This window comes from Telmatherina bonti (genome assembly GCF_933228915.1).
Source record: "Telmatherina bonti genome assembly, chromosome: 22".
NCBI classification, from domain to species: domain Eukaryota; kingdom Metazoa; phylum Chordata; class Actinopteri; order Atheriniformes; family Telmatherinidae; genus Telmatherina; species Telmatherina bonti.
In genome coordinates this window covers 5654339-5780219 of record NC_136631.1, presented here as the reverse complement: position 1 = coordinate 5780219, position 125881 = coordinate 5654339, and the positions used below count along the sequence as shown (strand labels likewise).

Below are 125881 nucleotides of genomic sequence, written 5' to 3'. Positions count from 1 at the left end.
ATATATATATATATATATATATAAGCATAAGGTATGTATAAGGTATATACCTTACCATATATATTGGTAAGGCCTTATTGGTAGGCCTTTAAGGCCTTACCAATAAAAAATGGTAAGAAAATTCTAACTTTCAAAATTAATTGTGTCCTTAAACAAATATAGGAAATATTAGAAAGTTTTGAGGAGATATTTTCTGTTAATTAGTTTGTGATATGTCATAATTATTATTGTGGTAGCCTCTGCTCGGCAGGAAACCAGAACCAGGTTGTGCTCAAATAGATTGAGTTTTTACCATAAAGGGACACAAAATGTCTCAAACTCCATGTAGCACATTCGTCACACTGGGCTCTATAGGGTTATTCTAGACCTTTTTTTTCTGTGTTGGTGTTTGACATCACCAGTGTGCTGCTGTTTGCTGGACCCACACTGCTACAACAATGCAGTTTCCTCACTGAGATCCAGGTTCTTTTTTCTTAAATGCATCACATAGCAAGTTCGCCGGCTCTAAATTGGTTTAACACAACTTAGTGGCCAACAAAATTTCCCCACTTACACGCTGCATCCATTACTGAATCCTGTGTGTGTTCATGGCTGCAGATATGTGTGTGTGGCCGGGTGCAGCAGTGCGTGGTCGGCTGTCCAGAGAAGCTGTCATCCTGTGAGCTGAGGCGTGCAGAGCTCGGTTGACAAAGAGCGAAGATCGGAGGGAGACAAAGAGGCGGCAGAGAGACGGCACGCCATCCCAGAGGTGACTACCTCATGTCCCACCTTTTTATACTCTGTGTCCCTCCTGATGTGGCCGTCCTCTCGAGCCTGATGCAGCCTCAGAGACGCATCGCCTACACTAAGACAGGCTGTAACTGACAGGTACCCCTTCTGCTGCTAAAAATATTATTCTGTCATTACTGTTCAGAAACAGGGAAACTCTGGAGGCAAACTTTATTTCTTCAGCTCATTTAAAGCAACTTTAGGTAAGCAAAGTGCTTACTAAGTTATAATCGTAGAATCTAAACCAATACCCAACAAATCACAAATAAATATCAACCTAAATCCAAGCCATAAAAAGGTGATTCCTTCATGAGATTCGAACTTTAATCATGTGTGCTTGACTGTTTTCATTTGATAAACAACAGCAGAAAGCCTTGATTTCAAGGACAAGACTGTGAAAGCTGTACCAAGTTAACGAAAAAAAGGTTTTCAGTGGAAAATCTCACAACTAATTGCTAATAAAGGTTAATTGTAAAGAGATTAGTGATAAATCTGAGTAATGAAAGAGGATCTAAGAGGGTTTGCATCTCCCAGAAATAAAAAAGATTACCACTCTGTAAGAGACGGAAATTTGCTGAAAAAATAAACAAATTCATAATTAGTAGCTGAATATAATGTATAAATTTGATTTTATTTATATCTTTATAAGGAGTGAAGCTAAAAAACATGCTGCTGCAATTTTGTTAGGGATCTCAGGAACAAGGTGGCTTAATGGTGGAGCTAGAACTGGTTCCCAATGATTTAATACCATCAAACCTTTAAAGACCAGTGGAGACGTAATGAAAACATGGATCCATCCTGACTTTGATCAACGTGTCATGATGTGAGGTTCTCATGGTGATGAGGTGGAATGGGAGATTCTCATCATGATGAGGTGGAATGGGAGATTCTCATCATGATGAGGTGGAACGGGAGATTCTCATGGTGATGAGGTGGAACGGGAGATTCTCATGGTGATGAGGTGGAACGGGAGATTCTCATGGCGATGAGGTGGAACGGGAGATTCTCATGGCGATGAGGTGGAACGGGAGATTCTCATCATGATGAGGTGGAACGGGAGATTCTCATGGTGATGAGGTGGAACGGGAGATTCTCATCATGATGAGGTGGAACGGGAGATTCTCATGATGATGAGGTGGAACGGGAGATTCTCATGGTGATGAGGTGGAACGGGAGATTCTCATCATGATGAGGTGGAACGGGAGATTCTCATGGTGATGAGGTGGAACGGGAGATTCTCATCATGATGAGGTGGAACGGGAGATTCTCATCATGATGAGGTGGAACGGGAGATTCTCATGGTGATGAGGTGGAACGGGAGATTCTCATCATGATGAGGTGGAATGGGAGATTCTCATGGTGATGAGGTGGAACGGGAGATTCTCATCATGATGAGGTGGAACGGGAGATTCTCATGGTGATGAGGTGGAACGGGAGATTCTCATGGCGATGAGGTGGAACGGGAGATTCTCATGGTGATGAGGTGGAACGGGAGATTCTCATGATGATGAGGTGGAACGGGAGATTCTCATGATGATGAGGTGGAACGGGAGATTCTCATCATGATGAGGTGGAACGGGAGATTCTCATGATGATGAGGTGGAACGGGAGATTCTCATCATGATGAGGTGGAACGGGAGATTCTCATCATGATGAGGTGGAACGGGAGATTCTCATGATGATGAGGTGGAACGGGAGATTCTCATGATGATGAGGTGGAACGGGAGATTCTCATGATGATGAGGTGGAACGGGAGATTCTCATCATGATGAGGTGGAACGGGAGATTCTCATGATGATGAGGTGGAACGGGAGATTCTCATCATGATGAGGTGGAACGGGAGATTCTCATCATGATGAGGTGGAATGGGAGATTCTCATGATGATGAGGTGGAACGGGAGATTCTCATCATGATGAGGTGGAACGGGAGATTCTCATGATGATGAGGTGGAACGGGAGATTCTCATGATGATGAGGTGGAACGGGAGATTCTCATGATGATGAGGTGGAACGGGAGATTCTCATGATGATGAGGTGGAACGGGAGATTCTCATGATGATGAGGTGGAACGGGAGATTCTCATCATGATGAGGTGGAACGGGAGATTCTCATGATGATGAGGTGGAACGGGAGATTCTCATGATGATGAGGTGGAACGGGAGATTCTCATGATGATGAGGTGGAACGGGAGATTCTCATCATGATGAGGTGGAACGGGAGATTCTCATGGTGATGAGGTGGAACGGGAGATTCTCATGATGATGAGGTGGAACGGGAGATTCTCATCATGATGAGGTGGAATGGGAGATTCTCATGGTGATGAGGTGGAACGGGAGATTCTCATCATGATGAGGTGGAATGGGAGATTCTCATGGTGATGAGGTGGAACGGAAGATTCTCATCATGATGAGCAGCAACTGCGTGATGCTTCATGTCAAAATGCAAAGACTCTGAGGAATGTTTCTACCTTGTTTAATTTATCACACCAAGAATAAAAGTACTTCAGGAGGAAGAAATGATCCAATCTGGTGCTAGAAGCTGTATATTGATCACTGTTTATTAATAGTCGAGAATGGGTAGGATTAAATATGTTTGTCCCTCTTCTTTCTTTTTTTTTTTTTTTTTTTTTAATGTTCAACTTTTTTCTCCTGAAGTTCCCCTTCATGCTATCATGAAAAAGTTGAGGAAATGAGCAACGTACAGCCTTATGGATCACATGCACTGTGACATTTCCCAAACATGTCTAATGAACGAAATGGTGAAAAGTCTTAAAACATCGGTTCCTTATGAATCTCAACTCATCTCTGTGTGGACATAGTCTTTATGCTAATCACTATCTGGACAGTCAAATCCAGATCGTGGTGGGTCCATGTACCTCAAGTTTGACCCTCTTTCTGCTGCAGCAGCAACACAAATTGCTGTCTTTTTCTTGTTTTAGTGGCATTTAACTCTGCAGGTCACCCCTAAAACAGTACAAGCCTGAATTATAAGAACAGTAACCTTCCTATAACCAGCATGCATTGTCCCAGTGTTCCCAGTAACATAATCTGTAGTACAGCAAATTAAAATGGTCCAGCTCATACTACAGATGTGTTAGCATGTCTGCACACAACATCATAGACAACCTCATTCGCCAATAATTTCAGTAAGTATTTTTGCTTTTGCACTTTTATTTAAGTATTAATGTTAATGTGGTACTTTTACTCGAGTACATTTTCATTGCTACCTCCAATGACGGCAGTAGTCTTAAAAAGATCTCATTTTTGGTAAAAACAGCTGTTTTAACATGATTTTTCATGGTGCTCTTGTTGTTTCCAATAATGGGTTTTGTGTTAAAAATGTGAAATCAGATGCATGGAAACTTGCATGGAAAAGCCGATAACGTGCACGTAAGCATTGAGATTTTCCCGTCACAGTGACTTTACAGCCACAGTCATTATCCCTCTTACGGGTCATCATGTTCACACATTAGTATCGATCCTATCAGTGTCTGAACATGACTTCTAACACGGCTATTAAACCTGTAAAGACCATTACTGGCCAAACATTAAAGATCACCGCATGGGGTCAATGGTTATAAGATAAACAAAAACAAAAAAACTAAATTAAGTAGGTGCTAAAAGGAAAGAGAAGAGGAAGAAAAGGAAAGGAGCATAAAGAAGCAGTGAATGGATCTAGAGACAGAAGGAAACAGTGGGACTCACTCTTGTTATAGCAGGTGGTGAGCACAGCCTTATCTGCAGGACTGGCGCCAATGTGCCATATCTCCCCAGCTTGGTGCAGAAGGACATTCTTATTAATGATGTTATTCTCATCATCAAAGTCAATGATGTGGATCTGAAAGAAAAGCAGAGAGAGAGAGAGAGAGAGAGAGAGAGATGTGTTGAGGCTGAAAAAACACCAAACTGCAGTTCAAAGCTGCACTCGCTGCTCTGATTCCTCTAAAAACAGAAAAAAAGAAAGTCCCCGTTTTTAATATGACACTCATTTCAAAGCAACTTCATACAAGTGAAGATTTTCAGCTTGATGGGCCTTCAAGGCAGCCACTGAGACACTGAGGATTCATGTGAGTAATGCATATATAGGAGATGTTTGGAGGAAAGGTGGAACAAGAAGGAATGTGGGAGAAGTTCATTAAAATGGCTTCTTTAAAAGAGGTAGGGAATCCCCCCATTCAAGCTTTTCTGTCTAAAGCCTTTTATTTTCAACTCTATTCAAACGTTTCTTGTCAACAAACCTTTGCAGCAGATTAAAACTTTGCTTCAACGACACCCTCACTTCATATGTTCACATTTCTGTACTTAGTAAAACCCAGAAGCTGCTCGTTTGTTGCATTGACGAAACCCTTCTACCTTTATGTTGGCAGATATTAACCCTTTGACACTTGTCTAAAGGCTGTTTTCTAGTATATTAATGGGTGAAAATGGATAGTAAACAGGACAAAAAAATAATACAGCTATATTTTATAGAATATTTATATGAATATGACATGTTGTATGAATATTTTTTAGACTAAATGGGAAGTCCAAAGTCGGTTCTCGAGGGCCGATGTCTGCAGGTTTTACATGTGTCCCTGTTCCAACACACCTGGCTCACACTACATGGATCCAACAGCTAATCAAGTTCAACAAAATGACTGATTCATTTGAGTCAGGTTTGTTGGAGCAGGGGTATATGGAAAACTTGCAATATTTTTTCCCTCAAAGACCAGAGCTGGGCCCCCCAGGACAATATAAAAATTAAGTCAAATGGCATTAAAGATAAAGAAAAGCATCATTGTAGAAGTAAATACTGTATGTTTCTAGTAATTCAGGCCTCTGAGGGTTTTTTTCAATTTTTATTTTCCCAGTTTGTCTGTATTTTTATTGGTGCTCTGGATGATTGTCAACTTTTTTGCAGATATTGCAGGTGGCTGTTGTTTCCTAACAGGTGTAGCAGCATGATATCTGGTTCTACGTCTTTAGATTGAACAGCTGATGTGGTTAATTTCTATATGGTCAATCATAGTCTGTTTTATCCCCTTATTTCTCTTTGTGTATTCTGTTTATGTTTGCCTTTCTTAAAATAAAATAAAATCACTTTTCACAGCCACAAAGTGCTGTAAATATAATGAATAAACAGATTTTAAAGAAAATAAGTGCTATAACTGCAAAAAATATATAATAAATATAAAATATCTAAAATAAAAAATAATCATGTAATTAAAATACAAACCAATAAAATTCTCATTTCGTAGAATTGCATTGAAATGATTATTTACATCTTGAAAAAGCCTTGTAGGTAAACAAGGGCCAGAATCCTTTAAAACATTCCTGAATCCAAACTATGATCCAGATCACCACCAAAATAAATCACTTCTTCCTTTTCACATTTCCAACAACTCCTGAAAACTTTATGAAAATCTCTCCATACCTTTTTGAGTTATCTTGAACACAAACAGATAAACGGCGGTAAAAAATGAAGTTCTTTGGCAGAGGTAACAACAGCACATCGCTACTCGCTAATGCTAACTTTAGCTAATGCTAACTTTACCATCAGGAACGCTGGAAACCATGACTCCGGGGTGCTTTCCTTCCAGACGCTCATGCATGACTGTTGTGCTGTCGAGGTACGCCAACTCTGCGTGGCAGACGACACATTTCACCTGTTTGACACTTTGTTCAGAGTGAAATATCCCCAAACTTTGGAAATAGGTTGCACCGCCGTCAGTGTCTTCCTTCTTCCACCACTTCCTGTGGTGCTTTGCATCGTTTGCTTGGTGTCTAGAGTTCTTCTACTGTCTGAAAAGCTGTGGTTGGTAAATGGTGTTAAGTTGCCTGGGGTAATGTTTTATTAGAAAAGCCCTTACGGCGTTCATAACACGACGCGTCGACAATGAAATTTCGCATTGATGAATTTTCATTGTCGACGTTGTCTACTTAGTTGACAAATCATTGCAGCCTTACTAAGCATCGACTTTTAAGGTTTGTCCAATCAGTCTTTCCTCAGTCAGGTCCGTTCTCCGCTGAGCTGAACGTTAGCTCTGCTGCAGTGGGAAAATCCAAGAACTCTTCTTATTTCAAGTGGCAGCAGAAGCGGTAAGCAATCAAACCTCCTGACTGATCATGCGACCAATCCTCGCTACAGTAGCAAGCACGAGGCCTGCAGACTGTTGAGTCTGTGTGAATCCTGAAATGAGAACAACTGAAAACGCAGCGATAGCTCGACGTCCTTGGTAAAGACCTCTGAGAACGCACGCTTCCACAGAGCATCGCAGCCACACCTTCAGATGAAGACTTTAAGAGGTTTATTGGGGGTTAACGAAATGCTGTGACAGCTCACAGACTCAGTCTCCCAGAGGCAACAGCAGATCCATAGGAGCTGGAATTCTGCCAGACATTAATGTCAGGAGAGACTGCTGATGGGCTTTTTTTTTTTTTTTTTTTTTTAAATGGAAAATCCTCTCAACTTATAGTCACTAAGACTATTGGTGATAAAAGAGACCAAATCTGTGTATGATGGTCACAATAACATACTTATAAATTATGTCTCGTTCATCTCATGGAAGGCAACCGACTGCAGACTCTCATTGGCAAATTCCTCACCAGATAATTCCACAGAAAAGCACAAAATAAACTTCCTTTTTAGCTAAATATCAAGAAGAGCTTTGGAGAATATTTTCCATACTAATTACAAACCAGAAACTGTTCTGCAGTCTTGTCAAGTGAACCCCCGCCCTCCCAACGCACCGGCTTTCGCCAACCTGAAGCTTTGACTCCACAGTGGAGAGGATTTTACAGCACGCAAGTTCAACAAACAAACTTAGCTTTTATTCATGAGCAGTTAATGGGAGCGCCTCTTAACTGAGCTCTTTTCATTAGATGAAAACCTCTTCTGTGTGGGTCCTTGATTGAATGCAGTTTAGGGCCCCACAATGCCGTAAAACAGTGAGGGTCTCAAGGTTTGATCATACAATTAATGGCGCTATCTCCTATAAGAAAGACACTTGCAGCACCTTCGAGGACATTTAATAAGGGTTGCAGTGGACAATAACTCCCGCCAGGCACTTCAACTCCCCATGCCTGTACTGCTTTTACAGGCCGAACAAGAGGATGAGAGGAGGAGGAGGAGAAAAGGTGCAGGAGAAGAGCGTTGGAGCGGCAGCATCCTTCAGCCTCCTCAAAGTCAGAGAGGCAGCTATTAACCTTGAGTTGGACTGCATCGAGCTAAAAATTATTACGCAAAGTTATAATTTTATGATGGTGGGGGTGCAGCACAAATAAATTCAGGCCGGCAGGACAGGGTAATTGGAGGGCCTGGTAATAGGGTCCCCCCAAATGAACCCAGGTGTAAGAGGAGAGAAGTTCCAACCCTCCTCCCCAGGTGATTTATCCTTCATTCCTCCAAGTCTGGGGAGTGACTCATAGCCTTCAGCCACATGGGCACTGAGCCCAGCGTTTTTAATTATGTGCCAGTGGTGGGAGGAATTAAGGCAGAGAGGAGAAGAGGAGGGAGGCTGATAAGAGGAGGGGGCGAGGGAGGGCTAAAGCCAAGCTGGCTTGTGGCCCCCACTTCATGAGCTTCACCACTAAAGCTCTTTAGTCGCACAGATGACAGTAAGCGGGACGGAGGAGTAGCAAAAGGGTGAGAGGTGCCAAGCTCAGGCGCTTTATCTCGTTAGCAGCCTTAAATGCCATGCCGAAGCGGCCTCCGATCTGTCATTCCGACTATTGGTCTCTGAGGGATTTGAGAGGTGCTCAGCGAGTTAAGAGACATTTCCACCCTGCATTATGCTTAATGGGAGGTGGAGAGGCCAGAAGGCTTTTGGATACAGCAGGAGCCATCAGGGCTGAAATGCCAATCGGAAAATATTTTTCATACGAGTTCAAACTCAGCAAGCTAACAAATGTTAGCCAGCAACAACGATGCGGAGCGGAGAAGACAACCAGTTACATGGATTTAAGGAACTGGGCAGGGTCTCTTCCAAGACAAATAATGATCCAACTTTTAAGCTCTGTATGATATTAATGCAGGAAACAAACTGCTTTTATACAAGTATGTTTATACAAGAGTGTTGATGAAGACTTTGCTTATTTAAATTCAGCATCCAAGCGACATATATGAAGAAAATTACATTACAAAATGACCAATATTAGTAATGAATGGAGGTTAAACCAGCCAGCTGGATACATCTCTTCTACAGCATTATTTCTTTTACCAACCTGCCACTTCTATTTAAAGAATAATCATTTCCAACTCCCTATAGCAACAAAGCAAATGAAGAAATAAGAGTTTCTGACTTTAAAGTTTCAGTTTGGTGAATTTATTTATTTTTCTTGTCCAGCATTTAAGCAGGCAGAATGATTTTCTGGATGCTGTGCTCTGCTGGGCAAATTATAGATATAATGCTCCCCTTGATATTCTGGATTCTTATTTTATTTTTCTATTTATTTTGCCTAGATTTTTGCATTACAAAGTTTGTATTGCTGGACCGGACCGGGGAGGACAGAAGGACAGAAAAAGAATCGAGAAGAAGAAAAAACAGAAAAACACCCAGCAGAGAGAAAAAGAGAGAGAAAGAAGGCGAAACAGAACAACCTACATACATATGCATATACATAAGCACACATACACACCCGCCTATTTATACACATATATATACACATATACACATTGGAGTCATGTTCCCTCTGCGGGAGGACAAATCAACTGTCAGGAGAACCTAGAACTCACTGTATAAATCAGACACACAGACAGAAAACTACCTGCTGTTAGTAAATAAGGCGACTCAGTGACTGTGTCACATGCAGAACATACAGAGTGGAACATGTTCAGAGAAGAGTGGTCATACCAATGTGGCCCCGCCCACACAAAAGGCAAGAGGAAGACCCAGAGAACCCCGAGGCCCGGGCAGTCGGCAGCCATCCCAAGCACAGTACCCAACCACCCCACTCCAGAGCCAGCCATGCACCCACCCAGTTTGGTGAATTAAAGGTCCACTACGTTGGAGTGGTTGTTAGGCAGAAGATCCACCAGAGGGCAGTACAGAGTTCAGTTTCCCTGCAGGTTTCAGCGACAGTTTCAGGTAATGACTGGCGTGTTGATGGTGGAGATCATGATGGTGTATTCTCTCAGAAAGACACACAAACAGAGTGTCGGTGAAGATCCGTACAGCCATTAAACACATCGCAGGTTCTTCTTCCTTCTTGCTTTCACAGGCTGCACATCAGTTATACAGCTCAACACTGCCTCCAACGGTTTCCACTCTGATTACTCTCTATAGCTTCTAAGGGGTCGGAAACCATCCAAACTATGTATGTAACATATAAAAAACTCAGTGTCTCTGTTTCGCGTTGAGCCTTTTGTTTGCAGAAATCTTTTAATGATCCAGTAATTATTGCAGGTCATAACTGCAAATAAATAACTGTTTCTGGGAGGATGGTCCATAATCACTACATCTTTCTAAGCTACTCATCTTTTGTTCGGGAATTCTATATTCTGTTCATTTCTAGATACATTCATCTTTTTATACATGAAATGACATATTAATCTTAAGGTTAGGATGCTAATGCGCTGAGTTTGCAGATATTACAGAACTCAGTTAGCTTTGGCTGTAGACAGATTGAGGTGGAAGTTAGTTCAGACTACTTTGAGATGGTATCCTGCTTGCACTGACTGTGGACTCTGTGCTCACAGGTAATGGGTAAGAGGTGTTAGCATGGAAGGGTTTGGATAGGAGGAAGACTCGTACTTTGAACCAGTTGTCCTGCTGCAGTATGCTGAATGACATAAAAGACAACTGGAGCCGTGCAGATTTACAGTATTTCTCACAAATGGTTCCATAAAGTTTTTTCACAAAAGTTTCTTTCTTACAGGTACATTTCAAATATTCATTGAAATGTTGGTGATTGTGGCTTATAGATAATGAAAACCCAAAATTCAGCGTCTCAGAAAATTAGAATATTACATAAGATCAATGAGAAAAAGCATATTTTAAACAGTATGATCATTTCCGCGCCTCAGTACCTGGTTGGGCTCCTTTTGCATGAATTACTGCATGAACGCGGCGTGGCAATGGAAGCCACCAGCGTGTGGCGCTGCTCAGGTGTAATGGAAGTCCAGGTTGCTTTGATAGCAGCCTTCAGGTCATCTACATAGTTGGGTCTGGTGTCTCTCATCTTCCTCCTGACAACACAGGTTCTCTACAGGGTTCAGATCAGGTGGTTTGTTGGCCGATCCAGCACAGTAACACCGTGGTCATTGGAGCAGCTTTTGGTACCTTTGGCAGTGTAGGCAGGTCCCAAGTCCTGCTGGGAAATAAAATCTGCATCTCCATAAAGCTTGTCAGCAGAAGGAAGCATGAAGAGCTCTAAAACGTCCTGCTAGATGCTGTGTTGACTGTGACCTTCAGAAAACCCAGTGGAGCAACACCAGCAGATGACATGGCTCCCAAACCATCACTGACTGTGGAAACTTCCCTCTGGACTTCCAGCAACATGGATTCTGGGCCTCTCCACTCTTCCTCCAGACTCTGGGACCTTGGTTTCCACATGAAATGCAGAATCTGCTTCCATCTGAGATCCAGTCCTTTTCCTCCGTAGCCCAGGTGAGACGGTTCTGTCGGTGTCTCTGGTCCAGGAGTGGCTCGACACGAGGAATGGGACATCTGTAGTCCATGTCTAGGATCCGTCTGTACGTCGCGGCTCTTGATGAGTCCAGCTTCAGTCCACTCCTTGTGAAGCTCCCAGATTCCTGAATGGATGTTGCTTGACGATCCTCTCCAACCGGTTCTGCCTTCTGCTGGTGCATCTTTTCCTTCCACTCAGTTTTCCATCAAAATGCTTGGATCCAGCTCTCTGTGGACAAGCAGCTTCTTTAGAAATGACCTTCATGGCTTTCCCTCCTAGTGGAGGGTCAATGATGGTCTTCTGGACATCTGTCAGGTCAGCAGTCTTCCCCATGGTTGTGTCGCCGTCTGACCCAGACTGAGACCATTTAAAGGTCTAGGAGACCTTTGCAGGTATTTTAAGTTTACTAGTTGATCAGGGTGTGACGCCATGACTTTGAAGATTGAAGTTTTTCACAATATTCTAATTTTCTGAGACATTTTGGGTTTTTATTATCGATAAATCACAATCATCAACATTTCAAGGAATAAATGGTTGAAATGTTTCACTCTATGTGCAATAAATCTATATGATATCTGGGTTTTACATTCTGAAATGAGTGACGACAAATATTGAATTTTTTAATGATATTCTAATTTTCTGAGACGTACCTGTACATTTAGTTTTCAATGAAAATGGAGAAAAACAAAACATACTAATTAAGACTTCATCTGAACTTTTAAAGCACCACAACTTATCTTTGGCAGATTTTAGCACTTTTGCACCCCCTAATGGAGGCTAGTTCAACAACCGTTTCCCATCCGGTCTCTTCTCTGAGTTCCCTCTCACCAGTAAAAGTCAGTTAAATGTTGACTCTTGTCTCATCTTTTGTTATTTTCCTTTCATTTTTCTGTTTTCCACACTTCCTGGTTTATTTGCTTCATCAGTCATGGTGTGCATTCAAAACAGGCAATATGTTGATATCCAGTTGCTAGCATGTGACAAAATGCTGCTGTCACATGAAATGTTATTCTGACGCCTCAGGTTGCTGTAGGGGAATAATGTCCCCAGAAATGTACATAATAAACCTCAGTGTGTTATTAAATAGAATAAATAAATAAATAAAAATTAGAAGCAGACGGTTTGAAGGTCCGAATCGTATTGAATGCTGCCTTAAAACAAAGATCATATCACTCTGACTAACATTACATAACAAGTGAACTTACACATTCAGAAGATGCATCTGGAGGCGGAATAACTTCTGCGTGTAAACGCTCTACAAGACTCTACTCGAATCGAATCGACTTGACTCGACGTATTCGACCGAGGACAGAATCAGGCAGTTCTGGTCCTAGAAAGCTGCAGTCCTGCAGATTTTACATGTTTCCTGAATCAACACACCTCATTCACATCAATGTGTCATTAAGTTGACAACAAACTCTCAAGAAGATCCATTTCATTGGGATCAAACATGCCAGATGGCTGCCCATTCAGGACTTACTCTGAAATCTTAGCGTCTGTTTATGAAAACAGCGGTGCGAGTGTATATTAATAACAATAAGTAAAACATAAAACATTCTCATTCACATATCTGTGTGTTTGTTTTGTCAGAGACTGACTGAAAAGCAGCTCATTAGGACTTCCTATCAACTCGCAGACACAGCATTTCCGGATTGTCGCTCTGCTCCATTAAAATCCTGATTTTCTACCCGCAGCATCATCTGACAAAATCATCATTCTAGGAAATTGAGGACAACATCTGTGCAGTGAATTCAGCTGCAGACTGGTTTCCTGCAGAGGAAGTCAGAAGCTGCAGGATGTCTTCAGCGGTTTCTCACACAGTCCAGTGTTTTTGTGTCAAGATAACTGGTGAATAACCCGACTGCAGAAAGACAGCAGTGCACAAAACAAAGAACTCTTCTTTACTGATGGTATGAAAAAACATTTCCGTATTTTTTGTGTTTCACTCTGAGCATAGAGAGAGAAGGCACATAAAGCTACTGACAAAGTGTTATAAGAAATCACACAGATCCACTTGGATGCATTGTCACCACTCCCAACAAGCTCTGCATCAGCCTCTCTGCACAAGACTTGGACTGAGCTGCGTCTGCGTTCAGCGCCAGACTGTTTTCACACCGAAGCCGGCCAGAAAAAAGGCTCCTTTTTTAAGGCAGATCTTTCCCCGTTTCTCAGAGAGCTAATTATTTCTCCTCCCGTTTAGAGCCAACTGTTTCTGTCATCTGTCTCTGTAATGACCTCTGCAAGATGTGCATGTACACATGCACACACTCTCATTCTGTCTCCTTCACACACACATAAACATGCTCACAAACCGTCACACACACACAGCTTCTCAGTGGAGGCAGATACATCAATCTGGTCAGCATTAGCTTGAATTCAATGACAGGTGTGAAGATGTTTACATCAATAATCAATATGGGTACCTGAATTTCCAATTACTTTTTTTTTTTTTGCTAAATAAAAGCGATATTTGTAAGTACTGAGAAAAAAAATGCTATTTGCAGGTGTGTCCATTAAACGGTGAACCGGACGAGATTTTATGTGAATTGCGGTTTATGCAATGAAGCCATGTTAGTTTGAGGTTTTTTATTTGCTGCAGAGGATTTTCTACGGCTTTCCGAAGCTTTTCTCCCTCATTTTCTGTTCTAAAACTCAGAAATGTGCTGTTGTTTGATCCACACCGCACCATCTTTACTCGAAATGAACTGGTCACATGACCCCCCCCCCCCCACGTCAGGTCCAGGGACACGTTAATGCGAAAAAAGTGTCTCCATTTCACACTTCTGCAAAATGTTTTTGTATCGAAGCATCTGGAAAAACCCCCTCATGAGAGCGTAGAATCTTTTAGCGATATTTGAGACTTCTTTTTAAATGTAGGTGTTTCCATCAGCTTCTTTTATTGCTAAATTTAGTGATTGCACAATTCTAGGTGTAATGGAAACACAACCAGTGATGTCAGCTGCAAACAGATTAATTTATAGATGAATAATCAATAACTTCTCTTATGCATCAAACCTAAAGGAATCCATCTTCTCGCTTTTGACGAACGAACATCCTGAAACATGACAAGTTACTGAGACTAGTATGGTTTATGCACCACTGTTATCAGATTTTGTTTCAATAAACTTTTTTGGATTTGCATGATTCTACTTAAAAGCTGGGTAGGTAATGTTCCTGAGACAGGTTATTTTTACTCCTGGTGAAGTGGTTCCTCGTCCTGATAGTAGTCTATACATTCTGTCATCATGAACAATAAGAAATATAGTTAGACCCCTCAGTTTACTGTAAATCTGTAAAAACTCTGACCAATCCAAACGTTCTGACCCAAATGAAGTGGTTCATTTCTTATATTTCATGAGCTTCTCCCGGCTCCCCTCCTCCCTCTCCAGCAGCACATACCTGATAGCCACACCCTGCATATAAACAGCGTGTTAGGATGAAAATACAAAGTAGTGAAGAAGAAACTCGGAAGGCAAACATGGCTGAGAAAATGCAGGAAGGATTTCCCGACCAGGCTCGGTTTATTTGCCTCCTCCTGCTAAACAGCCGAGAAAGAGAAAGCCAGTACAGGGGAGGAGCCAATCTAGAGGGAGGGGCCAAGATAGGGTGAGGGGCCAAGACAGGGCGCCACTTTCACATCTTGCTAGCTCCCCAACATTACATACCCCACCTTTGAATGCCCAACATTTATTATTTCATGACAGTAACTCAGTTTTTGTTTTCCTCTATCTCGGTACTGCGTTTGACACAATAAACCGTAACATCCCATTAGAGTGCCTGGAAAACTGGTGGGAATCTCTGGTCTGGTTATGATCTGGTCTGAATCCTGCTGGTAAATAAAGGCAGTACTCATCTTCAGTAACTTTAACTGTAACTCAAACAAAGATGACATGTGGAGTTCCCAAAGACTTTCCTCTGGGCTGTCTGGATCTAAACCCTCCTATTAGCTGGGATCATGGAAACAAACCAAATGTCTGATCATTACTATACCGATGACATTCAGCTCTATATTCCTATCTCACCAGGGAACTCTGGTCTCATTAAAAGCTTCTGTTTGTGCCTGAATCAGATCAGTAGTTGGATGTTTCAGAATTATATTCAGCTAAATAAAGACAAATTTGAAATGATTGTGTTTGGAAACAAACATGAAGGTCCAAAGATTAGTGACGTTAAAACCAACCTATCACACAGAAATCTTGGTGTCAGGTTCTTCTTCTTAACAGCCATTTAAAAGCAGGAACCAAAAAAGCTTTTTACAACCTAAAGATTATCTAGAATAATGGTAGTGATTGCTCAGCATGATTTAGAAATACTGTAATTATAATTTTTATTTATAAAGTTGTTTCTATTTCAAAATAAATCTCAAATAGCAAGTTCTTCATTTGTTTTCTGTAGACTTGAAAATTATAATCATGTTTTTTTCTGATCTATTTAACTAAAATCATGAAGTCAGCTGCAAATAACCCAAAATACTCCTGACTGAGTCCTCGGAAAAACAAAATGGAAAACATTTATCAGTCCAGATCTCACACCGGCTTCCTGTGAAACAACAAATTCATTTAAAGGTTTGCTTCTCGTGTAAACGTTCTGAAGAGTTCTGGTCCGAAATAAAGATCTGATCTGCTGATGCGATCTGAGCCACGAAGACCTCTGAGATCATCTGTCTCAAGTTTGCTTGTTTGATGATGACGATGATGAAGAACCCAGTATGTATCTTATAGAACTCACTGTGTGCTTTCTCTGGTCTGTTTCCTATGATTGTGTACAGAACATCGGCTCTGTATGAAAAGTGCTAACAAAACATGCATGGTCATAAAACTGTGGATTAATCAATTGATCTACAAATCGGCTGTTAAAACTGACAGAAAAGCTTGTTTGAAACAGATAAAATTCACTGAATATTTACATTATTTTCTGCAAGAACTTTGTAAGTGTGAGGGGACTTTTAAATACACAACATGCAATACGTGCATGCATTATGACATTACTGTTTCTGTATATTAAATGACATATAAACAATTAATAATAACTAAAACTATTACAAAATGTTCGCAACATTAAATTATTTAAAAGATACAACTTCTTATAAACAGTGTGATTACAACTGACTTTTTTGTCAATACATAGTCAAAACAGTACATCAATTAAAGGGAAAACATGTGGAAATGATCAAATTAAGTCCTAATAAAAAGATGATGCAGAAGAAAACTTCTGACTGGAATCTGAACTTAAGCAACCAGATCATGGTGTCCATGTAAATGCATGAGCGTTCCTCCCTGGTAGGGAGGGGAGTGGCCAACAAAGCATATGAGCACACTGAGAAATCCACAGGGAGCCAAAGGATGTGTGCCTGGATCAATCACCCAGCCAGAAAAACATATATAGTTAAAAAAGATGAGCAAGAACAACAGAACAAGAACAACATGGAGTCTTATTCTGAGGAGAGAATTGGTGGAGAATCACTGGTGTCCACACCTTTGTAATGCACTGAAGAGCGATTACATGTCCATGCATGAGAAGCTTTGCCACAGCTGCCCAAATCGACAACATGTGAAGCTGTTTTCTCTGCAAACTGACTGGGACTCGACAGAGCGCAGAAGGATGGAGATGACTTAACAGAAACATGTCAGGCAGAGCTTGGAGGGGCAATGTTATTCATTTTAATACTTGGAAATGTATTTTCTTCTTTGTTTCCCAGATGGATTGGAAAAATTCAGTGGCTATGTGAGTCCTATTTTACGTTGAAGTGCCACTAGGTCGGGCTAACAGCATTTAAATAGCTCTTTTTGCACTATACATACTAGGGGTGGGAAAATTGAATCAAAAAATCGGAAATTGGGATTTTTTTCTGCACAATTAAAAAAAAAAAAAAATCAATATTTTCACCAAAAAAAAAAATCTATTTTTTTTTTCAAATAAATAAAAATTAATGCACTATAAATTTTTTGTCATTTTAATTGTTTTTATTGATCTTTTTATTTGTCTTCTTGGCATTATAGCAGCAGAATGATGGTCTGGCTACTGTCTTGTTTTTTCCTCATTGAAATGAAGAAAAATGACGAGCTAAACAAAAAGTTTTACACATTTTTTTTTAATCTACAAAAATCAGCAATACTGGAGAATTGTGAAAATCGCAATTTAAATCAAATTGGCACCCAAAAAATTGGAATTGAATCGAATCGAGACAAAAGCATATTGTCACAGCCCTAACACATATAGGTATGAGTGTGTGTGTGTGTGTGTGTGTGTGTGTGTGTGTGTGTGTGTGTGTGTGTGTGATAACAGCTTTTTATTGTCTGTACATTGTTATTTGCATGTGTTCACCACTTTGAGACAAGTTGGATGCAGAGATAGGGTTACTATAAGACCGACCTTTATGGCAGATAAATTATTGTTATTATTCTAGTTAGTTTGCACCTTCAGTGGTGCAACATCTGACCCACAGACTGTATATAAATAGAGCTGACCACATGTAAAATACTCTGGCTTTTATTCCCAGCTTTGCTTCCCATGCCTGTAATGTGTTTTATTTGTTCCTAAACCCTCAGATATGTCAGGTTATTTATAGCCAAAAAGCACAAGTCCAATGCAGTCAGACTTTTAACTGTTTTTCTCACCTGATTGTCAAACTTTAGTGACTGTGTCCCCACCAGGAACCGAATAGCATCAGTCTCAGCTGTCTGGGCTGTGAGTGCACGCGCCTGCAAGGTACACCAGCACAACAACCACAAATCATCCCAATGAATAGAACAGAACAGAACAGAATAGAATAGAATAGAATAGAATAGAATAGAATAGAATAGAATGTTGCTAAAGATAAAAATGAATGGTGTCACAATGAATTGATGCGTACCTGAAACTCGAGACCATAAATGACAGGAGCGTCGTCCTCCATTATTCAGGCTCTTACCGCAGCTTCTTCAACCTGAATGAATCGGTAACTAAATGAAAATAATCTTGAAAAATTCTGTATTTGAGACTCAAACAGCTCAAAACAAAACAGTCCCAGGACTTCCGCGATTTTAATAACATACGGATTTAGCGTTTGACTAAAGTACTTAAATACCGTGGTACAACGTTTAGTTGGGTTTTAATTTTACGTAAAGAATGTACGAGAATACAAGAAATGTCCGTTATGGGGGAAGTTTGTTCCTTCCGACACACCGTACCTTGCGTTTATTTCCCTAACGCATGCGCACTACGGTTCTATCTGTCAGTGCAGAAAGGTAAGAAACATCATAACGTCGTCTTTTTATGTTTCTCTTTTTTAAAATACGCGATTCTTTATTGAGTAACGACACATGCAAGATGTATAATTAATTTAATTGATTATTACCAGATCGTGCCATTTGTATCCGGCTCGTTACATTAGCTTACGGAAGCTAAAGTGCTAAAGTAGCATTAGCAAAAAGCTAATTCTGAAATAAAGCCAGTTTCTAGTCTCTGCAGACGTCATGACAGCAGGTTTGACACAAATAAAACCAGTTTCTAGTCTCTGCTGATGTCATGACAGCAGGTTTGATACAAATAAAACCAGTTTCTAGTCTCTGCTGACGTCATGACAGCAGGTTTTGTACAAATAAAACCAGTTTCTAGTCTCTGCTGACGTCATGACAGCAGGTTTGATACAAATAAAACCAGTTTCTAGTCTCTGCTGACGTCATGACAGCAGGTTTTGTACAAATAAAACCACCAGGCTGATTTTATAAGGGTAGCTGTTATTGATTTATCAGTTTGTACCAATGATCACATGAAACAGTAGTGATAGGAAGTGACTAAGTTGCTATATTGTGTGACACAGCCAGTTAGATAGATAGATAGATAGATAGATAGATACTTTATTTTTATTTAACCTTTATTTCACCAGGAAAGTCCCATTGAGGTTAAGAACCTCTTTCTCACGGGAGTCCTGGCCAAGAGGCAGCAAGAATAACTAAAACAGGACTTCTCAAAATCTCCCACTCTGAACTTAAAACCGTTCAAAGAAATAAGTTGCAACAGTTTCCAGTCTCTCTGCATAGAGTTCCACCTAGACGGAGCAGAGTAGACAAAGACCCTTTTTCCCAGTTCTGTGCCGGCAAATGGAACAGAAAGCATCAAATGATCATTTGATAGCAAAATATAAGAATCAACACATCTCTGTGTGATTAAATCACAGATATAGGATGGCAGCAGCCCAAGTATGGCCTTATAAATAAAAAATATACCAATGCCCCGTTCTCCTGATGGACAACGAAGGCCATCCTACTCTAGATTACAATTCACAATGATGGGTCATGCTTTTACAATAAACCTCAGAGATACATGGTAAACAGTGTCAACTTTATGTAGCTGAAGCAGTCCCATACAATAGATCACCATGATCTAAAATAGATAAAAATATAGCAGCGACTCGCTGTTTTTTAGCTTTAAAAGAAAAACAATATTTGTTTTAAAAGATAAAAAACAATCTGAGTTTTAGTTTCCTAACAAGATTTTCTATGTGGGGCTTAAAAGTAAAAGCATCATCAAGCCAGATACCAAGGTATTTATATGAATGAACCACCTCTATGACACTTCCATGAGAGTGAGCACAGGAGGAACTTGAGAGACCTTCCTGGAACTAGTAAACATCCTCCTCAACCTCAGGGGGGAAATTCAGGGTGTTCCTTTAAAAAAAAAAAAAAAGAAAAGAAAAAAAAGATAATTAGATTCAATAGATTAAATTAAAGATTAATGTTAAACAGTCTAATTGTGATTGCAGTTTAATGCAGCTGAAATTTAAATGGTCGTGTTTTGCTGTGTTTAAACATAAAGATGGATCCAGGTGAGGCTCAAGCTCAGCGACCTATCACTTTGGACATCCCAGTGGAAGATGTCAGCAGGGAAACTTCAACCCCAGACCCAAATGAAGACACCGCCAGAAAGACCCCTTCCAAAGACAACGTCCTACCCCAACAAGACAGCATTGACCTGGGCGTTGGGGAGTTTGTCACGCCTCTGGAGGAGAGCAGCACCACGCCCTCAGAGAGCCTGATGGACAGACTGAACGACCAGATGATGGAGAGCGTCATGATCTCTGACTCTCCTAATAATAGTGAGGAGGATGATGTGGCTCCTATCGACTCCTTTTTGGATGGAGGTGAGGAGGAGAACGCAGCCTCGGGAAGCAAACAGGAGGAAGATGAAATCGGACAGAATACAATTGAGATTATGGTTGCGGTGGACGAACAGGAGAAAGAGTGTTCAGAGGAGGTCACGGAGGAATGCGACACACAAGAGCAGGATGCAACCTCTGTTGGTGACACTCAGAGTCCATCTGTTGATACGACTGAAGAACCAGAACCCGAGACAACCAAAGGAACAAGTCCAAAAGACGAGCCTGTACCAGTGTGCACCATATTCAGCCAGGGCACCCAGCCCAAGTCGCTGATGCCTGATGGCTTCCAGCCCACTCTCATTAAGTCTCCGAGCTTCAGCATGGGGAGTGCTGGGGTAAGTGACGAGGCAGTGACCCCCAGCAAGCTGACTGCCCCGCTTGTGTGCCAGCCCAGTCCGAGCCTGAGTAAGTTCTTCACAGACAACGGACAGACCAATCCAGCCTCGGACTTCTTCGACTCGTTCACGGCCCCATCCTCCTTCATCTCTGTTTCCAACCCAAATGCAGAGGTTCCCCCCGCTCCCCTTGCCTTTACACCTGAGCGCCAGCTCTCCTCCACCTCCTCCTCCATCTCTACCCCAGGAGGGCCTTTGGATTCTGGTGCTCCCACTCCAAACTCAGCTTTTGGTCCTGCTCCTGCTGATGCAGCCACCAAACCCCAACCTCCTCCACCGCAGACGGTCCCAACTCCCAGTCAAGCCTCATCCACAGCCTCACAAGCGAAGCCCTTTAACCAGCTTCAGGCTGTGTTTTCGGGGAGCGACGATCCATTTGCCACGGCTCTGAGCTTGAATGAGGTGGACAGGCGCCATGATGCCTGGCTGCCGTGTGAGGAGACGAGGAAGGTGCTGATCTCTGTGGCTACGCAGCAGTACAGCCCGGCCTACATAGAGACCAACAGACTCACAATGCCTGGACTCAAGTTTGACAACCTGCAGGTAGGACAAGCACAGAGGCAGTACATCGCATCTGCTGGCACTTCATAGTACATCAGTGTCTCTTATTTCATTTAACACTCCATTCCTCAGCTGTTATAAGTATTTTTATCTTCAGTTAGGTCGTTATTTAAGCTTTTATTAAACAGATTAATTATTTTCTCCATCGCTTGTTTTATTTGCTGTGTCAGAAAGCCATTGTTTTGTTTTCTTGTCAACATCTTCCGAGCTTCTTTAAAGCATTATTTATCTGTAATAACCATGGACTGTATAAGAAAGATGGACGGAGCCTCCAGCGGTTAAAAATGAAGCAGATGCAGAAGTGCATAAAACTACAGTTCCCCCTTCATCCACTAGGGGCTCCAAAACAGAGCAAATCCCCATAGACTCCCATGTTAAAAAGACCAACTTCACAGCAGAAATAAACATGTTTACAGCAGAAATAAACATGTTTACAGCAGAAATAAACATGTTTACAGCAGAAATAAACATGTTTACAACAGGAATAAATATGTTTACAGCAGAAATAAACATGTTTACAGCAGAAATAAACATGTTTACAACAGGAATAAACACGTTTACAGCAGAAATAAACATGTTTACAGCAGGTATAAACATGTTTACAGCCTGTTTCAAAAATCCATTTTAGGTTTAATAGGTCAGGTTTACCTTCATGACAACTGTGGGGGGAGTGAATTTTTTTCTAACTCGCCCGTTTAAAAGTAATTTAATCTTGAAGTTTGGCATATTTAGGGGCGTGTCCTTTTGATTGACAGGTATCCGATCTCCCGCTTCAAGTCAGGAGAACGTAGAACAACCGCGGTTTTTAGCCTGTTAACAACGTGACTTAGCTTTAGCCCGCTTACCTCCATTAGCTGGTTAGCTCCTGTTATCTCTGGGTTAGCTCGGTTAGCTCTTAGCTACAGAAAGCTCAGAGATCACTCGATGTCAGTCATCCACCATGACGCCCACAGCCCCCCTCTCAGCTCCACCTCTTTGCCCATATTTATATTTTCCGGGCGAGACGACACGCATGCCCCTGCTAAGATGGTGATGGTAGGAACCGCCCACCGAGCTTCAATTCAGCTCTTCAGAAACCTACGGGTGACGTGACGGAGGCTCCGCCCATCTTTTTATATTCAGTCTATTGTAATAACCCTGAAGAAATCCAGCTTCCTCCTAGCTCAGATTGTGTGTTATCCACTCTGAATGTGTTGACGATGGAATGATTCTTCCACCATCTTGCCCTAAGAGCCAGATTTAAATGAAAAGCTGCGTTTTAAAAAAAAAGCATTTTCTGCAGGTTTTCTTCTCCTCACTGAGCTCAATGTTTACTTTTCTATTGATTCCTCTTGTATGCTTATTTTTGCCAACTTTCTATAGTTCACAGTGACTATTAATGTCAAGTTTCATTTGAAGATCCGCCTTTAGCGCTCAGGCTGAACGTGTGCAGAGCGTGTCTCTGGCTGTCTGCTGGTGTAGTCCAATGTGGCCTTTTGACTTACGTCTCTGATGGGTGTGTTTCTGTGCAGGGGGATGCAGTTAAAGACCTGATGGTACGTTTCCTGGGAGAGCAGGCGGCCACAAAGCGCCAGGTCTTCACCGCCAACTCCGTGGAGCAGTCCTTCATGGGCCTCAAACAACTCATCGTAAGTTGCTCGCCAGATGACGTGTCCGTCGCTGAAACGGCTGCCAGCTCAACAGTTCAGGTTGTTCTTCACCAGAAAGCAGCTTCTTTAGATGTGGTGGCAGTTTGTTTTTTGTTCTCTAGAGCTGCACTTGAGTGGATTAGGATTATAATTTCCCTCTGGAGTAAATGAAATACCATCTGTTGGTATCGCTTTATGTAAAGATGCAGAGATCAGTGTTTCACGTAGTCTACGTTACGCTTTAGAGAATGATGGACAAAGAGCAAAACTCAGCAGGACATCATTTACAGTAAACGTTGGAGGGTTAAGATAGCAAGACTCTTCAGGAAAAACAGTTTCTTTAGTTTTCCAGAAAATCGGCAACTTTTGGGAGACATAAGACATGCTGATCTTTGGCGTATTTTCTCGATCACGTGGCCTCTAACGGCAGCTAATTCGACATCCATCTTTCATCAGACCTGTACTTTCAGCTCCAGTCGGTGAAGCCGAGTCAGATGCTTACATCCTCACCTCTAATGGTGTTCTCTTGCCTTTCTTATTACTTTCAATTCAGTTCAGTTCAACTTTATTTGTACAGCGCCACTTCACAACAATGTTGTCTCGGGACACTTTACATACACATCCTTTCAAGCCAATTCATACATATCCTATAATAGAAACCAACTGATTGCATCGAGTCATGACTTGGATCCAATTCCCCATCCTGAGCTGCACGAGGCGACAGTGGGAAGGAAAAAACTCCCCTTTAACAGGAAGAAAACCTCCAGCAGAACCCGGCTCAGGGAGGGCAGCCATCTGCCTCCACTGGTTGGGGTGGAGAGGACAGGAAAGACAGAACAACATGTACAACTGCACTTATTCAGGAAGACCTGCGGAAAAAAGGAGAAATAAGTTAGAAACGGCAATATTGGCATATATTTATACATTAATATATTAGAGAAATGGAGCGAGGTACTTCTCAGTGCATCAGGTAACATCCCCATTGCTACATAAGTAATGGATGGCTAGACTACCCATAACTATAAGAGCAAAGAGCAGAACCTGGACAGTTGGGTCCCATACATGCAGACTCCAACTCAGGAGATGCTCATATCCTAACTATAAGAATCATGGAAAAGGAAGGTTTTCAGCTCCATCTTAAAGGTGTGGAGGGAGTCTGCCTCCCGAACCCACGGTGGGAGCTGGTTCCATAAGAGAGGAGCCTGATAGCTAAAGGCCCTTCCTCCCATAGTACTCTTTGAGACTCTGGGAACCACCAGTAAACCTGCAGTCTGAGAGCCAAGTGCTCTATTTGGAATATATGGAACTATAAGATCTTTTATGTACAATGGAGCTTGGTCATGGAGAGCTTTATATGTAAGGAGAATTTTAAACTTTAAATGTTAAAAAGAAAGGCCAGTGAGTAGGTATCCAGTTGCTGGCGTGGGACAAACGTGATGCTGGAAGTAAAAGTTGTGTGAAGCGTTGTTTCTTGTCAGGCAACAACAGCTTCATTAGTCTACATTGTAAATGTCACTGTGCCATCAAAACAAGTCTGAAACCCTGATTTTTCAGGTCGGGTTACGCTGTGCTTCCTTAAAGGGCACCTTAGATCTTAATGTGTTAATGAGTCCGCCTCAACACTTCACTGATTTCATTTATTAGTCAGACACAACCCCTTGACTCAGGTTTGACTTTGAAAACTGCATATTTTGGCTGCTGCAGCCAGAATTATCAGAAGCTGATAGATTTTATCCCTGCTTTTATATAAAAAAAGAAAGAAAGAAAGAAAGAAAGTTGGACTTGTGTTGGTTTGTGTTACATAAGGCGACTACAGATCTAAGTAGAGCAGCTGAAAGGTATCGCTGTGCTGCAGGTGCTTTCTCAGAGCTGCACCCCGCTTTCTGGAGGTAGACGATAACCCCACAGCTAGGTTGCCTCAGCACTGCATTGTCTGCAGATTGTCTGGCTCTTTGACAGTCAGTCTGTAAAGTCAGTGATCCCACCGAAGCTGCCAGCTGCTTCGGTCTCAGACCCAAAAAACACCGAATCATCCGCCTCCTTTTCTCTCCACATTATATTTCTTTGTCTGCCAGGCATAAAAATGTGTGTTTTTCTTTGTGACTGTGCAGTCTCACCTCATTCCCTGTCCTCCTGCCAGCTACTTTCACCCCCCAAAAGCCTTCATGTGTTCCATCCATCACGGTTTTGACCTACAAATGACCCTGAGAGACAGTTGTTATTTAAGACATATGCACAGCAGCAGGCAGTTACGGAGAGAGGGGAAAGTAGAGGAGTTTGGGAGGGGTGGAGTGAGGAGATGGAGAGGCGGAGATCCACTCGGCTCTCAAGTTCTTTTCTCCTGCTGTGCCCATGTATTATGCATGGCACTGCTGTGCATATTTCAAGGGCCTTCTGGACTTGGTGTATATATAAACACACACAAGCTGGTACTTTCAGCTTTCAGTCAGCAGCACTATATGGCTTGTGTGTGTGTGTGTGTAAGAGGATCATATGCCGTGTGCTGATTGGTGTGGGTGGCTCCCCGAAGCACTCTGCAAATGAAAGGGAGAGACCGGGAACCAGGAAAGTAACGCAAGCTGACAGCAGGGATGTCAAACACTGACGAGCTGAGAAGGGTTGGGAGTGAGCGGTATGGAGGCAGAGGAGGCCTCACCTGGCCCTGAGCATAAACAAAGACTTCTTACCTGGCTGTGTGGGGGACTTTCTGAACACCGTCATGTGATGTGAAGGAACTAAATGTGTAAGTTGCATCTGCTGAATCTAAAGATGATAAAAGTGTCAGACTTGATTATTCTGTTTGTGGACGTCATAAACCCCACTTTACAGAGGTTTTTCCTCTTGCATTTAATGTAATTGCAGTTTTTGCTCTAACCTCTTCGTGATGAGAGCCTCTTGTACATGAGGAAGCATGAGATCCGCGCAGTGCAGAAGATGTTAGCAGACATCAGGAAGCAGCGATGCTAACGTGTAGCAGAACAACAGGCTCTGCCAAGCATTAACATCCAAATCAAACACAGTTCAAACCCCAAGCAGGAAACATGACAACATCGCTGTCCACTTAGAGCTTCTGATCATTTCTCCACACAAACATGGCGTCGTATGAAAGCAGAGACTGCTGGTTACAGAGACGTCCGTCTCGTCTCAGTGGGACAGAAACTCTGGCAGCTCGCAGCCACGATCACACATCAGGTCTGTTTTTCCCTGTGATTCAGCCTTTGTTTGAGATGAATCATAAAGGTTCTGCTAGTTTCCATGGAGATGATGGTCCTGCTAGTTTCCATGGAGATGAAGGTCCTGCTAGTTTCCATGGAGATGAAGGTCCTGCTAGTTTCCATGGAGATGACGGTCCTGCTAGTTTCCATGGAGATGAAGGTCCTGCTAGTTTCCATGGAGATGAAGGTCCTGCTAGTTTCCATGGAGAGGAAAATCCTGCTAGTTTCCACGGAGATGAAGACACTGCTAATTTCCATGGAGATGAAGGTCCTGCTAGTTTCCATGGAGATGAAGACCCTGCTAGTTTCCATGGAGATGAAGACCCTGCTAGTTTCCATGGAGATGAAGACCCTGCTAGTTTCCATGGAGATGAAGACCCTGCTAGTTTCCACGGAGATGAAGACACTGCTAATTTCCATGGAGATGAAGGTCCTGCTAGTTTCCATGGAGATGAAGGTTCTGCTAGTTTCCATGGAGATGAAGGTCCTGCTAATTTCCATGAAGATGAAGGTCCTGGTAGTTTCCATGGAGATGAAGGTTCTGCTAGTTTCCATGGAGATGAAGACCCTGCTAGTTTCCATGGAGAGGAAAATCCTGCTAGTTTCCATGGAGATGAAGGTTCTGCTAGTTTCCATGGAGATGAAGGTTCTGCTAGTTTCCATGGAGATGAAGACCCTGCTAGTTTCCATGGAGAGGAAAATCCTGCTAGTTTCCATGGAGATGAAGACCCTGCTAATTACCATGGAGATGAAGGCCCTGCTAGTTTCCATGGAGATGAAGGTCCTGCTAGTTTCCATGGAGATGAAGACCCTGCTAGTTTCCATGGAGAGGAAAATCCTGCTAGTTTCCATGGAGATGAAGGTCCTGCTAGTTTCCATGGAGATGAAGGTTCTGCTAGTTTCCATGGAGATGAAGGTTCTGCTAGTTTCCATGGAGATGAAGGTTCTGCTAGTTTCCATGGAGATGAAGGTTCTGCTAGTTTCCATGGAGATGAAAGTTCTGCTAGTTTCCATGGAGATGAAGACCCTGCTAGTTTCCATGGAGAGGAAAATCCTGCTAGTTTCCATGGAGATGAAGACCCTGCTAGTTTCCATGGAGATGAAGACCCTGCTAATTTCCATGGAGATGATGGTCCTGCTAGTTTCCATGGAGATGAAGGTCCTGCTAGTTTCCATGGAGATGAAGGTTCTGCTAGTTTCCATGGAGATGAAGACCCTGCTAGTTTCCATGGAGATGATGGTCCTGCTAGTTTCCATGGAGATGAAGGTCCTGCTAGTTTCCATGGAGATGAAGACCCTGCTAGTTTCCATGGAGATGAAGACCCTGCTAATTTCCATGGAGATGAAGGTTCTGCTAGTTTCCATGGAGATGAAGACCCTGCTAGTTTCCATGGAGATGAAGACCCTGCTAGTTTCCATGGAGATGAAGGTCCTGCTAGTTTCCATGGAGATGAAGGGTTTATAGTGAAGTATTCTCTCTTCTGATCATAAACTGTGTTGGGCTTCCTGTCTTTCTGGACCCTCGTGGTGTTTCTAAGGTGAATGTAGGGTCTCTCCCTGGATTCTCCTGACTGACCATTGACAGAGGTGTCCATCATCATCATCATCATCATCGGCTGATGGCTCCGTGAGATATTTACCTGGTAACTCCTCTATGAAAGACCTGGACCTGGAACCTGCACATGGCTGAGAAGGGTTCCATGATCCAGCTCCAGAAATATGAGATATTATCTGTAAGGTTTGGTTTTTACAGGAGAGGACGGGCGTCTTCTCCTCGTCCTCAGAAACGCTTCATGAACAACTTGAGAGTCAAGTCATGTAGATACACAAGACAAAAGATTTCTTTCTTCTGTTTCACTCACATAATTGATGTCCATGGTCATATATTTGATTCCAGACTGCATTACAAGCCCTCAGGTTTTCTTCCATGGGTGCTTACACAGCGTGACAGCAGTATGCTACCAGCCTCTCCTCGCAAATTAGACAACACCAGACACTTATCATGTGATAGCAGCCATACTTGGAGGGTAATTCTTTTTTTCTTTTTTTTTTGCCTGTTTTTCACGGTAATCCCAAAGGTCAGAGCGAGTCGCAGGCCGGTTGTCCTGAAACTGCTTCAGCTCAACAAGGTGGATGGTTGCCAACGCTAAAGGACAAAAATCTCTTCTGAAAAGAAGAAATTCCTCCTGCCTGATCAAGAGCTCATGCAGCTGCTTTTCTGTGTCTTTTCCGACACGACAACAGAGCACTGAGTCACTCTTACCTCTGAACGGATCAGACACCATCTGCCTTCACCATCTCCTTAAATTCCTCTGATTTTCTCACCAATAAATTATGAAATCTCCAAACTTCTGAGATCAAACGTGTCCGTGGATCAAAGCTGTCGTAGGTGATGTCTCTGGCTGAGCTGGGAGGGAAGGCGGAAATGGAGAAAACGAGAGGATGTGCACTAGTAAGCAGAACGCACATCCACAGTCGCACACAGGGAAGGAAACATGTCAGAAAGTAAAGTGGTCATTAAGGTGTGATCATACGTTGCAGGCGTTGTAGAAATACGCTGAATGTCCTCATTCCTGGGTGATTTTTATGCTTTCATTGTAGACTTTAAACACAGCATCTGATGTTCTGCTGCCAGCTTTAGATATCTTCTGTTTATGTCCTTTTGTCCGGGTGACACCAGTAGTTCACTCTTCTCTCTGTGTGTGTGTGTGGGGGGGGGTGGGGGGGGGGGGTGGCAGAGTCCCGCTATGAGCTGGCAGCATGACTCACACTGCAGACTCCGTGTGACTGCACCCACCGCTGCCACACAGGGTGCGTGTACATGCCAAAGACACGGTAAAACAGGCTGCACTTCCTCTCCGTGTTGGTTGTGGTGTGTTTGTCAGGATTTGGAGAACCAGGACATGAGCTTATCTCTGCTGCAGAGCTGCCATTAGCATGTAGAAACACACTCGCCACGTCTCTGATGAGTTTTCATCGACAGTGTAACTTCAGCTTCCTTCTGCCAGGCAAACGGCACGACTCTGGCATGGACCTCTTCAGATATCGGTGCTCAGTTTGAGAAAAAATGGTGTTTTAGTGCAAATGATTCAGAAAACAAGAAGGAAGGTCCTTGAGCAGATGCTCCGGGGAAAAAGGAACAAAGCTATTTATAGTAACATTAAAGCAACATAACCTGAGAGGCTGCTGGTGTGTTCCTGCACATCTTTACAAAAACATTAACCCCTGCAGAAATGTCTTCTGCTCTGATGGCCATAAATGCACTTTATTTTATTAATGTGAATGCCCATGGGGGTGCTACTCCTCCTGCGCCGTTCAGGTCACTTCAGTCGTTTACATCTCAAACCCTGCAGCTCCTTTGGGAGAAGTGTGCTACGACTTTTGTTGTTTCAAATCTTTGTAGTTTTTGAAAAATTTAGCATTTTGTAAAAAATTAATTCAGCCTTGTGATTGGATGAAAGTCTTTCAAACCCACTGTGAGTGGACGTTGCAAAAATTCAGCTCTGCGATTGGTCAGTTTTTGCATAATGAGCTGAAAACTGCTTCAACAGGGTTTCAGAGTTCTGCACCAGTTTGCAGTGTCTGGTTCATCAAATTCCCGTCCCCATTGTCTTTCCTGCAAAATGTTTGGCACGCTACTCCTCCTACACCTTTTGCCTTACTTCAATCATTCAAATATCAAACTGTTCAGCTCATTCAGGCGATATGTTCTACGACTTTTGGTCTTTATTCACATTTTTGCCAAATGTTAAAATCCTCTCCAGTGATTGGACGAAACAAAGGTCAGCTCAGCGATTGGTCCATTTTCTGCACCGGGACACAGGTACACATACAAGGCACGGGTTCAAATGCAGCATTTAACATAAAGCTCTGCTGTCTTTTGTCGGCTGTTGTTTGTGTGATGATGTGCAGTTCTGCAGACTGCTCAATGTGAACTGTTGGTCTCAGCTGCACACTTCAAGATGTCGGGCAATTAGAAAAAATGTCACTTGTGCTTTTTTTTTTATTTTCTTCAATTTCTTGAACTTATGCAATTTCATTTCAGTCATTCAGCATAGTTCAATAAATGGGCATTCAGTAGCTATTATTTCAATCATAGATGTTTCTAGTTTTATTTTGTTTTTGTGTTTAGTTTGAATAAATTTATTATTTTGCTTTATACTCTTTTTTTTATTTTGTTTAGTTTTATTTTAGAATTTTTTTTATTTTTTATTCTATTTATTTTATTTCATTTTATTTTCTTTGGTTTTATTTTCTTTTGTTTGTGTTTTGTATTTGATTTGTTTTATTTTGCTTTATTTTATTCTATGAATTTTCTTTTTGTTTTAGTTCTTTTTTTACGATTTATATATTTGTTATTTTAATTAAATGTAATTTTCTTCTTTTTAATTCACTGTGTTGTTAGCTGAATTGAGTCTGAAGAGGACGGTCTGTAGCACAAAGCCCAGCGCCAACAGTATCATGTTTTTGGTGGGTTTTGGAGTCAACAGCAGCATGAAAGAAGGAAATAATGTGATCATATCAACTAGGAAGTTTGTCGTAAATCAACTTTAGCTTCAAGGTGTTGGCGTCGCCGCTGCAAACATGTGACCTCAGATGATAAAACAGACCATAAAGAAAGCAGAAATGGACCAATGATTGTAAATAGTTCAACTAAAACCTTTTAAAACCTGAACTTCTAAGAGAAAACAGTTATTTATGAACACAGCCAAATTCATATTAAAGCTGTTCAAATCCTCATATTTTTCTGCGCTTTATGTTTGTCGACTCTTCACATCAGAATCTGAGAGGAACCAGCTCATCAGTCTGCTTCCAGACTGTCGCTCTGCTCTGCTGGCGGCCAGACTTTCTAACCGCAGAATCACGCCGTGAGACGGCGTCTGTGCGGTGATTCAGTGGGACCTGCATGTGCCGCATCTCTCATGGAGAAACTTAGAAACCGCAGAACGGAGCTCGACTCAAGCGACCGGAACTTGTGGAGTTTTTGTCCTTTGCAGCTTGAAGAGAAGCGTTTCTCCACCACGTTGCATGATGTCAGCAGAGTTCGGTCGCCTCGCCTGCCTTCAGCTCCTCTCTTTGTCTTCTCCGTGACCTCCGTCTCCTCTCCTGTCCCGGCTGTTGTGTGGTCAGCAGCGAGCGAGTTTCCAGCTCAGCACCACCCTGGGCTGGACTCATCTGTCTCCCTCATTAGCAGTCACCCCCCTCCTCCTCTCCCCTCTCTTCCCCCTTTCCTTTCATCCCTGTCTCTCACTTCCTTCCCTCCGTACAGCCCACCAGAGAGTCTAACCTCTCCTTTCTCCCACAGTGTGATGCCGTCTGGGCCGGAGGCCAGTGTGCACACGTGTGTGTCGCTGCATGCGAAAGAGACACCCACCTTGGCGGGGTCAGACGGACACACCCCTGTAATCAGTCCAGCGACCCAGCTGCTGCACCACACTTTCATATCATTGCCGTAACCTTTCCTTGTCATCATCATAACCTTTCTAGGTGGCTGTCGTTTCCGCCACTCGCACGCCGCGCTCTGCAAACTGCGCTGTCAGCTTCTGTTCCGCTGAAGGGCATGTTGGAACCTCGGCGGTGGTTGTTCTCACCTTGCTCTGTTTATTCTGGCTGCAGCCATATGCTTCTTACTGGAGAAGATCCGCCTGTTGGTCTGCCCACATCCAGAGGATTATTCCTCTTTATTCCATCTCCAGTGACACTGATAGAAACGACTTTGGAAATGTTTTTTTCTTGTTTAAGCAGCATTGGCGGTGGCGTGTCACTTCTGTCTGCTGGTTCATGGCACTAACAACCAGAGCTTCAGCAAACCACGACACAACAACAAATGGCAAGTCTTCCACCTCTAACTGGTGGATGAGAGTCTGCAGCTTCACTAACAGGGTGTCCAACCTCAGCATCACCAGTGACAGCTGCTGCATGCGAGCACATGCAGCAGCTGAGGGGATGTTGTGTTTTATGCAGATGTTTGACACATGAAGGAAAAGTCTGAAGGAGAAATTGCGGAAGTGCAGCCGAACTTTCTGTGGCGTGAACACGATGGAGACGATGACCGAGCGGGAAATCCGACCGACGGCTAGCAGGTGGAGGTTCTGTCGGTGGCTTCGTTGCTCGGACAGACCGTCTGTTTGGGGAGGTCTTGTTGTCTGGGAGCGTTGTTTAGGGCAACCACTGTGCCGTGGAACACTAGTGTGTCGTGAGAGATGATCAGGTGTGCCCTGAGAAATTCCCCAATTTCACCTCATTGGTCTAAAAAGCAGCTCTGTGTTCATCCAAACAGGCCCCGGGGAAAGACAATAAAATTCCTTCTTCTTGTGTTTATCTGATTTCCATGTAAGAGGCTCCAACTTTATGGACTTTATAATAATAATAATATATAATATATTAATAATATATAATGATAATGATAATAATATAGACATTTTGATTAGATGTGCCGTGGCTCAAAAAAGGTTGAAAAACACAGGTTTAGGGAACTTTGCACTGATCTGGATTTATTATTATACATACAGTTGTGCTCATATTTATTCATCCCCTTTCATTAAAGAAGGAAAAAAACAGCTGCCTATAAAATAAGCTGAAATTGACTAAAGTAATAATAAATAAAAATTTGATGAAAATCATGACATTATTTTCTAATTCTGGTTCAATAGAAATTTTTATTTTTAAAAAGCAAACAAATCAGATAATTTATTCCATATTCCATCAGTCATAAAGTAACATTTAGTTGAAGAATCCTTTAATGTTTCCGCTCCAGTCAGGTGTTTTCTGTTCCTCTCAGTCAGACTTCTGCACCTGTTGACAGGTATTTTGTCCCACTGTTCAACAGAAAAGTTGAACAGTGGGACCACTTTTCCAGGACCACTTTGTTTGTTTGTTTGTTTTCTTTTTCTTTCTTCAACTCAATTAAATGAAAAAACAGTGTTTTATATTACTAAATTATATTTTTGCAAATTTTTAGTTCTTGTTCCTTTTTTAAGTCTCCAGTTATTTGAGTGACTGTTGTAAATTCAGCCTTTTCTTTAATGAAAGTGGATGAAGACATATGAACACAGCTGTAAACACGGCATTTTCCGGAAATCCTGGATTTTTTTTAGCAGTTTCGGTCCAATTTGGTCTCGGTTGACCACAGTATTCTCTGTTTGCTGCTACATTATGCTGTTTTTGTGGGTGCAGTGTGAATAAAGTCACTTTACTTTCTGAATCAGCCATCATCAGCTTCGTCTCCTGCTGCTCCGGGGGGCCGGGGGGGGGGACACTTGTTGGTCCTTGTGTACTTTCTGAGCTGCTGGTTGTGAATCAGTCTTGACACAGAACTCTTGAATCCTCGACAGCACTCTCCGAGGGAAACGAGACGTGCTGTTGTTGTTTACAAGCGAGCCATCAAACACGATCCAGTGGCTCACTGGTCAACCAGCGCTGCAGATTCCCCGCTGGAGCATCACTTAGAACTTAAAGCTGTGCTCAGCCGGCTTGGGGAGTGTTACGGAGAGTTTTCTTACAAGCTATGAGCAAACAGAGTATTCACAAGATATATTATGTTAGTTAGTGTGCAGCTGCGCCTCTGTGACAGCGTTTGAAGAGTCTGAGGGTCGGCTTATGGGACGAAAAATGGCTGCTGTGTGAAGTTGATATCAGCACAGTAGTCGTTGATGGCATCCTTCATCTGCAGGGCCACGATTGTCCCCCGGTTCAAGTTCCCACAGACCAACAACAAAGCAAAGTTAGCCCCTTCTGCAGCCACTGGCGTCCTCTGGTAGCTTGGTGCTCCGTCTTCCCGCAGCCCCTCTGTGTAATCCAGATGCAGGGGCTTAATTGAAGAAGCACTGGAGCTGGCTGTGTTAACCAGCGCCGGCGTGAGGAAGCCCTTTTAAGTTTGGATCGCCTGGAGGCTTTGGGTCTTGCGAGAGAGGAAGTGGGCGTTCGTTTGCTCATCAGGCTTTGTTATGCAGGGTTTTTAAAACTCACCAAAGGATACACACACTGAACTTCCGATCTTCAACACAATTAAGAAGCATCACCCCTTTTAAACTCACGATGAGACTAATTATGTGTATGTGTTTGTGTGTCTGAGGGAAAGACGGAGAACATTTTGTGCAGATTTCCATTGCACACATGAGTCTGGGTGGGTGTGAGCGTGTCATTCAGGCTTGGTAATTAGTTAGAATTAGCTTTTGTTCTGTCGTGCAGAACTTATTCCGGGTATTACTCTGGTTCCATGCAGGTGAATCATCTCCTCATGGTTCTGATTCTCTCATATGTCCAGTTAACAGAGCCTGATCTGCAGCTACCTGGAGAGCCATCTTCACTCTTCTTCCTCTGTTTTGCACACATGCAGCATCCTCTCAAACAAGAACTAAAGGATTAACTACAGAAAAAGGCTTTTTTTTCCCATCAGTCACATCAGAGACAAGCAGAAAGCATCCAAACACACGTCCGTCACAAAGCCTCCTCCTTTAATATCGCTGGCAATTAATCACCATGGTAATGTCTCTTCATTTCAATTTGGGGGGAATCTGATTATGCATTATTGCATAGTCATTTGAGCTGAGTTGAATTATTAATTACCAGCAGCCTGTTGTTTATATTCTTCTCACCCGCCACCCATTCTGTGTTAATTGAAACAATTCAAACCCATGGAAGTGGCTTTACGGTCCCCAGACGTGATCGACATCATAAGGAGTCTGGAAGTTTCAGCCTCTGGTGGTTCAGATCACCCGCTTCAGTTTAGTCCACCTAAACCACCAAATTACAGAGGAATGAGGAGTTCCACGACGTTCATCTGAAATCTGGCCTGACGTAACCTAACGCTCCGATATTATCTCACAGCAGGCGGTCATTTCCCATCTTTAACCAATCAGAGAAGCTGCAGTTGGCATGGACGGCAAGTTGCTGCGTTGTCGGAGAGGCGAGGTGACAGCATTCAGCTGGAGATGTGGCGGCAGCGTCTTCCAGTGAGATAATAACCCCGCCGGTGCCTCGCTGTGGTGCAGAATGCTGGAGACGCAGGTCTGACCCCGCTGATGGAAAAAGCAGAACAATCACAGACGGGACTCTATCAACATGCTAATCTAACATTTAGACTCTACAGGTCTCCGCAGGCTAACACTTTTCAATATATGATCTAAAATATAGTATCTTATTCAATCTTTCCAATTTCACTGGGCCACTAGTGGGATCCCGTCATCCCGCCGTGGTCCGCTTTAACTGCGGGGTCAAATTGACTGAAACTCCTCCGCATGGCGAAGTGAAACCAGGCTGACCTTCTGTTCCTGGGTGCAGCTGCTTAACGGGAAATCAGCCAGTAGATGAAGAACCGGTTCCTGGGTGCAGCTGCTTAACGGGAAATCAGCCAGTAGATGAAGAACCGGTTCCTGGGTGCAGCTGCTTAACGGGAAATCAGCCAGCAGATGAAGAACCGGTCCCTGGGTTCAGCTGCTTAACGAGAAATCAGCCAGTAGATGAAGAACCAGTTCCTGGTTGCAGCCAACACATGAAGAACCGGTTCCTGGGTGCAGCCAACACATGAAGAACCGGTTCCTGGGTGCAGCCAACACATGAAGAACCAGTTCCTGGGTGCAGCCAACACATGAAGAACTAGTTCCTGGGTGCAGCCAGCGGATGAAGAACCGGTTCCTGGGTGCAGCCAACACATGAAGAACCAGTTCCTGGGTGCAGCCAACACATGAAGAACTAGTTCCTGGGTGCAGCCAACGGATGAAGAACCGGTTCCTGGGTGCAGCCAACAGATGACGAACCGGTTCCTGGGTGCAGCCAGCGGATGAAGAACCGGTTCCTGGGTGCAGCCAACGGAGGAAGAACCGGTTCCTGGGTGCAGCCAGCGGAGGAAGAACCGGTTCCTGAGTGCAGCCAGCGGATGAAGAACCGGTTCCTGGGTGCAGCCAGCGGAGGAAGAACCGGTTCCTGAGTGCAGCCAGCGGAGGAAGAACCGGTTCCTGAGTGCAGCCAGCGGATGAAGAACCGGTTCCTGGGTGCAGCCAGCGGATGAAGAACCGGTTCCTGGGTGCAGCCAGCGGATGAAGAACCGGTTCCTGAGTGCAGCCAGCGGATGAAGAACCGGTTCCTGGGTGCAGCCAACGGATGAAGAACCGGTTCCTGAGTGCAGCCAGCGGAGGAAGAACCGGTTCCTGGGTGCAGCCAGCGGATGAAGAACCGGTTCCTGAGTGCAGCCAACGGATGAAGAACCGGTTCCTGAGTGCAGCCAGCGGATGAAGAACCGGTTCCTGGGTTCGTTAAAGGAAGTTTTTGCAGGAAATGAAGACGGCTGCACCCCGTGGTGTTTAGTATGTTTTGTATCCATGTGTAAACAGCAGCAGGGTGTTGGTATTGATAATAATGATGTAATGGAGGGGTTGCTGGTGAAATGTTGCATAAAAGTGTGATTGATCAAGCATGATCGCCTGGCAGGTCTTCTCCTGGTGGTTTATGATGTTGGCGTTTTATACGCGTCCATTGTTTCTGAGCTGGGAACGCCAAATGCCTGGTAATTATTATCGGAGTTTGCTATTTCTTTATTTTATTTTATTGGTTTCAGTTTGTTCTTGATTCTGTTTCCATTCAGCTTTATTTGTACAGCGCCGCTTCACAACACCGCAGTCTGAGAGCACGTTGCTACCTGAAGCTTTGACCTGCGCGGACCAGGTTTTTATATCTGTATTTATTTATTTTTATCTTTATTTTAGTGTCAAAACATACAAGTATATCAGCATTTATTACACAAATGACCTACAACTTATTATTTCTAGAGAAAATAAGCCGTTTAAACTGTTGCGCTTCAGTTACACTTCCACATAAAGTTATATTCACTCTATTTACAAACATAAACAATATAAAACATACACTTGTCATAAAAATATGTTAAAATAGATTTAATCATTTTAACATTTATAAAACTGGTCAGTTATATATATTTAAAATACACTTGATTATTTTCATATTAAAAATTTTTAAATAATATTATATACATTTTATTTTATATTATCTTTATAATTTCTTACTTATTAAAGTTTTTGTTTCCTGTAAATATTTTACTTACAATAACACACATGTAGAAATTAACGTTGGGAAAAATCAAATAAAAAATTCTAAAATTGGGATTTTTTGCTTCACAATTTAAAAAAAAATTTTTTGTTTGAAAATAGATTTTTTTCAAATAAATAAAAATAATCCATTATAAAAAAAAAAAATAATAAAAAAAATTTTAAAAAAAGGTCATTTTTATTGTTTTTATTGATCTTTTAACTTGTCTCCTTGGGAATTACAGCAACAAAATGATGGTCTGGTTGCCAGGTTGTTTTCTCCTTGTTGAAATCAAGAAAAATGACAAGCAAAAAATAAGTTTTTTACATTTTTTTTTGTTTTTAATCTACAAAAAATCAGCAATATCGTGGAATTGTGAGAATCGCAATTTAAATCCAATCAGCACCCAAAAAATTAGTTATTGAATCGGGACAAAAGCATATCGTCACAGCACTAGTATAAATATTTACACATTACTTACTGAGGCACACGTATGTACAACTAAAACCTCTTGTACTTCACATTGTGTTCAGAGTAACAGAACTAGTTGTTTTAAATGTACATGCTTGTACATTTCCACATGTGTGTAGTAATCCTGCGCACCTGAACTGACGGTACAAAGTCAGATCCGTTGTGGTGTCTCTGCGTACTGTCGCCGTTTGAGACGTCGTTGGAGAGGAACTCTGCTGCGTTGCATCGCCGTCCCTCATCCTGATCTCACACGGACACACACCGGCCTTGTTTTTATGCCCTGTGGCGAGCAGTGTGCTGCAGGATGTGTGTGTGTGTGTGTTTGTGTGTGTGTGTGTGTGTGTGTGTGTGTGTGTGTGTGTGTGTGTGTGTGTGTGTGTGTGTGTGTGTGTGTGTGTGAGTGACTGCAGCTGCTTTTGGCCATCCAGGCTGCCTCCTCGTTTTCAGCTTCATTTCCCCCCCTAATGAAGATTCAGAGGCAGCGCAGCTACTGGCACAGGGCAGGAGAGGAGAGGAGGGATGAGCGAGGAGGAATGTATGAGGAAACACCGACAGGAGGAAGGAGAGGGAGGAGATGGAGGGAATGAACAGGAGAAATGACATGATGGAGTGAAAACGGAGTGGGAGAAAGGTAGAAACGTGAAACAAAGGAGGGCAGAACAAAAGGAAAAACGGTGATTAGCTGAGCCAGAGAACGAGTGGAAAAAAAGTTGCCCCCCCCCCCCCCCCCCAGACACACACACACACACACACCCTCCTTCTCGCTTCTAATTAGCTTCCTGGCTGTGATGAATGACACAGCACTTAGGACCCAATCGGCGAGCCGACCTTGTCATGCATGTTGATGGGGTGGGGTGACTCCCCCCCCCCCCCCCCCCCTCTGTCCCTCTCTTACCTATTGTACCACCTCCTGTGGAAGCAGATGCTGCTAATATCTGTGTGTGTGTGTGTGTGTGTGTGTGTGTGTGTGTGTGTGTGTGTGTGGCTGCTTTGTCCTCGCCAGCGTGCGTGTACACACCTGCTTCATTTCAGATGCAGGGACTATTTCACTGTTTTACATGTGAAATCCTTCATCATCCTCTACGGGGAGGTCAGGGCCACAGCCAGAACCAGAACCAGAACCCTGCTCTGTCACGCTTCTAAACCGCAAGAACGACACTGGAAGAGATGTGCTCCTAACGGCCGCAGATGTTGCTTTCAGAACCCTGAGCCGACCTACCATCAGAACCCTGATCTGATCCGATCCATACTGTTGCAGAACCCCGATCCGATCCTGTACCATCAGAACCCTGATCTGATCCGATCCGTACTGTTGCAGAACCCCGATCCGATCCTGTACCATCAGAACCCGATCTGATCCGATCCGTACTGTTGCAGAACCCCGATCCGATCCTGTACCATCAGAACCCCGATCTGATCCGATCCGTACTGTTGCAGAACCCCGATCCGATCCTGTACCATCAGAACCCCGATCTGATCCGATCCGTACTGTTGCAGAACCCCGATCCGATCCTGTACCATCAGAACCCCGATCTGATCCGATCCGTACTGTTGCAGAACCCCGATCCGATCCTGTACCATCAGAACCCCGATCTGATCCGATCCATACTGTTGCAGAACCCCGATCCGATCCTGTACCATCAGAACCCCGATCTGATCCGATCCGTACTGTTGCAGAACCCCGATCCGATCCTGTACCATCAGAACCCCGATCTGATCCGATCCGTACTGTTGCAGAACCCCGATCCGATCCTGTACCATCAGAACCCCGATCTGATCCGATCCGTACTGTTGCAGAACCCCGATCCGATCCTGTACCATCAGAACCCCGATCTGATCCGATCCGTACTGTTGCAGAACCCCGATCCGATCCTGTACCATCAGAACCCCGATCCGATCCTGTACCATCAGAACCCCGATCTGATCCGATCCGTACTGTTGCAGAACCCCGATCCGATCCTGTACCATCAGAACCCCGATCTGATCCGATCCGTACTGTTGCAGAACCCCGATCCGATCCTGTACCATCAGAACCCGATCTGATCCGATCCGTACTGTTGCAGAACCCCGATCCGATCCTGTACCATCAGAACCCCGATCTGATCCGATCCGTACTGTTGCAGAACCCCGATCCGATCCTGTACCATCAGAACCCCGATCTGATCCGATCCGTACTGTTGCAGAACCCCGATCCGATCCTGTACCATCAGAACCCCGATCTGATCCGATCCGTACTGTTGCAGAACCCCGATCCGATCCTGTACCATCAGAACCCCGATCTGATCCGATCCGTACTGTTGCAGAACCCCGATCCGATCCTGTACCATCAGAACCCCGATCTGATCCGATCCGTACTGTTGCAGAACCCCGATCCGATCCTGTACCATCAGAACCCCGATCTGATCCGATCCGTACTGTTGCAGAACCCCGATCCGATCCTGTACCATCAGAACCCCGATCTGATCCGATCCGTACTGTTGCAGAACCCCGATCCGATCCTGTACCATCAGAACCCCGATCTGATCCGATCCGGTACCGCCAGGGAAAAGTTATCTTCGACTTCTTCCCGGCAACAGTCTGGTTGCTTCTTCTACTATTTTTTCCATTTCCTCCAAGAAAGATCTGGACCGCTGACTGGTCCGACCGCAGTCCAGTCCACCGTGTTTCCGGTCCATCCCGGTGCCCCAGAGTCCAGAGAGTGGACTCTGGAACTCTGGACCAGGTTGACATGCAGCTCAGTCCAGTCCGTTTGGCATGTTTCCACCATGATCCTTGTTGTTCTGCCAGCTGGGGATGCTGGTGGTTCTGGTTCCAGGTCCGTCTGAGGGATCAGAGACCACCATGTCCAGCTCAGACTTAAACCCTGAAATTCCTCCAGATTGCTGGAATGGTTTGATGATATTCTGTCTGTAGAGGGAGAGATAAGCTCACATCTTCCAGGCTTCCTTTCAGAAACTTTCTTTTCCAACTCCTCGATGATCTTCTCACATCTGGTGACAAAACGAAGATCTCCGAGCATCTTTGATCTTTCACCTTCCATCCTTCCTCCCACAGAGGGAAAGTTTGCTCGTAGGCTCGGCTGCTGATCCGAGCTTCTCCATCAGAGTGAGGTGAAGTGTAGCTGTTGGGCTTCTCTGACATGAAGAGAAAAACAGGTCGTGACATTTTCCACGTTTCTCTTTGGCCGGTCCACAAAGTTTACGAAGAGTTTTTATTTTCAAACCGGGTTCTTGTCGAGGTCTCTGCAGAGAGCGCTGCTTCCTTCATGGCTGACTCCACCGCCGTGCAGAGTCTTGTGGATGCTTCCGGGGAGGCCTCAGAGGGGAGGATTGTTGTTTCCATAATCATGACCAACTTTTATTTTTCTTCACTCAGAAACTTCACGACCTTGTTCCCCTCTCAAGATTCAATTTATTGTCCTAAATGGGAAACTTGATTTACAGACAGGTTCTTCAAAACTCACACAATAAATCCAGTCACTCACAACAACCATGATTTAAACTATTTAAAAATCATTTAAAATGAATTTACTTAAAAAAACACATAAAAGGGAGGAAAATGATCCCACTGTGCTTTCTGCAGCATTGATTCATGTACATTAAGTATCGTTAACACACAGATTCGTTGATTAACGGGTTGATTTGACCCGTTTTGACATTTAACAGCAAGTAAAACACCCTGAACTCTCATGGTTTGTGTGTCTTTTGTTCTTTCCTGTTTTATTTTGAAGTTGTGATTTCTGTCCAGCCTTGTTTCCAGTTTATGAAGTTCACCTGGACTCAATTAGTCTGTTCAATTCACCTGGGTCTTCTTCTGTTTCTGCATTTATATCCCTTGGTTTCTATTCTTGTGGTGGCTTCATGTGTGTTCTTGTCTGTTGTCGCCTCATGATGCTTCAGTCTTGTCTTCCATGGAGTTTGTCAATTGGATGAAAACCTGTTCTGCCTCCTGCCTCTCTGTCTCCTCGAACCTTGACATAAACATTCATTTTGCCTGAAATTTGATCAATTTACCAAAAGTGACCGAAAACACAGAGAATTTAGAATATTTTAAAATGTTATACTTTTGTAAAAAGCCACCAATTTTACCCGCTGAGGCCTGCATTGGGTCACATTTGCTCCGTAGTTCTTTAGATGGATTTTAAATGCACCAGTATGGGTCAGTTTAATGGCATCCAGATGTGAGAGGCCGCCTGCACCTGCAAACATCGGCATCCTAATGAAGTAATCTGCCTCAGACTGCCTGCGAGGATGGAGCTATCATGGCAGCAGGACGGAGTGTGTGTGTTTACCGTGGGTAATGTGCTGGACAACATGGGGTACAGCTCAACAAACCAGATCATCAAATCCACTCACAGACATTCTGACGCAGATGAAGTGTCTCTCTTCATCCCTACCTGTAAGACACCGGACATGATTAGCGTGCTGTACCTGTCTATTGATCTGTTTTTATCTCCTCCTATTTGTTTTCACTGCAAAGCATTCAACAGATGGATAATTAACCCAGAAACTAATTCTTCTTCTGCTTCCATGATCCGGTTAAGACATCGCACCGTGCAGGTAACATCATTGTTGTACAACAGGAAATACTTAGAGAACATCGACAGAAACTGGGGATTGACCAGCTGATACCAGGCCTGCTGCCAAAGAAGGGCAACATGACACTTTTCCCCTTCGATCGCATATCTCCACATCCGTCCCGACCAACGCAGGCGCGGTGCGAATAAAACTCCAGCTTTAGTCTGAGGAGGTTGAGCGTGATTGGAACGACAGTGTGTCAGAGTAGGAAGGGAACTGACGGCAACCCTTCTGATGAAGACAGCTGATGAAGAGGAGTAGGTAGTAAAGCAGATGTTTATGTAAATTAAACGGTTGTCACACAAGAAACCAACCGTGGGGGACCGGACAGGACATGTGACTTCTGTTCTCTAAAACCGGCGTGTCCAGCTCTGGTCCTCGAGGGCCACGATCCTGCAGATTTTCTTCTTTGTGTTGTAATGTTGGAGTTTTGCATCAGTTAGACCTGATTTTATCCATTTACATATTTTATTTTCTGTTTGGTTGAAGTGGAGAAAAGATCAGAAGCTGTAAAGTTGAGCCTGTGATGTTCTCATGTTCTCTGCTTGGGGTCGGAATAGAACTGTCACAATCAGTCAATTAATCGCATGAGAAGACAAATGTGTCCAATAAGTTTGCTGGACGCAATCATTTCCAGTTGTCTTTCTTTTCTCAAGTGCCACATTTGTTTTAAGACAATATTAAGTAGGGGTGAGAAAATTGAATCGAAAAATCAAAAATCGGGATTTTTTTTTGCTTCACAATTTAAAAATCTTTAAAAATATCAAAAAAAAAATTTTTTCAAATAAAAATAATCCATTATAAAATTTTTGTGATTGTTATTATTTTTATTGATCTTTCTACTTGTCTTCTTGGGCATTATAGCAGCAGAATAATGATTTGGCTGCTGTGTTGTTCTTTCCTAATTGAAATTAAGAAAAATGATGAGCAAAAAAAAAGTTTTATACATTTTTTGGTTTTTTAATCTACAAAAATCAGCAATATTAAAAAAATTTGTGAGAATAACAATTTAAATTGAATTGGCACCCAAAAAATCGGAATTGAATCAAATCGGGACAAAAGCCTATCGACACAGCCCTAATATTAAGTAAACACGGTAGTACGACAAGCTTCCATCTACGCTTAAAACACAGCCATCAACTGCAGTTTTCCCAGCTGGGGGGAAAAAAAGATCTTAAAGAACAGCTTAGCTCCATCTTCCCAACAGTCCACCATCACTGGGGTGTTTAACCAACAGATTAATACACAGGATTGTGTAACATGGCGTGCACTCAGACAGCGTGGTTGGTAAAGCCATGCTGTCATTTAATGTTGAAAAATGTTGCAAACATTTCACAGCCAGTATGAATCGTCTGGATGAACATTCATGTTACAAACCGCAATTCCACAACCTGACAATAACATAAAAAATTACATACAGAAGGCATTTAAAGACATTCAGTTTTACCATTCCACCTCTGGTCCAGTCCAAACATGTCCCTTTATATGAGCTTCACCATACTCTATGTAACTGTGTTACTTAGTTTAGAGACCACATTTTCCAGACAACCACGAAATCTTGATCTGTTTCAGCAGAAATTAAAGTATGCTGATCTCTGAAAGGGTGAACTTGCATTATTATGGCATTGTTGTTATTTTAGTTGAAAATGGTCTCAAAATGACAACAATAATCACTTAGCTCAATATTATCGTTTATTGCAATCATTTCTGGGACAATTAATCGTATGGCAGAATTTGTTACCGTGACAGAGCTAGGTTGGAACTGTGTTTGGTTTGGATGCCGATGCTGGTCGAGTCTTTTTGTCGAGTTTCTCTCTGTCATGTTGCTATGCTACATGTTAGCATTGCTGCTTCCTGCTGTCTGCTGGCATCTCTGGAAGGTGGGGCTCTTGTGATGAAGAGGTTAATAACAGGGATGGTGTGCACTTCAGCCATGATCATTAATGCGCCACCACGCCGTCACACATGCTTTTGAACAATGTGACCCTTTACAGTCTGATTTCCAAGAAAAACAGTAATTGTCTGAAAAGTTTTCTCAGATCCAGACAGGACTGCACTCTTCCTCATCTTCTGGATTTCTTTTCGCTTTAACCTTCTGTGTGGATGTCATGATAAACTGCTTTTAAAGGCAACAAGCACAGCCTTTAATTCATTCATTAGATTGGTAGGAAAAAGCTGTTTTAAAAGTCAAGAATGAGTCATAAAACTGAGGCTGCAGGTCGATCTTTGACACTTTTCAGAACTTAGAAATGCTTTGATTAATTTACTATAAAAACTAAAAGATTATGCTCAAAACCCTAAAACCTGGAGTCTGTAATTAACCAGAATTATCCTTCAAACATGACACACATGCAGAGATGTTGGTCATTGAAAATGGCAAGTAGGTCAAGACACATTGGAGTGCTAATCACAGTGTGTTTATGGTAATACGATCAATCAGTGTGGCGAGACTCAGACGTGTTTTGTCTCCTCTCCCCTGCAGAGCAGCAAGAACTGGCGGGCTGCAGTGGATCTGACGGGCCGCCTGTTGACAGCTCACGGCCAGGGATACGGCAAGGCCGGCCAGCCCAGCTCCCACACCACCGACTCGCTGCAGGTGAGTCACCAATCATTCGTCCATCCATTAAAAGTGACTGAAAGGAAAACTGATGTTGCATAAAAGCAAATAAAATTCACAGCATTTAGTGAGAACAGGCCACATAATGTTTAACTTCTGCTTTAATTTATACCCCACACAGTGTTTTTAGGAGTATATTTGATGCATTGAGTGTCATGTTAAAGGTGCAAATGTAAGATGTCTCCTTCTTTCTCACAGTTAATGTGTTTGTGACTCTGTTGGAGATTATTATTTTATATATTATTATTATTATATATTATCATTATATATTATTATATACATTATTTTAGTAAAAATGCAGTAACAAGTTAACGTTTACGCTGCTGTGGCTCGATGCTATCATCGATGCTAACATTAGCGTTCATGTTACAGAGATTAAGCTCTCCAGCTGTGATTCAGGTGAGTGATGGTGGATGCAGCGTCTGTTACATGTTGAATTGAGTTTTTAAAACCCAAAAGTCACAACGATGCAGCAGCGATTGTCCACCAGAGCTGCTGTTGATTTTATGTACTATGTGTGCAAACTTATGAGAAGCCCGACTTGCCAACCATCTCTGATGTGATGCATTCACTGCTGAAAAATGATGATAAAAATAGGGAAAGGGATGCCCTGATACAAACATATGAACATTTTACAGAGATTAACATCAGTATTATGGCTGATAACCAGTATTTACTGACATCATATGTATTTTTCTAAGTTTAAGATGATCAAATTCAGTACAAAATTGAAGTTAGCGTTAGCAGCGTTAGCTTCTTGCTCTTGTTTGTGAACCTCTGCTTGGTGGTTCTTCAGATGGGATTTCAGTATTGTTGTGGAAAATTTATGTTCTAACTTAGATTTTCATATATTTCATAGTCCTAGCATAAATTCATTTCTGATTATGGCTTTGTGGGAGAAGGTCATGATGAACTAAAGAACTTAAGCTAGGTTAGAAAGTGTCTGCTTACTCCCCTTATAGTCATAGCAAATGAAGTAGAAGCCCTGAGATGTCTGCATTCAGACATCTGGGATCTGTTTAACTAGAACGCTCTTGTTTTGAAGAGTTTTACAGCTAATAACAGACCATGCTTGTTTAGAATAATGTCAGGCAATTGACGTCCTTATGCGAGGGTAAAAGGATGGTTTAGTCTGGAAATCTTTAGAGCATTTTCAGACTTTTCGCCCCGTCGGACCTCTGAACTGTCTCTCCAAATTCCAATTTGTATTATTCTGTTCTTATTTTCTGTTCAATAACTTTGTAAACTTTCTCACTTTAGAACCAGACTCCTCCTCATTGACAGACTTTTTTCCACAAGTATGATGCAGCTTCCTGCGCGCATTACTCCGACCTGCCGTGTATTACTTACTTCTTTTTCAGTATCGTCTCTGAACACCTTGACCTTCAGCCGCACTGCTGACATTGCTTTTCCTTCTCACTTTAACACTCCACGATGTCGTGCTGCAGAACCAAGCAAGTGGCGCATGGCGAACCCGTCACCTGACACAGCCGGAAACAAATATCTGTTGTTAGTTTTACTTATCAGAGCAATGCTGATACCGATATTAACGCAGATAGGTGCATCCCTAACCAGGTGCCCAGGTGGGCGTGGACCAGGAGGCGGCCGGGCTGCGAGCAGATGTCCAATCTCTTTCACTGCTTTCTGCTGAATGTTTAGACATTTTCCCAGCATGGGGTGTTTTGTGTGTGTTCCAGCTCTGGTTTGTGCGGCTGGCTCTCCTCACAAAGTTGAACCTTTTCCAAAACGCCGAGCTGGAGTTTGAACCGTTTGGCAACCTGGACCATCCAGATCTCTACTACGAGTTTTACCCTACTGTTTACCCTGGGAGGAGAGGTACGTGCACGCAAACACACAAACATTTTGGTATTTAAATAGTCCAAACCCGCTCTGAATATTCCCTCCAAGAGCCAACAGAAGGTTGAGTCAAAGTGTAAAGACTGTGTGTTTTATCAGCTTGCTTTCTGCAAGGATTTAGCATTTTACCCACGTTTTACTGGACACACAAGCGTACCATTACTGTCAAATTTAATATTCAAAGCAAAGTTTCTGCCAGGAGCTTGATATCAGACTGTATCGTCAAGAAGCTCCAACAGCTCCACTTGTTTCGAGCAGTTCTTTGGTTTTGTTTTTCTTCTTTTTACACTGCTTGAATTGCCCTCTAATGTATTCCCATTACTTTGGATTTGTTTCGCCCCTCGGGCTACTACAGCGAAGGCAGTAGCGGAGACACAACCGCACACACACACTCGTACACTAAACAAAACAAACACTTGAAGCTACACTGCTCCGCCTTCTAAAGAGAGCAGCGATTGACTTTCCATTGCTCAATATAAAACGCTTTATGCCCTGCTAGGTGCTCCGAGACAAACTGGCATAAGCTGGCTGCCTATCTCCAGAAGTCAAACATTTCTTTAGTCCAACGGTCGCATTGACTGTCTCTTACCCACATTCGCTCTCTGTCAACGCCTTAAGACATGGCCGCCCCATGCTCTCACACTCTGATGAAGAATAAGAATCGACCGAGGACTCGAAAAGAAATCATATTTCTGTCTCTTATTAATTTGTCATGAAAAGTTGCTTCTAATAATAAACAATAACTTAAATGAAGTGAATGCAGATGGAGTCATACATAGTTTAACATATAATTCTGCCAAGACTCACTTATCTTAGCAAACACAGCAATAATATGCAGTTTATGTTTTATATGTAGTAAATGTGTTAAATACGTGACTCATTAGACAAAGTAGTTATTTATTTACATGCAGTCTGCAGCTGAACCACTAGGTGTCACTAAATCCTTCCCACTACCAGGAGGCTCTTTCATACAGAGGAAGAAAACTGCCAAACTTTAACAGATACAACCTGAATACATGAATAAAATGTTATTTATTCATTAAAATTTGAAATAGAAACAAACATTATCCATTAAAGTTACTCATTAAGTTTTCTAATCAAAATATCAAATCATCTAATGAAAAACAATGTAGTTATTTTCACTGTATAATCAATTATTTAATATTTTCCAAGATCCAGAACATCATCAACAGTTTTATTAAACTTATGCAGATTCAGGCTGTGAAGTCTGATTGGTTACTCTGCTCAGTCACTACAAATCGATCCAAATCGATCACTACAGAATCAGTACATTACTTTGATACAACTGATGGCAGTATTGTTGGTTCATCTACGTGTTTATTGATTTATTCAGCTGCAAATACATTGAACTGCGTTGTTAAACACCTCCTGACAGGTTTCTTAGACACTCCAAACATGAACTCTGAGAACTTTGAGAACATTTTCAGTTTTACCTCTCACACAGTCTGACAGTAGCAAAACATTTCTTATTAACTCACAAGATAAAGCGTCCATCTTTTAATATGTTTCTTTCTTAAAATGCATCGATCATAATGACATCAGTTATAATAAAACAGTAACATATCAGAACATTTAGTTACTTATTTTGATTTGAACAAATTAAGTGAAAGCACTCGACAAACAGTGACAAATCACAGCACCTGCCTGTTAATTAGCCGTTGATTTGGATCAGGCGTGTTGCAGCAGGGAAACACTAAAACCTGCAGGATGGTAGCTCTTGCTGAACACTTCAGAACGCCTTGAAGAAGTTTCTGATGGCCTGTTATGTTTCCATTCCTGGACCAAGTCCTGTTTGTTTTTGTTGATTTATTTTTGATAAAAGTTAAAGTGTTCCTGCTTCAACCTTCTGCTGCCTCAGCCGGCATTTGGTCCCAAAGAGTCTATAGAAATTGTGACACTTTCGCAGGAAAATAAAAGCAAAACACAGATAATTATCCCAACTTTTGTTGCAACTTTTTACAAATCTGCTGAAAATCAGATGTTTGGAGTTGCAAAAAATGCAAAAGATGCTGCAAAATCCTGGAGGGACTGACATTAAAATGAGTTCATCTCTACGTATTGATGATCTACACGCCAGAAATGGGGGGAAAAAGTGGACATTTCCCTAAAAACTTTAAACTGCTCTGCAAATAAATGAGCTAAAAACAGCTGATCCACCTGCTGGACGGGGTTACTGATGACGCTGCAGGGCCTCCGCTCGCCCTCATAAAACGTTTTTCTCATGATTACACACAGTTTGCATGAGTTCTGCTGTTTCCCACCTCCAGAAGCTCCTGACGAAGTTTGCAGTTAACAATCCAAAGTTGGATCCCTGCACAATCTGATGCTTTTTTTTCTTCCTTTTTAGAGATAAATTATTCAGAAACCTTTATGCCATGTGGGGCGTTTTCATCAGATTCTATATAATGGTATGACTCTCTACCTGACTGATGTATGGAGGAGAGTGTATCATTGCATCATGTCCTCTAGACGGGTTAGATAGAAAGCAGGAGCTGATGGAGAATGGAGATAGAAATTGAGACACACAGACTGGCAGAAGCTGCAGCCAAAGATGGACTAGCGAGCTGAGTTTCAGATCAGATGACAGTATCAAAGAGACCCTGATCAAAGCCTGGGGACTCACCTGAACACAGGCTTGTGCTCAGGGGTGTGTGTGTGTGTGTGTGTGTGTGTGTGTGTGTGTGTGTGTGTGTGTGTGTGTGTGTGAGACGTAGAGGCAGAGACAGAGGGATGAGGCAGAGAGAGATGAGTGATGGAGCTGTGCAGCACACGGAGAGGGAGAGATGAGAGGGTTTAATAAGCAGCCATACGTAGCTCAATGCCATCTGTAGGTTCCTGCCTCCAGGGCTGTGTACAGTCTGTGTGTGGGTGGATGGGTTTATATTCTCATCTCTGCACTCTCTGTCTCTTCTCTCGCTGCCTTTTCTCCCCATCACATCCCTGCTGTTTTCTTATCCCACCCTGTTTCCTTTTGTCCCCTTTTTCCTCGTACGTTTTCTTCCTCCCTCTCCTGTTTTCTTCTTATCTTTACTCCTCTCTCCTGGCATCCCTCCACCCATCCTTTCCTTGTTTTGTTTGCTTCCAGGCTCGATGGTCCCATTCTCCATGCGGCTGCTGCATGCTGAGCTTCCCCAGTACCTGGCCAAACCCCAGGAGGCTCTGGACCGCCTGCACAGCCTCAGAACCGTCTGCCTTGCTGTTAGTAGACACACAAATACCACAACACAGGCTCCATGCACGTCAGCCGTTCACACAGCGAATTAGCTCAATGAGCGACTTCCACATTCGCAACATGGGCTGTTCGACGTCTGAAACATGAAGGAAGAACTTGTTGTTTGTTGCTGTGCAGAAATAGGTACAAACATACCCTCATTGTCCTCGTTATCATCTCCACTGTGTTAGTTGAGGGTTAGTTATGATGATAATCTCCCGTTCCACCTCATCACCATGACAATCTCCCGTTCTACCACATCCTGATGAGAATCTCCCGTTCCACCTCATCATGATGAGAATCTCCCGTTCCACCTCATCATGATGAGAATCTCCCGTTCCACCACATCACCATGACAATCTCCCATTCCACCTCATCATGATGAGAATCTCCCGTTCCACCTCATCACAATGAGAATCTCCCGTTCCACCTCATCATGATGAGAATCTCCCGTTCCACCTCATCACCATGAGAATCTCCCGTTCCACCTCATCATGATGAGAATCTCCCGTTCCACCTCATCATGATGAGAATCTCCCGTTCCACCACATCATGATGAGAATCTCCCGTTCCACCTCATCACCATGAGAATCTCCCGTTCCACCTCATCATCAGCAGAATCTCCCGTTCCACCTCATCACCATGAGAATCTCCCGTTCCACCTCATCACCATGAGAATCTCCCGTTCCACCTCATCATCATGAGAATCTCCCGTTCCACCTCATCATGATGAGAATCTCCTGTTCCACCACATCATGATGAGAATCTCCCGTTCCACCTCATCACCATGAGAATCTCCCGTTCCACCTCATCACAATGAGAATCTCCCGTTCCACCTCATCATGATGAGAATCTCCTGTTCCACCTCATCACAATGAGAATCTCCCGTTCCACCTCATCACCATGAGAATCTCCCGTTCCACCTCATCACAATGAGAATCTCCCGTTCCACCTCATCACCATGAGAATCTCCCGTTCCACCTCATCACAATGAGAATCTCCCGTTCCACCTCATGATGAGAATCTCCTGTTCCACCACATCATGATGAGAATCTCCCGTTCCACCTCATCATGATGAGAATCTCCCGTTCCAACTCATCATTATGAGAATCTCCCGTTCCACCTCATCACCATGAGAATCTCCCGTTCCACCTCATCACCATGAGAATCTCCCGTTCCAACTCATCACCATGAGAATCTCCCGTTCCAACTCATCATGATGAGAGTCTCCCGTTCCAACTCATCATGATGAGAATCTCCCGTTCCACCTCATCGCCATGAGAATCCCCCGTTCCCTCTCATCACCATGAGAATCCCCCGTTCCCTCTCATCACCATGAGAATCTCCCGTTCCACCACATCATGATGAGAATCTCCCGTTCCACCTCATCACCATGAGAATCTCCCGTTCCACCACATCACCATGAGAATCTCCCGTTCCACCACATCACCATGAGAATCTCCCGTTCCACCACATCACCATGAGAATCTCCCGTTCCACCTCATCATGATGAGAATCTCCCGTTCCACCACATCACCATGAGAATCTCCCATTCCACCTCATCATGATGAGAATCTCCCGTTCCACCTCATCATGATGAGAATCTCCCGTTCCACCACATCATGATGAGAATCTCCCGTTCCACCTCATCACCATGAGAATCTCCCGTTCCACCTCATCACCATGAGAATCTCCCGTTCCACCTCATCATGATGAGAATCTCCCGTTCCACCTCATCACCATGAGAATCTCCCGTTCCACCTCATCATGATGAGAATCTCCCGTTCCACCTCATCACCATGAGAATCTCCCGTTCCACCTCATCACAATGAGAATCTCCCGTTCCACCACATCATGATGAGAATCTCCCGTTCCACCTCATCACCATGACAATCTCCCGTTCCACCTCATCATGATGAGAATCTCCCGTTCCACCACATCACCATGAGAATCTCCCGTTCCACCTCATCATGATGAGAATCTCCCGTTCCACCTCATCACCATGAGAATCTCCCGTTCCACCTCATCATGATGAGAATCTCCCGTTCCACCTCATCATGATGAGAATCTCCCGTTCCACCACATCATGATGAGAATCTCCCGTTCCACCTCATCACCATGAGAATCTCCCGTTCCACCACATCATGATGAGAATCTCCCGTTCCACCTCATCACCATGAGAATCTCCCGTTCCACCTCATCGCCATGAGAATCTCCCGTTCCACCACATCATGATGAGAATCTCCCGTTCCACCACATCATGATGAGAATCTCCCGTTCCACCTCATCACCATGAGAATCTCCCGTTCCACCTCATCACCATGAGAATCTCCCGTTCCACCACATCATGATGAGAATCTCCCGTTCCACCACATCATGATGAGAATCTCCCGTTCCACCACATCATGATGAGAATCTCCCGTTCCACCACATCACCATGAGAATCTCCCGTTCCACCTCATCATGATGAGAATCTCCCATTCCACCTCATCACCATGAGAATCTCCCGTTCCACCTCATCATGATGAGAATCTCCCGTTCCACCTCATCATGATGAGAATCTCCCGTTCCACCTCATCATGATGAGAATCTCCCGTTCCACCACATCATGATGAGAATCTCCCGTTCCACCACATCATGATGAGAATCTCCCGTTCCACCTCATCGCCATGAGAATCTCCCGTTCCACCACATCATGATGAGAATCTCCCGTTCCACCACATCATGATGAGAATCTCCCGTTCCACCTCATCACCATGAGAATCTCCCGTTCCACCTCATCACCATTAGAATCTCCCGTTCCACCTCATCACCATGAGAATCTCCCGTTCCACCTCATCACCATGAGAATCTCCCGTTCCACCTCATCACCATTAGAATCTCCCGTTCCACCTCATCACCATGAGAATCTCCTTTTATGTTCTGCATGTATTGGTTGGAACCAGTGCTTATTGGACTTCCTGTTTCCTTTCCATCATCTTCAACCAGTCTGTACATTTTCTAAACTGGATATTTTCTCCCCTTCAGACCTTCACTAGAAACACTGGAGATGGTTGTGTGAAAACACCCAGACCAACAACCTAAAATCTTCCTCATTCGAACGTTCTCACCATGACGACATGCTGCCTTGTGATTGGTGTTGGATATTTGTGTTAACAGGAAGTTGAACAAGTGGATGTGACTGTAGATCCACACAGGAGTCTTGATGCACAAGTACTACCTTAAAAACATGAACCTGATAGATATCGAACAACCAGGATCAGAAATTGCTAACTGTGTTAGCTCACAACTGCCAAAGTTTTCACTGTACTGTAAAGTTTACAGTCTCGTATCTTAGCAGTAGTTGTAATATTACACACAGTAGCTGTAATGCCTGGAATAAAGGAGTGAGAGGTTTAGTTTCTGTATTTCAGCTCTTCATTGGTGTCATACAAGGTCGTTTTGACCGCCTAATGATGATGGAGATGTGCAGGAGAAGCAGATACACAAAATGAACCGGCTTCACACAGTTCTGCTGGCTGCTACGATCCACCTGCAACCTCAGAAAAATCTTTTAGAATAGCATTTATCACATTTTCTGTTCCAGAAGCATCACCTTCATCCAGGAAGAAACTCTGCCGTGCTGTGAAAATATTAGTTGTCGTTAACGACCGTCCTTAGCGACCCTCCTTAGCGACCGTCCTTAGCTACCATTGTTAGTTACCGTCCTTAACTACCATCGTTAGCGACCGTCGTTAGCCACTGTCGTTAGCGACCATTGTTAGCGACCGTCGTTGGCAACCGTTGTTGGAGACCGTCGTTGGCGACCGTCGTTGGCGACCGTCGTTGGCGATCATCGTTGGACACAGTCGTTGGACACAGTCGTTGGCTACCGTCTAACATTGTGCACATCTATACACCATTTGTGTAGCAGACCCCTGACTCAAGGATGAGACTTTACTGATGACTTTTTAGATTTAATGGCAGTAAACCTGCAAATTCACCGTAAGATCTGGGAAATACACAGAAAATGCATTTAAGTAACTATCCGACTCTTACATCCTTTACAATAAATATAAATCTGGCAGTAACTCATAAAATTGATTTATGTGAAAATATAAACATCCCAATAGTCCCGTTATAAACATATTAAACATACCTTGTTCCTCTAACAAGGGGGCTGCGAATCATCTAAAGAAAAGAAAACGTTTTTCTGGAAATCTGTAACATTTTTACCATCAGATAGTTGCCGGTAAGTGTGCTCGCACCACCACAACTGATGGGCGGAAGTACCTTCAAAATAAAAGCGTTGACGGAACGTTAACAGCAGCAAGTGCTAAAATAAAATATTACCTTTAGGAATTACTTGTGGTTATTTACAATGTGCATCCAGTTGCGTAAGTGTGGAAGTTAGATTTGATCCAAGTTCAGCTTCTGCACCTGGTAAAAGATGATATCTGTCGCAGACATGGCAACTCGACCAACAGCAGTCACCAGCGGTCAGCTTGGACAGTGTATAATTAGCAGCTTGTGACATGCCTTCCCATGTAAAGAAGCAATGCTGCAGAGATGAGCCAATATAATCAGAGGGCTTCTTCTGAAGAGAGGCCTCCCTTGTCCCACACTGAAGCTGTGTTAGCCATCGGCTGCCGTGTCCTCTCTGTAAAATATTCCCCAACATAAGCAGCATCCAGACGTGCTGAGGTTTCATCCTCGTATGTCGACAGATTCTGGAGAACCTGGAGAAAGGCTTGGCCGAGGATGGCAGCATGATCACCCTCACACAGGAGAACAGGGAAGGTAAGCACGCACACACACACACACACACACACACACACACACACAGACAGACTTGTGGCTACAGACCTGGCCGCAGTCCCAGACTGCATCACTCCGTGGGAGGAGAGTGAGGTCACGGGCCTTGGTGGTTAACACACACACTGAGGCAGATGCACACCTGGTGCAGGACTGCAGCATACGCAGCTCAGCCACACATACACACTCGGCCTCAACCGCACACCAATGCGGTGCTCTAAAAAGTGTTTAGCACCTCACTGCTCCAGTACGCTCGCTGAATATCAAATGCTCTCTCCAGCTCTTCACGCCAAGCAGATCGATACAGATCAATCCTACCAATCCACTCGCATCTGCACTGCTGGGCCATGGAAATGGGCCGACAGACAGACCCGGTGTACAACACCCCGTACTCATGCAAAACGTGCATTATGAGCTGTTAGTATTTTTGGAAAACGAGGCATGTATGAGGAGCTAGCTCGCGATGGAGTGTCCTTCCTCCGCCCGCAGAGACAAGCGGCAGTCGAGTCAATCACGCCGCGCTTCGCTCCCACACATCCCAACCAAACTGAGTGATCAGCTCCTCTTCCTCCTGCTCTAACACACAGCCAAATGCGCCGTGATGAATAGTAACAGGCTCTTCCACAGGAGAGGAAGAGGAAAACGGAGTGTGCCGCAGTGTCTTCCTCAACATCTCGGCTTAAAATAACCCAGGTGTACGGCGGGTTGTAATGAGAGTGTGGAAACACAAGCAGGTGGAGTGAAAATAGTCTCTGAGCCTCTTTTTCCTGCCTGTCTTCTTCTTCTCTTCCTGTTTATAGCATCTCTAAAGCTGTGGAGGTCTCGTCTCAGTCGGGTCATGTACTCCATAGCCAACTGCCTGCTGCTGATGAAGGTAGGTGTATGTGTGTGTTTGTCAGCCCACGCTTGTGTGTCGCTGTGTGTGTGTGTGTGTGTGTGTGTGTGTCAGAGATCTCTGATGCCAGGCTGGTGGAGGATTCACAGTGAAATCCCCACAGACTGACCACTAATTGGATTCTTGGTCAGTGAGAGAGCGAGCAAAGAGGAGGGGAGGTGGGTTCAGGCGGTGGACAGAAACACAGTGTCATCTAGTGGTGAGAGTCGGTATTACACCCTTTTCCAGCAGGTTGAGCTCAGTCTCACATTTAACCCTTAAATCTCCTCCTGAACAGCATCATTTATACTATAAACAGTGTCTCAGGAACGCTGATGCTTATTCTTTAGTCTACAGATATTTTCTAAGTGTTTAAAATCCAGATACTACATGTAGTGTTTATTCAGAGACTCCTGAATAAACACTACTTAAACTCCTCTGCCTGAGGCAAGAACCATGAATCTGTCCCCCCTTTTCTGGATTAGGAACCAAAGTCAACAATGATGCATCAAAATGCATAAATAAATTCAGCCATTGTAACTAAAAAGTCGTGCTAACTCCTTTTTTCTAATGTATAATTTATTTATCATTTTTTCCAAGTACAAATTTGAAACATTGAAAGACAATGACAGTATCAGAAGAAGTCATGGGGTGCATAACTGATCATACTCAGTATTATCATACACATCTGATACATACACCAGGACAACAAAAGAGAAAGAAAGGAAAAAAAAAAAAAGATAGAAGTCACGCTAACTCCTCATTTAACAAACACATTAAAATGTCTCCATTAGAAAGACTAGAACTTTAGACATTCTTAATGTAGCGTGATGGTTTCCCTCCGGCCCGAGTAAAATCATCTAGATTTCTATTTTTTCCTTCTACGAGTCACTTTGTACATTTATCGTAAACATGACGGACATCTGACCCTTCAGGTGATCTATAGAAGCCCTTACATCCCATCCAGGAGGTTTACAATCCAGACACAACATGTAGTGTTTATTCAGAGACTCTAGATGGTAAATCCACCATTATTTATCACATCTTCATCACCATCACTACCATGTTGCTAAGAGACCTCTATTTCCACCTGGACATGATGATGAAGACACTTCCTGTCAGACTTTCCACCAATCAGAGAGCTTAAACTGACGGTAACGTCCAATCAGGAGCAGCCAAAGATCAACAAGTGATGAGAAAAGCAGGAAAATAATGATCCTCTATGGCTGGAATAAAGCCAAGAAGACGTTTGGGATGCAGCTGAGGTGGAGGTGCTGCAGTGAGGATAGCAGGTAGATAGTAGCAGGAATAACTATATGCTGATAAATCCGTTTTTACATCATTTTAGCCTTTTAATCTGACAGCTGAGGCTGAAAACATCCCGTCTGCAGGCTGACTGGGAGGAAAAGGTTCAGCTTCTACATGCAGATTCATGCAATAATTCCAATATTTTTCAACTTTCTTGACAAGATTACAAATAATTTATTGGCTTCCAAGATTCACCATTATTATTGTTAAAGAGGTTAAAACACAAAGATGATGCTGGCATGCTTTCAGTAAAACATGTTTGTGGTGAATCCAAGAACAAAACCTGTCCTGGAGTTTTGGAATCAGTTCTTCTAATCAAGTAAAAAAACCAGATTAGAATAAAGTCCTCGTCATGAACTGGACGATGCCTCCTTGCATCGTCCCAGCGTCACCAGCAGGATGTTCCAGTCCGGTCCAGTTTAATCAGCTGTTCTGTTGCTGCAGGTGGAAAATGTTCTTCCATGTGAGAAAACAGTGAGAATTCATTACCTTCATACTGTTTCAACCAGCTTGAACGTGAAGAAAAGTTGATGTTTTTACTTACTCCCATCCACCGCTGCTGTCACTGGCGTGTTGTCATGGCAACATATGATGCTGTAGCCATGAAACATCCTCTTCAGGCGTGCCTGTACTGTCACGTTTCCTAGCATCAACATTCTGGATCGTTTCAGCCTGACATGTTGGGTCAGTCTTCACATCTGTTTGTTTTCTGCAGCTCAGACTTGTTTTCTTCCTCCGTCGTTGCAGCACTTTGTGTTATTTAGTTAGAACGTTTTAGGTTTTTAGCACATCTGAATTATCCAGGCTGCTGTAGAGACCAAACGCTGCAACTTCAGCTGAAATATAAGTCTAAATATTTCAGGATGTTGTGACGCCTAACCCACCCACCCCCTGTAGAGTCATTTTTACCTCTTAAACCAAAACTGTTGGTTTATGTTTTATTGCAGAGTCCAGAACAATCTGGTCTCCAGGGAGCCTAGCCAGTAAAATAACAGCATAGTAACCTATAAATGACTCAAACTTCACATTTATCTTTTTGTTTTAGTGCAAACAAGTAATAAATATGTGATCAATGGGGGCTTTTCGACCGAGCTGGTTCCAGAGCTGGTTCAAAATCAGAACCAGATTTAGCACCGGTTCTTTGGCTTTCGACTGCATAAGCACCTGGTTCTCAAAACCGGTTCTATCCTGGCACCAACTCTTTGCTGGGCCAGAATTTGGAACCGCTTCACGTTGCGTGCATCAGCAGCTGGTCAAAGAGCCACCGTTACTGGGGTTACCTGGCCAAAATATGAGCGTTGAAAGTTTGGGTTTTGTTTATTTATTTATTTTTGTTTAGAAAGTTTTTTTTTTTAACATAATGACAAATATAAAAAAAGAAATAAAGCAAATGACAAATGGTTCAAAAGGAGTGGGTAGAAGCATAAACTTAGATATAATCCTACCAAATAATAACAGAACAACTTGGTTTATGCAATGTGTCTTCATTCTCTCATAATCTGTAAGATTAAAATAATCACTTATAGTGATGGAATAATAACAATAATATTATTAGTTTAACAAATTTTACAAAAGATTTCTGCAGATCAGAAAAAGGACGACGACGCAGCACCGACCCGACTCCTTCAGTCGAAACCAAAACCAGTCCTTCACCACACCGGAGCTGAACCACCTCAGTACTGGCTCCAGTACCAGCACTGGTTCTTCTCTGGTCGAAAAGCCTGAAATATGTGACACTGAATAAACAATACTTTTGCAAAATATTATGAACTACCAACATTTCTGAAGAAAAATAACAGAATTTTCAATTATATTTTTACTCTTTTTTTAAAATATTTTTTTACACATTTTTTCATTTCAATCAGATTTAGTAAATTTTGTACATTTTATTTACATTATTTAATATTTTATTATAAATATTTTAATTTAAAATATTATATATTTATAAAAGTGTATACAAGTGTAATTTACTATTTGTGATAATTCTGAATTTAATCTTTTTCATTTATATATTTAAAACTTATTTTTGTTTACACACATCTATCTATCTCTCTCTCTCTCTATATATATATATATCTATATCTATATATATCTATATCTATATATATATATCTATAGATATATCTATCTATCTATCTAGATAGATAGATAGATATAGATATATAGATAGATATATATCTCTATCTATCTATATATACATATAGATATATATATATATATATATATATTTATATCTATATCTCTCATATATATATATATATATATATATATATATATATATATATATATATATATATATATAAAATGTACAGCCCTGTTTGATAAACCTGGTGATGTCATCCTGCTCAGCATCCTGCAGCACCGTAAACGTTCCCACCCTGCTTCAGGTCTGGTTTTCTGGTTCTGGCAGCTTTAAATCCAGTTTATTGAACGTTTTCTAAGCACCGCAGCATCAACATGCGTGGCCATGTTGGGTGCACGTGCTCGTGTCCTGCGCTCGCTTCCAGTACACCCCCGTCTGACCTCTCTGTCGCGGCGCTCAGCATTCAGTCACCGTGTGAGCGATGTGTAGCGGCTCGGCGTGGAGGGGGGAGGAGGGTCACGTCGCCCTGCTAATACTCCACGTTTGATTAATGCCCCCTCTCTCTCTCCATCCTCCAAACCCTGCTCATTTCCACCCCGCTCGCCCTCCACCTGTCTCACACTCGTCTCCTCTTTCACCTCATCCCTCACACGCTCCTTTATTCACCTCCTCCTCTCTTAAAGCTGTTTGTCCCTCTCTGGTTTGTCCTCAGGACTACGTTCTGGCGGTGGAGACGTACCACTCCATCATCCAGTACGAACCCCAGCAGAGCGTGCAGCTGCTCAGTGGAATCGGACGCATCTTCTTGCAGGTCTGCACATGAACACGTAGAACATGTAGAAACTAGAGGTTTGTTAGAGGCTGACGTGCTGAGATGGAACGGTGTTCTGTCACAGCAGCGTGTGGACGCAGAGACACATGGTACACTTCACGGAGCGTCGGTATTTATAAGCTCCACGGCAGCAACACGTCGTCGTGCAGCACGAACCAGTAGGAAAGAAACGACTGCCAAGAAGGTCGTAAGCGGAGCCGATCCTACAGGAAGTAGAAACAAGATAACAGAATAAACGATCTGCGGGTTCGTCATGTTTCCTGCCACGTCTTTATTCTACCGAACTTTTTATTCCAGGCAGCAGTGTTGCGCAATAACAACAGGTTCAAAACTCATGAACAACAAGCCGTCACACACACTGTCTCACACTCGTCCACATAAAGCAAACAGTGACTACAGAATCGCCAACTGTCGGCTTACCGTGCAGACCCCCCCCCCCCCCGCCCATCCCAGACAAGGACATCGCCACGCCGGCAGACGTCTCCTCGTCGTGGAGAAATCCCAACCATAAAAACACTGAAAGTGTTCTAACAGATTAAATAATCCTAAAAAAGAGAATAAAGCAGCGTTTCTATGACTTTATAAAAACAACAAAATAAATATTTAAAGCAAAATAAAACAAACTGAACGTTGTGGTAAAAATATTTGAGACGGAGACCAAGACGGAGACGGAGACCGAGACGGGGACGGAGACCGAGACGGAGACGGGGACCGAGACGGAGACGGGGACCGAGACGGAGACGGAGACCGAGACGGAGACCAAGACGGAGACGGAGACCAAGACGGAGACCAAGACGGAGACGGAGACGGGGACCAAGACGGAGACGGGGACCGAGACCGAGACGGGGACGGAGACCGAGACGGGGACGGAGACCGAGACGGGGACGGAGACCGAGACCAAGACCGGGACGGAGACCGAGACCAAGACGGAGACGGAGACCGAGACCGAGACCAAGATAGAGACGAAGATGGAGATGGAGACGGAGACCGAAACCAAGACGGAGACGGAGACCAAGAGGAGACGGAGACCAAGACGGAGATGGAGACCAACACGGAGACGGAGACCAAGACGGAGACGGAGACCAAGACGGAGATGGAGACCAAGACGGAGACGGAGACCAAGACGGAGACGGAGACCAAGACAGAGACGGGAGACCAAGACGGGGATGGAGACTGAGACCGAGACGGAGACCGAGACGGGGACCAAGACGGAGACCGAGACGGAGACCGAGACGGGGACCAAGACGGAGACCGAGACGGGGACGGAGACCGAGACCGAGACCAAGACGGAGACGGAGACCGAGACCAAGACGGAGACGGAGACCGAGACCGAGACCAAGACGGAGACGGGGACCGAGACCAAGATAGAGACGAAGATGGAGATGGAGACGGAGACCGAAACCAAGACGGAGACGGAGACCAAGAGGAGACGGAGACCAAGACGGAGATGGAGACCAACACGGAGACGGAGACCAACACGGAGATGGAGACCAAGACAGAGACGGGAGACCAAGACGGGGATGGAGACTGAGACGGGGACGGAGACCGAGACGGGGACGGAGACGGAGACCGAGACGGGGACGGAGACCGAGACGGGGACCGAGACCGAGACGGGGACGGAGACCGAGACGGAGACCGAGACGGGGACGGAGACCGAGACGGAGACCGAGACGGGGACGGAGACCGAGACGGAGACCAAGACGGAGATGGAGACGGAGATGGAGACCAACACGGAGACCAAGACAGAGACGGGAGACCAAGACGGGGATGGAGACCGAGACGGGGATGGAGACCGAGACGGGGACGGAGACCGACACGGGGACGGAGACCGAGACGGAGACCGAGACGGGGACCGAGACGGAGACCGAGACGGGGGCGGAAACCGAGACGGGGGCGGAAACCGAGACGGGGACGGAGACCGAGACGGAGACCGAGACGGGGACGGAGACCGAGACGGGGACGGAGACCGAGACTGAGACTGAGACTGAGACCGAGACGGGGACGGAGACGGAGACCGAGACGGGGACGGAGACCGAGACGGAGACCAAGACGGAGATGGAGACGGAGATGGAGACCAACACGGAGACGGAGACCAAGACAGAGACGGGAGACCGAGACGGGGACGGAGACCGAGACGGAGACGGGGACGGAGACGGAGACGGGGACGGAGACCGAGACGGAGACCGAGACGGGGACCGAGACGGAGACGGGGACGGAGACGGGGACGGAGACCGAGACGGAGACCGAGACGGAGACCGAGACGGGGACGGAGACCGAGACGGAGACCGAGACGGGGACGGAGACCGAGACGGAGACCGAGACGGAGACGGAGACCGAGACGGGGACGGAGACGGGGACGGAGACCGAGACGGGGACGGAGACCGAGACGGGGACCGAGACGGGGACCGAGACGGGGACGGAGACCGAGACCGAGACGGGGACGGAGACTGAGACTGAGACGGGGACGGAGACCGAGACGGGGACGGAGACCGAGACGGAGACTGAGACGGGGACGGAGACTGAGACTGAGACGGGGACGGAGACCGAGACGGGGACGGAGACCGAGACGGCCTCAGAGTTGCAGCAAAGTAACGTTGATCTCTCCTGAAGTTCGTTCCGAGCTGCTGCTGAAGCTTCACGTTTCCTTCGCTTCAGTTCTTTACGTTCATTCGTCCAACTTCGAACTGAAGACGCGTCTCGTTTCCAGGCTCCGCGTTTTATCTGAAACAAAGACGCAGTTCTGGATAATTCCACATCGCTACAGGTCAGGAGGTCACGCTGGACAAAGCGTCTCGCTGCTTCTCTAGTAGACGGACGACGGCTGCTGATGCAGAGACGACTTCATTCTGTCGTCTTTCTTTCCTTCATCACATTTTTATCAACATAAATCTATTTTTACCCAAAGCTGCGATTCTAGCTCACACGCACGCGCACACACACGCGCGCACACACACACGCGCGCACACACACACGCACACACACACACACACACACACACACAGGAATCAGCCGTTGATGCTGCTGTTTGGTTCTTCTGCAGATCGGAGACGTGAAGACAGCTGAGAGATACTTCCAGGATGTGGAGAGAGCCTGCCAGGTGAAAGGGAGCCACCTCACTCACACCACATGCGTGCTCATGAACAGGTACGTGCACGTGCTGCGTTTAAAGTCTGTGCTCGGCGTGGGAACTTTCAGCTCCTCTGAGCTTTTGCAGGTTTCCACTTCATCACCCGACCCAGCGGTTAGGAGCGAGACAAGCCCGTTGTCATGGAGCGGGCCGCTGCAGTTTGTATCATGTCCATATGGGGGCGCTCTCTGTGTTATCATAGATCTACGCGTACCTAAAGCCGCCCACACAGATGATCAGACATATCTTCCTCCTGTCTCTGATGGCGTTGGCGCTGGAAACGATGCCTTCAGGCTCCACCCTTGGACCAGGACGTTACAGACACGAAGACGGAGCCTGTTTTTAACTAGTTCTCTGATCTGGCTGAGCAGACCCCCAACGCTGCAGGCCCAGTGGGTGGTGCAGACCTTACAGATGATCCCTGGTGACTCTGAGCCCCTTCCCGACCCCCCACCCCACCCCAAACCCCTCTGCAGTGCAGCGAAGTCAATCCAGCCTCATTAGCTGGAGCAAATCCCTGCAGGATCCAGAATCTGGACGCTGCGGCGGCAGATTGATGACGGTGATTTGTTTTCCTTCAGCGAACGGTTCCGAGTGAGAGCAGACAACGGGAGAGTCGGACAGCTGGACTGGACAGAGGAGAGGTCTGTTAGGAGGACAGGTCAACGTGCACGTTGAAGACAGTAAAAAAAAAAAACCACAGACACGTGTCTACATGCTTTAACTCCTAACGGTCCAAGTCCAGGTCGACCAGATGAAGCAAGATGTCGGCTGCAACGTGTCCTGGTTTAGTTCCAGAAGGAGGTTTTCCAAACCGGTCCACAATCACAGAAACTGAGATTCCTCCAGACTCCTAAAAGAAAAGGCTTTTTTTTAACCTTCCTCTGGCTGAACGAGCAGCATGGTGGACAGGTGCTGCGCTGCCTCCTCGTTTCCAGCAGCATCGGGACGTCTTAAAGCTGGAAAAGATCCACGGCTCCGCTCACAATCAGGACAGATATAACCCGACATGGATCTGCTTTTATTCTGCAGCTGAATGACGCTCTGTGATCGTTCTGTGATCCATGACACACCAACATTCCCATCTATATGTGCACATGTTTTAAATCAGTCATATGTTTCATCAGATTTATTTGTCTAAATCCCGCAATCTTTCTCTTGAGGCCTTTTACGCCCTCATGGATGTCTCATTTTATTATTATTATTGTTATTATTAATAATAATATTATTATTATTATTATTAATAATAACTTTCATCTTATTTATTTATTTATTTATTTTTAATTTTTTTAGCTTTTTCTAAATTCTTAATGTACATATTTATTTTTACTCTTATCATATAAATGTTTTTTTTTCTATTATTTTTCTTTCCTGTTGTAAATTTCTTTGTTTTTCCTAAAAACTCAATAGAAATAAAAATAATTTCCGGACAGTCCCTCAAATTTAAATTTTTATATTTGAAAATAATTTAGAATAAAATAAATGAACATATAAAGTTCATAATGTGTGCATCCGGGCAGGAGTTTTCTGTTGACCTGCTTGACGCAACATCTTGTCTAAAGGGACAACCTGTAGAAATAAACTGTGGTACAGCATCAACATAAACCAGAAACCATCGCCATCGCTGGTTTTGGACCAGCTGTGAGAATGAAGAGCCTGTAGCTGCAGAGCGGAGAGATAATTCCTCCTCTGTTGTCTCTGAGCTGCTTCAGACAGCTGTAATGAGATCGGCTGTCACAGGACTTGAGCACTGAGCGCTTTAGCAGAGGAGGGGTGGTCATGTCTGACAGCCGCCACCTTTGGATTGTCAATACAGATGCTTTGGAAAATAATGAGGCGAGCGCGCACCACTCGTACCCAGAGTACAGTTAGTTGTCGCCACGTTCAGGTTGTTTACTACACCTCTGCGGACGGAGGTTTTTATGTAAAAACACTGCAGTGTGTTTCTGGTTTTAGGCTTTAGTCGTGTTTCTGGGTTCTTTCTGCAGGAGGACAAAGAAAAATCTTCCTTCTGCAGATTTCTTGCAGGTTAATCCTGCAGATGTGTGTAGTGTGGTCAGCTGGCCAGCAGGTGACAGTAAACGCTTCATTAGGCATGACTGTAACCACCAGGTGCTTCATGGAATCCACCTGTAAAAACCAAATAACACCTGAAACGTCTTCAGACTGTGAACACCAGACGTTCTTCACTCTAATGACCTTCATGTCTTCCTGTAGCAGACTGATATCAGCTGTGTGTTCATCTGTGTGTGCATGTTGTTTGCAGGGCCTTCGTCTACCTCAGTCAGAACAACTACGCTGAAGCTCACGCCTCCTTCATCGAAGTGTTGAAAATGGACCCAAAGAACCCGGTTGTAAGTAGCAGAACATCAGTCACACGATGACACTGTGTGTGGATTAACCTGCAGGACAGGAAGAGAGTTGGACTAAAGTTCTGTTACATTTATTCCCTGAAATGTCTGAATTGGCTGTATGGGAAGATATGAGCTGAACCATAGATCGTATATGAAAGATGGACTGAGCCTCCGGCGGTTAAAAGGGAAGCCTATGTGGAAGTGCATAAAACTGCAGTTCCCCCTTCATCCACTAGGTGCTGCAAAACAGAGCAAATCCCCATAGACTCCCATGTTAAAAAGACCAGCTTCACAGCAGAAATAAACATGTTTACAGCAGGAATAAACATGTTTACAGTCTGGTTCTAAAATCCATTTTAGGTTTAAAAGGTCAGGTTTACCTTCATGACAACTGTGAGGGGAGTGAATTTTTTTCTAACTCGACAGTTTAAAAATAATTTAATCTCAAAGTTCGGCATAATTAAGGGCGTGTCCTTTTGATTGACAGGTACCCGATCTCCCGCTTCATGTCAGAAGAACGTAGAACAACCGCGGTTTTTAGCCGGTTAACAACGTGACTTAGCTTCATCTTTCTATGTACAGTCTGTGGTTGAAAGTCCTGATCCAGTCCTTGTTTCTTTATCTTCTACCCTTCAGCAGGAAGACTCTGCTGTAATCTTTTAAAATGCTCTTCATCAATGGGTCTCCTGTTTGGTTAAAGGTCAACATTTGTTGTTTTTTTTTGTTTTTTTTTACATTTTTGCTCATTTCCAGCCTATTTGTTCCAGTTTACAGTAAAAAACTAAGCTGAAAAAAAGCGTAAAAAGCTCCAAACTGAACGGATGAAGCAGCGACGGGACAGACGAGCTTCACAGAGACGCATCATGCATGAAAAACAGATCTTATCAGACAGAAACCGGGTTTTAGCAGCAACAAGGTGATCCGCACACAGCTGGAGACGTCACGCCGCCAGAAACCGGACAGAAGAGTCCGGACTAAAACCCAGCCAAGACCAGAACCAGGACCTGAGAGATGCATCTGGACCTGCAGCTGATACGCAGACCTGAAGCCTCATCAGAACTGGTCTCCATGGAAACAGGGGTGTTAAGATGCCAGAAAAGGTGGCGGCCACATGACCAAGGAACTGGACTGAAGATCAGAGGAAACAGGTCCGATGAAGCAGTTAACTGAAGCAGTATGGGATCGGTGTCGATCAATACTCTGGAATCAATACGGTGATAGGAGTCTAAATCAGTACGATTGGGAAGCTCGGTACCTCTGCTGGTGTAAAACGTGGCCTCCGCTTCACTTCTGAGAACTGTAGGCAAAAAAATGAGTTGTGTGAAGCAGCCTGGGGGTTTCCATCTGTTTTCAATCAGAATTTTTGGCTTTATTTATTTTAAACAATAACAACATAAATAAAACAATTAGTTCAAATTAACGATAGTAATTATTATGAAGTCCGGATAGGAACAGGAGGAGGACATTGCATCTTTGTGATGATGTTGCTCCTCCCCTTTGGCTTGTCGGGTTTGTGGCGCTCCACAAGGTTCTGGACTCGGCCCGCTTTCATCCTGGCATCACATGTTGCTGCTTGGTTCTGTCGTTGCCAGGCGCGCCTTCACCGTTACGCAGACGCCATTCCCTCCCAGTGCCACCAGGACGTGGTGATGCAGACATTACTCACAGAAACCAGTGGTTCCACCACAGATTCCTCCACATGAATGAGGACAAAACTGCGTCCATTTTCCTGGGTGATCCCAGAATTCTGGATTCCAGCTGCAGACCTGGACCGCCGTTCTGCCTTCGCTCGGCTGGCTGCCGACTTCCCGTTGGAATCCATTTTATAAGATTTTATTGTCCTTAAAGGTTCAGCCGAGCGTATTTATTGAATCTAATGTCACTACGGAACCCAGACAGAATCCCAAAGGGAACATAGACGGAACCCAGACAGATCCCCAACCAAACCCAGACGGAACCTCAACGGAACCCCAACGGTCCTAGACGGAACCCAAAGGGAACCCCAAACAGAACCCCCAAAGAAACTTAAACGGAACCCCCCCAAATGTAACCCCCAACGGAACCCAAACAGAACCCAAACTGTACCCCAACGGAACCCAACGGAACCCCAACCAACCAGGAGACCGGACTTCCTCTGAGGCTGGACCGGAACCAGAGCATTCTTACTGACCCAGTCTGGAGTCCAGACTCGTACCTGGACACACTCTGACGCTTTGTGTTTTATTATTTCTATTGTTGTTTATTGTTTTTACTGTGTTTGAACTGGTTTGATTGGAAAACACCTTTCAGACTGGTATGTGATGAAGATGAAGATGATGTATATTACTGGTATGTGATGAAGATGATGATGTATATTACTGGTATGTGATGAAGATGATGATGTATATTACTGGTATGTGATGAAGATGATGATGTATATTACTGGTATGTGATGAAGATGATGATGTATATTACTGGTATGTGATGAAGATGATGATGTATATTACTGGTATGTGATGAAGATGATGTATATTACTGGTATGTGATGAAGATGAAGATGATGTATATTACTGGTACGTGATGAAGATGAAGATGATGTATATTACTGGTATGTGATGAAGATGAAGATGATGTATATTACTGGTATGTGATGAAGATGAAGATGATGTATATTACTGGTACGTGATGAAGATGAAGATGATGTATATTACTGGTATGTGATGAAGATGATGTATATTACTGGTATGTGATGAAGATGATGCTGCTCTACAGCAGCTTCTTCATCACAATGATCTTTCAGTTTAAGAAATTTGATTAATTTAATATAAATGTGATGAAAATTTGTCTTATTCGTATTTAATTCACCGATTGACATTTTTTATCATCAGTAAGTATTTATTGTTTACCAGTCAGTGTTTGTGTTTAAAGACGTAAACAAATGTTTATCTGAATGACACATGATCCTGGTCGCTGGTTTCTGACCTCCTCTTTGTGTCGCAGGCCAACAACAACGCAGCCGTTTGCCTGCTCTATCTGGGCCGGCTGAAGGAGTCCCTGGGCCAGCTGGAGGGCCTGGTCCAACAGGACCCCACCCTGTACCTCCACGAGAGCGTCCTCTTCAACCTGACCACCATGTACGAGCTGGAGTCGTCGCGTAGCACGCAGAAGAAGCAGGCGCTGCTGGAGTCCGTGGCCTGCCGGGAGGGCGACAGCTTCAACACCCAGTGCCTCAAGCTGGTCTAAGAGGCAGGACGGGAACTGGGAGAGGACGAAGCGGCGCCGCGGCACTCCCGTTGGCGTGACGGGACTCGGACCCCGTCAGGAAAGAGGAAGCAGACGCTGCTCCTGTGAGATGAAACAGCGAATGCTTCCTGCTCAGTTTAGTGCGTTTAAAGAGCCAGAACAGTGATTGTCTTGTCGTAACCACCGGATAAAATCCGCTCCATGATGTCCTGGACGAGGCGACGGGAATCGGACACGAAGCAGTTAAAAGTTTTGTGTGTTCCAAGTATGAAACAGCAGCTGAGTAGAAATCCTGGAAAACTTTCCTGGTTGTGTTTAAAACTAAATCTGTGAGTCTGAGCAGGAAGCACGTGATCTGTTCAGCAGCCGATCCGAGTCGTTTTACGTCACGTTGTCCGCGGAGGCAGAACCTCTCCGGCTGCACGTTGAGCCTCCAAACTCTGGATTTCTCATCAACTTCACGCCGTTTGTTTATTAATATGCAAGTCTGCAGTCTGGAGGGATGATACTCGGATACTTTATCTTCCTTCTGTTGCATTTATCACATGACTTGTGATTAAAAGGGACATCAGCTGTTAGTGTTGGAGGTCTTTTCTGCGCCGTGCATCTCAGTATTTTATCACATGACCTCTTCCTTGCAGGAGGAGCGATATGAAGGCCTCCTGCCAGGAAACACAACCCTCGTTTCCAGGATTTCTGCTGAGTTTTAGCTTCATACTTTGCAGACAGGCAGCGCAAACTCCCCAGAAAGGCCCCCAAGCTGCTGGATTTCAGCAGAGGAATTCCAGTCGACGCGACCGCGTAGCCGTGCACGACCCGCCGTGGGCATTATCCTGAGCTTCAGCGTCATTACATGGACCTGGACTAAACAGAAACCACTTGACTGATCGCTGCTGAGCCCTCAGATTGCATCCGTTTGTCCACTAAACAGGGAAACTATTCGCCATCCAAAGCTGCATCGCAGGCACATTTACTTTCTGGTTGATTTTTGTCGTTTATTGGTGATTTTTTTTTTTCCTTCTGTTTTACACGCCGTGCAGATCCTATTTATGTATATTAAAATGTTTTGCCCAGAATAAATCTGCTCTTTTAAAACCCACCTGCCTGGATCACTGAAATGATGATTTAAAGAATCCAAACAGACAGAAATTAGCAGCAGTTTTATTTCTAGATGCAACAATCAGTCGGAAAGGCACCAGTACAGAAGGAGAAACTTCCAGCTTAGACTTGCACTTTTTTTTTTTTAATAGGCAGAATGGTGATAAAAAGTATTTACACCCCCTAATCTCATGTAAAAATCAAACCATCTTTTAATAATAATCCTGGAAATGTTGAAAAGTACAGAAGGCCAGAACTGAGCCCTGTGGGACACCATCGTTGTGTTAGTAGCTTTGATAGAAACGTTCCAGAAGGATGCTACACCTGGCCAGTCGAGACGCTCCTGGTTGGTCCAGCCGCCAAGACCGAAGGCTCCAGTGAGCCAAAGCGTCTTCAGGTCTGATGAGACCAAGGTGGAACTTTTCCACCACAAACCCAAACGGAAAACCGCTTTGACAGATCGGAACTGAAGTTTTCGGTCCTGAGACTACGTTGTAAGCTGGATGCTTTGACCCCCCGAGTCCATCTGAAAAACTGAATCTGTTTATTTGACTCAGATCTAAACTCTGGAAACTGCATCACGTCTAGAGAGAAGTTGCGTCCCGCCTTCCTTAACGTCTCCGTACCGCCTCCCTGTCTGTCTGCTTCTGTTTCCTCCGTCTGTCGCCGTCATCAGCGGCTTTACTTATCGGATCGGAAAGCAGATCGCTGGCATCACATCAGCAGCGAGGAGTTCTACCACCTTTCACCACAACAAACATCCAGATCAACAAAAGGCCGAGTTCATCAGAAGAAAGTAAAATTTCTGGAGCCATCTAGCCCGAAATCCAACAGAGGATCTCTGAGCTTCGTTAACGTATTGGTTTAACGGCGTCCACACATGTAGCCCGCCTGCAGATTACAGGCGTCTGGAAGTTTTAACAGGGTGTAAATACTTCTTATATCCAGCTTAGCTTGTCTTGTGAAAGGAGATTAGTATTAATGTGCAGAGTCAGGTGTAAAAAGTACCTTCCTGTGCTCCAAGTCGTATAAAATGTGTTAACTTCATCTGTGAAACTAAAGAGAAGCTGCATCATGGATTCTGCCACTAAAACATCCTCTTAGTCTCTAAACCAGCGGTTTTTAATCCAACACGTCAACCTGCAGCTTCTAGTTTCAGTGTTTTACTCAGGACCCCTGCAGGGAAGCCACGTAGTTCTGCCGGATGTCCAGGTCGTCGGCCGGCCGGTTGTACGCCTTCCACACCGGCTCGCCCACAAACAGCCGCATGGCTTTAGTGTAGTTCTGTGGAGATCCAACCAGGTTCTGATCAGCTGGGACATGACCCAAATCCCTCCCAAAGTTACACAGGAATCCCTTAAAGGTTTGGGTCTACGGAGGGTTATATGTATTCTACTTTTCTCTAGCAATAAATGTATTAATACATAATCTGTATCAGTGTAGGAGTAAAAGTACCATAAACTCATGGTATATCGACAGGAAACGCTCTGGTATCACCCATCCCAAGTCTCAACGCTAAACGTGAGATGAACCTTCAGACGTACCGTCTCGTCCAGCGTGAAGCGGTGGTAGATCCCCGCCGGCAGCGTGATCAGGTCTCCCTTCCTCATGGCGATCCGGATCCAGCGGTCCTCCTTGTCCCTGACGTCGAAGTAGGCCCGGCCGTCCAGGATGTAGCGGATCTCATCGTCCTGATGTAAATGTTCCTCGAAGAACATCTTCAGCTGAAGGAGAAGCAGTCTGTTAGTGACCCGTCCACACATCCCGACTCAGAGTCCAGGTCCAGTTCATGTGATAACTTTCAGGGAACGTCTGAAAAATGACGGCATCAGAACACAATGGGATAATCCGGAAGAATTACTGAACGTCTCACAGTAAAATGGTCCTATGCTGGTCCTATACTGGTTCCATACTGGTACACATGGAGCTTGTTTGCTTAGTCGCCCACGGTGAGGGTTCAAAACACCCGGTGTTGTATCAAAACCAGCCTCCCCTGTTTTCAGAGGCCTATCTAAGCGTGTCAGATCCGGTCCTCCAGGTCTACCATCCTGAGCTTTCAGATGCATCCCTTCTCCAGCACTCCGGAATCAAACGTGCGTGTTGGTAACAGCCCTCTGCAGAGCTGGACAACATGCAGGTGAAGGAATTCAGTCGCTTGATTGAAGTGTTGTAGAAGGAAGCAGGTAAATGTGGATAGTAGATCGAGGGCCAGACATGGACACCCCCAACATTTCCAATGCTGTAAACATTTCTAACCTTTCATGATGCTTTTTCAGCTCCATTTATCTGTTGTCATTTAAACATGCACAACCAACCTGCTGTACATTGACAAAGAGAACTGTGTTAAATAGGGAGGCATCGATCCACTTTTTGGGAGTTCTGGGATATCTGAAACATGAATATCTGCCAATACCAGATGTGTTTATGTGAACATTATTGACTATAGTTATTATTACTGTTATAACTGTGTAAGATTTTATTAGGTTGTAATAAATGACCCATTCTTTCTAAAGTTACCTCACCAATACAAATATAACAACATTACAGATCTAACAACTTAAACAAGTTTTATTCTGATTTGGCACATTTTACCTCAATACAACTATAAATGTGTGGTTTTTAACAAAGATCTGGCTTTTAGTGGAACAAAAAATGTCACATTTTACCATTCAAGGCATTTATTTCTTTTAAAAACATGTCTAAAGCATGTCATCAAACACATCTGTGCTGGCTTGACTATTGTGGTATCGGTTGTGGTATCGGTACACTTATCAATACCAAGTACGAGTACACATGCTTGGTATTGAGCCGATATCGGTATCGGTTCATCCGTAGTGTTAAACTAACATTTTATTTCCTGTTTTCTGTGAACCAGAAGGTCTGCTGAGGAAAAGTCAGGAAGACCTGAACTTTTTCCAGCCTTTTAAACTAATGGCAGGTGTGAAAACAGGACTAAATGCTGCCATTAAAACATCCAGTGCTTCACTAAAGTATTAGCCTAAAACTTAAGGCCCAACCCAAGAAAAAATGGTGAGAAAAAAATGTATTTTTTTAACATAACATTTCGATTGGTGATTTAACAAAAAATGTTTTGGTAAATTTGCATTTTATTACCGCGTGACAACATTGTTGTAGTGTTAAATGTGTCCACCAGGGGGCAGAAGACACATTTCAGAGCGTGGAAAAGAAGGTTTTGAGTAAAAAAAAGAAAAGTATAATACTTCTGAAAATTAAGAATTATGGGTGTCCACAGTTATCCAACCATTTTATTGTACATTATCTGATCAATTTACTGGTTTTTACAGTTGGATTGTTCTGGTAGTGATAAAAGTTTTGTTTTTCTTTAGAATGAAGAGGAATGGAGTGAAAATGGATGAAAAAAAGCAGAAAAACCTGCAGAAATGTGAGGAACTAGGGATTCAAGATTATTTTAAGCGGTAACAACAAATTCTTCCAGCTGGGAAGAAATGAGGACTGGACAGGGCCGGATTGTCCAATGGGCAGTATGAGCACAAGTGGATGCCCACCTCAGGCCCATGTGGGGCCAACATAGGGCAAACACCAGCAGTTTGGACATGAAACAAAATGTAAATAAAAGCCAGATAGTTACACCACAGTGTCTAGCATATTACTATTGATATCACTGGTTGAGAGATGTTAGAAATGTTTCATTCACAATTTTTACAAAGTTGCGGTGGGGAAGGGGGCCCCTGGAACACTCTGAGCTCAGGGGCCTATGCACATTTAATCCTGCCCTGGGACTGGACCTCTATAAACTGTTAATAAAACAGAGCATCATCATCATGTGTGTGGATCAGGTTACCTTCTCCTCGAAGTTCGGCAGCGTGTCTTTATGAATGGTGATGATGTCCATGTAGGTGTAACCTCGGTTCTTCCGAATCTGCTCCAGCTCCGGGTCCGTTTCATAGATGTCAGCGTTCAGCTGCAGGAAAAGAGAAGAAATACTTTAGAAAATGGCTGATAATCAATAATCTGATCGCTCGCAGTCACTTTGACCCCTGCTGGTCCATGTTATCAATAACTCCCCACCAAGGCCAGATTATCCAATGGGCAGTATGGGCACAGGCCCACTTGGGGCCCATGTGGGGCATATACCAGCAGTTTGGACCTGAAACAAGATGTCCATAAGAGCCAGAAAGTAACACCACAGTGTCTAGTGTATCTCTGTTGGTACCACTGGCTGAGAGATGTTAGAAATATTGTTTCATTCACAATTTTTACAAAGTTGCGATGGTGAAGGGGGCCCCTGGAACACTCTGGGCCCAGGGGCCTGTGCACTTTTTGTCCGGCCCTGCTCCACACACACACTGCGCGTGTCGGAACTAAGAATCAGGAAAGTTACAAAACACCTGAAACTCTGTGTGGAAATTTCACCTTCCAGTAAAAAACTCCCAGTTTCTGCAACTGGTCCAGGGAGACCGGCTGGTTCGGGGTCAAGCGGTGCGGCTTCCTCTGGTCCTCGTCCGAACCATCAAGGTACCAGGCTTCCAGAGCCATTCTGGACCGGACCGGACCGGACCGCTTGAGCTGCGACTGCTGGAGGAACAAAAAAAGCCCTGAAGACACTCCGAGGAGAGGGGGGACATAAACCTGTGGACACACCAAGGCAGCTCCTTTACAAAAATGTGTGTTTATCACGTGACTGTAACATGCATGACGCATGCCACGTTGAGCCAATCAGGGGAACGTACGGTGACCTTACCAACCAATCACAGTACAGGATCCGCCCCGCTCCAACCAATGCTGCATTCGAAGACTGCATTAAAGTTGGAATTTACCAATATCCAGAGAAACTAATGCTGCTAAAAGTCCAGTTTTATCGCTTATAATCTCTTTCATTTGAGGTCGATTTCAGCTTAAAGTAAACGTAATATTTTCCAAATTCTCCAACTGTCTTAAAAGAATTAGAAATTCACATTTCTGTGTCCAGATTCACTAAAACAGTGCAGACTGCAGAGTCGTGCTTCCACATTTTACCACTTGGTGGCAGAATAACTTCTTTAACTCACAAAGTTGATTCAATCTAAATGTTTCCAGTTTTGCAGCCTTGTCAGTGTTCCAGCATCACGTACCCAACATGGCTTCAGACATTTCTGCTTTAACTGCAACAAAAAGCTGAATTCTGTCCAGATTTTTAACTCTATTATTGTTTTTATAGGGATTTTTTAGGCTTTCCTAACTTTTATCTGAGTTTTAGTTTCATTTCAACACAGCTGGTTCAGATTAAATGGATCAACAGATTCAGCTCTTCACAGTCCTGTTAATGACCTGCTGATGTGAATCAGGTGTGCTGAAGCAGGCAACCATGTGAAAACCTGAAGGACTGCAGAGTCCAGCTCACATCCAGAGGCCTGGTACAGGGACGGCTCTGACAAGGACCAGGTTGCACCCAAACCAGCCGGTCTCTCTGGATGAGTTAAAGCAGCTGGGAGTTTGTCTCTGGAAGGTGAAGTTTCAGCTCAGCTTGACAGTTTTTAGGATTTTATGTTCCTCAGAAACCAGCAGAGTCTGATAAGTTTCTGCTAAAACAATGAGATTAAAATGATTCAGATTTTTTATTCTTCATTATTTCAACTGTTTTCTCTTTTCCTGCAGCTGAACCCTGACATCTATGAAACTGACCTGGAGAAGATTAGGAGGAACCGAGGTTACACCTACATGGACCTCATCACCATTCAGAGACACGCTGCCGAACTACGAGGAGATGCTAACCTGATGCTTTGTTTTACCAGTTTATCAGACAACCAGTCACTTCAGACTTCTCTTCCCAGCAGCCAGAATCATCTCTGGAATCATCCTGGATCAATAGTTCTCCAGTTTTCTGAAGTTTAAACGGAGGATTTGTGGCTTTAACGGTCTCTGATCCATCTTTTTATTCCTTTAAACAGCTCGTCTTGGTATAGTTGGTTAATATTTCTCCATAGTCATCCACTGTCCCCAACTTTTTGTCCTTTTTGTGACTGGTTTTGGACAGATGTTTTTATTCAGGCAGAAAAGGCTCCTAAATCAGGGATGGACCACTGTTGGTGCCTGGAAAATCTGGTTTAATTTGGAGTTTATTTTACCAGCAACATATTACAGAGGTTATATATCTGAATCTCTGAAAAATGCAAAAATATTTCCTTTTTCCTTGGAACTGTTTAAAAGTTTCAGTTTAACTCTAGTTTCTATTGGCGTTGAACTCTTCTCCTAAAGTAACTTTACTCTCAAACATAGCAGCTGTTTTTAGCACCATTTTTTTTAACTACGGTGTCTCTGAATGGACAAACTGTGAAGCTTTAAAAGTGGTCCAGGCTTCGTTTGGTGCCTTAAATGACCATAGAAGACACTTAAGTCATATGTTTTGGGACACTTTTCAGTTAAATCCAGTAGGAAACTTTCCCAAACTTTAGACGAGCATCAACAATGTTTATCTTGACTGGAAAACGTTTATGGGAGACTTTTGGCCACTGACGGCTAGCGTCCATTTGCAACTGTTTTTAACTTCTATCCCCAGTGCTGTCGTTTGGTGTCGCTTCCTTCCTGAACTCTAAAGAAGTGAGACCTAGATCCAGACTGGCGTGCAGAACTTTTGGACCTGAGTTGAACTGAATGTCAGACTGTTTAACGCAGGTTGCCCCGAGTCTGGTCCTTCATCCACCGTCCTGCAACGTTTAGCTGCAGCCCTTGTCCAAACACAGCTGGATCAAAAAGTCTCGTTGCAGAGCGGGAAGGCATGCAGGAGAGGGATTCAGCTCTGGTCTGTTGAAGGGTTGCATCTAAAAGCTGCAGGATGGATCTCGAGGACCAGGCTTGGGCACCGGCCCCTGATTTAACGTCGTCTTTCTCAGCTTTGGATGTTCTACCAGGAACATTTACATCTGGACGATGAGATCCGCTACATCCTGGAGGGTCAGGCCTACTTTGACGTCAGGGACAAGGACTGACGTCTGAAGGGTTACCGCTACTAAACCAGCAGCGGGCAACTCTGGTCCTCGAGGGTCGTAGGCCTGCAAGTGTTCTGAGTTTCCCTGCTGCAACACAGCTGACTCAAATCAACGGCTAACAGGCTCGTGTAACATCAAGCTGCACCGCTCTGTTAGTGCAGTCTGTATCGGGTGTGTTGCAGCAGGACTGAGGATCTCTATTGCAACTCCATCTATTTGTTTTTACTAATTTTGTATTTTTATTCAGCACTTCAGGGAACCAGGGTTGCAGTAACTTTGCTGTATAAATGTACCTGAAGGTGTCCCAATCATCATCCTTACCTCCCAGCTCCTGTCAGCATGGTGGTGGGTTTGTGCTGATAGCCTGTTTTTGTTTTGTGAATTCTGACCAAACTTTCATATTTGGGTCTGTCTAAAGGAGATTGTTCCAGAAGTCTTGTGGTTTATTCAGATGCAGCTTTGCAGACCTGATCCGAGCAGACTTTCTCCTGCAGCCAAACTGGTTCATTCTGCTTTAAACGACAGTTTCTGAGAATTACTTGGCCTGGACTTGCTGGGACGTCCAATCTGTCTGTAATCTTTCAGAATAATGGACTCCACAGTTTGGAAGTGACCTTTTTCTAACCCGTCTCAGATTGATGAGCAGCAGCAGCAGTTAAATATCTCACTTTATTCTTGGTTTTAACACTTAATGCCTTCATATGTAAAACATCAGGATCTTTTTCACACGACTGCAAACGAGGCACAAAATGTCCAAAACCACAAACGCACGACTCCATCTAACATGCAACATGTCATTACTCAGAAGCGTCTTGTTCCAGATGAGAACAGTTGAATGTATTCACCTCTGGGAATCACTATAGCAACGTGAGCCGGAGCTGCAGCTGATTGTACGGCCTGATGAGCATGCGCGTTTGCAGACACGGAGGATCTAACAAAAGGCTTGAAAGCTCTGAATCTTGAGGAAGGTGAATGTTAAGGCTTATCTGCATCTGCAAATTCTGTCAGAAAAATCCCTGCAGAGTTTCTTCAACTGGAAATCTGCAGTTTGCAGCTAAAGAAACCAGACCTGGATTATAAACGGATGTCCGGCGTAAGATAGACGACTAAACCCCGTCCTCTGCCCGACACAGGGACAGAATAATAACGTGAAGCAGGGCGGTAAAGGAAGCAGCAGATTCTTGTGTCCAGGTTGCATGCATTAACCACCAGAGGGAGCTTCCCTCCTCCCAGTGCCCTGCTCCACGCCACCTGGCATCACCTGGAGTGTTTCATAAAGCAGCAGAAGCTGACCTGATGACTGTTAAGCTGCTCCATCCTGATCTGAGGCGTTTAAAATCAAGCAGAAACTGTTCGGGATCAGCTGCAGGGTCACGAGATGCAAATGATGCCTTTTATGTGCTAAAAACCTCCTGGAGGCTCGCTGTCCTTGATTTCAAGGTGAAGCAGACACCTTGGGCTCAACGGGAAGGGAGGACGTCATGCGGATGTGTCGTTTCAGCCGGCGCAGCTCGCTGCTCTGCAGACGGAAACAGGACAGCAGGTTGAAGCAAATGATGCCATCCAGCTGGAGGATTGTTGTAGATCTTTTCCACACCGGTAAACAGAATAAAAGTCGGTCCAGCAAAGACCTGAACCAGGACCTGAGGGATGCAGCTGGACCTTCTGTTGATCCATCCACTGTCTGATGAAGTGTGATGACCCAGTAATGAGCTGACTGGAGCTTCTCTGTTCCCACAGTGACCCATCGGTGTCAGCCATCCTCTGCATGGGATCTTCATGAGCACTTCGCTTCAAACGACCCAAAACTACCTAAAGCTCCAGAGTAACCATCTTACCTGTACCTAGAGGTGAAATGAAGCGACCCCCCCCCCCCCCCCTATCGGGTCATCCTGCCTGGCTGATGGCAACATTACTCAGTCCAGCAAACACTCATCATGCCTCATCACCCAGATGAGCTGGTCCAGGCCTGTCTGGACGGAGGTGGAGTCCAGTTACTGAGCCAGTTTAAAGGATGCACCATCAGTGTCCAATAAATGTATTCCAGACAGACAACTGCTGCGCTGCTGCCATCCTCCTGCACCAGAACTTCACACATCCTAAATGCTGGCATGACTTCTAGTTTAAAGGGACATGTAAAGTCAGAATATCTACGTAGCAGCGTCTTACCTGCATTACAGCTAGCCGGTAGGCAGACTGGACAGACTAGTGGAACTAGTTTCTGTTCCCAGCTGAGGTATACCACATGATGCTTTGCAAAAGTGCAATAAAAATGAATTTTTCTAAATCAATTCATATTTCACTCCCAGTAGAAGATAAACATGTCTGATGCTGAAACAGACATTTCATCATTTCATGGAAAACATGAGCTGATTGTGTATCTGACATAGACTGTATATAAAAGATGGGCGGAGCCTCCATGACGTCACCCGAAGGTTTCTGAAGAGCTGAATTGAAGCTCGGTGGGCGGTTCCTACCATCACCATCTTGGCAGGGGCATGCGTGTCGTCTCTCCCGGAAAATACAAATATGGGCAAAGAGGTGGAGCTGAGAGGGGGGCTGTGAGCGTCATGGTAGATGATTGACATCTAGCGAACTCTGAGCTTTCTGTAGCTAAGAGCTAACTGAGCTAACCTGGAGATAACAGGAGCTAACCAGCTAACGGAGGTAAGCGGGCTAAAGCTAAGTCATGTTGTTAACCGGCTAAAAACCGCAGTTGTTCTTGAACTAGCTAACTTGAAGCGAAAGATCAGGTACCTGTTAATCAAAAGGACCTGCACCTAAATATGACAAACTTTGAGATTAAATTACTTTTAAATGGGTGAGTTAGAAAAAAATTCACTCCGCCCACAGTTGTCATGAAAGTAAACCTGACCTATTAAATCTAAAATAGATTTTGTTCCAGGCTGTAAACATGTTTATTTCTGCTGTAAACATGTTTATTTCTGCTGTGAAGTTGGTCTTTTTAACATGGGAGTCTATGGGGATTTGCTCTGTTTTGCAGCCCCTAGTGGATGAAGGGGGAACTGCAGTTGTATGCACTTCCGCATAGGCTTCACTTAAAACCGCCAGAGGTTGCCACTTGGTATCTGACGGCAGCAAACCAGGAAGAAGTCGGAAAAGGAGCAAGAAAAGGCTGAAAAAGTAACAAATGGAGAATTTAACAACTAATCAGGTTAAATGGTAACAAGTCAGTAACGACTGGGTATGAAAGGAGCATTTCATAGAGGCTGAGTCTCTCAGATGGAAAGATAAACAGACCTTCACCAGTCTGAGACAAACTGGGTCTAAAAATACTGAAACAGTTTAAGAAAAATGTTGTTTGGACTTTAAAGATCCTACCATCTACAGTGTTTAACATCAATAGATTCAGAGAATCTGAAGGAATCTCTGTATGCATGGTACAAAGCTGGATGCTGGAGATCTTCTGCATTAAAAGCAGATATGATGATCGACTGGAAACCAGTGCATGGATTCAGGAAGACTTCCAGAAATCAGTCTGTGGACACAGTTCACCTTAAAAGCTCCATCAGAACAGGAATCAGAAACGCAGCATGGACGGCGTGTCCTGCAGACTGAAGAGGAGAGGGAGCATCCAGCTTGTTATCAGCCTGCATCTCGGGACAACAGGACCATTTTCCTCTCCTAAACCTGATGAGGTGGTGGTCAGCATTTTTTTGTTTCATAATCAGCTGTTTGTTACCTTCACCAACATCTTCACCTGTTTTATTATTTTCTGCTAAATCCTGAAGCATCATGAAGAGCTGAAGATGATTTGACCAGAAGAGAAACTGGAGCTTTGCTGCGATAAATGCCCGGCCCTCATTATGTAATCAGTCTTCAAAGTCCCAGTCTGCTATCTGCCAGGTTTCTGCAGGGATAACACACACGCACACACACATTCAGAAGCACAGTTTGCCACGATGGCCAACATTTCAGCCCACACTGCTTCTCTCTCTGAGCTCAGGCCCAGGTTTAAAATAGCTCGGCTCCCTCTCAGGTCTTTACCATGATATTTGTTGTAGTCTTATATAATCGGCACCTCCTGATCTTCTCTTCATGCCAGCGCTTGTATCCCATTCTGCCTCCATCTCTTTCCCTCACCCTCTTCTCAGTTTCCACAGAAGAAATGAGAAAACGGTGTCGGAGCTGCTCTGTTCCTGCTTATGCAGGCTTTGTCTTGTTGCTGCTGTTCTGCAACATTAAGGTTAACAACACGGATATTATCCTGCATTTTAATTCTCTTAACTGCACCAAAGAGCACGTTTACCCCTGGCAGCTCCATCTTCTGCAGAGATGTTTGGGATGTTTATCATCCATCACATCCATCACAAGATTATTTTTCTGAAAATCATCACTAAGGGACTCTATTTTATCTACTTATTTATTTAAGTTTTTTTTTTTCAGTTGTGTATTAAATTTTTCTCCTCATATTTTGTTTGTTTTTTACCAAAATATCTTGGTTCAAGCAAAACGTCCCAACAGGGTTACACCTCCTTCAGGAGTTCTGGCTCTGAAGCCGTGCTAGCCAACCAGAAACACAACTTCTAGCAAATGTAAAGATTAAATGATGCATGATGTGTTCTCACTGATGCACTTCGGTCTTTGTTCTTCAGCAGTCGGTGAATAATTGTATGATTTTATGTATAATTTTGGTCAATGAAATAAAAACTCACAATGGCCGCAGAAATAACTTGAATCTGACTAAAGTAATAAAAATTCCATGAGATTTAACTAATGAAAGTCAGGCTTTGCTTTGCAGTCATGCTTCAACAGAATTATGTTAAAAAAATAAACTTATGAAACAGGCCAGGACAAAACTAATGGTATTACCATTATTTTTTTATTGCGATATGAAGGTTCTGTGTAATTCTAAGGATGATAAAAACACCGCCACAACCAGTTCATCATCATCGTCATTTCACTGCTCTGCTTGGTAATTAAAATCATTTCAGTGCCCATTTTTACCACTAGATGTCAGTAATTCTTACACATTGCACCTTTAAGGCCCATTTCTGCTCCCTTACATACAGAAACGGGGACGTCCGTTTCCAATATTGTCATATGTTGCTGACCTCGTACTTCAACACACCTTTTATGTTGACCTTTACGTTAGCGATTAAGTCGGTTCTTCCACTAGTGGGCGGTGCTGAGTTCAGAGTTCACGTAGCATTTTGACATCAGTTGGTGGCGGTAACGCATAGTAATTAGTTAACAACTGTCCGAAAACACCAGCAGAAGCAGCAGAATAAAACCACTACGTTTTTAATAGTTTTTAGCATCATCTTCTTCCTGTTCCTCTTCTTCTTCTCTGGTTTGTTCCTTCCGCTGGTTGTGTGTCAGTTGTACATCTCAACACTGCCCCCTGTGATTTCTGGTGGTATTGCTTCATTTTCTGCATCGAGTGACGGATAGTTACATAACAGAGGGATGTCTGTCTTTTCCGTCAAACATAAATGGGCCTTTTTGGCAAATGAGCGACTTAATGTCAAGTTTCTCCCCGGGATGGCGTTCTGGCAAATCAGCTTCTTTATTCAACCAATACGATTCATTCTACACTTGTCAATCATAATCACACGCCTGGTGTCTAAATGCACAAGCATAAATGTCACAGCACTAAAATGATTATGATGAGGGAGAACCTGAGGAGAAAATGCCAACTTCTGTCATTTCTCTAAAGAAAAATCATTTTACGCAGAATTTAGCAGAGGAAATGAAGACGATCGAGCCTGGCCTGGACCAGATACTTCACAGTCAGAGTGGGAATCAGAATAATGTAGAACATCATAATAACTATTATGAAATACTAAAAGAGAAAAATAATGATAACAATGATAAATAATCATCAGATGAAGAATTATAGTCTGTTTACTGGCACAAACTGAAAGTTTGGACCTTTATCTGGTAAAAGCCACAACACTTCTTCAAAACTGTTTTTATGTGGAACATGTTACCAGATACTCATGATGATGACGATGAAGAGCTCTTCTGACTGGTAGAGCATGGGAGCATTCTAAGCTTATATTATGTAATTCTCTTTGTTGTAAAAACTAGAAACTCAACCCTGAATCCAGTCTTCTACTTGATATTCTTGCATGCTTGTGTGTGTCGGTCGCATTCTGCTGAGCTCCATTCGGCCTCTCTTCACACATGCAGCGCATACAAACAGGGCGCACCCACACAAAACAGCTCACACACATTGAAAATGTGAAAGCCAGCTGCCACCCACACACACTTTCTCTCTCTGTGACACACCCACACACAGCCAAACACACTAAAAGGATGCAAAGACATGCTGAAAAAGAGCGGCGGAGAGGATGGAGAGCACGTTTGTGTGATAGAATAAATACATTAAGCCACGATTAAATGATTGATGCTCTTCTAAACTCGTCCATGTGTTGTCTCCAAACAGGTGACGCTGTCGGTGGTCCCCGCAGACACAGAGAGCCATCATCATCCTGTCAGTTAGGAGATACATTACAGACTTTCCCTGCACTACAAAGTGGTAGTGTGACATTTCCATTTGACGAACGCAGCTTTTCTCTCGTCTCATTTCATCTGATATTTCGGTAAATCACAGTAAGCGTGGTGACATATGAACACAGAATGCGGGACTACTTGCAGAGCAGACCTGCAGCGCCATGAATAATATGCAATCACAGCCTGTTCAGAGCGGGTCAAGAAGCACCTGGTGAAAGGTCAGGTTGTGTCTCGTTCTGGTTTGATGAACAGAACATGGAAAAAGCCTCACATCAGCTGGTTCAGAGTGTTTGTACACAGACAAACCAAAGAGACGCATCCATCCATTTATCTTCTATACCCACTTATTCAGAGCTTATAGCTGCTACCAGGCGAGAGGCAGGGCACACGCTGGATACATCACCAGTCCATCACAGGGCCAACACAAAGGAGCAAAAAGCACACTCATACTCACTCCCATGGAGAATTTAGAAACATCCATCTACCTAACATGTACATTTTTGTACTATGTGAGGAAGCCAGAGTACTCAGAGAACTCACGCATGCACAGAGTTAAGTTTACATATTAAACATATTAAACATTTACATATTAAAAGCTCCACTTGAGGTTTAAACCAGGGATCTCCTGACACTAATGGCTACACCACCGAGCAGGGGTGAAGCTACAGAGGAGGCCACCGCTGGAACCTGACTGCACACCCCATGGACCACCTCATGTGACGGACAGGTCACTGTAGGACCAAAAGGTTTTTCCAGACCTGCACCAGAATCACCAGACTTAGACTTGACTTCGTTGGGATGACTCCTTCAGGGAAATTAAAATTTCCTGCAGCAAATAGCAAAGTAACATGCGAATTACGAATAAACAAGAAAAAATAAAATAGAAAATAATAAATAAATAAACAATGATAAAATACACAAGTTAACATTACTGACTATCCCCCCTTCTCTACTGCATACTCTATGTCCTCACCCCTCCTAGCGAGGAGTTGTAGATTATGACGGTCTGATGGACAAAGGAGGTTTTAAGCCTGTTGGTCCAAACTACACCACCACACCAGTTTGAAGTAGATTTTAGGTTTCCTAATTCATTGATTGAAAAATTGATTGAAAAAAGTTTATTTGAACATAATGAAATCTAAAAACAAAAACAAGAAAAAAGACAAAAAAAACAAAACCTAGAAATAAAAGATGACAAGACATTCAAAAGGAGTGGGTAGAAGCATAAACTTATATGTAAACATTTCATCCCTTAAAAATATTTGGCTGCACATTTCTAGAAGGAATTTAGTCCCTGTGTTTCGGTACAAATACTAATGTAAGACTATTAACCAGATGTTAGCATGAAGCTACGTAGCAGGGCTAACCTAGTTCTATGCTAGCACTAGATTAGGGTTAAGATAATGTAAGGAAACTGTCATATTTAATTTTAAGTGACTGTATTTGTGGATGATACATCAACTCAGTTAATCAACATTTTAACTTTGGAGCTGAAAATAAACCATAAAGATGCTGAAAGATTAGCCTAGCACTGACTAAGCTATGATCCAGTTTTATTTCAACAGGAGGCTTAAAGGGCTGCTAGTCTGTTTTCTGCAGGTAGTCTGATTTCATAGAGGAAGATCTAAGAATGCAGAGAAAGAAGATATTTATGACTTTTTAGTAAAATGGAAGACGAGACAGATGCCAGACCCAGTATCAGCAGCTCCCAACATGAAGCTAGCCAGACAAGAATCCAGTCTACCACCACCTATGACCACCACCAGCAGCAGCAGACCGTAAACCAGAATGTGATGCAGTATGTGGAGCTTAATACCACATGAAGCTCCAAATACTGCATCCCAAGACAACCAACTGGCCCTTATTTGGACTTATTAATGTAAAGATGTTTTATTTCTCATGTTTTTTTTCAGTTCAATTCAACTTTATTTGTATAGCGCCACTTCACAACAATGTTGTCACAGGACACATTAAATACATTAATCAACACACACATCATTTCGAGCCAAGTCATACATATCCTATAATAGAAACCAACTGATTGCATCGAGTCATGACTTGGATCCAATCCTCCATCCTGAGCTGCATGAGGCGACAGTGGGAAGGAAAAAACTCCACTTTAACAGGAAGAAAACCTCCAGCAGAACCCGGCTCAGGGAGGGCAGCCATCTGCCTCGACTGGTTGGGGTGGAGAGGACAGGAAAGACAGATCAACATGTACAGCTGCACTTATTCAACAAGACCTGCGGAAAAAAGGAGAAATAAGTTAGAGACAGCAATATTGGCATATTAATATATTAATATATTAGATCAGATATTAGATATTATCATGTGGCTCTAATATGACAACAGTTATCTCAGCCGTTGTTGTGTTTGTCAGAGGAAGGAACACAATCATTTCCTCCTTTCTTAACAACCCCTTCAAAAAAAGTTATTTTATTAGTTTTTGTCATTAATTTGAGACGTATATTACTGGTTCAGAAAGTAAAAATCCTGTCTGGCAGCTGTTCCTACCAGTCACTAAAACAGCTGAATTTAATAAGCTCAGCTCCTCTGCAAGATAGATGAGCCTGTTAGTGATAACACCTGTTGTAATTGCACAGGTAGATCCAAAAACATGGCAGGACTTTTCCTTTATGGCACCTGGATTATACACCTTGGAATTTGTTCGCTGGAAAACTGATAGGTTGGGCTCCAGTCCCGAATGACCCTTAAATGGACTAACCAGTATAGAAAACAAATACATAATTGGTTTATTCAGGTGTTATAATACTTATAAATAAATGCACCATGTATCATAATACAATATATTGATTTAGCAAGATGCTAATTTCTATCTGGGGTCCTTCAAAGCAGGGACTAAAAGTCACGCTAAAGTCCCACGTTGGTCCTGCAGGTTTTAGACGTTTTAGATGTTTCCTGCTGCAGCACCTGAATTAGTTCATTGGGCCAACATGATTGGGCAGCGCCTGACAACAAGCTGCTGAGGAAAGCCATTTTATTTAAATCAGGTGTATTGGTGCAGGGCAACAGCTAAAACCTGCAGGATTTACCCTCAAGGACCGGAGTTTTAAAAGAACAGTGCTTTAAAGTGCTTACCAGGGAGTGTTGATCATAAAGTCCTAAAAGTGAAAAGTATTTTTAAAAGCTTTTTGTTTTACATTAAGAAGAAGTTTAATGGAAACAGTGCTGATTATTATTCAGCCACGTTTTAAACTGTTTCTCAAAGGAAATATAGGTGGGATAATCTCCAATGGTCACAGGTAAAGTATTCCAGCTTGTTAGTTAGTTTATTTTGTTTTGTTTTGTATCAGTCAAAATCAGTTTGTCCATTTCCCAAAAAAAAAAAAAAAAAAGCAATCCAGCAACAAAAACAAAATGGGCAGAAGCAAAGCTTGTATGCCTGATAATGTACACTTACAAGTAGAGTTAACTTAAAATATACAATTACCAACAAAAACAAATGCATTACATACACAATGTGTGACTCTTTAAAGTTGCATATCTCTCAACAATAAACTGCTAAATCATCTGTTTAAATAGACGTAAAGAATGACAATTTTTAACCGAATTTCTGAGTTTATTCCACAGTTGAACCCTGAAAAGACAAACATCTTTGTTTCACATCTTTCCTAGATTTTGGAACAATAAATTTACAACAGTCTCTGAAGTTATATTTAGTCTGCTGAAGCTTAAACTAGTTTTGGACACCTTCTGGAAGAACATTTTGTTCAGCCTTAAACATAATTTGTATTGTTTTATAGTAAACTATATCATCTAATTTCATGAGTTTTGATTGTGCATCCTGAAACGAACAAAATATTCTCTCCAAAGCTGGAATTTCTGAAGTGTACTGTAAAGTCCTCCCTGCAGGCTGACTAGTTCAGGTTTTGATTAATCCGCAGGGATTCCTTCAGGCAACTGTTTTATTTACAAAGGTGGAAAAATAAACATAATGGAAATTACACGTTCCAGACAGTTTTCATGTGAGAAAAAGTTTACCCACCGTTTACCTACATATTTCCCTTCAGCGTCCAGTATTTACTGTTAAGCATTTGCATTCTGATAAAAGCTTAAAGGTTGTCTCTGCTCTCAGCTTCTATGTTGTTCATCTACCAGATACCAGCGGAGGGTTTCCAGCAGAGAACACACACCTTCAGAAGAATCTGCTGCTGTTGTGTCTGTGTGTTCAGAACCACTGCTGAGAAAGTCCAGACATAAGTCTACGTGTTTGACAGGTATTCCCAGTTTTACAATTAAAATCCCCAAGTTTGATCCCCCAGCACCCACCCTACCTCCTCACTGAGTGCACTGCTGACGGATAAAGCTGAAGCACAGCAGGTTGTCACAACAAGGGTCCAACAAATACAGCTTTAGCATATCTTCAGGTATGTTTGAGTGAGTTTTTGGCTGATGGTTTCTGGCTTGATGGTCAAAAAAAATGCCAGAAATTTGTGAAAAGACTTCAGTCAGATCAGAGACACTGTACTGGTGGAAGTTAGCTCCCAGTTATGGCTAATCTCACAGGACTACCAGCTAAAGGAAGACTTTTATCAATCCTACCTCCTGACTTTCAGCTGTGTTACTTTTCCTCCATCCATCTTCCACTTACCAGAGCTCAGGTTGAGCTTCAGAGCAGTCCAGCGTTCTCTGAAAGGGCTTGTCCTGCAAAGTTAGTTGGAGTAATTTGAACAATCACCGTAAATCTGGATCCATATTTCTACAAACAGGCTGTGAGATGTGGCCCAGTTAATCTCCAGAGTCCCTGTGGTGGCTGTGGAACTGGCACATAGATTAAGTATTCATCATGGTAGCATTTCTTTTTCTCTCTGGCCTTATTCAAAGTGCTCTAATTAATCAGCCTTAAATAGATGGACAGACCTACATTACTGACACAACGCCGTATGCACCATGTACTATTTAATACACAGATGGCACCGCCGGCTCTTTGTGTGTGTGTGTGTGTGTGTGTGTGTGTGTGTGTGTGTGTGTGTGTGTGAAAGAGAGAGAGACATGGTGATTCTTTCATACATGGTGGTTATATATGTCATTGATATATTACAGTGTTTTTCCAGCAATGACGTGGGAGATATTAAAATATCATTACATCATTTAACCCCATATAAAAAAACATAAAATGGTACTTAGGATGCATTCACATCAGGACAGTCTGCTGGACTCGCTCCGATTGGGGACTGGGCTCAGCTGTAGGGGGGTGTATCCATGCGGACTGAGATCGTGTTCACGCTGCACTTTGGTCAAACCAGTCAAACCATTAGAATAATATCTCCCCATTCCCACCAGAGGTGGCGCTGCACTAGTATTTAGCAGAAGAGAGGACCAGACCGGCGTGAAGAAGAAAACTGTTTCCTCCACCTGCCAGTTAAACATGGAGACCAAACTATGGCTGTTTTGGGTTTTTATTGTGTCTTATGCAAGTATACTGCAGAAATCCACTGCAACAATGGACGCAGTATGAACACCAGACGAGGCAGAGGACCCTTAACACCATTGCTATGGATTTACCCACAATGCAATGCTACGCCTAATGCAGAAAGGGACTTGTTTTGTAGTCCACTTCCAGATTTGGTGCGCTTGAAATGGACCCAGACCTGTGTTGGTAGGCGGACCGAGTCCACTTCTTTGGTCTGAATCAGAGTTCGTTTGGCGCGTTCACATTTCCACAAATAAAGCGACTTTCCCAGCAAACAGACACAGATTCAGTCAGAAAGGCTGATGTGAATGTCCTAAATGTCAGAAACGGTTTGGATTTATTTTCCAGGATAATTAGAGAAAATCCCAGTTTCAGTCAGGGATTCTTCCCAAAACAACAGGAAGTTAGTTTTTATTCTGTAATACAGCCGTGATGTGGCAACGTAACTTAAACGTAATAGAACCTGTTCTGGCCACTCCTGCAGGACGTGAGGTTTCTGACTCGCGGCAAAAACGAAGCAAACGTATACAGAAATTATCTCCGTTTATTAAACAAACAATAAAAAAGGAAAAACTTACATGTTGCGTCCACAAAACTACTGCAACTACTTCAACAAACAAAAATATAAAAATTATTTTCTATTATGCGGTCAGAAAAACTGTAGCTCCTCGTCCTGCTCCATTTACAAAAAAAACACAGAACACGCGCACTCCGCAGCGCACTCTCTCTTCATGGTCTTAATGCAGGACGTTAAAAGGAGCCTAAAATAGTCAATTTAACTATAACACATAAAGACAAAAATATTATTTAAACTATACAATACCTGGCTAAATTTTCCACAGCAGGATAAATACTACATTACTTATTGCAACAAAATATGGATCCATCATAATATTATGTACAAAAAAATACAAAATAAGCATAACTTTACATGGCTCTAACAAGCTGAGTTCTGTTTTAATACCCAAAGAGGCTCAAAAAGATCATAAAAAACAACTTTGTTCTGTTTTTATCAACAATTAATAATTTTACAAGTGTTTTGGGTTAATGGATGGATTGAAGGATGACAGCATGGATGGATGGATGGATGACTGGATGGATGGATGGATGGATGACAGGATTGATGGATGGATGGATGGATGGATGGATGGATGGGTGGATGGGTGGATGGATGGATGGATGGATGGATGGATGGATAAATGGATGGATGACAGGATGCATGGATGGATGGATGGATAAATGGATGGATGACAGGATGGATGGATGGATGGATGGGTGGATGGATGGATGGATGACTGGATGGATGACAGGATGGATGGATGGATGGATGTGTGGATGAATGAATAGATGGATGAATGGATGGATGGATGGATGACAGGATGGATGAATGGATGGATAAATGGATGGATGACAGGATTAATGGATGGATGGATGGATGGATGGATGGATGGATGGATGACAGGATGGATGGATAAATGGATGGATGACAGGATGACATAAGTTGTTGATTGGTTGAACCAGGTGTACGAAGGTCTAACAGACGTTTGAGTGACTGAAGTGTTTCTGATCCTGAAGTTAACATGGTAACTTCTCAGCAATGTTTTTACCTTTTATTGCTTCATCAGTAACTGGGAGCTGCTGGTGAATATGAACAACAGCCCGCAGTGGTTTAACAGGTAAGAATTACAACCTGGTGACTGATCATAGATCACACTAATCGTAGATCAGTCACCAGGTTTACCTCTGTTTTTATCTACGTGATAGTCATGGTAACTGGTCACCAGTTGTTTACAGGACAGACAACAAACATGCCACACTGAGTCACATTCCAACATCAAGTTGAGTCTTTATTTGTACATGAATGTGTTCCAACAAGGCTTGGAAAACATGGCACACAATAAGATTTTCACACTAAAATCCATCTCAGCTGTTAATCAGCAGCAAGCTTAAACAGCGTCGACATGAACAGCAAAGTATTACGTAAACGCTCCGATGTCACTGGGTTTTACAAAAGTCAGTGGAGGATGTGATAGTCTGCCTGATGTATGTCACAGTGAAACTAGATGTCTTGCCACAGTTTAAAGCAAGCAAAAATCCAAGATTATCCTCCGTTAATCATTCCGGTTCGCCTTATTTTGGTCTGATTGGTGGATTGTCAAGTTTACTGCCTTTAAAAAAAAGTGTTTTTAAACACTTTATGTGTGAAACGGAGGCACAAATATCAGCTTTTATATAAGAGCTAATTCTGGTTTAAGTGCTGAACCTCGACTCCGACGCAAAATCAGGGACCTGGTTGGGATTAAATGCATCGTATTGATTATTGGGAGATTTGTTGACCCATCTAACTTATAATAACCATATTTTTCTCCATTCTCTCTAATCAAAACAGCTGTTATTACTGTGCTGCTGCTGCTGCACTTCAGTTTAATCTTCTGCCTGATAAGGGACTATTCTCTTTCTTTTCAGGTACCACAGGAGGAAAAGATGATGAAATTCTTGACATCATTTCAAACAGCTGAGCTCCAGCGCTGTAAGCTCCAGCGGGAGCCGCTCCCCCGGCCTGTGCTGAATGAAGCCGTGGGTTATGAATCTACGATGCCGTGGGGACATCTACCATCTCTGTGCTTTAAACACTGCTGTTAAAAATGGGCCAAGAAAGCCAGGCAGCACCATGTCTGACCCCGCTGAGCTTTAGGTGTAGCAGCGGTGTTAAAATCTCAACAATACAGCAAATTTATCACAGCTATGATCCTAATAACCGGAGCACAGTGATCTAACCACGGTACAGTCATGGCAACAGCTCTGTCTTCATGACTAAGAGCTTCAGCCTTGGCGACAGTCACAGAATTATCTAACTGCAGTATAATATAGATTTTAACTGTAAAAGGACTCTGTATTTTCCTTCTCTCCATTTAATATTAATTATTTTTAAATTCCAGGCTGCAACACATTCCTGCATATCCCGCTTATGTTTCCATTCCTTCATTCTACATTAAAAAGATGTTTTAACATTGAGAAAACCAAGTAATAAAGAGTTTCAGGGGTTATTTTGTCCTGTTCTCCTAGTAAACGCATCTTCAGGGTGGTTGTTGTTTAGGGTCAGGGCTGCAGGCGGGACAGTGCAGCACCAGCATCCTCTTCCTCAGCTGTGCTGCTGTAACGTCTGCAGATATGGGTTTTTATCATCTTGTTAAAAACTGCATGGACTGCCTTCAAGACCGGAATGGATGTGATATTTCTGAGCTAGAAACTCTTCGGATTCATTGTGATGGCACTCTGACATTCATGATGCACATTCCTGCAGCCGTTGTTGCCCAGTAGGATCCTGAGTCTGAGGAACCATTCAGTACGTGTTTAGCTTTACAGCCCTACATCACACACCAATAACCGGGTTTCAACACTGTGTCTGATTCAGCAAACAATTCAGGACCTTATCAGAGGAAACGAAAGATAACAAAGAGAGAAAGTGACAGAGCAAGAAATACGACAAGAGTCGACATCAAAATGACTTTTGCTGTCTGGAGGGATCTCAGCAAAGAGACAGGATGCAAGATGGACGGTGAATTAGCTGTTTGGCAGAACAAAGGTGCGAAAACCAGCCAATGTTCGGTAATGCTGCTTTACTGCAGAACCCTGGTCCAACCCCAACCCATCACAGAACCCCAGTCTGACCCCATCCCATCACAAAACCCCAGTCTGACCCCATCCCATCACAGAACCCCAGTCCGACCCCATCCCATCACAAAACCCCAGTCTGACCCCATCCCATCACAGAACTCCCAGTCCGACCCCATCCCATCACAGAACCCCAGTCTGACCCCATCCCATCACAGAACCCCAGTCCGACCCCATCCCATCACAGAACCCCAGTCTGACCCCATCCCATCACAGAACCCCAGTCCGACCCCATCCCATCACAGAACCATCCCATCACAGAACCCTGGTCCGACCCCATCCCATCACAGAACCCCAGTCCGACCCCATCCCATCACAGAACCCCAGTCTGACCCCATCCCATCACAGAACCCCAGTCCGACCCCATCCCATCACAGAACCATCCCATCACAGAACCCTGGTCCGACCCCACCCCATCCCATAACTCCAGTCCGACCCCATCCCATCCCATAACTCCGGTCCGACCCCATCCCATCCCATAACTCCGGTCCGACCCCATCCCATCCCATAACCCCGGTCTGACCCCATCCCATCCCATAACTCCGGTCCGACCCCATCCCATCCCATAACCCCGGTCTGACCCCATCCCATCACAGAACCCCAGTCCGACCCCATCCCATCACAGAACCCCAGTCCGACCCCATCCCATCCCATAAGTCCGGTCCGACCCCATCCTATCCCATAACTCCAGTCCGACCCCATCCCATCCCATAACCCCAGTCCGACCCCATCCCATCCCATAAGTCCAGTCCGACCCCATCCCATCACAGAACCCCAGTCCGACCCCATCCCATCACAGAACCCCAGTCCGACCCCATCCCATCACAGAACCCCGGTCCGACCCCATCCCATCCCATAACCCCAGTCCGACCCCATCCCATCCCATAAGTCCAGTCCGACCCCATCCCATCACAGAACCCCAGTCCGACCCCATCCCATCACAGAACCCCGGTCCGACCCCATCCCATCACAGAACCATCCCATCACAGAACCCTGGTCCGACCCCATCCCATCCCATAAGTCCAGTCCGACCCCATCCCATCACAGAACCCCGGTCCGACCCCATCCCATCACAGAACCATCCCATCACAGAACCCCAGTCCGACCCCATCCCATCACAGAACCCCGGTCCGACCCCATCCCATCACAGAACCATCCCATCACAGAACCCTGGTCCGACCCCATCCCATCCCATAAGTCCAGTCCGACCCCATCCCATCACAGAACCATCCCATCACAGAACCCCAGTCCGACCCCATCCCATCACAGAACCCCAGTCCGACCCCATCCCATCACAGAACCCCAGTCCGACCCCATCCCATCACAGAACCCCAGTCCGACCCCATCCCATCACAGAACCCCAGTCTGACCCCATCCCATCACAGAACCCCAGTCCGACCCCATCCCATCACAGAACCCCAGTCCGACCCCATCCCATCACAGAACCCCAGTCCGACCCCATCCCATCACAGAACCCCAGTCTGACCCCATCCCATCACAGAACCCCAGTCCGACCCCATCCCATCACAGAACCCCAGTCTGACCCCATCCCATCACAGAACCCCAGTCCGACCCCATCCCATCACAGAACCCCAGTCCGACCCCATCCCATCACAGAACCTTGGTCAGACCCTTGTTCCCAACAACAATCTACTTTCTCCTTCTGAGGTTTCCTCCATTTCTGTTCACAAAGATCTGGAAAACTAGTTGGTTGGACCACGGTCCAGGTCTCCACTGCATTCTGGTTTTTCCCAGATTCCTCTGAGTGCAGAGAAGTTGAGGCTGCCTGTGGCGGAAGAGACATCTGCGAATGTAACCATGTGTTTTAGAGCGCATCAAAGCTTTCCACAGTGATCCTTGTGTGGTTCTGTCTGCTGGTAATGGATGATGGTTCTGGATTCAGGTCCATCTGACGGATCAGAGACCATCATGTCCAACTTAGACCTGCTCCTTCATCCTTTAAACACTGAAATCCTCCAGATTGCTGGAATGGTTTGATGATGTTCTGTCTGCAGAGGGAGAAATATGCTCATCTCTTCCAGCCTTCCTTTGAAAAACATGGTTATTAAACTATTTGATTATTTCTGCATAAATCTGACAACAAACCGAGGATCCTCGGTCCCTCTTTAGTCCACAAAGACTTTCATAGATGCTGCTTTTATACTGAGTCATGGTTACGGTCACCTGCTTCATTTTTTCCTCATTAACAACCATAAATCATTTTTTTAGATGTATTCCAGCCTGGAATACAAAAATTAGGTTGAAGATAATTTTTCTTAGTAGGAATGTAAATGTAAAAGAATAGAAATCCCATCCAAACGTTTTGTAATATTTAAAGAAAGTTAAGCTTCAAAAAGTAAATAAATAGTGAAGAATTAATAAGGAGTTTTTGTTAATTTGATCACACATCTTTGCCTGCCAGCTCTTTTTAACTCTGCCGTGCCAGATAGACGCCAAAGCTGATGGAGCAAAATGGAGTGTTATTGTGAGTCATAACAACATTCAGTTTATGCATTTCTAACCTGCATTAGTAATTATTCCTGTTCTGAGTAACATTCACATCCTGAGACATTCAGACAGTCGAAAACGCAGACCTGCAGCTTTAAAAATAGAGATATGCTAATGAAACACTTAATTCCTCTGTGGGGTGTGCTTGTAAAAATGTCCTTAAAAGCATCAGAGACGAACCCCGACAGGTGCACTTAAGGCTCTGTTAAATCCTCTATGTGCAGCAGAGCATCATCATCATCGTCATCAAAGTTGGCAGTTAAGGCTGCAAAAGGCAAAAATGTTCATAAAAAACATCCATCGTCTCCCATCAACACTTTCACCCCCCTAAAACCTGCAGCCAGGATCTTTGCCTTGTTCAGAAACCAACAAGATTGGAAGTTCATTTCGACTGCCTTCGACAGCAAACACACAGAAAAGTGGATTAAATGAGCCGAAGTTGTGATTTCTCAGTTGGTGTATACAACTGGAAGTACTTTGCAACCCTCCCCTGTCTCTCCGGCAGCCCCGTCTCCTCTGCAGGGGCTACATGTATCATGTTTAACACGGCTAAATGATTCACCCTTTGACCTTGGTGTAATTATCCGACACGGAGACCGTCGCTGAGATGACTGGCAGCTTCTCCACGCTGCACTTTCACTTTGGATTTGTTAGGAAATCTTTATTATTTTGCTGTAGTTGCCAACAGAGCAGGAGATGTTTCTCCCTTCCATAGTGGAAGGGAGTCAGAGGCTAAATGGACTAAAAAGTTTGAGTTGCAAAGGAAGAAAATCTCTCATCAAACTGCCGTCGGATCGCCGTGCAGCTGCTGCATCCTTCAGCAGATTATCCATGGCAACTTTCTGTCCTTTTCATGTGTTTTATGTTTTTCTCAGCCATCATGCAACTGTTTGGCCCTTTATCCATGAACAAAGGGGACAAAGTTTCATTAGTTCAGACGTTAAACCAGCTTTTTGATTGCTTGAAGCATTTAGAATACAAGCAGTCCTGCTGAACAACCAAACAGGTCTGTTCGGACCCTAACATCCGACCCACAGCGGCGTCCTCTTCAGTGCCATCCCTTCTAACTGCAAGACGGAAATATCCTACTCACTAAAAGTTTCTGTGTGATGAAAGAAAGTGGGCAATCTAAAATACTCTAAAACCTTTTAAAATACTAGAATCAACTTTCTTCATGTGTTCAACTTTTCTGCATTTAGGTGTTTACTAGACAACATGCTGGTTTTCTAACAAGATGATGAACTAGATGTTCTAGTCGTAAGGTACTGACATGCTGATGCTTGATGTTGTCGTGTGCCAACACTAAAATACATGTTTTGCACACTTTCCTACATTTTTTCCAATGTGAAAAACAAAAATAATTGATCAGGTTTCCTCTAAATGTGTTTAGTCTGCAGAAATTTCTTTTTCATTTCAAACCCAAGTCCAACATGCCACATGCATGTTAAAAAGTGTCATTTAACGCTGAAACATTTGATTAAATCACATGAAATTCTGCTTTAGGGCTCATTAAGACCCGGGCTGATTCTGCACATCTGGCAGAGTGAACATTATCAGGTATTTTCTTTACAAAATCATTAAATCCTCCTAACTATGTAGGAAGGATGTGGATTATGTGGTTAAATGCAGTTCTTTCAACCATGAAATGCAAGTTTTCTTTCATTTCTTTTACTTTTGGGTTAGTTTCATTCAATACCTGAACACTTTGGTTGGGTTTCCATCATGACCTGGTTTGTTCACACAAACTTGGGATAATTTTTAACTTTTACACGGAACAATCTTCAGACTGATTCAGAGCCAAGAGCTTGTAGTTTTGCATAAGGGAGGTAAAAGTATCTCTAAAATCATTACACAGATGCTGTCCAGTCATTCCTGGTGTAGTAAACCTTCTAATAATGTACCTTTTAATCCAAACACAAACATCTCCAGGATAGCAGTACCTCTCTTTTTAAGACAAGAGGCTGCAACCATGTTTTCTTTATAGTCTCTGGTCTGCATGTAGATTTGTTTTCAGCATAAAGTGTTGTCAGACTGATGAGGGCGTTTTCTTCATTTGCATGCTAAAGAAAGGCTTCCTGGGAGAAAAGTCCAACCTGTGTGACATAACGGCTGTCAGTCATCTCAGTCGTGGTTTCCCTGTTTACCTCAACAGCTGATGTTAAAGTAACGGCACACATAAAACCCTTCAATGTGCGTAATACTGCATATCACAATCAATAACCGGCTGCATGATAATAAAACGCAGCTATTATTATACATATCAACACTGTCCACATATGAAACATAGAATATAGCATAAATCTGTAAGCATATTGCTCAATCGGGACTTTCACAACTTCAATCTAGTTAATAAATAAACATTTATGTTAAAACCTTCATTATTTGCTCCTGGTTGCACATTTATCACATGTATATAATGATCAAAATATATTATTGAAACACTGTTAATTACACTTTAAAGTTGGCTGTGGTTAGAAAATACGTTGCACACACAAACCTCAGTCAGAAGGTGCTGTTGTCTCGTTTCAGGGGAAGCAGTGTCATTAATACACACTGAGATAATGTACATTTAGAAATTTAAATGGATTACATATTTTTATGTGATAATATAAAGCTAATCTAATCATTAAATCTGCCTGGTAATAGAAGTTAAACCTCATTTCTTTATGCTTTTATGGATCCTGTACAGTTCATTCAACAGCATAAAAAAAACAACAAACTATTTTTTATTGTTTGGAGAATAAAATGAAACTGAAACTGTGACTCAGCGAGTCTTCACTATCGGTCTTAAACTTACGGAGGTTATATAGGATATGTTGTTGCTATTCTAAGAAGAACGTAACATCTTAAGTGCAGCTTTTACAAGGCTGGAGAAGGCAATGGCAGCAGCGAGATGCGAAACATTCACAGCCAAGTCATCAAAAGTCTTTTCTACCTTCCTGGACTTTGTCTTCAGGCGGTGAAGAGCTTCTCTCCAACTAATCAGCCAGACGACGATGATGAGGGTGATGAGGATGAAGACGATGAAGGGGAGGGTCTGAAGGCGTCGCTTCCTCCTGGTTCTGTGAAAGTTCCCGACCCCAGAGATTCCTTCTCCTTTTCCTTCCTGCTTCCGGTGCAAACGGACCTCTGCGCTGGTTTGAACTGCCACGTCACCTTCTTTGTCGTGCTCTGCTCCGCTGATGCCGCCGGCTGGGCTGCTGTTGTGGCAGATGCGGTTGCCATGGGAACGGCGGCTGCTGCCTCTGCTTCCATGCCGGTGGTCACCTCAGTGATTGTTCCTCTGTCTTGCTCCACTTGGAGCTCTTCCAGCATTTCGGGTTCAGTGGCTTCTTCATACAAATCCCAGTCGGGCTCAGTGGGCGGCCTCTTGGGCCGGGCCACGCCGGCTGGTTTGTTACCGCCAGCCAAGATTCTGGAGGAGCGACTGGGATCCGAGTCAGACAGGTCTGAATCCCAGTCGCTGTCTCCTGCCACTGAACCACAACCCAGAACTGACATGTCGACAGGTCCGGAACCAGAACTCTCTGAGTCGGACTCCCTGGAGAAATGAGTCAAACAGAATAAAGAAATTATGTTAAAATACCTGAAAAATTGGATTCATTTGAATGTTTTTAAGCCCTCAACACAAACAGAACAAACAAACGTCAGCTTAAAATCCTCTATCAGAACTTTAAAAACGAAAGAAAGGACAATAAACCAAAGCAAGAAAATTAAAGTTCAGGAGTCGTGTGTTGTGTTCAGATTTGTGCATTTCCACAAAGTTTGGCTACCAGCATGCAACAGTGTCCTCAGTCCAGTTCAGCAGCTCTGCACGGCTTCGCACTACCTCACTGTCTTTAAACACACACAGATTTATGCATCTTTCTGGTTTAGTAAAGATCAAATTTAGCTTTGAGAGTCACTTCAGCCAAACTGAGAGCAGCCCTTCAGCAGTTTCAGGCAGCTGCCTCTTAAATAGCTCATCATCAGGATGCAGAAGGAAAAGATGGTCATGATGCGTAAAGTACTGGATCAATCCACAGCTGGACCACGATGATGACTGATAGATTCATTAGCTGTTCGGGATATCATCGGCTCTAAATTTACTTCTAAAAGTTTCATGGCATTTCTAAAGAGTGACCAAAGACAGAAATGCTTGGATCCCAGTTTCTCCTCCATTCATGACCTTTAATTGACGGTTTGCTTTTTTTTATGTGTATTAAAATGATTTAAGAGTTAAAAATCTGATAGGGTGGGAAAGTAAGCCAGTAAACTGTCGGACAGATGGATGGACAGAACAGAGGGATGGATGCTGCAGAGCTACAGGGAACACAGACGACGGCATACGTACTTGCCGCTGTAGGGTGTCGTTCCTGCAGGGCCCAGCAGGAGGCAGGCTGGAGCAGCCAGGTAAACGAAGCTGTCTGTGCACAGAAAGTCTCCTTCTTCTGGTTTCTGGGGGGTGAGGTGTGCCAGCTTGGTGTCCTGCTCAATATTTGACAGGTCCACATGAACCTTCTTGCCGCCAGCGTGTCGCTGTGCATCTCGTTTTGCATCATGGGGGTAAATCTCTGTCACTGTGGGGGCTTCACCCTTCGAGGTCGGTCTTGCAGACACGGCCAGATAAACGAAGCTATCTGACTGGACAAAGGGATCCAAGTCGCCACAGTCTAATCCTGAGCTTCTGATTGGCTTCTGACTGGGATCCAGAAGGTGTTTGATTGGTTGCTTTGAAGGAGACAGCGGAAGAGGAGAGTCTATTCCCATGACGGTGACTTTTTTCCTGGGTGGTGTTTCTTCACTTTGTGGGGCATCGATGTCTGTGTGTGTCTTATCCATCCCTGGTTCATCTGCCCTCATCCCCTCGTATCCCGACTCCTCTCCATCGCCACCACCTTCCACGTTTTCATGCGAGGGGATGCTGAGGAGGGATGGATAACACCACTGTAGCTCTGTACTCTCCTCCCTTCCCCATTCCTTTAAGCCTCCATCGTCCCCATCTTTCTCCAACGATGTGTTGCTGCTGCCAAGCTCAGATCCACTGATTGGCTGGTCGCTGTCAGAGCCGGCATCCTCTTGGCTCTGATTGGATAAAGAGAGGAAGACGCCACTGGAGTCGGACTCCAGCGTTAGATTGGAGTCAGGAGAGCTGTCCTCTTTAGTGGAGCTGGAAAAAAAGACAAGGCAGTCAAATGACTGCCTCACCCCCCCCCACCCCAAAGCTCTCCGTGCCACCACTTACCACAGACGCCATCAAATCTCTAATAACCTACTTTATCAGATCAAGGACATTGATTTGTTTGCTTCTGCATACATCAGAGATGATGGACACCTCATTATGAAGATATTAGCTTTCTCATTTATCTGTGGCCATGCATGTGTCTGCTTTCATTAGGAGGTGACAACACTCATATCGGAGCAATTTGATTGCAACTCTGATGTGCTGAGGGCAGAATCAGTGATGGGCACTTCAATGCTGCTGTCCTAATTTGGTGCAAATAAAATTGGTTCCCTCTGACACGTCTGACGTGTTTCTGACACCTGTAACCTCTTCATATAAATGTTCCCCGGGATGATAACATCCAGTGTTGGGTACCATATGACTGTGCTCATTAGTGTAGATAGCGTTAATGAAGAGAGCTTAATTCAGGTTTACAGTAAATGCCAATACTTTTGGGCATTGGTGCTTTTTAATGCTAACAGGTTAAATCCAGTGTGAACTGTGGAAATAAACAACTGCAGGCAAACAACAGACACTGAAATGCTGAAATGTACCAAATGTTCCAGTTCTCTACCCAAAGGACCGCATTCGAAATGGTCTTCCATTATGAGGTATTCATACTAATAATGGCTCAACAAAATTGCTACAGAATGCATCTGCTAGTGCATTAAAACAACGTGAATGTGCATTAAAATATGCTGAATTACACATCTGTCACCAAATTCCCACATCTGGATTGTACTTAAAAGTCTTTATTTTCTGCATTTCTATATGAATATTATCTAAGACTTATACTGGTACACTAGTAATAAACAGTTGAAAAGAAATAAAGAATTAAACCTGATTATTTAGTGAATGGGGAACATGAAAGTCAACATTAAGAATGAACAGTTTAGTGACTAGGTGATAAGAAAGTAATCAAGGAACCTGAGTTAACGTCAAACCAGCAAAAGGCTTTTCGTAAACATAAACAAAACAGCAAAAAGAAAGTCCCTCTCTAACCAAAATCATATTCCCGTCTGCAGTTTCCAAAAGTTTATTCCCAAGTGTGACCAGAAAAGTATAATTTTGGTTTCATTAAGATCTAAAACAAGATCCAACCTGTGAAACATTGTGGTGGTGTGATCATGGTTTGGGTCTGTTTTGCTGCATCCAATCTGTTATGATTGAATATTCTTGAGCAGTGGTTCAAAACCCATTTTTCTGCAGGAAATAATATTCCAGGTTACCAGGACAGACAGGAACTACTCCTCCACTGTAGCTCCTACAGCTCACTGACCTCATTAAACCACAGTATATGGAAGGAAACTAAGATCCTCAAACTGCTGACTACTTGATAGATTTTTGACATTTCTAACTAATGATATATGTTGTATTTTGGCTTCCGTTGATTCACTTTGGAACCTTGTTTCAATAGTTTTCATGGATCCAAATTATGGTTCCATGTCACAAAGTACCATGTGTACAGTTATATGTAACCCACAGTAGAAAAACTGTTTAAATCAATAAATAATACATATTATTACATACTAAATAAATGAGAGGACATTTGTGTGATAAAACACAACAGTTTGTTGGTTCATCTCGTAAATTTATAGAGAAAGATTTAAGTTAAAAACTAGAACAAGCTGTGGAGATTAAAAACGTTGAAACTTTATTCAAATTTGCTGCTTTTTCTTTTTTTATTTTTCTTTTTTTTTTTTACAAATTAAAGCGTATCCAGTAGTTGATGTCATAGACATCATATATACAGAGACGAGCTGACGTCTCATCGCGCCACCATCTTGAATGGGTCTCCCATGCGCCTCCAATGCATTCATTTATAAACTACAACTACAACAATAATTTCACGAATTTCCCCCCGAATTTTCTCACAGTTTAGTTTGTTACAAAGGACAGATATTGTTATGATACCGATCATTGTAAAATATTTTTTTTTAAAAAACGTGCTTTTATGCTAAAATATTTTTATATGCTATTTAACTAAGATATAGCTACAATATAAGTAAATGTATAAATTAATTCCATACTAAAATGTTTATTGATGCATTTGGATTTGTCTATCTTTTTTTATCTGGTCAAATGAATTATTATCCAACCTCGTGAAACGTAATTCCACACGATCCACTTTCAATATTTTGCAGGTTTTTGCAACCGTACAGACAACAAATAAAAACAAACAAATAAAGCTGGTAAAAACATAACCTCCTTCGCGGAGGTAATTATGCCACCATGTAAAACTCTCTTTGTGAAGCATCAATATATTTTTCCATAAACACCTCATAGGAGTCAAATGTATCATTTGCATTTAGTAGATTACTCACTGTGTTAGCATTATTTATTAACTAGTTATGTAGAAAAGCATTATTTATTAACTAGTTATGTAGAAAAGTGTTTTGTTTGTGTGTAATACATACGCGTTGTTACACAGAAAAAACAGTTATGTGAGGAAACTACGTTGACTCTGCAGTAGGACTCGAAAGCAGAGACCCATCCAATATGGCGGAGACGCTGGTTCTCTCGTCAGCGTACAACGAGGCGTCTCTGTATGTATGATGTCTATGGGTTGATGTAGCGTCATTTTACCTCAGCCAGTAAGGTTTTACTGCCACCTTTTACTTCGTCTTTGGTTGCGCCGCAACGGTCAGACGCACCGGCAATCTAATGAGAGAAAAACGCGGCTAACTTTTTGGTACGATGACAAAACAATATTTAGTGTAGTTTAAAATGTTCTCTGTTTAGTTTTATATTGTTACTGTTTATGTTAAACTTTAAGGACACAGTGCAGATAAAGACCAGACGGTTGTGTTTTCAGTCTGAAAGTGGAGGACTTAGCTATGCTAGCTTTTACTATTGTAAATCCCATAGAGCTATGCTAAAAGCGTTAGCATCCAATGCGCTCGCTGTATGGCTAAAACAGTAGTTTGTACTTCGCGCTAAAATGTTTTGGGTTTTTTTAAAAACTTTATTACTATGATTTTATTTTACCTTGTATTTTTGGTATTTAAATTTGTGGAAAGCTGCATATATAATATATATTACTGCCTTTAAAGTGTATTGTTATTTTTCTTTCTTTTCTTTTTTTTTTGTCATGTGAAACTAATTCATTTAGTTGTATAAGATGCTTGATGATCTAAAAAGGAAATAGAAAATAAGTTGTTCAAAAAATTTAGAAATTGTAAATAAAACATATTACATTTGTATTATATTCTGTAATCAGTAATGTTTATGGTTAAAACAGAAGTGTGATCTAATTCTAACCTTACCAGTAGAACAGGCTTTGGTTCAAGTTGAAGAACCAGAGACCTGGAGCAAGAGACAAGAACCCTTTGGTTAGAGACCTCCTTGAAAACTCTCCATTAATGGATGGGAAGCCACCACCTGCATTGAACTGAAGTGATCGTATTCACACCTGGAGCATGGTAGGACGTGCTGCTTTCACAACATCAGACAGGTTTCACCTGTCATTTCCCAAACTCAGAGTTTAACACTAGAGAGAGTACATTTATTATATCTGCTTTTATATATTTTTCCTTCATCACAAGTGCCCACAGTTTAATATTAATGTCTGTCTCTGCAAAAGAATGAACATTTTAGTCCTGTTGTAGTTATTGTTTAGATTATTTAATACATATTATTTTTGTAAGATTGTGTGTATTATTTATTAAGGTTTACTTATCTAACCTCCCCTTCAGCAGTAAGTAGTTCTTCATGTTGTATTCTTGCTCAAGGCTTGTTAACAAAGTGAAGGGTTACACAAAGCCTTGCAGACCCCTGTCTTCTTTGGGGACATAAGGTAAGAAAACCACTGTTCTAGAGAACCGGAATATTCTGTGAATCAAATCGCCATGAACTTTTCTGGGAAAGAGAAATAAAAGATCAATCTAATGTTTTGGAGTCAGAGATGTTCATCTAATCTTATTGCGGCACACAAAACCAACAATCACTACTAATGCAAACACTCACTTTTCCTACTTCAACATCTTAGAGTGATTTATTATTTTATGTGTGTGACTCTCTCCTGTTTTTATAGAGAAACTTGTCTCTCTTGTCCAACTTATTTACTGTTTGGCCCTTTCCAGACATTTAGGTAAGGCTGCAATGATTTGTCGACAAAGTCAACAACGTCAACGTGAGTCAACAATGAAAATTCATCAACGTGAAATTTCATTGTTGACGTGTCGCGTTATAAACGCTGTAACAGCTTTGCTAATAAAATGTTGCTCTAGGCAACTTAACACCATTTACCAACCACAGTTTTCAGACTGTATAAGAACTCTAAACACCGAGCAAACAACACAAAGCACCACAGGAAGTGCTGGGGGCAGGATTGTCATGTTGTGTTTGTTTAAACAACGAAGAAGAAACTGACGGCGGCGGTTTGGGGATATTTCACGCTGAACAAAGTATCAAGCAGGTGAAATGTGTCGTCTGCCACGCAGAGTCGGCGTACCTCGACAGCAAGACAGTCATGCATGAGCATCTGGAAGGAAAGCACCCTGGAGTCATGGTTTCCAGCATTCCTGATGGCAAAGTTAGCATTAGCGAGTAGCAATGTGCTGTTGTTACCTCTGCCAAAGAGCTACCTCAGATTTGACTGAAAAAACTAGGTATGCTCATTTTATTTATAGATTTATTTTTATGTTTTACTTGAAGTTTAAGCAAAACTCTTCATGTTTGTAGAGAAAAATATGTCTGAAAGGGAATTCAGCGTTTTCATACGGTACTTAGATGTGGTGCACCTCAAGGCTCATGGTTTGGACCCGAACATTTCTCTGATAATACTTGAAAAGACTCATTAGGTCTTTGTGAATGTAATTAGCCATTTACCTGCTCATACAATCCAAACATGGTTTTAAACATGAGAAGTTTTGACAAAATATGCTAATTTCTCCATCTCAGAGATAAATAGGATAAAACTATATAAAGAAATAATTGCCTCCACACTTTGTTGTTCATTACCTAACAGAATCATATAGCCAGTGATTGATCAGTAATAATTTGAAATTGTGGTCGTCCAGGTGATGTAAACCCCGAAGCTACAGCTGATTAGATCTGCAGTTTATTTTTGCTCAATCCAAATCTGGATTTTTCTTTCTCTGCATCTTTTATTTAAACCACCAGAAACATCTGATAGAGAACAGTTTAAAGTCTGTGGAGACTTACCCGGTGCCAACGGTGGAGGTGCCTGCAGATTTAACCGACCAGTCAGCAGGTGACCTGTCCGGGTCTGCAGCAGGTGAGGTCACCGCACTGAGTTCCAGACTGACCTGGGATCTGCTGCTCACTCCTGGATGCAGATCAAGGTCAGTTCAGGTTAAACGACACAGACAAGGCAGGTTATTGTAAAATTATTTATACAATTATAAATATTAGCCCTTTTTTCTCTATAAATGATTCTGCCTTTTCTGAATAGACTTGTCATTATTTTACATTGTTACAGTCAAATTGCAGGTTTTATTGTTTGTCCTGTTTTAAATAATCATCAGGTCCCTCAAAATGCTTCATCTAATTAAATGGTCTGTCTGATATTTGTGATAATGACTGGTGATATAAGCTTCTGATTCATACCCTTCATATTACTCCCCAAGTAGTCTGTTCACTTATCCTAACAGAATCGGTAGTTTCTATCAAACATGTTGCTAGGCAACACCTGAAACCTTATAGTTCTGTTTCTTTGAAGGACTATTTTTCCTGGCGGAAGCCAAGAGAGGATGGTAAAATCATTAAAATTAAATCTTGTGTGAAGTTTCTTTTTATTGTTTTAGTAAGAATAATTTATAAGCTGATGGTGATCATGAGAAAAACCTCCTTTTGATCCTGAACAGATTTATGTGATCAATACTGAGAGTGGAATGGGGCAACAAAACCAGTTAAAATGGAAAGATAATGTTACACCGTGCTTCACCTGTAGCAGCAGCACCAACTAAAACACCCAAAATGGATTCTGGAGTCTGTCTCGCTTTCATGGCTTTTAACTCTGCAGGTCAGCCCTCAAGAAACTTATCTCTGATTCACAGAATCACAAGTCTGAACTGTCTCACATAATAATAAGATTTTCTTATAATTAACAGGCGAAATGGAGAGTTTTCTAGTGTTCCCAGTAAAAACCACGTTTGTATCATTGTTAATGAAAACAGTACAACTCATATCAGTGATGTGTTAAAACACACAGTTGCAGAACTGTATCAGCAACACATTTATCAAATACTTTTACTTTTCAGACTGTAAACATATTTAAAATCAACTCATTTTTACGAGGGTAAAAAGATGAATGTTGTTCTCTTACTAGATTGCATTATCATCTGTTTATACTTCCACTTAGACACAGTTTTCTCTGTAAAATAAATTAATGTATGCATTTAGCTGCTTAGATGTCACAACACAGTATATGCATGACTTCTGTCATTTCGTGTTGGTTATGTCAATATTTATGATTATTATCATTATTATTATTATTATCATCATTATTATTACTAATGTTATTTATTTATTTATACCTGAGTAAGGTATTTGCTTCCTCCACCAGTTCAGCTGGAGAAACATGGTTTAGGCTTCAGATTTCCTGTGTGAGACCGACAGCCGGCTGTGAAATGAGCCTTTTTGAAGTCGAAGCTTGTAGGAATTTGGCCGTAGGTCTGACCAGGTACTTTTACCGTGCCAGTTTTTGTGGTTGTGCACGGCTCTTGAACGTCTCTGTAGGACTATAAAGCTGTCGAACAGTTTGGTTTCTGGTGGGAACAGTTATTCAGTTACAATCCCAGAGACAAGCCTCCAGCTCTCACACAACCGTCACGTAAACAAGCTTTTCTTTAACCTTGGTGCTGTTACTGGATCGATGCACTTTTATTTTTTCCTCCATGGAGAAATCTGTTGTCATTCTTTGCTGTTGCTGCACAGTAATATCTACTGCCTGAGAAGCAGCAGACTTACATAGACGCTGTTTGTTTCTGTTTGTTGTAATTTATCCATCAAACATAATTTTATACAATTTTATTCATATGTGCAAGTTCATACAATTTTAAACAAATTTGCCCAAATTTCAATTTGATTGAGTGATTGAGAGGTAAATATTTCTGTTTACCTCTTTGCATAATCATTTTGATTTCAATACATGAGGTTATTTAAAACTATTTTTATTCAACTTGATCTGTTAAATGAAATATGGATATTTCATCCGTAGCACTTCATCTGCCTTTTCTGATCTGAGTTTAATACGATGCGCATGTTGTTTCTGAGCTGCACTGCTGACAGATGCAACACCGTATGGATTTTATTTACTCTGACTGAAGGATCCAGGAACGACAACAAACCCAAAACTGAATTGCTTTGAAGCAGAGAAACAAAGCTGAGTTGTGAAATGTTTTCATCTAAAGATCCTCCTGCAGTATTCTTTAAAAGAAAAAACTGGGTCAAATCTTAAACATTATTTTCCTACAGAAAAGCTTTTTCTTTACATAATTTTTTCATTTATGTTACAACAGAGGTGTTTCGATGTAAATAAGACTGAAACAGGTGACTGCAAAAACACGGATGGATGCATGAGACTAAAATAGTTTAAAAATGTGAATATCTGCCATGACAACACACTGTTAAGACAGAAAGAAAAAAAATCATAAAACTGATTAGTTTTCAATATAATACTGTTATTCTGCTTTTTAGAATCAAGAAATAAATACTAAGAGACACAAGGCATAAAGCTTAAATGGCAGATTTCTTATTCATTTTTTTTGTCATGAAACCAACATTGAACTTCAACTGTTGATTTTTTTATTTATGAAGTTTTTTTATTTTTATATAGAAATATTTTTTTATATATACCTATTTATTTCTATTAATTTTCCTATTTATTCATTATTTTATTTATTGGTTATCAAAGCGTTGTTTAATTTAAACTTTTTAATATGATGAGTCATATTAAAAAGTTAAATTTTTGTATTGAAATATCAGTTTGTTTATTTATTATTTGTTTATTGACATGTTAACTGAAACATTTCACTATTCATACCTGTTGGATTAAACTAGTTTTCCATTAAAATGTTTGTTTTGTAATACAGCTCACATCAGTCTGTGGGAGGAATACAGAAGTTGTGAAACCTGGCAGTGTGTACCTGTCAGCAGAGCAGCCTTGTCTCTCTGTGGTCCTGGGTGTGTCTGGTACATGTCGGCCCGTTCCCTCTGTGGCTCCAGCAGGTTCTGGTACAAGTCCTGGTTTTCCCTGTGAGGCTGAGACAGGTCCAGGTGCTCCAGGTCCGAGTCCAGCTCCCTGGCCCTCCTCTCTAGCTCTGTCAGGCTGAGCTCTGAGGCTGCTGAGGACGGTGGGTGGGATCCCCCAAAGCCGATGGGGGGCCGGAGGAGAGGCCAGCGCTGCAGGGATCCTGAGAAGGAATCGGTATCGCCTCCTCCCCCTCCTCCTCCTCCTGCTCCTCTTTTTTCCCAGCTATCATCCCACAGCGTGTTAACCATGTCGAGGACGGCATCCCAACCCTCCACCCCTCCTTCCTCCCCTAGCGTCGCTCCCTCTCCTCCCTCCACCTCACCTTCCTCTACGTGTAATTCAGCCACCACCTCCACCAGGTCATGACCTCGTCGCTCTTGTATTACATCTTCATTCTTCATCCCTCCATCTTCTACTGTGGATTTTATTTCTGCATCCTTCTCTGTTTTCCCGTCCTTCTTTCTGCTTGAACGTTCTGGAACTTTCTCTTCAGTCTTTTCTTGTTTGGCTTCCTCAGAAATCTCCACACCAACAGCAACCTTCTCCTTTTCCTTCCCTTCTTTCACCTCCCTCTTCTCCTCCTCATTCTCCTTCCTCTCCTCCTTCTCAGTCTTCTCCCTACCCTGCTCTCCTTGTTTTTCCCTGCTCCTGGATCTTCTGGGTTCTTCGTTCTCCCTGTAGACCCTCCAGTGCTCCAGGTTCTGCTCCCTGAGGGACGCCCTGCCCACCAGATTGGTCCCTTGTGCTGGTTCTGGGTGAGAAGGCTCCCTCAGTGAGCATCGACCCGCGTTCATAACGCCCGTTAGCGGGTTCTCTGAACCTGGACGTGGGTGAGGACGCCTCTTCTCCAACGCTGAAAGAACAGAAGGGAGTGGGGGGAGGATGGGGAGATTGTGGAGCGCCCCTCCCTGACGGACAGTCCTCTTTCTCACCAGGATCCTGCGGGGCCAGGTGGACTCGATGCCTTCAGGCGGCGTGGTTAACTCAAAGTCTGCCAGGCCTCTGCTTTGTCGAGGGCTGAGCGCGCCCGGTCGCAGCCCCGTAGCCGTTCCGGGTCGCGTTCTGGAGCAGGACTTGGATGATTTGGACTTGGATCTGGAACTTTTCCCAGCATTTTTCTCTGCCTCCGCTGGTTTTTTCTCAGCTTGATCTACAGGAGGAGCCACAGGAGGAACTTCAGTCTTCTCTCCAGCAGGTGTCGGGGTTTTAGCCGTAGTTTTCGAGTCATTCTTGGCTTCATTGCTGCTCTTTTTCACCGTATCTGGACCAACCACTGCTTCTGGTTCTGCCTCGGGCTTCGGCTTGGGAGCGGTTTTGAACTCCGTCTCAGCTTTAGGTTCGACTCTGGTCTCTGCTGCTGGTGGACCAACTTCATTATTAACATTAGCTTTAACTTCAGCTACTATTTCCATCTTTTTCTCCACCTGTTGAGAACTAGTTTTAACCTCTAGCCCTGCATCGGGTTCTGATTTCATCCCAGGACCAGGTGCAGGTCCAGTCTGAACCTTATCTACAGACCTGGTCATCCTCTCGGTGTCGCTCCTGTTTAAGGGAACATCTTTGGTAGCAGGTTCTGGTTGAGTCATAACCCATCCAGTTTTTTCTCCATTCTTTACCTCCGCTCTGTGTCGGTCCTTACTCTCTACCCCAGACTGTACTTTTCCCTCCAAATCCCGACCTCCTGGCCTTGTTTTCACCTGAGAGCCCACCCTCTTCTCTGAAGCGTTCTTCGAGCTCGCCCTGGATCGATTGTCAGGTTTGTTCCAGCTCTCAGTTCGGTTGTGTTCGTGCATTGCCCGGATTTCAGCCTCTGACATGTTTGCAGTTACAGTTTCGCTCACTAACCTGGGTCCGTGCCCCGATTTACTGTCAACTAGCATCAAACTAATGCTCCCATTGTCAAACTTGGTCACCATCCCTCCACCTACGACCTCAGGGCCAACCTTCGACCCAGCTCTGTTCCTGCCCACCGCTCCGGTGCCCATTCTCGGGGCGGCGTTGGGGGAGGGCGAAGGTGAGGGCTGGGGGATCAACAGAGGAGTTGTGTCCAGACCCTGTTCGGGCTCCAAAAACACCGAGTCTGAACGCAGAGGAACCGGTTGGCTGTAGCCAAAGGTCCCAAATGTGGAGGTCTCCCTCCTCTCCCTCTCTCTGGCTCTCTCTCTCTCCAACCTCCCCCTCTCTCTCTCCCTCTCCCACTCTCGCTGGGCCCACCCCCTTTCCATCTCCCGCTCTCGTTCCCTCTCCCAGTCCCTGTCACGCTCGGTGCGACCCCACCCTCCTCCTCGCTCCCTCAGGTCGTGCTCCAGGTCGTGGGCGGACAGTTGGACCAGCGGAGCTCGGTAGGGCGACCGTCTGAGCTCTTGAGGGGGTGACAGCCTCAGGCTCTGGGTTTGGGAGTAATGCCTCGGCTGAATCACATGGGGAGGGGAGCAACGTAAACTCTGACTCTGGCTGGGCCGAGGTTTGGCCGGGGAGAAAAACACCGGAGTGTGGTAACCTGACGAGAGAGGGGAGCCGGAGAAGGGCGAAATGAGGGGGGAGGTAAGAGAAGAGGACTGCCCCCCTGGAGGGTAATGTCCTGGGTTCAGATACCCCCCTCCTCTGTCCATCATCTCTGCTGTCGTGAGCTCCAAACACTCCATATGTTTGGGAGGCGTCAGGACTTTCCAGGAATGTCGACTATCTCTGCTCTTGGTACTGTCGCCATGGTGATGGTGGTGATGATGGTGGTGCTTCTTTGAAGAGGAGGAAACTCCCGGTGCTGAGAAAGATGACACAGAAGGAGAAACGGATCGGTTGAAATGTCCAGGAGAATGGCAGCCGCCGCCGTCGCCATCCTGACCCGCGAGCTTCAGCGAGTCGTAGATGGCTCGTTCATCCAGCCGCCGGACGAAGGAGGGGTTTGGAGTTAAAGAGCGGGGCTGCGGGTCGAACATGTCTGCCGGAGACCTGCTGACTCTGAGGGAGCCGCTGGCAGAGTAAAAACTCCCCTCGCCTCCTCCGTCTCGCCTCACCGAGCCTCCAGAGTGGTGGTGATGGATGTCGATCTGCTGATTGATGCACATGGTGTCGTAGATGGATCGCTGGGGAACGTAGCCGTCTCCGTATCCCCCCTCCACTCCCACGTCTCGACCTCCCACTCCCCCATCCCCAATGCCATGTTTTTCAAGGCAGCAAGAGCTCTTCCTGAAACACCCGGGACGGCTAAGAGGCTTGCCCATGATTGGTTGGATGTTCGAAGGTGGGGGGGGTTGGTGGGAGGCACGTGTGAAGTTTAAAGAGTGAATCGTGAAGTCGTTAGTTGAACTAAATCTGAGGAAAAAGTTTGCTTTCAGGATGTGCAAGATGCCTGGCAGCTGCTTCAGAGACGGCCATCGCAAATACACAGAAACTTCACAATGAAAAAAATCCTCTTTCTTCTCTGGTAAAGTACAGAAAGATCTTCCTCCTGTTTTAATGAGAAGTCATGAGAGTCTTGTGATCAAAGCACTCCTGCAAAAAAAAAAAAAGTCCTTTTATCAAAAAACCCACTACATGGAAACACAAACATCGTCACGTCCAAATGGGGAAATATTCCAGTCAGATTTAGCAAGAATTCATAAAAAAGATATGAAAAACAAAAAGAAGTCCAGATTTTATGCCCGCTTGGTTACAGCGCTTAGCTCATCTTTCCTCCCACTCTCTTCCCAACGTGACTGCATTCGTATTTATTCTGGTTGTTTATTGTTCTGGTTGTCTGTTCAGAGCCAATTAAATCTCTCTCCAGCAGAGCTTTAGTCCGTCAGACTTGGAGCCTCAGAAAGAGCGAGGACAGAGGAAGGAGGGACTGAATCCAGTCACAGCGTCTCCTCTCATTCTGGCTCTGTTTGTTGATTACTGTCCTCTGCCTGCAGAAAACAAAGCAGACAAACAGAATTTACATGAAGACACTTTAAAAAGTCTCTCGTTACACATTGAAATGAAAATAGATTTCGTAAATACCTGTGAATATATAATTATGAGCTCTATTCATTTGTTGTAATGCATCAATTTAGGCTCTGATTTGATAATGACGTCTGAAAAATTACTCTTAAGTCTCATTCAGATCTCAGATTCAGGAAGTTTGATCATAAATTCAGCTTTGATCATAAATTCAGCCATAAAGTCTTTGACTTTAACCTTTTTTTTCTAATTCGTCTTTTACAAGTCCCCCAACTTAATGAAAATACAATCAAATTACTTGAGTGTCTCTTAAATGTTGAGTCACAGGAAAAATCTTTCTTTCTTTTTTTTTTTAAAAAAAAAAAGCTTCCTTGATTAGAAAATTAGAATCAATGAAGTTGAATTGTGCTTTCGGGTTAACATCCATCACTTAGTTAAGGAGCGAGCTTTGATGAGCAGATAACATCTGAGAGTGTTTGAACCACTTTTAGCAATAAACTGCTAATTCTTCAAAAGATTGGTAGAAAAACCAACATTTCCAACACAGTCATTTCAAATGTTCAATAGTTTTCTGTTATTTTGGGTTAATTCCATCATAAAAACATTTGAGTTTCAGGACAAGAAAAGATAAAAAGCATGAAATGCACTTTTAAGGGCTTTTTTAAAAAAATCTTTATAAGACATCTCCTCATGAAATTGATATGTTTACAGTGGTTTTTTTGGGGGGGGGGGTTGTTCCTTTTTGTAGGAGATGAGATGATGTTTCCATGCAGATATGACGTTTCCATGCAGACGTGATATTTCCATAGAAACGTGATGTTTTCAGCCTCAGCTGTCAGATTCTGAGACTAAAATGATGTAAAATGAATGTATAAACAGATAAAGCAGCACAAAGAGCAACCAGAAGTTTGTAGAAATAACACATAGATCAGCAGTGACCAAGCCTTTTCTCATCTGCACATCATTCTCTCATGTCTGAAACACACACACACACACACTGTTTCCATGTTTCCACACTTCTTCCTGCTACTATCTACCTGCTATCCTCACTGCAGCACCTCCACCTCAGCTGCATCCCAAACGTCTTCTTGGCTTTATTCCAGCCATAGAGGATCATTATTTTCCTGCTTTTCTCATCACTTGTTGATCTTTGGCTGCTCCTGATTGGACGTTACCGTCAGTTTAAGCTCTCTGATTGGTGGAAAGTCTGACAGGAAGTGTCTTCATCATCATGTCCAGGTGAAAATAGAGATCTCTTAGCAACATGGTAGTGATGGTGATGAAGATGTGATAAATAATGGTGGATTTACCATCTAGAGTCTCTGAATAAACACTACATGTTGTGTCTGGACTGTAAACCTCCTGGATGGGATGTAAGGGCTTCTATAGATCACCTGAAGGGTCAGATGTCCGCCATGTTTACGAGCTCCTGCCTGAACAAAGTGCAGCTAAATGAGGAGATAAATGTACAAAGTGACTCGTAGAAGGAAAAAATAGAAATCTAGATGATTTTACTCGGGCCGGAGGGAAACCATCACGCTACATTAAGAATGTCTAAAGTTCTAGTCTTTCTAATGGAGACATTTTCATGTGTTTGTTAAATGAGGAGTTAGCGTGACTTTTTAGTTTTGATGGCTGAATTTATTTACGCATTTTGATGCATCGTTGTTGACTTTGGTTCTCAACCAGAAAAGGGGGGACAGCTTCCTCCGGATATGGTCCTTGCCTCAGGCAGAGGAGTTCAAGTACCTCTGGCTGTTTTTTGCAGGTGATCATAGTAAGACAAGGAGGGCTGACAGATTAGAGCTAAAGGGTGAGATTACAAGAGAAGATGGTCACATTCCTCCTGGATCAGATGAGGAGTTTACACATCTGGAAGGAGCTCAGCTTGGAGCCGCTGCTCCTTTGTATCGAATAGAGTCAACTCAGGTAGTTCAGGCATCTTGTTAGGACGCTTCCTGGTCCCCTCCCCTTGGAGGTTTTCCTGACACATGCTATTGGAAGGGTTATAGATCCTTCTGGCCCGGGAATGCCTTGGGATCCCCCAGGAGGAGCAGGAGAGTGTTGTTGCCTCTGCGACTCGACATCGGAAAGCCAGGAGGCTTTATTGTTTTAATAATGTTGTAAAAATGGACTGAGTTTAAAGTTTAAAGTCAATCATTTCATATGTGGTCAGAACAAACACAATGAAAGGAACATATGATTCAATATTATCAATTATATTTCTAATACGGATTATTTTCCCTGGAAAAAAATGGTCTAGTTGAAATTTGGTAACTGGGAACTTACCAGAAGCATCTGCTGGTGGTCAGTTTAGTTTAGTTTGTCTTTACATGGCACTACTACATGTACAAACTACTGGAAGTACCACCTTGTTTTTGACGTAGGTGAGATTTTCTGCATCGGTATCAGTTCCATTGTACCGCCTACTGAACCACCTCCCTTCAGAAGAACGGAAAACTGCTTTTTATTTGTTTTAACTGATTCTTTGGTTACATTTAACCATCAGTTATCTTAAGGATAATCACAATATTAACACAAAAATATGCCATTTATGTAGCATTAAAGGCTGCAGGAAGAGTCAGTATGCACCCAGTCTGAGCTAGAAGATTAATATTGTTTTAGTCAATCTTAATTAAGCAGATACCTGTTTCTAAAGCTGATAAGTAAAACTAATTACTGACTAATAACAGGACTTCAACATGTCACTGATTGTGTAGGAAAGGCAACAAAAGGTAAAATCTCAGTGTTTTTTCCTCCTCTGAAGGATGAGGCAAGCACCAGGCTAAATATAGATGTCCTAGTAATCCCTCTGGGCAGTTTGGGAAGTTATATCTTAGAGAACATACTGTATGACAACAGCTCCCACAACCTTAAAGGTGAATCACACCTCACAGAAAGACAAGAAGAAAACCTGGACTGTACTCATTTCCATTTTCATCCCAAATGATGAGCTGACGCCCAACCTGGCGAATCATTTTCATCAGATTTTATCTGAGAAAATGTAAAGTTTAAACATCTCATGTATGTTTGAAGTTGGGGAGAAAATAGGAAATCCTTCAGCAAGCAGCCTCAAAGCTCCATGAAAATCTGGAGCCGAAAATAAAGTCAAGATGACGTCAATTTTAGTTCAAAGCTGCTCCTTCAATCAAAATGAAAAACAATAAGTGGATTTTTTCAATCATCTGCTGTGGTGTGGCGTGATAAAATTTTGTGATTATTCCAGCTTTACAGGAGGAAACAACACTTATAAAGAGAACTATCTGTAAATAAGAAGCACACAGGTTAGCTTTGCCAACAAAACTTCCACCTAAGCAGGGAAAAGTTTACATTTACTGATGCAAATGCTCGATTGATACCCCTTCTGTAAACAAATGAAGGAAAAGCTTCATAAAAGGACCTAAAGTATCCTCTCAAACAGCCCAAAATGCAACACTGAAGAGTCTATTTGTTGAACTAGAGATGCAAATCTCTGTCAAAGGAGCCTATTGATAGTTGAGAATGTCTTCTAGTCTCTCTCTTTCTCTATCTTTTCCTTCCTCTGCATCCTCTCCTCCTCTCTCCTGTGTTTTAGCCCTGCTGCCGCCACCTGCTCCATTTTCCCCAATCGATAGAAAAGCCAGAACCTTATCAACACGGTCACAGTCAGTAAAAGCCATCAGTCAATCCGCCGCGTCGCTCCCAGTCCCATCCCGGCGATGTGCCGTCATTCTGCTTCAAACCAGCGTCCTCGTCTGTTTTCTCCTCTCTGGCATCTCTTCCTCCCTTTCTTTCTTTACCTCTGCCGTTTTTCTCTTTTTCTGTCGCTTGTCTCCCTCCCTCCCTCTCTGCCTCTCTCTCTCTCTCTCTCTCTCTCCGCTGTGAATCATGCCTTCTGTCAGAGGAAGGTTTTTTTTTTTGACAAGCGCTCTCTCTGCCAACCAACACACCAACGCAAACCCTCCTCCACCTCCTCCTCTTCCCCCTTTCTCTTCTAGTTTTTCTTTCCCTCAGTTCAGCCTTCCTCCACCTCTCCTCCTTTTTCTTCCTCATCTATCCATCTTCCTCCCTCCACACAGCTTTGGGGCTTTAAGGGCTTTGGAGCCACAAACTTCTCTCTTCCATCTGCCTCTCCTCTCTATCCATCTCATCTCTCTTTCCTATCCCTCGTTTACCATCACTTTTTATGGTTACCCTTCATCCCCTCTTCTTTTTACTTCTAGATTTAGTTTGACCTGAGTGAGGAACAGCCTATCTATCTATCTATCTATCTATCTATCTATCTATCTATCTATCTATCTATCTATCTATCTATCTATCTATCTATCTATCTATCTATCTATCTATCTATCTATCTATCTATCTGCTGGGTCTCCCACACATTCTTCATCTCTGGCTCATTCCATCCCTCTTGTAGCCCTCTCAGTTTGCCCTCTACCTCCCACTCTTCACCTCGGCGTTAATGCAACACGCATCGGTGTGGAGGCGGCAGGGAGAGCTACAGAAAGAAAAAGCAACAATGGACACTCGCATACTGTACGCTGCAGTTTCAAAGTGTCATCAGCAGCAGCATCATTGCTCCCGAAATAATCATGCCAGCATTTTGCTTCTTTCTATGGTAACAGCTGGCTTTTACCTACACTATGTGTGTGTTGGTGTATGTGTGTGTGGAGTGAGGGGTTATTCTGATGTCCATTCAAAGGAAGGACAGAGTTGTTAGCTCGCGCAGCAGCATCAGTGTTAGGAGTCATGTTTGGACAGAAAGCCCCGACAGGAAAACAGATTTCATCCAAAAACAGGGATTTAGGGAGGAAGATGCCACAGCGATGCTGGAGCAGATGAGAGATTCATTCAGCAACACCCGGAGGCTCACACCAAACTCACAAGAACAGGTTCAGAATTTAAAATGAGATGGATAAAATGTTTATCATTGGGATCGATCGCATTGTACTTTATTTTTATTCCCTCCGTTGAGGTTGAGGTGGAGGTCATGCATCAACAGCGTTGGTTTGTCCGTCCGTTAAAACAAAAAAGTTTAAGGACATGTTTTACAGAAATTTTCAGGAAATCTCAGAAATGGACAAAGGGCCAAGTGATGGGATATTGGGATCCGGATCACCGTTTGGAATGGTTTTACTGTGGGGAGACAGGCATCATTTTTAAACCCTTTCAGCTTCTAAACCAGGACCAATCCTATGATTAATGACAAAAATAAAAAAATTAAAAATGACAGTTTTTTTGGTGGAGGTCTGAGTCTCTTTGTTCTTCCAGTTGTTTATATTTTTCACTTTGTTTCAAGTTATTTTACTTCACTTTTAATTGTATCTGATGTCAGATTTAGTCTTTATTTTACTTAAACATTACATTTTTTTCATTTGCTTAGATAAAGGAACAATATTATTGTTTTTTGTTTTTTTTTAAATGTTTTTTTTGTACATTTAAAAATGTAATTATTCCACTTACCTATTTGTTCTGTTAAACTACAGACCAATCTCTAAACTACCTTTTTTCAGTTCATAAGCAGCAGCAGTCATTATGTTGGTCTTAACCGTATTTCTAAGTAATTTCAGTCTGGTTTTAAACGGTTTTATGGCGCTGGTGAGAGTTCTTAATGCCCTGCTTGTCGTGTGGTAGCTCTGCTGCTCTGGTTCTTTTAGATCTTACACCAGCCGTTGTTGACACATTGAATCTTATCTGGTCTTGTCGGCGTTAGAGGTGTAGCTCTGAACTGGTTCCAGTTGTATCTGGCGGACAGGAGTTTTTCTGTCTGTCTAGGCCAGTTTTCCTTGGCAGTGTCAGTATTTAGTGGTGGGGTCCCCCAGGGCTCCATTCTGGGTCCAGTTCTCTTTATTTTAGATGGACTTCCACTGGGTTCCATTGTTAGAAAGCATGGCGGAACCTGCCTTTGTTTTGCTGACGACCTACAAATCTACCTGCCAACACACGAGGTCTGGTAGACCCACAGAATCTCTGTTGAACTGTTAAAGTGCATTCATGGGTTGGAAAAAAAATTCCTTCCTTTAAAAGAGTTTTTGGTCAGTCAGACTTATTAGATGGACGTGTTGTAGTCGTTCCATTATCTCAGCCCTGTAAGCAGAAATGGAATAATAAATGTGATAAATAAACAAGCTCCGCCCCCGCCTCTCGCCCAATTGGCTCCTGCTCCCTCGCGACCCTTGATAGGATAAAGCGGTAATGAATGAATGAATAAAACTAGCTCTGTGGTCAAAGTTAGGCAAAATCCCTTTCAGAGCTCCAGAGAGAGTTTTTCCTGCTTTTATCACCTGCGTTTGGGTTTTAGTACCTGTCCTAGGATGGATCAGTTGCTGCTCTGTCCAAACCATAGACTGTATATAAAAGATGGACGGAGCCTCCGTGACGTCACTCGTAGGTTTCTGCAGAGCTGAATTGAAACTCGGTGGGCGGTTCCTACCATCACCATCTTGGCAGGGGCATGCGTGTCGTCTCGCCCGGAAAATACAAATATGGACAAAGAGGTGGAGCTGAGAGGGGGTCTGTGAGCGTCATGGTGGATGATTGACATTGAGCGAACTCCGAGCTTACTGATACATTCTGTGTTCAGACACTGCAGATGCAACGATGTCAAAATGTCATCTGAGGGATGGATTACACTCTCAGACATTAAAACGTGGGACTGAGACTTCATTGCTGCAGAAAAGAGATTTAACTGTTTCTCCCCTGAGTTTCCTCCAGCGGTGTCCTTTTTCTCTACACATGTATAACACATGTATAACACATGTATAACACGCAAACTCTGAGAAGGAGGTGGACTCCATGTGCAGGTCCCTCCTCCTCCCGCTCCGCTGTGCTTCAGCTGTCAGGCAGACCTGTAACCACAGCAACTGTAGAAATGTTGCTGAATGACATGAGAAAACATGTTTCTGACTGGTTGTTTCCACTCAGGCGTGGCTGATTCCTGCATTTCGCATTAAGCACCGGGGGGGGGGGGGCAGGATAACCAGATTTTTCAACAGATTGTCTCTGTCATGTGTTACAGTCAGACAACAGTTCCTGCAAGTATGACAAAGTATGGAGAATCTCCGCACTTATAAAAACATGTAAACATCAGATAACGTCTCTCAGCTTGGTTTTAACATAGTGAAAATAAACTTGTGAGGTTTTTATGTAGTAAAGAGCTTAAATTATGATGCTACAATGATGTTTTCTATTCTGGGTCCAGTTTAGTGTCTTCAGGCTCCATTTAAACTAAACTTATCAGAGTGTATCACACCAGCAGACATTTAAATATATGCTAATATTTTATATTATAACCCAAACTTTGCCTAAACTAAATTGGCTAAACTCGGTCAAACACCAGATTACAACAAAAGAGGCCAAATAATCAGATAACATAGCTAATTCTAAAGTTCAATTACAGGATTTAGGACTCCTCCAGTAAAGATCTTTAAGTAAAACTTATCCTATAAGAAAAATGTTTGTTTCAAACAGGAGAATGTCTTGGCAGAGAATGACTTTTACAGCGTATGTCCTGTTGCATTCAGACGTTCACACACACCAGAACATCCCAACATCGTCTAAATATAAATAACAGGCTGTAAAGCACAGAACTCAAATGAAGAGGAGAATAATTACCCATTAGCCTTTGCAGATATGATTAATTTATTAAAGTGTACCATTCTGGAGTAACTTGGATTTGTGCACAGACATTACGCCTGGTTATAAGTCCAGATTCGGCCGTTGCAGCAGTTAGATTGGAGGGTAAAGAGTGGAGAAGACATGGAGAACGCTGTTTATTGCTGCACCAGTAAGGTACCATAAGGCACCAGTCACAGGTTTATCATCATCACTGGAGAAAATCTCCACAGTCTGGGACTGAACTCTGTCCTCCAAGATGACCTCAGAGAGTGGGATTTAGCAGAGAGCACCTCCAGACGATGGAGGACCTGCTGCTGGGACCAGAGTGACCAGCACACCCACACTGGCTGACTGGTGACAGGTGCTGGTTGAAGGAGGTACCAGGATTCTTCTGCTTGGTTCTTCCACCTGATACTGAACCTGGTGTTGAATGAAGATGTTTCTTCGTCACATTAGCTCATTTGGACGACCTTTCTGCAGCCGAGGCAACTAAAGCAGTTTTATGAACTTTCAACTGACCGCTCCAGTCACACTGTGATGATCGCGGCTTTGGTTGAAGCTCATTCCTGCAGTTTTTCCTTTTTGTCTCACAGCTGCTGGTCTTATCAAACACAACAAGCTCAGCTGGTCGATGTGGACTCAGGTTTACTGACGAAGCCTCTGCATTTTCTCACACAAATGTATTTTTTTAAGCTGTTGACTGAGATTTTCCTGCCTTTCTGCTTCGCTGCTTCTTCAGTCTCAGTGTTTCTCTCCAGAAGACACATTCACAGAGTCAACACCACTCGAGCTCACAGTGAAAACCAGCATGATAAAAGGCAGAGTGAGTCAGTCTGTCTCTGTCCATCACAGGAAACATGGCAAAAACGACTGGCCCAGTTTTAACAAGGCGATGGTGGATCCTGCAGTCTGCAGCTGAAACATCTCTTTTCTATTCATGATATTTACCTAATATAAATTCCCAATATCTAAGCTTACAGAAACAAAAAGTGTCATTTAATTCTACTCATGGGTAAATATAAAGACATGGCGAAATATTTGATAGAGGAAAATGTTTTCTTTCAGATGATTACTAAAATCTGACTTCATCTGCTGGTTTGAAAAGAGACATTTTAGGTAAACTAAGACGTTCACGTTTGAATAATTCTGCTTTATTTATACTTTCTTGGTAATTTTAGCTTCTATATGTTAAAATAAATCAAAGCAAAGTGCAGGAGGCTGCAGTTTGTCCTGTTGTTAGGGAGCAAATGCATCTTTTTACTGTCACCGAACTGTAAGCGGTGGTCAAAATGAATTTCAACCCATTTGGTCATCTCTGCAGTATTCTGCTGTCTGTGAACATGTGCAGCTTTAAAAATGGATATATATTATTCTCTTTAGTTATGTCCATGCCCACGTCATGCAGCGCGAACAGACATCTGCTCAACTCAATCATCTCGCTCGTCATTTTCTGTAAAGAATGCAGCCGGCTCCTGGTAAACAAATGAATCACCTAACTCATACGTTCAGAGTTTATTTCAGCTGAAACAGAGATGAGTGCTTCTGCTCTGGGAGCAGAGAAAAGGTTCGAGTCTGTTCAGATGCAGGACTCTGGTGCAGATTACCGACACAAAGCCAACAAACACATTTTCACAGTGAGAAGTTCCAAAGTTTAACATCGAAGATGTAAAACGTTTCCAACATGATGCAGAAATGCTCCCATTTACAAGTTACTGCTTCAGATTTCAGTCTTCCAGCCGGCCGCCAGCCTCTCCATCGGCAGGCAGGAGCCGACACCAAACCCAGACCCAACACTTTAAACAGCAGCCGTCCTGAACACGTTACTTACACGATCAGAGATGAAGTTCTGATCCGAACCAATTCGTCATCCTGCATTTACAGATCAGTGACTCCTGGAAGCTCTGGAGCAAAGTGGCAAAAAGGAGGGAACCTGAAACAGGAGGGAACTAAGATTTATTAAGATGATAACGGAACCAGAACCGTACAGTTCTGGTTCTGCTTATCCTGGAGGTTTTATTTCCTGGTTCTGGTTCTGATCTAGGTTTTTCTTTGTGATTCTGGTCCCAAATTTTCCTCCTGGTTCTGGTTCTGATGGAGGTTTTGGTTCCTGGTTCTGGTTCTGATGGAGGTTTTATTTGCTGGTTCTGGTTCTGATGGAGGTTTTGGTTCCTGGTTCTGGTTCTGACAGTGGATTTCCTTCCTGGTTCTGGTCCTGATGGATGTTTTGGTTCCTGGTTCTGGTCCTGATGGGTGTTTTATTTCCTGGTTCTGGTTCTGATGGATGTTTATTTCCTGGTTTTGGTTCTGATGGATGTTTATTTCCTGGTTCTGCTTCTGATGGAGGTTTTCCTTCCTGGTTCTGGTTCTGATGGAGGTTTTGGTTCCTGGTTCTGGTTCTGATGGATGTTTATTTCCTGGTTCTGGTTCTGATGGAGGTTTTCCTTCCTGGTTCTGGTTCTGATGGATGTTTATTTCCTGGTTCTGGTTCTGATGGAGGTTTTCCTTCCTGGTTCTGGTTCTGATGGAGGTTTTGGTTCCTGGTTCTGGTTCTGATGGAGGTTTTATTTCCTGGTTCTGGTTCTGATGGATGTTTATTTCCTGGTTCTGGTTCTGATGGAGGTTTTCCTTCCTGGCTCTGGTTCTGGTGGATGTTTATTTCCTGGTTCTGGTTCTGATGGAGGTTTTCCTTCCTGGCTCTGGTTCTGGTGGATGTTTATTTCCTGGTTCTGGTCCTGATGGAGGTTTTCCTTCCTGGTTCTGGTTCTGATGGATGTTCATTTCCTGGTTCTGGTCCTGATGGAGGTTTTCCTTCCTGGTTCTGGTTCTGATGGATGTTTATTTCCTGGTTCTGGTTCTGATGGAGGTTTTCCTTCCTGGTTCTGGTTCTGATGGATGTTTATTTCCTGGTTCTGGTTCTGATGGAGGTTTTCCTTCCTGGTTCTGGTTCTGATGGATGTTTATTTCCTGGTTCTGGTTCTGATGGAGGTTTTCCTTCCTGGCTCTGGTTCTGGTGGATGTTTATTTCCTGGTTCTGGTCCTGATGGAGGTTTTCCTTCCTGGTTCTGGTTCTGATGGATGTTCATTTCCTGGTTCTGGTCCTGATGGAGGTTTTCCTTCCTGGTTCTGGTTCTGATGGATGTTTATTTCCTGGTTCTGGTTCTGATGGAGGTTTTCCTTCCTGGTTCTGGTTCTGATGGATGTTTATTTCCTGGTTCTGGTTATGATGGAGGTTTTCCTTCCTGGTTCTGGTTCTGATGGATGTTTATTTCCTGGTTCTGGTTCTGATGGAGGTTTTCCTTCCTGGTTCTGGTTCTGATGGATGTTTATTTCCTGGTTCTGGTTCTGATGGAGGTTTTCCTTCCTGGTTCTGGTTCTGATGGATGTTTATTTCCTGGTTCTGGTCCTGATGGAGGTTTCAGATCATATGAGATTTTATCTGCCGTATAAAACAGCTGAATAAACGCCTTTAGTCCATATTTTTTGCAAGATGTTGCACCTCTGTGTGTTCAGACTTAATAAAACAGATAAATATAAACGTAAACCTGGAACGAGCCTTTGCTCTTTTACATCCTATCAGACAAACTTGTTCCTTCGGTGATAATAAGCTAATTGCACCACTGCAAAGCAGGAAATTAACTATGCCTCCTGAATAATTCAGGTCAGGCTTTGATTTGCTTTGGCTGACCTCTCATAACCTTCGCTGGTATTTTCAGTCAGTCTGGATGAGCACTGCTGTGCTGTGCACCCCACCTGATGGGTCGGCTGTGGAAATGCTTGCCTCTGCCCTTTTTGTGCGTAGTGGGGGGGTTAGTTCAGCTGCTGCGTGTAAACCACTGTGTCAGGGTTCCCTCTAGTGGCTGCTGTAATAAAACCCACAGGAAGAGGGATTCACACCGTGAGCTCTACTGTAGTGACTGAAAGTCTGCAGCCAGACATGTATGAGGGGAGAAGTTCACACAGGAAGCAGCTGCATGCTCACTACGGTTGGCTGCACCGTGACTGCTTGGGTGTGTGAGTGTTTGTGCATCTGACCATGCATTTTTTACAGTAATATTCAGTCTCATGGGGCCAACAGATGATCAGTAGGTGGGCTCAACCTGCAAAATGTAACAACAAAAACATGATGAAACAAGGCGGTGAAGAAGCCAAAAGCAGGGAGTGACCTTTGGATCAGGCTTCTGCAAATAACTTCCCTCACTTTAGATGATTTAAAGCCTCCAAACCTGCTGAAATAAAGTAATTCTTCCTGATTTTAACTTGAGGATTTGTCTATAAAATCACTTTCCAGATAGTTTCTAGATGAAAATCCCCAATAAGAAGGGATTTTACACTATAGGAGGAGACAGGAGGGCAACAAGCGAAAGCAGTGGGTGTGCATTGTGAAGGGGAAGTGAGAGAAATGAAGAGGGGGTCAGAAAGAATAACGAGTGAAGCTGAACATTCCTGAGTTTGCAGGAAAGGGGCATCTGGAAAACTTTAAAGGCAGAGGGGAGGGGAGACAGAAGAAGAGGAGGAGGGTAGAGGAGTTGTATTCCTGTTAGAATCAGTACCTTTTAAAGCTGCAGGATTCTGTTTTACTGAAGTAAATTCTCTCTTTCCAGAAAGAGAAGCAGCACTGAGCGGCTGGGTAGATTAAACATTATTTAAACATCAGACCGAAGGCAGAGTCAGAACAGGGGAAGTCTGACCAAAGTGCTCGGCCTCTTCCTGCCTGACGATCAGCTCAGGAAGTTGAGGCAGAAACGGAGGGGAGGGCTGAAACAGACAAACACATTTTCCCTTTGCCTTGTAGGTTTTCCTTATTCAGTCCTGCTGCGATCAACAGGAGGAGGAAAAAGGGGGGAAGAGAGGAGGCGGGGTTTTGGATGGAGCTGAGAGAGACAGAGCAGTCAAACTCTCAGTCTTTGGATGTATGATGGAGGCCAGCGTCGTTTCCCCGGACACAGGGTGAGTGTGCGAGGGGTCTGTGGAAATGTCGCTGAGTGGAAATGCAATGAGGGGAATGTGTTCCTGTCAGGGCAGGGGGTGTTTTCAGGCCTGGTGAAGGGAAGGGAGAGCAGGAGGTCGACAATCAGACTGCTAGAGCAGGAAACCAGATGTGATGAGTCACTGACTAATATTTAGGTCAATGGCTTCTAACAGATTCAGTTTTAGAGGGATCTTGTTGTTTCACCAGGTTAGGTTTGTTAAACTGAGCTCAAAGAGAAAAACAGAAAACTGTCTCCAGCTCGCTGCTGAAATGTTTACATTTGGAGTTTTTCCAACTTGTATGGAAGATTCCAAGTGGTTGAAAGTTGCTGCTAAGCAGCTGGAAAAGGAAAATCATGCTGCTGGAGGCATGTGGGGGTTGGAAACATGTTAAAGTGAGTACTGAGCAACACAAACTTGTTTACTTTTTAACTAAAGAGAGTGTAACTGTGATCTCCTGCTAAACTTTAGAATAAACCATTTATATATGAGCAGTTCTGGCCCCGCCACATGGAAAAGATGTCCTCTTACTGCACAAAACCTTTGAAGAAAAGGAAAACTGTTCGGAAAGAAACACCACGACAAAATTACCTACAGTGACTGTTTTGTGGATGATATTCAGCAGTTGGTTTATTGGGCCATTTTGACCATTTTAAAGGGTTTGTGAGCAGTTTAAATGTAGATTTTTTTCACTCTGTCAGCTTTTTGGGGGCTTTTTTGTTTATTACTGTCTGCAGATGGTTTCTGGGTAAAGTGTTGATTACGTTTGAGATGATTGCTATCTCCAACCTGACCACTAGGTGTCAGCAGGTGTTGAAAACTGTTCCTTTAAAGACGCATTATGTGACTTTCTAACTTTAAAACGCCATCGAACATGGCAAAGTTACTTTGCCATGTTCGATGGCAAAGTAACTTTTTAATGAACATTTTTGAAGGCCGTTGCTGCCGAGCAGCGTCCCAAGGCTAAAAAGACACGATACAAGTCTTTCTTGCAGGATGCTGCATGATGTTGCAACGCTTTAAACGCTTGTAAAGCAGCAAATGGTTATAAACACACACAATGCATTTTCTGAAAAATTTTACACCTTCTTTTTGTTTGGTTTGTGTTCAAACTACATTTAACTCAAAC

General features: G+C 43.4%; 4 protein-coding genes and 1 pseudogene across 5 annotated transcripts in view; 3 read left to right on the top strand and 2 right to left on the bottom strand.

The window, feature by feature from the left end:
• Positions 1-4373: 4373 nt before the first annotated feature.
• Positions 4374-18296, bottom strand: LOC306772727 (EARP and GARP complex-interacting protein 1-like; the record flags this gene model as incomplete). Its single annotated transcript, XM_079262329.1, has 4 exons — positions 18229-18296; positions 17993-18076; positions 4461-4605; positions 4374-4384 (listed from the first exon to the last, which is right to left on the bottom strand). The coding sequence occupies exons 1-4, from the start codon at positions 18268-18270 to the stop codon at positions 4374-4376; spliced, it is 282 nt and encodes a 93-aa protein (XP_079118455.1). The 5' UTR covers positions 18271-18296.
• A 277-nt stretch (positions 18297-18573) lies between these two features.
• Positions 18574-69798, top strand: trappc12 (trafficking protein particle complex subunit 12). The gene is made up of 12 exons (XM_079262673.1): positions 18574-18601; positions 20172-21452; positions 22982-23098; positions 44884-44997; positions 46716-46854; positions 49982-50094; positions 54814-54886; positions 55702-55775; positions 59879-59977; positions 63039-63142; positions 65392-65479; positions 68459-69798. Exons 2-12 carry the CDS (start codon positions 20172-20174, stop codon positions 68699-68701), a joined length of 2445 nt encoding a protein of 814 aa, XP_079118799.1. The 5' UTR covers positions 18574-18601; the 3' UTR covers positions 68702-69798.
• A 96-nt stretch (positions 69799-69894) lies between these two features.
• On the bottom strand, positions 69895-74427 carry LOC306772556 (acireductone dioxygenase-like). The gene is made up of 4 exons (XM_079262081.1): positions 74195-74427; positions 73623-73742; positions 71344-71523; positions 69895-71083 (listed from the first exon to the last, which is right to left on the bottom strand). Exons 1-4 carry the CDS (start codon positions 74315-74317, stop codon positions 70967-70969), a joined length of 540 nt encoding a protein of 179 aa, XP_079118207.1. The 5' UTR covers positions 74318-74427; the 3' UTR covers positions 69895-70966.
• A 42-nt stretch (positions 74428-74469) lies between these two features.
• LOC306772726 (acireductone dioxygenase-like) lies at positions 74470-76746 on the top strand (annotated as a pseudogene). The gene is made up of 3 exons: positions 74470-74586; positions 75416-75527; positions 76651-76746. The product of its transcript is annotated as an acireductone dioxygenase-like (transcript).
• Positions 76747-124559: 47813 nt separating this feature from the next.
• Positions 124560-125881, top strand: part of rin3 (Ras and Rab interactor 3) — a 53443-nt gene continuing 52121 nt past the window's right edge. The window contains exon 1 of the mRNA XM_079262395.1: positions 124560-124731. Within this exon, the coding sequence (XP_079118521.1) occupies positions 124697-124731 (35 nt within the window). The 5' untranslated portion in view covers positions 124560-124696. The remainder of the gene's footprint in view (positions 124732-125881) is intronic.

What these genes read in the sequence shown, in the direction of transcription:
- LOC306772556 (XM_079262081.1), bottom strand. Translation starts at nt 74,317, where the DNA reads ATGGCTCTGGAAGCCTGGTACCTTGATGGTTCGGACGAGGACCAGAGG. An exon ending in TGGGAGTTTTTTACTGGAAG is followed by an intron (nt 73,743 to 74,194) that starts GTGAAATTTCCA and finishes CTTTTCCTGCAG; the next exon opens with CTGAACGCTGACATCTATGA. An exon ending in TGCCGAACTTCGAGGAGAAG is followed by an intron (nt 71,524 to 73,622) that starts GTAACCTGATCC and finishes CTTCTCCTTCAG; the next exon opens with CTGAAGATGTTCTTCGAGGA.
- trappc12 (XM_079262673.1), top strand. Translation starts at nt 20,172, where the DNA reads ATGGATCCAGGTGAGGCTCAAGCTCAGCGACCTATCACTTTGGACATC. An exon ending in CACACAGGAGAACAGGGAAG is followed by an intron (nt 54,887 to 55,701) that starts GTAAGCACGCAC and finishes TCCTGTTTATAG; the next exon opens with CATCTCTAAAGCTGTGGAGG. An exon ending in TGGACCCAAAGAACCCGGTT is followed by an intron (nt 65,480 to 68,458) that starts GTAAGTAGCAGA and finishes TTTGTGTCGCAG; the next exon opens with GCCAACAACAACGCAGCCGT.